The sequence below is a fragment of the Cyclopterus lumpus genome, chromosome 1 (genome assembly GCF_009769545.1).
Source record: "Cyclopterus lumpus isolate fCycLum1 chromosome 1, fCycLum1.pri, whole genome shotgun sequence".
NCBI classification, from domain to species: domain Eukaryota; kingdom Metazoa; phylum Chordata; class Actinopteri; order Perciformes; family Cyclopteridae; genus Cyclopterus; species Cyclopterus lumpus.
Window position 1 is genome coordinate 10,106,882 of NC_046966.1, and position 138,115 is coordinate 10,244,996.

The window sequence follows — 138,115 nt, forward strand, 5'->3', positions numbered from 1 at the left end:
ACCTGTATCTCACACTCTACCTCCTCCTCTCTAGGGAGTCCCCGAGGACTTGCTCTTCTTCTACCAGAGTCTCCGTCAGGGAGGGAGCGTGGCCAGGGTCGATCAGTGCCTGCTGGTGTACCGTTACCATGAGAAGGCCACCACTCACTCCGTTACAGAGTCAGTCTCACGACACACACCTTCCCCTGCTGCACACACACACTTGGACACAGTGTTGCTCCTCTACATACTCACAGCTGCCTGCTGGCATCCCAGATCTTCTGATACTCTAACACACAAATATGCACTCGCCTGCCCACAGACGCATGTTTTTATATTCTTAAGATTCTCAAAATATGTTGGATGTGGAATTCCAGACACTTTCCCAGCATATGAATCAGGGATTTTTAAACTTTACTTCCCTCTGTGGAATGTTCAGTATCTCTCAGACGCTGTGGGAGTCGGGTCTTGTTGTGAACCGTGTGTGTGTGACTGTGTCAATGTAATGTCCCCAAAAGTCATGAAAACATGTGTGCGTGTGCGAAGGGTCTGACACTCCTGCCGCTGCCTGTGCTTCAGCAAGGTCATGTAGTGTCTGCAGGTGCGTACGAGGGCCTCAAATGTTAAAACACACCAAAGGAGAAGGTTCATCCTGCCTTCCCTCCCCTCCCCCCACACCTCCCTTCCTTTCATCCCATCTTTCCTTCCTTCCTTTCTCCCCTGCGTCTCTCTGCTGCTCGTATATCTGCCCATGTTGACGCACTCCTTCACCGATCATCCTCCTCTCTGTCTTCATCTATCATCGGTCTATTTTTGGATGCCTATTTCAAGCTCGCCTTGCCTACTTTCCACTCTCCCCCACTTCTTGTCACCCCTTCCCATCCTACGCCTACCTACTTCCTCTCTTTAGCCAGATAAAACCATCATCTTCTTGCTGTCTCCCTCACACATTCACACACACACACACACACACACACACACACACACACACATTGTGTAATTGTAGAGGCGTTGTCAGTAAGGTGAGAAGTGAGTTTAAAAAAAGTTTTTATGGTGCCAAACAGTAACTGAGACAAGAGGCTTCTTGACACAGAGAGGCTGTGTTTATAAATGTGAGCGTGTGTACCAAAGTGCGTCGGCGTATGTACCAAAGTGCATGAAAGTGTGTTAGCCTTTTGATCTGCAGGGTGTTAGGAGGATGAAGGCTTCAGTATGTGTATACAAATACAGTTTATAGTCAATCTCTGCCACGTTACTGCCATGTCTTAGAATCAAAGCCCATAGAGAATGTCTAGAAAAGTAATCTGGAGACCACCCGCGCTCAACCATGGTGGTGGGTTTGTTTGGCATATGAGGCCCACTGTTCCCAGTAAGGCGCTCACATCGGAAGATGAGAGCAGAGAGCCTCCTGTGAATGTGTCCATACATTCACTCAACGTGTGTATGTGCGCGTGCATGTGCGTGAGAGAGAGACGGGGGAAGAAGAGGTTAAGAGCATGAATAGTGTGTGAAGACGCATGTGTGTGTGTGGTGTACAGCTGTGGATATCAGTCAAAGTGCAGGCAACAGGAAAATGAACTAATTTAAAACAGGCACAATTTTACCATCCACTTGTAAAATCAGACTGTATATCAAAATTCAGTCCTCATTTTTATTTTATTAATCAAATGCTCTTGGAAAATTAATTCAAAGAGTAGATTTAAAGCAAAGTATGACAACAAATATGTTTTACAAAAAGAATTACACAAACAATATTTACAGTTTTTCTATTTTTTAAGCTACCTTCTTCTGTGTTCATCCTCTGATCCTCCACTCATCTCTGTTTCCAGGGAAACCATTTGGAAGCTGCGAGTGGACTTCCTGCAGGAGCGAGTTCTCAGCCAATGGGAGAGCTTCACCATATGGAACGCCGGGAAACAGGGCCGGAAGCTGTACCGAAGCCTGAGCTCGACCAATCAGGAGAAGGTATGCCACCTCCTGCTATGCAGTCAGATGTGAAACCAGAGAATTGGTGGGAAAAGTCTTTTCATGTGGGACGTGAGTGTGTGCCAGCTTTCACCGCTTTTCTGGTTAATTTATCAGGTGAAAGCTTTCTGTGATGTCGATGAGAACAAGATCCAGAAAGGCTTTTACACATATGAGGAATCCAAGGTGAGTCCAGCCACTGGGATACCAAATACAACATGTTTATTGTGATTTAATGTGAGCCACGCCAAGATAGAAACTCAAATTATTGGTCATCCAGTTAATTAGATTTCTATGAAGCTGTGACCAATAATGATTCTTTCTCTTAATATTCTCCAGCAAAGACCGAAGCCCAAAATCCCCGTTCTGCACTACAAAGATGCCTCCGCTCCATTCATTATCTGTGTCAAACTGGTGAGCTGAAGACTTTGTGTTGTATGTTTGGTGTTTCTGACCGCCTGTCCCACAAGTCTTGTAATCTAATTTAACAACATAATGATCAAGGGCGTGTGCCCAGCACAGGACATCTCACACACACACACACACACACACACACACACACACACACACACACACAGAGGGGACAGTCAGGAAATGGGTAGTCATCAGCCTGATCTTTGATCACATGACGTTCATACAAACATCTGATGTTTTTACCACTGTTTCTACATTTTGTACAGCTCATATTCATTGCTGTTTCTTAGTCTTTTCCCAATATAATTACATTCTCATTGTATTCTTTTGTTTTTAATTAATTTACAATAACACACACACACATCCTTCTGTACTGGCAGCCAAATCACTAATTGCCTATTTATCACCTAGCCAGATTCAGATGTCAAATCTAGACTGACCCCACCTACGGGGGCTACTAATTGCTCAATTATGGGAATTGGGAGAAGTAATTATTGTCAGAGGACAAGGAGACCTGGACTCAATCATTCTCCCTCTCCAGTTCTCTGTGACACACACACACACACACACACACGTGCACACGCACGTGCACACACATTAACACCAACACCTGGACTGAATCACACCAGTTTGTTTATACCATGTTGTCAAATAACTTAATCAACAAATATTTAAATCATTTAAGCTTTGTACATTTTCCACAGTTAAACCTGCTGTGTTGTTGGTGAGTCTGAATCTCTAAAGCTTGTAGATAACCTTTAACTTTAGTTAACTTGTCATTTATAAGATAATGAAAATGGAAGTGTGGAAGGGCAAACAATCATTCTTTTTAATATGTTTTTTTGTGGGGATTTACTTTCCGCCCTGTTCTCTGTTCCTGTTGTTTCTCTCGTGATGTTGTTGTTGTTGTGGTTGTTTCATCTGTAGGACATGACAGGAGGCGTTCTGGAGGAAAATCTCAACTCTTTGCTGCTAAAAGAAGGAACAGATTTCTACCATTTCAACTGACTGCTCAGAGAGACGGAGGCAACAAGAGGAGCCCTGCAGCTTTAACAGGCTGAGAGGAAAGCACACGAACTGAGGGAGAGGCAGGTGATGATACAGAGTGAGCTGAACACTGGGACACGGTCAATGACAACAGCAAGACCAGGGAAAGAGAACGTTAATATGGATTTCAAGTGTTAAAAGATGCGTTTTGTGTGGGGGGAAAATTAAAGTTCTCAAAGTTGCAAGATCTGCTGCATTAACATTGTTATTTATGGTGGGTGGGACTTATTAATGATGTATGTGAAATAATACATAATTAATTAGGAAAATATTAATGACATTCTCCAAAATGTGAACAGATGAGCAGATTAGAGTTGCTGCTTCATTTTTCATCAGGCAAGTGAGAAACGCTGTCCGTATTTCAGTATGAGGAACGGCTGCGGAACTTCATTGATTAAATATTTAGTTTCTATTTCCTATGTTTCATGTTATTTGCTGCGGTGACAATATTACATTATTTCTGATTTCTCTAATCATGAAAGTAAATCGTTAAAGAAAACACTCATACATCAAATGAAATGAAATGTCCACATGTGTGCCGGAAAATAATTCATTCGGATGATGGGTGGATTATTAATGCGTACACGTGGATTCAGATGACGTCAAGGCCAATCCACAAGTCTCTGTTGGTTATTGTTGTTGGATGAGACAACCAGCTAGCCTGGCTCTGTCCAAAGGGAACAAAATCGGCCAACCATTACCTCTAAAACTCACAAAAATAGGATTTTAAAAACATCAATATGTAGGTTATATTCCGAACTATTTCATGTTCGAGGAGCTCAGTTAATCCAGGTTTTTGTGAATTTTTACTCTCTGATTTTTGTAAGAATCAAACAAACTAGATATAATTCCTTCATGAGCTTTAGAACTAGTCGTAGGAAGATTTCTAAATTTTAGATTGACTAGTCAATCCCATAAAACATAAGCTTAACATCTCATGGCCGTAGCTCTTGATCTTCTCGTCTAATTAAAGGCTGACAAGAAAATATCCGTATCTCCCAAAATATCAAACTATTCCTTCTAAAAGTTTGAACAAGGTTTATTAACCCGACCTGGAGTTGGAAGAATGATTTTGTAATTGAATTACAAAGAACAGCTATTACAGATTTGTATTATTAAGAGGATATGACGATTGCCAATGTTGACCGTAGGAGGAGTAAAATTGTATTGTGTTTTCTAATCTTGTGTGGACTGGGATTAGCGTTTGCCAAACCTTACACTTCAATTTGTGTTGAAAGGAAGGGAAGTTGTTGGAGTCGGTGCCTCATCACAGAAGGTTCAACTTATAAAAAGCGTGGGATGTTTTATGACCGGAATCACACGGGTTTCTCAACAGCCTTCTCTGATGCAACCATGCAAAATCAGATACACGCACACAGCTGCTACAAATGTACCAACATGGACACTACACGTATTTGTTTGTCTTTCCCTGGGTCTCTTATGAAATCTAAAGAACAATAACCTCTTTAAGAGAGCACAGTTCTGATACATAAACACCCACAACAAGTTTATTTTACCTCACAGAGTGTAGAGTTTCTTCTGCCCAAAGGTAAACAGACCTTTCCCCACAAAATCTCCCCGGTGTTTCCTGGGATGGCGGCGTGGTCTGCCTTACTGTAAATCTGGCCGCAGCAGTTTGTAGGGTGGCAACAGTGTCAGTGAAAACAACTGGAGGGGGTCTTCAACTCTGTTATTTTCACTACCTTTGTTTATTATTCTGAACTGAGCACACAGTTGCACAGTGGTGTGAATGCATAGACTCACCGTGCCATATAGCAGGGCTTGAATCCATTGAGTTTGATGAATTGCAGGACTGTTTGGTCTGATTCAGCCGGGGTTTTGAGGTGGAAACCCCACGCCTCTGCCACCCACAGCACAGGGCTGTGTAGGGGCTGAGAAAAATATCACATCCACCTCGCACTCTGCCTCCACCTACTCTCCCCTCCCCGCTGTGTTTTAAACCCTCGAACAAGAAGTGTTTGATTATTCTTATGATTAGTTTCTTGATAGGTTTGTAAAAAATGTTTAAACAAGCAATAGTACAAAATTACACATTCAAAAAACTGTGCTTGTTTTGTCTTTCCAACAGACTAAAACCCCAAATGGACTTTTTTTATTTCAAGAACTGTATCAATCTAACTTTTGTATTTGTATACACACTGGCAGGGTAGCAAAGGCAGCGTGGTATTGCATGGTCAGTTGGTGATTCCAACATATAATGGGTTGGTTGACTGATGATCCTCTAACTTCTCAACATCTACTAATAACTGGCAGCGCAGACATTAATGGTTCCCATTGTATGAATTCTAATTACTTTGACATTCCCATCAGCCTTGCCTCTACATGTGCTTAGTGCTAGTTAACACATGTTAGCATGGTACACACTGGAAAAAAAGATGGTGAACATGATAAACGATAAGCCTCCCATACACATCCATTTTAACCTTGTCATTGTGAGTGCTGTTAGCATGCTGATGTTAGCATGCTGATGTTAGCCCGCTGATGTTAGTATGCTGATGTTAGCCCGCTGATGTTAGCATTAAGCTCAAAGCACTGCTGTCTTTTGGTTCAACACACACTGAACGCATGTATCACCTCTGCTCACCATGCCGTGTTGCTAAATATTTGAGTAACACAGGTCCTCGCTGCCATTTATATTGAAAGTATACACAGTCATGGACTATAAGGCTTGCTTTGGAGAAATGTCCACTAAATGGACGCCATATATTTTATATTGTAACAAACCAAGGTGATTTGTTTAAGTAAGACCACACGCTGTCTACATACATCCTGTCTCCTTTACCCACTCTGCCCTCATTATAAAGCACTTGGTAGATGATGAGAGCGAGCTCTAATGGAGAATCTATGAGAGAGACTCAGAAAGAGAGTAAACAGATTTAGTCAGTGTTTACTCTCCGTCCCTCTGCAGACATCAGACCTGATAACACACACACACACACAATGAATGACCCTGACCCTGGAGCCTTCTTGCCCTCACTGGTCAAATAAGTAGACAAAATGCACACACACACACATACACATGCACTTAGACAGATGTGTGTTCTCTGGCAGTGCAGCTCATAGGAGAAAGAGATAAGAGTCACTGTGTTTGGGTGAAGAGCTGACAGAGGTCAGACACTGAAGGCTTTTTATTCACCTGGAACTTTACCACATTGCTTTGTTTCAACATCTCTCTCTCTCTCTGTGGGCGTCGGTGTCTTACTTCTTGGCATCTGTTTTACCATAGAAAAATTATAATAGAAATATATATATTTGTTATAATATTGTCCTCTATCTAATTGAAAAAACATTATTTTTGATGAACCAACGCATTGGTAATTCAGGTTTAATTCAGCTAAATCGGTTTGCGATTCGTCTGCTAGGTGAAGGTAAATTGGCTTTAAAAGGCTTTATTTGTATTATTATTGAAATCAATAATAAATGTACTACTACTTGCATACTGTAAATGTTTACAGGACTAGGATTTATTTATTAGCAGAAATGGCGTTACCACAGACGGCTCACGACACCACAGTCTTGAAGTGGGAGGAGTGAGCGGAGGCGTATTCAGTTGGTTGCCACCTGTAACCTCACCGCTAGATGACAACTTTTTTAAATTGACAGGAAATTAGCAAAGAGTCAAACTATTGTTCAAATAGACAAGGAAGCTCACAGAACACATGTTGTAAGTAGATAGACGTGTTTCCCCCTGAAGATGGTTGATAAACAGTCTGCATTATCTCTATATCTGAGGTCTAATGGACTGGAGGTTCAATTGCAGTTATGACAGTTCTTATTCGGCTGGGTTTGAATGAAAGCGTCTCTGCCTTACGCAGTCAGCTTAAAACCCATGCTTCTGTCGTTACTGCTCTCTTCATTGTAAGACAGCATGACGTTGTCAATGCTGTGAGATGAATGAGGGATGTTCTTCCCACTGCTTCAACAACTACCGCCCTTGAGCAAGGCACCAAACCTCTTTTAAAGATCCGGTGCAGCTGCTCTAAATATTTTTTAAAAGAGAGATAAGTGTGCTGTGCGTGAGTAATGACTTAATAAAGGTCATGAAGATTGTAATCAGAGATAGAGGAATGTGTGTGTGTGTGTGTGTGTGTGTGTGTGTGTGTGTGTGTGTGTGTGTGTGTGTGTGTGTGTGTGTGTGTGTGTGTGTGTGTGTGTGTGTGTGTGTGTGTGTGTGTGTGTGTGTGTGTGTGTGTGTGTGTGTGTGTGTGTGTGTGTGTGTGTGTGTGTGTGTGTGCGCGGGAGGGAGGGAGCAGTGTGTGGACAGCCGGAGCGTTCCTGCTGCCAGGCCGCTTGAGAGGAGCCAGGTGACGTTGGGGGGGTGAGGGGAGCGGGTCAGAGGCTCTGCTGCTCTGTAAATACTTCACATGGTGAAGGAGCACATGAGGTCAAACAGCACCTCAGCAGCTCAGACTTCCTCTGTTGTGGTGACGGGATTAGAATCGGGGCAGACTCCCTCTGCCGCCTGCAGGTCTTTGGGATTCAGTCGTGTTCATGGGTTCAATTGTATGTTTTTCAATTCCAGTGACTAGATGGAAATGTGTTGATGGTATCGTGATACAGATAAAGTGTGCTTTATGCAGAGAGAGAGCGAGGGGGGAAATATGGAAAATCCCCTTACCTGTCAGGTCATTCACACCTGAGCTAGTAGGAGTCGTCCTTCAGTCAAATTTTGTATTTATTTGAGTCACCTTTTATGAAGTGTTTAGTTGTAACTAATCACGTTAATTATGGGTAATAAACATTCTAATGCTTTTTAGGTCAGTTGTAAGCCATCAGTTAGGGTTGCTGGGTTGTGACAAATCGCCTGTGTCCATCCTTTAAAGCAGTTATAAATGTTAGTAATCCATTCATAAATGCTTAATCGTTTTTTAATTTTGATCTGCAGCCCTGGAGTGGTCAGGTTTGAGGTTCAGCTTTATTATCATTATACCGTACAGGATTGTACGGTATATGCAGTTGCAATCGATCAAAGGGAATTTCCTTGTTATCCCAAACTTGTCCTTATGAATGGCTTAAAAAACATCCGCAAATGATTTATTGAATAAAAGCAATTAGTTACAACTGATGAACCCTTCATTGAAGGTGCAAAGTGGACGCTCATTTTAATTCAGTTTGCATTTACTCATTATGAGTGTTTTTTCAGTTGAGCCGCTTTGCATTTCAGCACACATCATCAATGACACACAAAAAAGTGGAAGTTTTATTTATAATATAATATGTAATGTATATTAAATAAATGAGTCCTGATACTTACTCATGACAGCACTACAGCAGTATTGGGAAATTCCCATTTCCACAGAGACATAATGGAGGAGTGTGTGTTAGTGTGTAAGGCTGTCTGTGTTTCGGTATTTCTCGAAATGCGTGACATCTCTGGCTGTGTGGGGGAATGTGACGAGTCAGTAACATGCTTGCTGTTCCGACTGGTTTCTCACGGGAAAACCACCCGGGAACCAAACAGACGTTTAGAGCACGCACGTGTGACTTCTTTTTACATCAATAGCCTTTCTTTTTTCCGGAGAGGTCGACTGGTGAAATAGCGCATGAATGATCCAGCTCCATTATAGGATTAGAACAGGCTATGCACACTTACATCCCAGTGAGGATTATGTCAGGTAGCATGGCACATGAAAGAAACATATTCCCACAATTACACATATGTCCAGTGTATAAGAGTCGGGCCCTGGCTGCGGAGGTTTTGGTGAATGTGTGTGGGAGTTGTATGCTGCTGGTCCAGAACTACATGCTGCTCTAATTTTCAATGCAATAATATGACCCATCTGTTTATGGAGCAAGCACGCACACACAGCACACATTTGTACTGTCTCTCTCATGGCATCCGGGTGCTGAATAGAGTAGAAATTAACTTTAAATGCTTGGCAAACACGTGGACTTGGTTTTAAAAAATCTAATGTTTTAAACGCGGATCGTTTGTGAAACATAAAGACAACTTTTGACTTGCGTATGCAGGTTTGGTTTTACTTGAATGCGTTTGTATTTGGCCACGTGGGCCACGTTTCTTTTATTATTTAATTCATCTTGCTATTGACTACGTTTGTAACTTTACTTGTAAGATACTCTGAATGCTCTGAATCAGTCAGTAGGTCCAGTTTCATCTGTGTAGCAGTGTGATGGCATTTCTCCGCTCGAGGGCTTTCTCTCTGCGCTCTACACACGTCTTCCAGGGGGATGTGGGAGTGGTTTGCAGCGAGCGCTCGCGTGTCACTCAAGTGGAGTCTGCAGCTGGCACGCGCCCCCGATGACGTGAGGCGAAGCGCACAGAGGGAACGTTTTTTAAACAAGCCGTTGTCCCGCTGCGCGCGCTGCGCTCTCTACTTCTACTTACAAAACCCTTGACAATATGTTTTTCTGCCACAAACGCAACTTTCTCGACTGAACTCGCCATGTAGCGTGCGCGCGCCGACGGAGCTGGATATATATATATATATTTTTTTGTTTTACGGCGTCCTGCGGTTCGGGAGCAGCGGAGCAGAGCGCGCGACTTGCTGGTCCGTTGTGCGGGACTCTGTGACCGTCGGGGCGGACGGGCCACGATGCTCCGGCCGTGGGCTGCGCACTGGATCGCAGCAGTGCTCCTGTGCCGGGCGGTGGCGCAGTACTCCAGCGACCAGTGCAGCTGGCGAGGAAGGTGAGGATGAAGCGGCACGAAGGACGTGTCCGTCTCGGTTGAGGAGCAGCTCCGGCACTCGGTTATCGCGAGCGATGCTGCTCTCACGGGCAACAAAGAAAACACACACCTAGCACATAAGTCATGCTGATGTCATCAGCATGTTAAAACTTTATGAAAGATAGAATCCCTTCCCACTTTCATGTACTTTTGACTTTAATCCTTGGATATTGGATTTTTCAATTGTGTCATGAAGGGAACTTAAGTCGTGAGAGGGAGGGAGGTTGTGTCTTTGAAGAGGCTCTTATGTGCATTACTACGAGGATTTTTAGAAGGTTTAAAGTTTGATTACGATTTAATGTAATCTTCAGGAAGGTCAGAATAAAAAGTGACTTTCCTATTCTGGTGCAGATCCGCAATGGAAACCGTTGAAGATGTTTTTGGCCGCTTCGTGCCATTACTTGCTAGTCATTCACAATATCTGTATTACAATGTTTTACACAATTACTGATGACAGAGATCAATTGTATGTGGACAGGAGATTCTTTTATTTGACTGAGAGAATATCTAGACTTATATAGCACGTCTAAAATATGCTCTCTTTTCGACTTTGTAAAAGTATGATCAGAGGAATGTCTCTGCTTCAGTTCCTATCTTAAGTAAATACAGCTATATGGCCCCTTTGATCACTCCTCCCAGTCGCCAAGTCATAAAATATGAAAGCCACTCTGTTGTAAAGTTTACCATGCCACAACTTCTTACGACTTAATAGCCCACTGAGTTGCTGGTGTTGATAGAGCTTATGCATCAGAGGCAAGCAACCACATCCGTCCAAAGTGAGAGGTGTTTTTTTTGGCAGACAGCTGCTCCAGAGTTGCTCTTAATGAGTGTTGCTATATCATTAAATCCCTTCCACATGTTTCTCGAACAAGGATTTTCTCGCATGTTGTTATAAGTTTCACTCCATAATCCTGAATCCAAGGTGCTTTTTTGTTGGTCATTTTGATGATTTTAGACATCTTGCTCCTCACTCTGAAGAAGAGAAAAGTATTTTTTTTTTTTTAAATCTGTCTTCTCATCTGCAGTGGTTTGAGCCATGAGTCTCATCGTAGGGATGTGGAGCAGGTCTACCTGCGTTGCTCTCAGGGCTCTCTGGAGTGGCTGTACCCCACAGGAGCCATCATTGTCAACCTGCGACCAAACACAGAGCCCGCATCGGGACACACGGCAGGTTTTCACGTGTGCATCAAACCCCATACTCACTCCCAGGTAGAGTATGACATCAGAATGTTACCGTGGCAGCGTGGCACATCAGATGGCTGGAGCTCACATGTGTCCTCCTGGCGCTCCATGTTCAGGGCTCTCATTTGTATCTGGAGCATAACGGGGATCTGAGGATGCTGCTGGCAGAGCAGGACCAGGCTCAGGGCACAGTGCACTGTTTCAGCCTGGCAGAGGGAGCTCTCTTTGTGGAGGCCGTCCCTCAGGCAGACATCAGCCGGAGGATCACAGCTTTCCAATACGAGCTGGTGTCCAGTCAGGGGCCTGGAGCACACTTGTACCCATACCTGCACCCTGGTTTAGGTAAGAGATTCAATTGACCTATTCTTCTATATATATGTTTTCTTACATGTAGGATGAAGAGATTTAAGACATTTACATATGGAACTTATTTGCGACTTTAAGATACTTGTATTTCCATTTTAAGCTACTTTATACCTCCATCTATACCATTACGATTCAGAATGAAAGTGTGTAGTTTTTACTCCCCAGCTATAGTGGAGTAAAGATTAATTACATATGATGTGGTGTTATAGATTAAACTACCTTCTAACACTTTCTGTTAATTAACAAAAAAGTATAAAGGAAGAAGTACGCTTCACGATTCCGCCTCAGTTTATGTTTGTGCGCCTGTCCTTGCAGAAAGTTTGACTGTAGCTTTTTTTTAAGTAAGTTTCAGTTCTCTTAAAGTTGCTGTGCAAATTAATCTAATCGGTCAAAATGGTCTGTTAAACGCCTCGTGCCTGACACTTCACTGACATAAAGTGAAAATGACAAAAGACCACATTACTGTTTCACCCGTTTCTTCATCTCACTTCTATGCTGCCTCTAGCCGAGACCCTCTCCTCCCCCACTTCCTCACTCCCACACTCCCTTGTCTCAGTCAAACCTATGAAAACAAGCAGGCCAATCAAAAGGTTACATTAGGGTCAAGCACAAGGGTCAGAGAATTGTCTCTCAACTGTCAATCAAGAACGGACCTCCGCCCCCAAAGCAGGGAATGTTTGGTCGCCCACCCGTATGAGTAAAGCGTTGTGGTAGAGGGGAGGGACGGGGGGTGGAGAAGAAGGCCGGACTGCTTTCCTAATGAGACAGAAGAAAGCCTGTCCAAGCCTGTGTGTCTGCGTATGCGCGTTTTATAGTTGTTTTTATAGCTGACAGGGTCAAGGGGTAATTCTGTGATTACGTCTCTTCCCTCACCTGCTGTTTTCATTCTCTTTTGTCTCATAAACACCCGCAATAACAGAGAAAAAGAAAAGGACACAGACAAAGGGTGAAACATGGAGATGCAGAAGCTAATGAGGAAAGAAAATGGATCGTGAAAATAAGAACTTCGGTGGTTTCTTATGTTGAAGTATTAAACGTTTCATGTTTTCTTCGTTCATGTTTTCCATTGTAGTCACCTGTGAACCCTGTTCAGATGAAGAGGTCCTTATGGCTGTGTGTACCAGTGACTTTGGTAAATATGTACACACAAACCACACATACACATTATAAGAATAGTTTGACATTTTAGAAAATATGATTTCCTTTCTTGCCAAAGAGTTGGACAAGAAGATCGATAGCATGTACGGTAAATATGAAGCTACAGCTGCTGGTTAGCTTAGCTTAGCATCAGGGCTGGGAACAGAAAGAAACTGGTCTAGATGCACTGAAGCTCACTAACACGTTTGTTAAATCTGCACAGAAACCAAAGTACATGAACAAAGATTTGCTGTTGTGGTTATGTGCCGGGACTTCAGGAAGCTACTATCTTCAGTCTTAATGCTAAGCTAAGCTAACTGGCTCCAGCTACATATTTACTGTACAGACAAGAGAGTGCATCCTCTCATCCAACTCCCTACAGTCAAACAGTCAAACCCAAAGTGAAACTGTTTAATCTTTACTCAACTGAGGCCTTTGGGGCAACTAGTGGCCACAACCAGATAATGGCACATTTCATTTTCCTACATTGCCCAAGTTTCTCTCAAGTCTTTTTGTTGTTTAAAGGTGGCAATATGATATCATCTGAATGAGCTAAATGTAGTGTAACAGCAACACAAGTAGAGTTAGAAAGTTAGCAAACTACTCGGTTACACAACTAATTACCACTAATGCTAACGTTAGCCACCCTTAGCTACTTGTCATTTCAGACCAAGTAAGGCTGTAACTTCAAATTGTTTTGTTGCTTATTAATCGATTTATGAAAGGAATATTGTTTTATGTCTATATTAAATGCATACACTTTAATTGTTATTCTCCGTTATTAATGAATTAAATCTTCTTTTATGTATCTCTCTTGACCCTGTAGCTGGCAGTGGCGTCTTTGGAGGTGTAGTCTCCGGTACTAACGACCACTCTCCTGTTGTGGTGACTCTGAGTCGACTGTTTCGCCAGAAGAGCAGGGTGTTTGCTTGGGGTGGAGCCAGAGGGCGGAGCTGGCGTGGCCGTATCAATGTACCCACACAATGCAGTGTGCAGCCTGGAGGGGACGAATACCTTTTGACTGGCTCGGTCCACTTTGGCAAAGCCTGGCTTGGCTGCGCACCTCGGTACAAGGACTTCCAGAAGCTGTACGTCAGAGCACAGAAGGCAGGAACCAACCCCTGTGAAATAGACACGGACTGAGTGATCTACTCAAAACACGGTGGAGAGCCGCTGAGGAAGATGCAAAGAGGAGCAAGCTGAGATTTGGAGGGTGGAGCGACATCGTCTTTGAGCCTGGCAGAGCGATACGCAGGGTTACAAACCCCCGGCCATCATTAAAGGATACTTCTGCAGGCCTTTTACAATGCTGGGCAACTTATTGTCGCCTTGCAGCAGAAAAGACAGCTGGGCAGTTGGAACATTTTAGCCAATGAGCTGCCAACTAAAAGGTCCCCAGTTGACTGTATACTGTGTGTGTGAATATGTTTGTGAATGAGTGAGTTCAGTGAATGAATGATGATGAGCTTAACTTAATTTTGTGCCTAACTGGTTTATGTTTTAATTCTCATGACGATACTGCTTGTGTGATCATTCTCAAAATGAATGTTTGCTTTGTAAAAAGCTTTCTGTAAAATGTAAGAGTCTTCTGACAGAAGTGTACCATATGCAGCTCTGTGAGTCTTTATGTACCAAGTGTGTGTGGTAAAAATGATGAGTTCAGAGGGTCTTTATATTTACAAAAAATAAAAAAGCCATCCTTCAGCTTGTCTTTCTGTTGAAAGGTATTATTATTATGCATTATTATTATTGCATCTCATACTGTATGAGGAGTTAAGGTGCATATGATAGTAGCTAGTAGCGTCCCCTGTGGAGCTTTAAGGTGTGTGTGTGTGTGTGTGTGTGTGTGTGTGTGTGTGTTCACAGCTGAGAGAGAAAAGACATTTACCAACCAAGCCACTCGCTCATGTGGCCTGATTTGAATATGACAACTACTGTCTGATGGATGGATGTTTAAGGCTGTTAGAGCTCCTTGGGTGGAGAGCTGACAGCAGAGGCGGATGTGTGAATGACCTTAGAGGGTGTATGTGCACCTCTCCCTCCGCCTTCTGTCAGCCGTTGTGTGTGCATGATGCTTTCCCTCTTTACTCAGGAAGAGCAAGAATGGATGGAATGTCCCCTCCCACACACATACACACACACACACACACACACCTCCATCTGCAGAGACAAACCATGTGTGCTGTTCTACACAGGAAACACAACCATTCTTTATACCTGACAATAATTATTTTCAGTATGCAGGTGTGTGAAACTGGAGTTTTTTTGTTTCAAGTTTGTCGTAATGCTTCCACTACAGCACAGCGAGTTAAACCCTGACAGATTGAATAAAGAGTTGTCAAGGCAACAGAGGCTGAGATATCCTGACTTTTAAGGTGTGTTCAGACAGAGAGCCTCCCTGCCTGGTAAACACCCAACATCTTTCAAACTCCCAGCCTCCAGTTTAATACGTGTAAAAGTATTCTCTCTAATGTGAATATAAGCTTACGCTGAATGACTAAACCGGAAGAGTAAGATATAGAGGGAGACATTAACACCTAGCTTAAAGGTTTAAGATGGAGCCTAAAGACTCGAGAGGGTCACCTATATATATATATATATAACGGTCCCCCCCTCATACCGTGTGTGTGCGTCTGTCTTGGGTAGGTTGAGAAGACCACAACAAACACGCGCCCTGCACACAGCCGACATGCCACCAGGAAGAAACCCAACCCACCATAGCAACACCCAACACTCCTTGGCAACCCAACCTGGCAACAGCCCAGCTCGTCTTGGCATCCTCGCTAATTCGGGACACACTTATCCCTCCGCACGGGGGTCTTAAGGGCAACCTTTCTGTGTGAGAGTGTGTGAGTTATGGAAACAGTATGCGAGAGGCACAGCTGAGTGGTCAGCTGGAGTCGAGGGAATGGCTGAGCTCAGGGAAAATACAGCACGCTTTCCCCCACATATATGTTACAACTGGCATGTTACAATGCGCTGGTCAGGGTGGGGCCGGTAGTTATAAACGGTGGCAAAATATTTTAGGTTAGAAGTATGTCTGGTTTCTACATGAGGTCCAAAGTAAATAAACAATGTGAAAATGAAAGTGTTGCTGAAAAATATGAGGAAAGTTTCCTTTGTCACCACAAGGGGCATTTATAAAGATCAGGGCTCTTAACCTGGGAAACAGTTGTCTTGTGTTGCCTTTTAATCCAATCTAAAATAGTTTAGTTAATTGGATTATTATTACAATTCAGTTAATCATTTTAGAATTTGTTTCTGGAAGGTGAAGTTTGAACCGAAAAAGACTTTAATTATCCTGTTATCACACTTGCGTAAAGTTGGTGTGATATGATGTTGGATAAGTTAGTTGATAGTAGTTGATTTCAGATATTAAAGGCGCACAACCTTATTGTAGGGCGTTGTGGCCACACAGGGAAAATAAGAATAACAAATAACAAATTGTTAATATTGAGAATGTTTTTAACTTTTACATTTTAAGTCCCTTCTGAAAATATTTTACTTAGCTTGAAGAGGCGCACAGTGGACTGAAGTTATACTGCATCTATTTGAACTTTCTTTTTAAAACAAGATTGTCAGCACTTTTTTATAATGCAGACATATTTATGAGTTGGGTCTCATTTACTTAGAAAGGGGCATACCAGTAACGTGCAAAAGACAACATATAACATATTAGTTATTTAATCTCAGCACAGATTTCATATTATGATTAATGTTAGATGAGAATGAAAGTTAATTTACTGTAAAGTTGCATTATTGCAGCATGTACCTTGTCCGTGAGGTATACGGTTGATGGAGCGCCCCTTTGTGGTGTCAATGTGAACCCTTGATTGAACGTCTGGAAAATGTATATTTCTAAATTACCATCAACTAAAAGGAATTGTTCACTGACATTAGATGAATCACATATTCATCCTTTTGTGCAGATTTATAGTCATATGAACAAGTCAGTCATTTCAAAGTTTTCACACCACAGTAAGTTAACTTTGAGATTAACTTAACAGATGTATCTTTGTGACAGTTTAAGGGTGATAAAACCTTGGTGATCAAAATGAGGAAGTGAGAGTTTAATATTTGCATAGCATGCTGATATTTTGGGTGTAACAGACTCTTCTTGAGTTTCCGTTTCTTAGAAACTTCAATGCAATAAAAACATGAGGGTGTGGAACCTTCAAAACCTGCTCCTCGCCCTGTGCAGTAAGTTATTTGGATTAAATTAGTAAATATATCAGTTTTTAATGCTAATTCAATATGGCAGACAACGCTTTGACCTTGGTCTCAGCGATGTTATTATACAGCCAGTATGTATGTGTATGATGAGATAACAAATATTGTATATACTTCACAACATATTTGAATATACATACACAGATGTACCCCTTTCCAATTTATTTTTACATTTCATGTTGTCTTCTCTCAACAGTTTGTGTGAGGAGTGCAGCAGGGTTGATCCGTGTGTCTGGATATGAAGGGGGAGAAGTGCAAGTTTCCTGTCCCTATAGCGAGGGTTATGAGTCTTATGAGAAGTACCTGTGCAAGAAGAACTGTGGCAACGACGATGTTCTTATTAAGACGACAGAACCAAATAAGAACAAATACTCCATCCACGACGACAATCAGAAACGAGTCTTCACAGCGACTATCTCTGATCTGAGTCGGACAGACGCTGGGAGATACTGGTGTGGGGTGACCAGAAACGGAAAGGACATCTACACTGACGTAAGTCTGGAAGTAGGACACGGTATGTACAAATATTATAAAGTCAATATCATCTAGACATTGTTGTTTAGTTGTACTGTACATAAATACAAGAGGTATTTGAGGTACTTATACTTTACATTAGTATTTCCATTGTCATAACTAGTCTATGAAATGGATTAATTGATTCAGTGTTTTAGATTGAACTGCCTACCATTAAGTAAAATAGTTTTTTTAAGAAACAGCTCCACATTGACCAACTATGCTGCTTACACGTAAATGCATCAGTAACAATAATCACGTCGTTATACAACACTGAAAGGGGTCGTCCTGCCTGCATAATAAGCCACTTTTACTTTGCTTTCTCTAAATTGAGCTAACAATACTTCAGTATTTTACTGAGGTAACATTTTAAAAGCCAATATTTTAATATTAAGAACTTCTGTGATGTTGATTGTACTGTCAGACACCTGCTGTGCCCAATCCACCAAAGTCCAAAGTTATGAGGAGAGTTCAGTGTCCATCAGTTGTCAGTATGAGTCTGAGGACCAGAACCTGAAGTACGTCTGCAGAGGAAACCAGACCTCCACATGTCTGGAGAAGGCAATACTCACATCTGACAACAAACAAACCGGACAGTTCAGACTTACTGATGACAAGGTGTCGAAAAGATTCACAGTTACCATTACCGGTCTGACCCAAAACCATGCTGGGTCGTACCTTTGTGGTGTCCATGGAAATACTGGCCTGGATGTTTTCTCTGCTTTTGAGCTAGAAGTCAAAGGTGAGAGCTCTAGCTCGTCGTATTGTAGTAAACCATTCGTTTTCACAGTAATCAGACAGAAAACAGTGTACTGTAAAAGAGATATTGAGGAAAGATGATTTAAGATTAAAGCCTTAATTTTAAACTTGTGATTTGTGAAAATATATCTAAAATCTGAAGGAAATGAGAATCATGTATATTCATTTCTAATCTAACCTCCTTCTCTTTCAGAGTGGTGCTGTGTGAGGTCAAGCAAACTCAGCGGCATTGTGGGACGCCCAGTAACGATGCAGTGCCCCTACCCGCCACAACACGGGGATAACAGGAAGTTCCTCTGTAAGGGAGACCACCGCAACAACTGCACAGACATGGTGACAAGGAGAAGCAGGTTCACACTGCAAGATGATGTTTCTTCCAGCTCTTTCTTGGTGATAATCACAGAGTTGGAAGCAGGGGATGCTGGGACATACTGGTGTGGTTCAGACTCACAGTGGACTGTTGGAAACTACACCAGGATTCAACTGTCAGCATGTAAGATTATGAAAACAGCAATATTATTATATTATATTATTACACCTGAAATACCATAACAGTCCAAATGATTTGATTAATGTTTTAGTTTGAACACCGCTGTATGAACTTAATGTCCTCCAGGTTCAGGTAGCTTATATCTTCATCCAACAACTTGACATTCTGGATTCCTGAAACAGTGAACTATCAAATAATAGCAAAACTGCCTTTAATTGTCATCAAGGAAAAGCTCAATTAAAAGTCTTTATCAAAATAAAGCTGGATTAAAAGAATGTGATTGTGTGATGTTGATGTTTTTAACAGTCTTTCCACAGCAAACCAGCACTGTGGTGGATACGGTCGGATCACAATCAACACTTATCCCTGGAAAACTGGTCAATGGTGTGTGTGTGCTCAGTTATATTGAAACACACACTATTCATACAAAGGAAGCATGGCAACACTTTGGATATCTGGTACCACTTGACATTGTTCTTGTTATGGCAGATATGTGAGGACTGTGTGGTCTATGTGTGTTTTCAGGAAGTGGAGGCTAACTCTGTTTTTACCCTTTTTTTCTTCCGTATTCAGCACATTCTAACGCTGTGGTTTTCATTGTGCCGGCTGTGCTGCTCACACTGACATTTGCCCTGGTCATAGTGTATAAATACAGATGTAACAAAGTGCGCGGTACGTTTCACATGCAGAACCATGCACACACGGGCAAACACGTACACATACAGATGCCATGTAATTGTGTAAACGTATTGTATGCTGTTTGTTCCCAGGAGCCGGAGCCAACATGAACAGAAACGTAATCAAGGCAACCGAAACGGAGGAAGTGATGGCTGGAGCAGATGTAAGACAACTCAAATCCAAAGCTTTGCTCATGCACACAAGAGACTGCGATGTTCATTACAGTCGACATTAAAAACATGTGGGACAGACCGACACCCTAAAGATGAAAGGGTTCTTTCTGGCTTGTTGATAAACATCAATCTGAGCTGGAAGTGGAAAGATGTCTTGATCTGGTCCCAGAGTACTGAGCAAATTAACGACCAACTTACTGATTATTCGGCCATTTTCATGTGAATAATTATAGAAATTCTCGATCTGAGTAACATTTTCCCACTTATATCTTTTTTAGATTTATGAAAACCAAGACAAAGCTTGCTCACAGCAGGGGACCTCCAAACCGCAGAGCGCCGGTCAACACTATGATGATGTAGGTGACGACCAACAAGAGTCTATATACCAAAACTTCACAACAACAGATGATATCTACTGCAATGAAATGTACAATAAAGCCAATAGAAGATGAACAGCGTGCACACCTGTGGTCAAACCTTGCATTTTGGAGTGAAATCTGTATCCAATAATAATAACTGCCTGAACTTTGATTTTACACTTTCGCTTTATACTCATTATGATTGCTTTCCTTTGATATAACAAACTGTGTAACTTACGTGCACTCTTAAGATATTGTGGATGACCATTTCATCTGAATACCCTAAATGTAAGTTCCCTTCAGATATATGCACTTTTACTAATATGATATAGTAGTATAATAAATCAATAAAACAATTCATCTCTGTTGTACAAAAATGATAATATACAAAACATCAGTTCCACTTAAATAAACAAGTGAAGCATCTTAGTAATTTAGAGCATGCCACTGTATTCAAATGATATTCACAGAGAGGAACACACGCACACACACACACACACACACACACACACACACACCTTCACTGGTCGAACATGACCATTACTGAAATATACATGGTATCCCTCTCAGCTCATTTGATGATCAGTCACCTGAGCCAGAGCTGCTGCTGGAGCTGCTCCGGCCAACATGAGTAACCAGGCAACACCAAACAAACATACAGCTCAGTCTGCTTCGGGACTGTGAAAACTGTGCATGGCTGAGGCTACTTTTTCTTTCGGCCACAATCTGCTTCAATCAGCTAATCCGGTTTAATTCAATAGTCTTAGAATGAGCTCTGAGGTTTTAGTGGCAAGGCCCCACTATGACAGCAGAGCTGTGGCTCAGGGGGTCCCGGGGAAAGAGCCTCCCGTAGAGCTGGATGTCCCTCCGCCGGCCTCGGGCTCAGCCACAGCGGGGTACCGCTCAGCTAAATACTCACCGGCTGAGTGGTTCTCCAACTACCACACCATCCTTCAACAGGCTGGTACCGGCCGCCACGAAGCCTGCAGCATCCAGCGGGAGTCCAAAGCTTTGTACCAGGACGCTGAGGCCGCCACGTTCAAGACCCAGGCTGAGGGAACACGTCTTCTGGGAGAGAGACTACAAGAGATCCACTCCTGGAAATCAGAGCTGCAGCAGCACATTCACCAGCTGCTCGCCAACACCGAGTCGCTGCTGGCGCTGAAGACGAGGCTGGAGAGGGCCCTGGACGCCACGGAGACCCCATATGCCATCGCCACCGACAATCTCAACTGCAGGACCAGGAGGCTGGGACCAGACCTGGTCCGAGACACTGTGGAGGAGGAGCTGGTGAAGGTGACCAGCTTTATGATCAAAAAGTGTATGAGCTATATATTTTAGATGAAACGAGACATCGCTGTTGATCAAAGTCTTTCCATGAAAAGAATCACAAAGGTAATGTGAAATATTATCAATACATAAAATAACTCAGTTCACAGTTAGTAGGACAAATAAAGCATACACAGCAAATGTCTTCCCAAAATGAATGACAATTAATTCTTAGCCTTCTTATATGAAGTAATTGATTCATTGATGCGTATTAATGGGATGCTTTGGGAAATATCCACTTCATACTTAATATTGAGATACTTCTCCAAATAAAAATAATCTAGAACTCTGATCACTCAGCTGCTGTAAATGTTTACTGCTTTTACATACATTATAATAAATGTAATATTTTTTTTTCGTACAAAACAACTAATTTGATGATATCACCTTGGGTTTTTTATGCCTACTCGCCGTCGACAGCAGAGGTATTATGTCTTTTGGTATCTCCATCCGAAGGTGATATCTCAGGAACGCTGAGATCAAGCATTCCTATGCTAATTATGACAACGTCACATACATCAGAGGATACAATGATGACGTGATTGACATGCATCAGTCACACAAGCTCGAAGCGGTCATTATCGTTCATTTTATGTTTTATCAACCAAATGATTGCTGGAATAATCAAGAAGATAATCTTTTGGGAAATCGCTAATGACAATAATGATGAGATGTGGATCTATAAAAGCAATAACTCAGTTGTGCTCTCGCAGTAATATTCTCAGGAACAGATGTCAAACAGTGACTTCAGTGTAACGGTAAAACATCGCCAGCAGAGGGCTCACTCACACACAATAACCAGAAGTGTGACTGTTGTAGGAAGTGGACTTGATCAGGAGCGTCCAGGCTCTTCTGAAGAGGACTGCGGCTCAAGTGGTCACTCAGATCAAGTGAGTGTTCAACAAACGGACTTGTAAAGCCACGTATTAAAATGTAGAATAGATTGTTTTAACCTCTTGACTTTAGAGAACAGAATAACATCCTTTGCTTTGTGCCCTTGTGTGTCAGGATGAACAGAGAGGCTAAGCAGACGTTAGAGTTGGACTGGTCCGATAAGTACCAGGCCTACAGCTTTGATGACCACGGTGGAAGATACAGCAACATGAGCCCAGACACACAGCACCACCCCAGCTCAGCCGCCATGCAGGACCAGTGAGTTTCATTAAAAGTAACTTAAGAACTGCATGAAATTACAAACAATGCACATAACGTGTGTGTTCTGGTCTGCTGCAGGGTGTGCAACTGCACATCGTGGACAAAGTTTACCCAGGACAACTTATCCAAGGCCTCGCAGGAAGAACAGGCCACCAACAGTCTCAGGTCAGAGCGCACTGTGGGTCATGGCTACTGGGAAGGTGGCCTCCAGCACAATGTGACACATTATTTCAAGTTTTCAATCAGCACACTGATGCTGTTTGCATGTGTGCCAGACTGCTGGTGGAGCGAGTGCTGCAGGACACCACTCATGATCTGAGAGTCCAGTGCTCCAGTGTGGACCGAGCCTTCAGTCAGCGCTGTGCGGAGCTGATAGAGGCCAAGACCCAGCTGGAGATGAAGCTCACACAGGTAGACAGGCAGACCGACACAAAGACGGACAGAGTGGACTACTTGACTCTCTCTTATTGTGCGACCGTGTGTGTAGGTCTTGGAGCAGATCGGGGCCCAGGAGAGGAGCATCGTGGCTGTACAGCAGGCTATCCACAACAAAGAGGCTCCACTGAGAGTAGCTCAGTCCAGACTCTACCTGCGCTCCCTCAGACCCAACATGGAGCTCTGTAGAGATGAGCCCCAGTTCAGGTGCACACACACACACACACACACACACACACACACACACACACACCCACACACACACACAGACTCACTGTACTCTGTCTCATCATACTATAGTGCTCCATCTCCTCTCTTTCTCTCTCTCTCTCTCTCTCTCTTCCTGTGTCTGCAGTCTGGAAGGGGAGTTGAGGCAGCTTGACGCCACTCTGGCATCTCTGCGCCAGCAGCTGAGTGAGGCCAGAGGCTCCCTGTCCCACCTGGAAGAGTCACGCATGAGCCTCGAGAAGGACATCAACTGTAAAACCCACTCACTGTTCATCGAGAGGGGAAAGTGCATGACTCACCGTAAACGATACCCAGCGGTTTCCACTCTGTCGGGATACTGAAGACGATGACCGTTTGTGTGGAATTAGCTTTGATTTTGCCATCACTTAAAATTAGAATTTTATTTAGATTATATTATATTTTTATTTATATATATATATATTTCGACATCTGGTCTTATTTCAATGACAAAGTAGACATCAATAAACACCTATATATTCATTTAGAAGTCTATTAAACTTTTCCACTTTTTAACTTAAACCAGGGTTTAGCTTAGTTGTGTAATCTACATCTTTTAGATATCGAATAATTCACACATGGCTTTTATTTATTAATGTATATAAATAATATACATTAAATTAAAAACGGCATTGAACATTACATAAGTTATCCATGCACTGAAAGAAGGAAACTGCTTGAATCTTAAGCTTGGAAAAAATAAATAAAAAATGGAAGCCAATGAGCATCTCGTAGTCAAAGTGTGTGACCTCCTGGTTCCCTGCATCACAAAATAACTTCTTTGGTTACAGAATGAAATCGTCATATATGAAACTAATGTTCAACAACATATTAATGATTTGCTCCACTAGAGTGAGCTGTTGAGCCTAAATATCGCATCTCTTGTCACATCTCATAACAGTCAACTTTCTTTCACCACAAAAGAAGCCGATGAATCTGGTGTGGATAGTATTTTACATTTCCATGTAACATTCTCAAATCATTAAGATGTAACAGTTAGTATATTTGTGAGACAGATATTGATGTGTATGTAAATAAATGTTTTGAAGGAAAAACCACATGTTCTCGCCCTGAACCACATCTCAATGTCTCGTCTCCTCTGAGCTGCACTCAAAACTACATAATGTTGAAGGAAAATAATAATAGAGTTCCAACAACATGAAGATTGAAACACAGCCCGACATCATCAAACGAGGGAGCTGCTTGACTTCTAAAGACATTTCTGCTATTTTTACAAACTACATAAATCACTGTGGATTCACATATTCAGTTTGAGGTTCAGCTCATGATGTTGCACTGTAACCTCATTTTTAGCAATATCAGCTCTTCCTTATTTAAATATTGAGCAACCGTCTGTCTCTATCCTGAGAGAGAGCGCCCTTCATGTGAGGAGGTGCCACGACTAAGGATGTTATGAAACTAAACTTTATGCAAAGGAAAAGAGTTCAGACAGGCAGCTCCGTTCTTATGTGTATTTATTTCATGACACCACCAACTGTGGGTATGGGGCCAGCGCTAGTGTGTGTGTGTGTGTGTGTGTGTGTGTGTGTGTGTGTGTGTGTATGTGTGTGTGTGTGTGTGTGTGTGTGTGTGTGTGTGTGTGTGTGTGTGTGCGCGCGTGTGTGTGTGTAAGCATATGATTTTATCATTGTGTGGGAAAGAAATGCACGCCCTTTCAGCCTTTCAGACATCAATGACTTTTTGGGTAAGACTTTGATACACAACATTCAATACACAAACAATAAAACCAACATTGTGGGACTGGACAATGTGTGTGATATAAGGAGAGAAATGAAATGTCTCTTTTATAAGTTGAGCTCACGTGTCTCCTGACCATGTGACTGGATGCACTTCGTAAGATGATGAAAAGGACAAATGTGACCGATGAAAAAAAAAGGGAGGAAAAAAAGTTGCATAAATGGGAAAAATAAATGGGAGGGATGGACGAAGAAGCAGATCTAAGGGAGTGACATAAAAAGAAAGAGGGAGGGAGAAGAGGAGAATAGAGAGACAGCAGGACCAAACTCATTGCCTCCAGTGCGCTCTCCCTTCTTTCTCCTTGTGACTCCAAGCTGAGATCAACAGATAGGTGAGTTGTACTTCAACATTCTCCCTTTACTTTTGCCACACATTTATTTTTTTCTCCATTATTCAAGATTTCCTCCCTGTGGCTGCCTGAACTCACCCACACTCATCTATCTTTTAACAACCTTAATTCAGCACCCAAGAGCCAGACTTTCTTTTCTTTTTTTTACGTATATTTACCTGTACTGTAGCGTGTATGTATAGGCATATGGAAAGCATAATTTGACTGAGCCCTGGGTGTATGAATTTACAATAAGATATCGCTCTCATCTACCAGATCTCTCCTCTTTCTCCTTATCTCCAGTTTCTTCCCCTCAAGCAGAAAAAACGTTTTTAGGGGTGGTCCAAGGATGAATTAATTATTGCTCATTAACCAAAACGTCTCTCGCAGATGCTGACGCGCTGCTTTATTTATGTGTGAGAAAATTTTTATGATGGTGTTTATTTGCTTTTGTGTCTGTTGGCTAAATGCATGCAGCTAAGCTTGAGGGTTTGTGGAAAGCCAAAGTTTCCGTTGGCTGGATGGAGACACTACTTTTAGCTTGGGTTATTATTTGTCCTCACTGGTTCAGACTGAGGGCTACGTTTTCACGATGTTTCTCAAGCTTCTGACCCTTAAACAACGATTATTTTCAAGCACAAAACATCTATCAATCTTTTCTTTTTACCACAAAATGTCCCATTAGGGTTAGAAAAGAAGTTTTAAATTATATGTTTTGCATGTGAGTTCCATGGCTTTGTGTGATTTTCTGGATGTTTGTGGTAACATGTGCATATATATTTAGAAGCTCCTGTTTTACATCTCTTCTCTGTTTTCTGCAGGCCTGTTTCTCTTTACCTAATGTCACACTGCTAACATTTCCATTTATCAGCCCTTCTCTTCTCCCCATTCTACTTGTTTTCCCTCCAGGATGCTGGGCCTCAGCTTCTTGTCCACACTCCTCCTCCTGCTTCTCGTCTACCCCCCTCCACTGTTTGCCCAGGAGGTGCTTGTTCGTCTGGCAGGCGTCGGCCGGCGCAATGCAAACGAGGGACGTGTGGAGGTGCTCTACAATGGAGCATGGGGCACAGTGTGTGATGACGAGGTGGATCTAAACCTGGCCAATGTGGTGTGCCAACAGATGGGCTTTCAACGCGGCTTGACCTGGGCGCACAGTGCCAAGTTTGGTGAGGGGCAAGGTATGTCCAGCCAGTGGCGTTTAGCTTTGAACACCTGACACCTACTTAAGTTTCTATTTCTTTTGATTCAATAACTTACCGCCCTTCCTTTGTGTTAGGTTTGATCTGGTTGGACAATGTGCGCTGTATGGGCACAGAGGCCTCTATCGCAGACTGTCGCTCCAATGGTTGGGGAATCAATGACTGCACTCACGCTGAGGACCTGGGGGTCATTTGCAGCCCAGAGCGGAGACCAGATTCCCCCACTGTCTCCGCGCCGGAGACTCCTTCCTCCTCCATGCGCCAGCCAAGGCAGCAAAGACAGAGAACCCCACCACCACAGCAGCCAGAGCCTGTGCCTTCGCCAGGCCAAATCCCCTCATCTTCTGCAAGAGGCCATGAGATCGCCCTCCATCGCAACCCAACATCTTCCCGTCGCAGCATCCTCTCGCCGCAGGAGAATGGCCACGAGATCCGGATCTTGCAAAGGAATCGAGGTGGTTCCAGAGCAAGCCCGCAGACGAGCCCAGCTCTGCCACAAGGGCACCAGCTACCTTCACGTCTGGTCAACGGCGCCGCCTACAGGCAGAGACAGGAGACAGCGAGGAACAGTCCACAGGCCATGAGACGAGAAGCGGAGGGACAGGTGAACAGGCAGTCTCAACCCCAGTCTGAGCGGAGGAATCAGCAGCTCAGCGGGAACCACGTCGAACCAGAGCATGGACTGGGAACTGATGTCTACTACACACAGGTGAAATCACACTGACACCTTTGAGTACACTGCAAATAAGAAGTCTAGATTCATTCAGACTCCCATACATAAATGTAATTTGTGGAGCCACAGGCCAGTGGACGTGTATAATTAGATAATTAGAGACAAACCTAAAACCAGACCTTCTCCCGATTCAGCTCCTATGGCCTTAAGTTTAGGACGGAACCACCAGAAGCTCAACAGCCCCTTTCTTCAAACGTGCAAGAAACTCAAAACCAGAGGAAATTGCAAGATATTTATCGCTTGTGTTTGCCTTTCTGTCTTTTCAACTTGCAGAGTTTACACTTTCTTCACCATTTTGTAATTATCATGACATGTATCCCGACACATTAAACAATCTCTCTGTTTTCTGTTAGTTTCCGTCCTGCTGCCTGTATGTAATGTGGATGATTAGAGGCATAGCATGTCATCTTATCATGTTATTCTTAGAGAGTTACTCTAGATTGTGTGTTGCTAGCGGATATTTAGTTAAACAAGGTGTGGTTTGAGCCAAGATTAAGTCATGTTTTAGTGTGCGTGACAAAGATCCATTTCTATCCCGTAGATCATTTAGGATGAAGCCCTCAATTATTAATCCAACCTTAATACATTGCAGGTGTCTGACAGGGTTCACTTAGAGGAGGCTCGCCTACGGCCTGTGCTGTCCAGCAACCACGGCGGCCTCGTGACGGAAGGAGTGCTGGAAGTGAAGCATGCTGGGAGGTGGCGTCATGTGTGTAACCGGGGCTGGGACCTGAGCAGCAGCCGTGTCGTCTGTGGCATGTTAGGATTCCCTGATGCAGAAGTGTTTGACCAAAACGCCTACAGGTGAGTGCGTGAGAATGGACACGGCAGAGTGAAGAGGAGGAGGAGTAAGGTGTGTGTGTGTGTGTGTGTGTGTGTGTGTGTGTGTGTGTGTTAAAGGGATGGAAAAGTGCCCCATGGCTGGATTGCTGTTCCATCCTCCCTGTAGTAGAGGTTCACCACAACTGCTGTCATTAGCACAACCACACTTGGCAGGACATGTCCACTGTGGCATTAGCCAAGCCCGGCTGTCCACCAGGTCTGTCTGCCCCATTGGCTGAGTGGGCCTCTACGCAGACCTTTAAAATAGCCTGAGAGAGTATGTTATTAATGTCAAATCCAGCCTACGAGATCATCATCATCATCATCATCATTGTGTGTCTTTACGAGAATCCTCCCTTGCATGATTTGTAATCTCATATAATTAAAAAAAAAGGAAACACTGTAAACTGTGTGCAGCAGAACTATCTAAAGCAGAGTGTCTGAGGACTCACTTATATTCAACTAAAGTGCATACATTATTGAAGAAGTTTGATCTCTGTGTTTCAATCAATGGCATTGCCTCAAAAACGTCGACTGCACAATAACTAGCCATCAACAAACAGCAGACACAGTTAGCAGCTCGCTAGCCCCGAACGAGTCAGTTGGTGGAGACCAAAGCGTAGTTGAATATTTTCTTTGGATTCTATCAGATAGAGGGTATTTTAGTCTATGAGGCAGAAACACAACTCCAGAGGAATCATAACATTGCACCGTGTCTGCGGTCAAAATAAGCAACTGTTTGCTAACACGTTCAACTTAACAACTGAAGAGGCAATGATGGTGTTGGTGACGGCAAAATAAATCTGTTGATGCAGGTTAAATCTAATTTAACGTATCTATTACTGCAAAGTTTGCACACTTCATCCTTTTAACTTTAGTTAACTTAATCTTTTTAATAGAAAATAGTCGTTAGTTGTTGAATCCCATCAACGTGCTTATATTTGACTAGTAGTACAGTAGATAGGTGTATTTTAGTTTAGCAGTCAGAAAACCCGTCAGACGAAAGCTTGTACAGAGGCTCGGTCGGAAAAGAAACGAGACTTCAGCTTTCTCTGTCGTATGTTTTCAAAATATAACTCTTTTGCTCAGTGGTTGTAATGCTGAATCTGTCTCTATAAGTCCAGCACACCTGTCTAACTTTAGCCATAAATACCCGCTTTAGCACCGACACAGACCTTCAAAGCCCTCGCACACACATACCATAGAAAAACCCCAATACCTCACCTACACACACAGGCTAATACATCCCACCCTTGTTCGCACAGAAGCTTACTAGACCTTACATAAACAATGTCCAAAATCCATGTGTGCACACAAATAAATACGCAAATACACACACACACGCACACACTTGTACACACACAAACACAACCCTCTGTGTGTCCGTCTCTCTGCCCACAGAGGTCTTTATATGGCTTGGCTAGCAGGGTGAGTGTACTGACCGCTAGCCTGCCCTACGCCATCTGTCTCTCCATGTCGCCAATAATTACCCCTTGTGTCCTCTGCTCTGCTCAGCGGCAGGAAACAGGCTGCATCTCCTCTGCTGCCCTGTTCACCACCACAGCCACAGCCTAGCAATGAATGACGCTCTCTCTTAGAGCATTGTATCTCCTAAGGGCTTCTTCAGAGCCCTGAACAGCGATGTGAGAAAAGCTAAACTTCTGATTTCCACTTGGTGCTTCAGTTTGGGCCTTCCAAGTCCAAGATGGTGGTTAGCAGGTTTTTCACCGTGCTAACTTTCTAAATCTAATGTTTTAATGTGGACAACAACACTGAAAAACACCTCAAATTAGTTTGAAGAAACTTTGAATTTCTGTGCCAAGAACCCGACCAGCAGCTTGTGTAAAGACTGGACCCGGCCAGAGAATGTTGTTTGTTTTTTGTCAACCTCCACCCAACTACGTGGGAGATGAATGGAGCAGCCATTTTTGTCCGACAGTAAACAACTGAGATGGGGAGAACGTTTTTTTATTTCAGACAAGCAGCAAAGTGAATCATTGGCATCTGATGCCACATGTCCATGTATTTTGAAGCAGAGTTCAGTTGCCAACTGTCCTTTCGAAAATGTCGTTATTATGAATCCCACTGCTTTTCTTGGTGAGACCTGTCCTGCATAGCATTCAAGCGCTAGGATTGGCCAGGTGCCTGCAGAGGTACTGGTAACCTGATTATTTCAGGACCTCTGCCCTTACCAATGAGCTATCCTGACCCTAATTATGGTTTATTCTAATGTCAATGGTGATCCCCTGACCTTTTCTTTAGTGTCACCATGAGGATTTTATTTCTGTTTTGGAGTGAAATGCCTCGACAACTATTGGATAATTGCCATGAAATTTGGTACGGACAACCATGTCCCCCTCAGGATGAATTTTAATAACTTAAATGATCCCTTAACTTTTCATCTAGTGCCATCATCAGGTCAATTTCTCTAGTGTCTTGATGTATGAGCAAACTCAAGTACAGCCTCACAACAGTGCTGGCATTGCTGTGGACTCTTAATATATTGATCCATGCATGATAACGGTCATATCACATTTTAATGGTGCTCCCCACTGCACTGTGGTTCATGCCTGTTCTTCTTTGTGGTTTGTGTCCACTGGAACAGCTGTATTTATGATCTGAGAGATCCAGTAGAATATTCTGTATACTGAACCTGCTGCACACCCATTGCTGTGTCAGCACTTCCCTCTCTGCCCATGTGGTTGTTTTTTTGTTTTTTTGATGTGACTGCCTTTGTCTCTGCCTGTTAAGTTGCACAGCACATTTTTACAGCTGCTTAAATACTCCTCCACTTGGCTGTGCTTACAAAAGGCAAATCCATTTTCCAGCTCCCTTGTTTCATCACATGCACACTCTCTTTGAGGCTGACAGAAACTTCAGTTCTTTTAATTTACTTCAACCCCCTGCTCCTTCTCCCCTCCTCAGTTACGTCTTTTTATTTTTAAAGACTCTTTGTGCCTTTGCGGCAATTATGCTGAAACCCACAATTCATGGAAAGTACATCATTATGACCCCTTTGAGTTTTTTTTCTGTGGAGGTTTTTGAGACTTGAGGCTGCTGTGGAGCCAGTGTGATAACCTGCTGTCTCCTGAGGGAGTTGATGGTTCCAGTCAGGCAGCTTTGCATTCATTCATGCAGTCTAATAACAGGTTACCTCTGCTTTCCTGACAGTCAGAGCCTCTCTCCAGTGTGGCTTATGGTAATGTGTGGTCAGAGTTGAATAAAAAACATCGAGCTGAAGAACCTGAGAAGGTTAAAAGCGTTCAGCAGTGCTGCGGTCACAACCTGTGTGCCTGAGGCTTGATGATGCCTCCAATTCCTGTCTTTTAAATCTCCTCATAAGAGTAAAGAGCCTCAACTCAGCTCCTACTTATGTTTTCCACCTGACAAGACAACTGAGATGGGTGAAAACCAAAAGGATGCTTTTTCCTCTTCCTGTAAAGTTAGACAATGCTCATGAACGTTGCCAGTTCACAGAGACTTTCATCGCTCGCTCCTCGTTTCCCAGCATGCAGTCATAACGTTGAGTAACGACGGCAGGGTTTTAAAGAGCTTTTATTTTACAGAGGCAAGGCAGGGAAAGTTGACATACGTACGTGCATATTTCCATGTCTGGTGTGTGTGTACCAACATGCTACTGCTCGACCGCACAGCAGACACTGCCGAAGCAGAGCAGGCAATTATATGGGCACCCCCCCCCCTTCCCTCCTTCATCTCCTCCCCCTCCTCTAAACCATGATCGCACACCCCCTTACGGTCTGTCTCTCTCATTTTGATTTACTACCAAGTTATGAAACATGCAGACAGACACACAAGCAGATAGACACAAACAAGTATACACCATCATACACAACTCCCACATACATATATCCCTTTAAACTGCACAAAGAAACCATATGATCTGTAAATTCCCATCAACAAAAATATATATGATTCTAGATCCATTTAATTGTTTAGAAATACCATTGTATGTGTCTGGTTTCCTTTCCAGAGGTGTTATCTCTAGTTTTAGGGATGTCCATGGTTTCAGACCAGGCAAGGAAAAGGGGAGGGCAATGGAAAGAAGGAAGAAAAAGGAAAAAAGAATGAGTGAGAAAAGAAAAGAAAAGAAGCAAAGTCAGGAGAGAAAGAATGATAGAAATAAGGAAGCGAGAAAGAACAGAAGAAGGAATGAAACCAAATAAATAACAGAAATAAAGTGAGATACTCATTGCTATGTAAATTGTAGCAGGAAACTCCAAGCTCCAGTAAGCTCCAGTAAAATGTACAATATCTTTTTATCTTCCATATCTATATATTTTTTTACATTAATAGTGTTCGGTCACAGTGACAACCCCACAAATAATAATTATGACCTATCTCTGCAGTTGCCCTCAAGTCTACCGGCTGTTTCAGCTTTGTTACTTTTTAACTTCGCTGCTCTCATCAACTTCATTTCAAACAGCAGCAGAGAGTTGCTCTGATTTATTAACTTTTCCTGCCCAACACCAACCTGGTGAACATTGTGGAGCATTCGGCAGCTAAAGAGACAGATATTTTGTTCCATACAGTAGTTTGCTTGGCTTTAGGTTTCTATTGTGGGTTTCCTCAAACACATTTCTCATCTAATATTAGTACTGTGCATAGCAAACCGTGGATGACTGGGATACTGGGGTTCTTCTCGAGAGGAAACATATCATGAATCGACAGTTAACTCTGCTCATGGTGTTGTGAGTCATTTAATTCAGGCACATTCATGAAGGGCGTCAGTCACGCTGCACCTGTCTGTGGTTGATGCAAGTGGTCAGCTCTAATATGTGTGTGTCTGTGTATGTGTGTGTGTGTGTGTGTGTGTGTGTGTGTGTGTGTGTGTGTGTGTGTGTAGGTGTGTGTGTGTGTGTGTGTGTGTCACAGAGGGACACTTCCCGGACTCTGCCTGGTTTGTGATTCATTCTTTTTATTGAATTCTAGTTTTTTTCTTAACCTTTAGGTTTTGGCATAGTGTGTGTATGCGTGCAGGTGTAGGGAGCCTCATTTTGTGTATACACACTATTTCCCTTTAGAATTTGGGCTAGACACACAGCGAGAACCCCCCTGTTGGGGTTGGCAGACCTCAATAAGGGATTAATGTATAGTGACTTACTCTTATTTTTAGTTTGCCCCAAACCAGACATCTACTGTAGACATATAGACAAACACAGAGACAGAAATACCCATGACTGTTGAGATGGAAGATCTAAAAAAGTATGGACAACAAGGGGGTGCTTTGAGACGAAAGAAAGAGTTATGTGATCCGTTATTGTAAATCTTAGATGAGCACTATGTTTATCCAAAGGCACACACGCCCTTCCCAGCATGTTGTTTCCGTCATAGCTTTCAGTTTGTTTATTCAAGGTTTGATAGACAGCATGGAAGAGTAGGCATCTAAAGGAAGAGAGGAAAGGATGATTGAGGAGGGAAGAGGAGACCGGGTACAGGAGCTGACTGTGGGAGAGTAGAGGACAGCTGGTTGTTTAGTCTACTGGATGTAAGGATGCACAGTTGTAACTCCAAACTGGGATGTTCTCTTTCTCTCAGGAAACTGTGGGACACCAAGATAGCTGATCCGTCCTCGAGGTAAAACATCTGCTTTTCAAAGGATACAACTTTATAGCTTGAAAGATCATTGACGTGACAAATGACAAACATACCTCTCATGTGACTCTCTGCCTTCTCCTCCTCCACTTCTCCCCCCACAGGCTGAGGACGCAGACCAGTAAGAAGGCCTACTGGGTGGAGAAGGTGCAATGTCAGGGCGTGGAGGTCTCTCTGGCCCAGTGCCAGGTCCAGCTGTCCCTCCCCAGGAGTGATGTCCCATGCCGCGACGGCATGTACGCTGTGGTCCGCTGTGTCCCCGGATCCCAGTTCACACGATTTGGCCGAGCACCTGCACCACCTGCCGTGACGGTCAGTGTGGAGGTGGACGCTGAAGCAAATAAAGATTAGGAATGTTAAATTGAAATGAAGGGTTTGATATTTCATGGCATTCACCTATATATATTTGTACAAAGATCAATACCACCGTCCTATCTGTTCGCTAAATATGACGCTACAGCGAGGAGACAGTTAGCTTATTTTAGCGTAAATACTGGAAACGGGAGAAAAAGGCTAACATTAGCATGGCTCTGTCCAAAGTAATTTTACTAGTTCACATGTTAACTTGGTTTGTTTAATTCGTACACAAACAATAAGTCACTGTACTACTCAAGAAATAATTTCAGAGTAAAGTGTAAAAACAACACATTTTATTATTTATTTATATTTTAGGTGTGTTTTGAAATTTAGAAGCTAGCTGTTTCCAGTCTTTGTTTGAAGCTAAGCTAACCATCTCTCAACCAACTGTATCTCAACCAACTGTATCAGCCACTTAGGTGAATGAGTGTTTTCTCAAAACATTTGCGTTAAATAATAATTTAGCTTGTTCCTTTTTCCCCAATTAGTCCGTTTCATTGTGTTGACAAAATAATCTTCTAAAGGAACAGCCAAAATATCCTTATCAGGTTGAAATGTTGTTTTTGAAGCGGACTAACCGTTAAAGCTAAAAATGTAGCTATGAGACTCCAGATCAAGTCAGGGCTTTAACTTTTAATTCACAAACTTCCATTTTGTACCTAAACTCCTCCTTTTTCCTTGCAGCCCGTTGTGCGTCTGAAGGCGGGGCCCCGGATCGGGGAGGGCCGTGTTGAGGTGCTGAAGGAGGGGAAGTGGGGCACTGTGTGTGACCATCTCTGGGACATTGCTGCAGCCAGCGTGGTCTGCAGAGAGCTGGGCTTTGGGACGGCCAAAGAAGCGCTCACACAGGCTCAGCTGGGACAGGGTAAGATAGGACACGTGCACATCGCTCAGACAACATGAACAATGAACATAAAGTGCACTCTGAATCCTTTCTGGTGCTTTCCAGTGATGCATTTATTCACCGAGCCTAGTGAGGTCATGGTGTGAGACGTTTGTGTGTTTAAACAAAAGCATCTTGTCCTCTAGAGTCTAGTGAGCAGATTATTCTTAATTCATAAAATCAGTAAGAGACCCAGCTACAGACCTGATAACAACTTCTTTGTTGAATGATACCGACTTTGAATCAGATCACCATGCACTCTGTGCATGAGCCGTTGAGTTCAGTGATCCTTTAGACTAAACACTTGTCAACCCAAATGTCTGTTGCTAAACGTAGAACTCCAAGAACCATGATCAGACAAATAAACCCAGAGGAAATGTTTACAGCCGACTTCTACTTCTATCGCAGAAGCTGATTGTTGAGGAACTCTACCCATGAACAATTATACCAGCAAGGAGGTTCCAGCGACCAAAACAACGGCATGTGTTGTTGTCAAAATAAACCCGTTGTATGTGAAAAGTTAGCGCCGCTTTGAAACCAGGATGTCAGGCAATCAGCCTTGAGCAGAACCAAACATTCAAAAAGACTGTGATGACTTTGGCACTGCTTGTGTTGTGGCCATGAGAATATAGCCATTCAATTGTCCAGCAATAAGAGAGTTAAACATTTCCCCCGGAAATAGACCCCACTTAACAGTCAGTTATTGTCCTTTTTCTTTCTTGCCGCACCTCTGCAGTAATGACATTAATTTCCTACCATTATCTTTCTGCCCAAACAAGCACATGCCATGTCTTATAATAGTGGGTGCATTTCCTTCTCTCCACTGTACTAAATGAAGTAATTCATGGAAATTCATTTGAGTGTTACTTTTAGGGCTCTATTAAAGTAGGTGCTATGGTGCGTGCAGTTATGTCTGAATAAGGAACGTGGTTCAATGTCAGAATGGAGCACTGTAAATGTGTCAGGCTAGTTACCAGAGTTATGTGAACATATAACATATTGGAGATGAATCTGTGCATTGCGACGTGAAGGCTCATGGGTAGCGCAGTTAAAGGAGAGCAAATTGAAGCAAGACATGATGACATCATTAGCTATTTAAGGGCAAATGATAAGTCTTTAGCCTTGGCCTCACACACCTACACCAACAGAGATGTGTTCAAAGATTTTCTTCCATTTTGCCATTTTTGGTTTCTATTTTGGTTTATAAAGCGTGGCTGGTGTGCAGCTACATATCTGTACACCCTGTGCGGCGGCAGCACGCATGTTTGTGTGTGAGTCTGTCTTATTGCATGTGGCCTAATGTTGGCATGACATAAGTCAAGAAATCAACTCTCCACCCTTATCCCGTAGGTACCGGCCTCATCCACATGAACAGTGTGCAGTGTACCGGCAGGGAGAAGTCGATTACAGCGTGTACCTACAAACAGGTGCCGCTTTACACCTGCAAGCACAACCAGGATGTAGCGGTCCGCTGCAACGTGCCCAACACTGGCATGCAGACCAAGGTGAGAAAGGCATAAGCGCATATGCACAGACGGGCCTTTGGCAGTATTCACAGACTGACACAAAAACACTCTCTCCTTCCATAACCCTCAGGTGCGTCTGGCAGGAGGCAGAGAGCCATCAGAGGGCCGCGTGGAGGTGCTGATAGAGGTCGGAGGGGCGAAACGTTGGGGCTCCCTCTGCAGTGAGAACTGGGGCATCAACGAGGCCATGGTGGTCTGTCGGCAGCTTGGCTTGGGCTTCGCTTCAAGAGCTCATCAGGTAAACGCCAGAAAAGACAAAACGTTTTGCTTCAAACTCTCCTCTCACTTCAGGCTTTTGCTCGGTCTATATTTCCCTCGCTCTCTTCGTCCTGCTGTTGGTGCGTTCTGTGCTGTGTTATTACCGAGGCATGATGTAATTACAGGCTTCTCGAACGTCCGCTTCCAGCGCAACGAAAATAAAAGAGGGAAAGTGAGGTGAAAAGAAATCAGGAGAAATTCACAGAGCAAACAGACTGAAAATAGAGCTGTGCACGGAAAGGGCAGCGTGAGTGTGTTTTGAGGGGGGCTGCTGGGAACATTTAATGGGTAGTTTTAAAATTGTGAAAAAGAGTGGAAAATGTGATAATGTGTACTGATAGTGCCAATAGAAAATGGGGTTTCTTTGTTTATCGCAGAGACTGCCTTCAGCGCTGACAGATTTTACATGTAAAAGTGTTTAACACTTCCTCTGTGCAGGAGACCGTGTACTGGCCAGGTTCTTCAGATGCTGGCGAGGTGGTTTTGAGTGGAGCTCACTGCGTCGGCACTGAGATGTCTATCCAGCAGTGTCGCAGAAACACCAACGTCTACTGTCCCAGAGGAGGACATGACAGGGCCGCAGGAGTCACGTGTGTAGAAAGTGAGTCCAAAACCAAACACACAGATACGTTTATGTTTGTTTAAAGGGAACTCCACATATGTTACACATCCAAAGTCTTGGGGAGCACCACTGCTCTGTGAAAACAAGTTGTTCAAAGACTTTTGGGGCTCCAAAAATGTAATAAATTGCCTCAATGTAAACCACTTGCGTCAGCGTGGATCTGGGAGTGTGGAGTTAGACAGAAGTCAACTTAACCAGACCCCTGTAGCCCGCTGCTCATCTCTGCGTTAGGCGGCATTAGCTGCTACTAGCATAGCACACTTATCTTTGAGTTTTTTGGTAATGCAATGCCAAAATTTGACTTCTCTTTTAATTAAATTCTGCCCCTTGACCCCTGCAGCTGCTCCTGACCTTGTCCTGGATGCTCAGCTTGTCCAGGAGACGGCTTACCTGGAGGACCGACCCCTCCACCTGCTGACCTGTGCTAATGAGGAGAACTGCCTTTCCACTTCTGCCGCCAGGATGAACTGGCCCTACGGACACCGCCGCCTGCTGCGCTTCTCCTCCCGAATCATGAACATGGGGCGTGCCGACTTCCGACCCCGAGCCACCAGAGAAAGCTGGACATGGCACCAGTGTCACAGGTAAGACTTGGGGGAGCCATAACCTGAACCAGTGTTTGCTCCAAGCCGCTGTGTCCCTTCGAGGAGCGTTCAGGTTTTTATTTGAACCAACAGCCGCTCATTTAAAGCCTGCAGCCAAATACAAAGTAACTATGTGGTGATTTTTAACTGCTGCAGGGTTTGGTTGGTTTTGGCTGCTGCATAATCTCCTCCATGGCACGAAAAAGAAATAAAGCATTTTAGAAAAGTGCCGTTGCTACAAGAGGTCAAAACATTTAATGACTGCAGAAAAAGATGAATGTCAGATTTGGCGAGTGAAATGGAATCACAATGCAGTGATGCGATTTAGACTATAAATAACCAAACACATACTAAAGAATGTTATTTAACACAATAAATATAATCTTTTATCCTCCAAAACGATGTTTACAATAAACATCCTCCTCCCCGGTCACCCGGTTGTTACAGTCAGAGCCATGACTGCACTCAGGGCAGCCTGGCTTCTTATCTCAGCGGTTGTGGTTCTGTGTCCCAGAACGAGAGGCACAGCTCAGTGTCTCTCCCCACCTCTCCAACCAGAAAACACATGGTTGGACTTTTGGGCAGTTCTGGGAACGGTTCTGTAATGAGAGAAAGAGCAACACCCAACTGATATCTCTCTGCTCACTCGTTTTTACAATTGTTGCCTGTGTCTGTTTGACGCCGTCGCAACAACGAAACAGGATTTATGGCTGCTATATTTCAACTTAACCTCAAGCTTTTTTTTGTTTTCCCAGAATGATGCCGCTTTGAATAAAAACCGCAGCAGACTCTTTACTTACTTCTCACATTACTCATGTCCTCCTGATCCCATTCTCAGGCACTACCACAGCATTGAGGTGTTCACCCACTATGACCTGCTGACGTTCAATGGGACCAAGGTGGCTGAAGGTCACAAGGCCAGCTTCTGTCTGGAGGACACCTACTGCCCTGAAGGTTAGAGACGAGGTTACAGGTTAATGTTGCATAAACCTGCTCCTTGAGGGGAAATCTGAAAACGAGAGCAGAATCATGACAAACAAGAGAATAAATAATACATAAAAGTGCAAAGCTGAAATCCCATAATGAGCATTCAAAGTCAGCGGTAGGCTGGGAGATCAGAGGCCCAGCCTAAATTGATTTTAGCTTCACAAAGCCCAGACATCTTTATGCATCATAGATCTTTTCTATTCATTTGAAAGTTCCCAAAAGAATATCTGTTTTATAAATAATTTTTGTTATAATCTCAAGCTGGTGGTCAAAATTAAAATCCACAGCAACTGACAGCAATGAAGATTTACACATCATAATCTTCTTTTTATCTCTCCTCATGTGTTTTTCCTCCCAGGTATCCACAAGCGCTACGCCTGCTATAACATGGGACAGCAGGGTATCTCAGTGGGCTGCTGGGACACCTACCGCCACGATATTGACTGCCAGTGGATCGACATTACGGACATACGACCTGGTGAATACATCTTCCAGGTGAGGAAGATAGCGTATTTAACTAAAAAACATCTTCGAAAGTTCCGCTCAGCAGTTAATTGGGAATTAGTTTTTTGTCCAATAGAAATGTTGAGAAAAGAATAATCCACCTTTCTATCTTCATGGTTAAGTCGCATAATTGTAGTAGCTTACACAACCTCTTGGATCGGGCATGAGAGCACGAAGAAAAACAGAACGGAGTTGGTGTTTCAACATCTGAAGGCGCACAAGAGATAAAAGCTGTGATAAAAGACTATAATTTGAGCTAAATGGCTCGCGGCTGCTGAACTATTCAGGTGTACAGTATATATGTAGTTTTCTGGGTGTGTGCGTATTTAAGTGAACTGAATTTAGTCTGGATTTATATAGAAAGTAGACCTGCTATTAGTCCACCCTTTCAGAAAGTGCAGGCTTATTGGCCGTGGAGCCGCTCTGTCAGCACTTTACATTTGTTCAGAGCAAGTTTTATGTTTGAGTTTGTTATAAGTCTCGTCTGTTTTTTAGACATCCGATCTGTTGTGGTGACCTACTCATCTTTCCTCCTTCTCTGTCATTTGTTCTATTTTTTTCATGGCAGCTTAGTGGCAGCAAAGTGATGATGTTTACAGTTCATAATTATTTGCGGAGTGTTTACTTAAAGCCAAGATGTTTGCGTGTGATTTGCATGTGCATGTATGTAAGTGGTCCGTCTGTACACATGTGACCAGCTACGTCTCGAGAGATTAAAAACCACACGCATGCCATAAAGAAGAGATTCACCGTTGCCACGACGACGTGACCCAGCAACACTTTGTGGTCTGCATTGTGGCTCAACAATAGTTGAGCTGCTCATAGATTTGTGTAAGAAGCAAAAGATGCTCACTCGTCTTTCATGCAGCTGGGTGTTTCTTTGAGCAGACATTTTTAGGACCATACATTTAAAGCGATGAGTCACCTCTGCTTGATTGCTCCTGATTGCTCCGTCATTTAAACATCAACTGCACAACCTCACAGTCTTTTACACGACAGTGACGACCTTTCATTGTTCTGTAAAACTGGCTGCGGCCCCTTTGTTTCACATTATTACTCATGTTTTTAAAAGGGCATCAACTGCCACCCAGTAAATATACTGTTTTACATAGGGACTATAAAATACGTGCTGAAATCATTGGCTACATGCAATATAAAAAATATATGAAGTTCTTGACAGCAAATTTGGCTGCAAATGTAATTAAAAGCTTTCATAATTATGAATATTTGCCTCTAAATATAATAAGAACCGTTCAATTTGTATAATATGTGTAAAAGATGAAACTGGGTTGCTTTGTTGAATATGTGCTCAGGTTATCTGTTTGATGGGTGCATCGGGGAAATTCATTCTTGTGCTTTTCTTATATACGGCAGGCAGAAAGACAGGGTGGAAAACAACACACCATGGCAACCAACCATGGATACAACCTAATGATAGACTGCTACTTAAATCCAAACCCAAAACTGTCATCTGCATCTCTGGCCCGCTTCCCTGCATAGAGATAACAGTGGAAAGTCATGTCATGGATCACTTGAACCCATAATTTATACATCTTGAGCCATATAGAAAGGAAAGAACAATCATTGTGCTGCTTCTCAGTCGGCCTCGTGGAAGGCCGGTTGTTTCCTAACAGTCTGAAGTAAAGTGTTACTTTCTCACTTGTACTTCATCAAAAGTGTTCCCAATCTAGAGTTAGACAAAAAGGTACTTTGTCAAGCGACCAACAAAGGCTTAAGGCTCCTGGCCAAGAAAACTTTTGTTTACACGTAATACAGCAGGTGTTTACATGCCATGAGCTTCAGAGCTGTCTCCAGGGAGGTTTTCGAATCTTTGGAGAGATCCAGGCTTTCAGTCTTAATGCAAAGCTAAGATAACGTCATTGAGGCATTGTAAAATAGTTGCCTGTTAGTTGACACTTTCAACAAATAAAACAAAACATTGTCTGCATACAGGGTAATAAAATGCATGTGCCCATCGATGATGCTCGTGCGAGTGGTTCAATTGTTTGGACGAAGAGCTACAAGCGTTACAATGGAAATGGGGTGATTCAATAGCCCTTTTCCATGGATAGCTAAAGAATGTCACTAAAGTCGGGATACATTGCCATCATACTTATTATATTTTGCAGGATTTGCATGTCTGTCACGTCCTTTAATACACCCTGACTGGTAAGAAAGGTATTGCACTCAACCGTGACGAGGTTGACAGACTTGAATCTTATCTCGAGTCTATTTTCCTCTGCAGGTGGAGGTCAACCCGTCCTTAGACATGGCTGAGTCCGACTTCCAGAACAACGTGATGCGCTGTCGGTGCAAGTACGATGGAGAACGGGTGTACATGTTTGGATGCCACGCAGGTACAGTGTGAAGACTTTTTCAGTACGCATACATTTTATCCATCTCATTATTTCCCTTACTTGTTACGATGTATTCCACTTCTCTTCCGTGTCTGTCGTCATCAGGTGACGCTTACAGCGCCGAGGTGGAGGACTTGTTTGACCACCAACGTCAGATCTCCAACAACTTCCTGTGAATTAAGGAACACAGAGAATTAAGGACAGAACAACTGCACAACTCGTCACCACACCTCAAGATGTCCGGGGAGAGAGGTTGAATTACGATGACATGCCAGTAAAGAGAAAGATGAGGGTCAGAGGGTGGGAAACTGGGACGGTATGAGAAAGACTGTTCCTGTTAGAAAGTCGAGGAGATTAAAGGAGTAATGGAGGAAGAGGAAAAGACAAAAAAAAGTAGAAAAAGACCAGTTTGTCCCCATGATAAAAAGTAGAGTAGTTATTTAAAAAATGCGTCTTGAAGTTTTTAACAAATGTAATTCCCTTAAAAAACCTTAACCACAGTTAAGAACGTAATGACATGAAGGCACAAGAGAACCACCCATCCTTTACTTTCACAGTACACCATCCCACACAATATCAACCCAGGAACACACTGTCAACACAACTCTGTACATGCTTTACCGCGCTCTCACGGTTCACATTACTAAAGCAGTATTCAGTTACAACTGTGGGGTTTTTGGTTTGAATGAGAAGATTTTTATTTCATGGTGCTATTTTGCCTTATTTGAATAAATATTGTAATGTATTGCAAATGTATTGTCATGTACAGTTTTATATTACCTCTCTGGAATATTGTGCTTTAGGTCTCTAATTTATGCAAACATTTCAATGTACTTTTGAGTTGAAACTTGTCCCTGTGTGGCTGTGTTTTGTATTGTTGATTTTATTATGACAAACATTTTCACGTGTTTCTTTTTCACCTGTTTAACATCGGTAACATCAGATGAGATGTGGTTGTACCACGGCATTACGCCTTTAACAGTACTTGGTAATGGTAGTAAAATAATAAATGTCAGATTGACAAACTCTATGGTTATTTGAGGCATGGTTATTTGACTGCAGAGTTTTCTAATGCAGGACAAAAATAATGGTTAATGTTACAGTGTCTGCAGAAGATTTGGGGAATATGCTTCGTCGCTAAAATAGATTCCCTTATTTAAATGATTATATAGGAAAGATAAATGTCAACGTTATATAGTGCCTTGTGCGCATTTGATAGGCCGATCACAACAGCATGTAGACTCCTTTGCTTCCTTCAGCAGATAAAAAAAAAAGAATCTACAGTAAAAAGCTGGGTTTCACATCTTTTCCCAGGGAGCCTGAGCTAACCCGTAGTTTATGGTTTTTTCCAACCTCATTCCCACTGATGAACACATACAGTGGGGAAACTCACAGCTGCCCATTGTTACATTACAGAGGCTATACTTTAAATATGTCACTTCCTGGGGTTTAGTTGTTTTCTCTTTTATGAGTTGGAGTAGAATATAATAACTGTCTATAGCCTAAATAAAAGGGTAAATTAAAATCAAAAGAGATCAAAGTCCAGATAAAAAGGGAAACTTTCAAAATGACATTTTAGTGACAGTGGCAGAGTGCAACTGTTACATGTAACATGTTGCATGTAACATGCTATTGTAATAGCAGCATACAAGTCACAAAGTCAGAAAACCAAATCAGTAACCTAATGTTCATCAACGTGTACCCAAAGTGCATACGATGCTGGTCGTACCAGACAAAGAAAGTGAAGGCTGTATTGGTTAAAGTTATTGTTTATGAATTCAACTTTTCATTTGCAAGAGACAAAATGTGTAATTTCTTATCTCAAGTCTGACATGATCTAACTTTAAGTGTGCTTTATCATAATAATAATAATAATAATAATAATAATAATAATAATAATAATAACACTCTTACTACTATTGCTCCAGTTGTGCTCAACCACTTTGAGTTTCAAGTAACAAAGCTTTGAATTTGACAAAGCAAGGAGGGTGGTGTGAGGAGTATGTGTGACTCCCCATCACACACCACCAGAGTGCTTTCTTGTGGTGGGACATTAGATGATTTATTCATGTGGACCAGGCCTCACGTTTAATTGGCTCCATGACAAGCAGCAAGTCGAGGGCAGAGTTGGCACTTGGAACCACCACTTGCTCAGCAGTGGTTTGTGTTTGTGTAGTTAATCTAATGATTGTGCGCGGGGCACCCAACAGGCTGCTCTGCGGCACATCACCTCCTCACAAAGCCACAGTGAAGCATGAGATCACAGGCAGGGCTCAGATCTCACACGATGAGGAAGAAAGAGCAGCTCCAATCTGTGTACGGCGTTCAGCTGCAACAACAACAGAGCGCAGGGAGGTCCACTTCTGTTCTGGCAAGCTCACTAAGAAAATGTGCCCACTTTTGGGTTTATTCCTCAGTCCAAAGTCACGTGTGCACTGAGGCCAGCTGAGACCTCAATGGTTTAACATCACAACATGATTTATAAATTAGAAAAACATAATCTGCTAAATGTGTCAGTGACAAATCAACATACAGCACATTGTGTCTATTATTTTGACTTTAGGAGAAATGTTGTTGATCAGACATCAGCAAGTTAAACAAATTAGAGTATGAGTATATGGCCATTTAAAATCTAATGTCATGGAAGTAAAGTCGTAAATGATTCTTTTTTTAAATCACAACAAAAAAACAATTTCAGCTCTTCTTTGCATATTTACCTTTATATCACATTATGTTGACTTCATGAAAAAGTTGACACATTATTACACAACAGCATGCATAAAGAAAACCTACCAGACACAATGCTATCAGTTGTTTTTAATAACTACTCACTAAATTATACTCCTTGCTTTATGTCCAACCCAAAACACATTCTGAAAAAAGTGTCATCAATAATCCATCATTCATGATGCTTCTGACATCTTTGGAAACAAGGGAACTTTGGAAAGACATTAACACATGCAGAATGTATTTGAATAGCGCAAATGTTATTTTGCCATGCTAATTGTCAAATACGGAGTCAAAAAGATATGAATAAATTGAATTTGTAATGCTACCTCCTCTGAGGCTGCAGCTCTTCACAATCACTGGGAGCCACATGGCTCTGTGTCTCAGTCGCCCTCAGCTAATGATCTGAACTCCTTCCAGCAGTCATGAACTGCACTGGGACACATACAGTACTGGTGGACACATACAGTACTAGTGGACACATACAGTACTAGTGGACACATACAGTACTGGTGGACACATACAGTACTAGTGGACACATACAGTACTAGTGGACACATACAGTATTGGTGGACAACATATACAGCACTTGTTGAGTAGAATTTCACATAAATACTCCCAATAAATGTCTGCAAACATTTATTTACCCAGCAAACTTGTATATAACTATGTTAGAACGTCCACTATATTTTGAAGATGGTGTAGAAGTTTAAATAATTTGCAGCAAGCCACATGAGCAGCAGGAGAATGCGACTTGGTGATTGGCTGAGGAGGCGAAGGAGACTCAGGGTCACGTGGTCGGCTGGGTGAAGCTGGTAGGCAGCTGTCACTGAGGCTCCGCTGAGCCGGGATGCGTTTCAGGAAGCTGAATTATAAAAAGTTGACTCTGAACATTGTCTCTCTCTCTCTATAGTGAAAGGTCAAACTCTCAATTGTCAAAGAACAAAGAAAAACAGCATGTTGTGGTTGACAACAACTCTTTGAATCTAAAGCAGATGGAAAGAGTTGTGATGAACCCAACGCTTTAGAGAATGTTCTCAACCATTAGATCACATAATACTTCAACTGCATGGAGCAGAAACATATCACCAAAAAATACTCATGAAATAAGTTGAGTAACTTATTACTCAACTTATTTCATGGATATGATTCAGCGAAACAAAATAAAATCAATGCAGCTAAAATACAATATCTGCTCAATAGTTTAATTCATGATTATTGACTTGTTCTGTCACTGTGCACATTAAGACACAACACTAATTGTTCAGGAAGTAGTTTCTAAATATACTAGGACCAAATAAAGTGTGTTATCCACAATGTCTTGAAATTGTAAACATCAATTTCTCTAAACCTCCAAACGTGTTGCCTCAATTACTGGACGAACACTTTACACGACAGTGCTGCTCCTAAATGTTTAGGATGGGTTAAATGCAGAGGTCAAATTTCCTGTATGTATCCGTCTGTAAGACTCTGCTCATTGAAAATGGTTACAGATGAGAACACAATACAAAATAAGTATGTCTTTAGGATAGCCCCGAAACTGGAGGAGACCAACAGCAGTAGCTTTTTGGAGGGCTTTTGAGTTATCAGAAATGTTTTAATAATACAAGCTAAGAGGTCCTCAAACAAAGTCTAATCCCAATAATGTCTTCATATAGAGTATAGTGATATACTGTATGGTCATGAATATCAACAGAAGACCTTGATTGTTGTAGTTACAATGTTAAAAAAATATGAAAGAAAACACAGGCGAGTGGATTGTTTTAGCCTCGGCCATGGTACAGATGCAACGGTCCCTGCATGGACAAAGCATATACATAAAAATGAGAGAACAATAACTGGACCCTTAATCTGATGCAGGCGAACAGAGAGTGAATGATGGGACCTTCAGTAACAGTTGGTGAAGGACTGTGGCCAAAAGAAGGACAAAATGGGTGGAATCAATTTCTGGGAAATGTGGCAGTAGGAAGGAGTGGCCAGTTGACAAAAACAGAGCAAGAGAAGAAACAGAGAGGACGTAAGCCTCCGCCGAATCAAGAAATCTAAGAAACAAACAAAAATAAAACAGTTGTTTCTGTCCAATCACTTCCCCTCCCAAGCGTCTTCCTTCTGTTTGGCTGCCAGGCGCTTTTGTTCTGAAAGAGAAACCACAGGGACACCGTTCAACATATCAATCAGCGAAAGCCCTGAACTAAACACGACTTAGGGGATTTGTTGCTCTAAATATGTATCTCCGTCTTCTCTACATGCAGGGTAGTGAAGAGCCGGCTGTAAATTAATCTCTGAATACGACCAGATGTGGCATCCGTACCAAGGACACATTGTTCAACACAAGATGCACTTCTGACATTTACAGTGTGTGTGTTGGGATCTTACAGAGAGCACAGCAGTGTGCCCATGTTCAGAACAAAGGAGCTTTTTTTAGTTTTCTATACTCAAGGCCCTGACTTCCTAACCGGCTCTTAAGTGGACAGCCATTTGTAGTCTTCTGTGCCTATATACTTATGTTCATCTGTGAAGGGAAATGGCCGCTATACTGATTATAGACCCGTTGAGATTTGCACACAAGTGGACGGAGAGCAACTTCTCTTGGCATCAATTTCAAGTTTTTTCAGTAAAGTATAAAAACAGCTCCCACTTGTGGTAGAAACCTTGTGATGCAACGATCAGGACGCCAGACTGTGGCATGTTTCAATAACTATTTGTTCGGGGATGTTTTATTGCTCTTTCCTACCGACAACCTGCTTGACCCTCACACACACATGAAACTCATTTGTCACATTAGCGACATCCCACTCAAGTTGAGTAACTGCAGTATTTCAGTCAAACGTCTGCTGCCCAAATATCAACCTCAGTCATAAGATGAAAATAACATCTCTGTTATTAACGCACCTCTCGCCTCCTGGAGCTTCTTCCTCTCTGCCTCGACCTGCTCCTTCGTCTGGTTGCTCTTCACACCGAGGGCACCAATCACAAGCTTGCGAGCCAGCATTGCACTGGTCTGAGGTCTCTCTTTAGCAGGCAGGAGGTAGTCTGATGATCGGAAGAAATAAATAACAATAACAGATAAACATAATGTTAGTCTCTAAATATGTGAGCTCCAGAGGACAAACCGACAAAGAACCGGAGAGACAGAGGTATTTGTACCTGAGCAGCTACGAGCTTTGGCCTTCATGTCGGAAGAGGATTGGGAGAGAGCTCGCAACTTCATGAGAGGATGTTTGGTTCTTAAAGCTTCACGAGCTTAAAAAAAAAAAAAAAAAGACAAATTCCACAGGTCTAACATGATATTTTATATTTTTTTGGAGAAACCTGAAAAAGCACATGTGAGAAAGATGATGTCAAAAAAAGATTCCAACTCGTTTCCTTTCAAAACTCACGATAACATATTAAAAAAAACAGGCAAGTGAAGTAATAATTTTTTCATAGTTTTTCAGGATCTATTCATGCCTATTGATTCTTATCATTTAACACATTTCCTCCCGTTTTGGAGGTAAAAAATGACACAATAACTGCATTCACGTGCAGAGCATAATGTTGCGTTAGATATCCCCCTTCCTGTGACACAGGGCTTCACCAACCTGCTATGGGGCTTGAGAAGAGGCCCAGGACGTGTTCGTCATCGATCCACTTGATCTCAAATCCTCTCTGTCTGAAAAACACAGTGAGTAAATAGTCACACAACAGCAGTTGACACTAGGGGTCACAAGTTTCATCACAATAAGATATTATTTATAGTTGTCAGTTGGACAATGATAAGATATTTGCCACAATACAATTTAAAATCAATTAATATCAGAGGTAGACATGAGACAATATAAAAATGTCATGTCACTCGACCAAAATGATTGTTATTCACAATATTATCTCGGTAATCATCAAACTACAATAATAAAACAAATAATACAAATTCTTCAAATGGCTCTGAAGCATACTGGAATGTTTTGCATTGCAAATAGACCGCATCTTTTTTTTAGTTCAAATCGTTACTGACAAATAAAGAATAATTAAAATCTAAATAGCAACATCGTGCGGGTCGGTTCTTCTGATCATTTACGACGGTCCTTTTTAAAATCAGGCTGTTTTTTTACTCTACAATGATAGCGAACATCATTCATCATGCGCATATTCGTGCTTTGACAATTATATTACTGGGTTCTGTAGGAATTTCAAAATAAAGGCATATCTTAAAGATGACGATGTGACTCCCATACATACCACTTCCTCTGGTATGTATTTTTTAAAACTTTGCATTGATGATATTGGATTGTTGATGCTTGAATCAATATATTGATCCAGATTGATACACCCCTCACAGATACTTAAGATTCTGGCTCTCAAAAGCAATACATAAACCAGGGATGCCACATTCACTGAGATTTCATTAAACTGCTTTGGTCAGGATCCCCATGTTGATCTTAACGAGCAGGGCTTGCAGCAGTTCACTGAATTATACATACTGGTAGCACTGAAATAACTTCAGAAGGTCCTCGGTCTTAAATTCAGCAGGGAAGTCATAGATCTCGACAATGTGAGCAAGTTCATCCTCTGTGAGCTCAACGTCGTCGTCGTCATCTCCGTCCACGTTGTGGTAATCAAACCTGGCCGCCGGGACTGACTTTTTCTTCCTACCTTGCTTCAAAGTCAGCTGGAGACAAAAGTGAGAGAAGAGGGAAATGTCATGGGGACAAAATGATCTGCTGTACTGAAAATGTTAAATTATAATAAAAACAAATATAGACTGCTTAAGTGTTAACTGGGTGTACAAACAAATGAGTGTGTGTGTCGTGTGAATTTAGGGGGAGGTTCTATCACCCAGACCAAACTCTCACCTCTTCAAGGTGCGGTTCCAGAGAATCTCCATCATCATTGAACAAGGTGTCCCAACTCTCCTCCTCCCCTTCCTCAGAGGCTGCTTCCAGCCAAGGGGTAGCATCAGGCTCTTCATTGGTTGAGTCAGGCTGCCCATTGACCTGTACATCTGCATCCTGCAAGCGCTCTTCCTTCACTTCAGGATCGCCATTCTGCACCTCTTCTTCAACAGGTGCTTCCTTATCAGCTGCTCCAGCCTTGTCCTTCTTGTTCTTGGCATTCTTCCTTGCCTTGTCTGTGTAGCGAGGCCTGGGTCTTGGTTTTACATCTCCCTGAGCCTGAGCTTTTTCTTTGGAGCCCTGAGGTCGTTGCTTGGGGACGTTCGTAACCTGACTTGGCTTCTTCGACTGGGAGGGAGGAGGAGTGGGTGCTGGCTGGTCTGCAGCACAATCTTCTTTTGCCGGTTCCGACTCCATTGTTGAATTACGCTAAAACACCTGGATCAGAGGAAAGGAAACATTAAAAGAGGCGATGCAATGAAATACGTCATATAATCTTTCTCAACCGTAAACAGACTTCCAAACGACTCTTGAATAAATGTAATGTGAATTTAAACTAAGACAGTGCTGTTAGCTAACGTTGGTTAGCTTACCAATGTAGCTAACTACAAGTCCACTCGCTGAGCTTGTATTCATTGATTGAGGACAAACACACACAAGTTCATATCCACCGATCTGTAACAGTGTTCATACATGTTCATTCAAAACATTGCTAAACAGACTTATACCTAACAATTGTTCCTCGTTCGGCTTACCCGTGTTTGTCTTGTTTTGTTAAAGATGTTCGTCGCACTTCTGACGCAGGCGTAGGACAACACAAAGCATTCTGGGAGATGGTGTTCTAGTTGGCGCTCAGTTGAAGACCTCTGGACGAGGAGCACATTCGTTTACTGTGAAATTTGTTTTTTTTATCAGAATAATCATTGTCTTTATATGTCAGGATTTATACCCAGGCAGAAAATATGAATGTGTTGTCGCTTAAATGTATTTTTCTGTGCCGTCGCAGTAATTTATTCGCACATTAGTGGAATACAGAGACTTCCGCCTCTCACTTACACGTGCACATAAGTACAGATCAGCCATTGGGCAACATTCTAGCAGGCACTCTGATTGGTCAATCTTCCATCAAAACGTTACACAAGCTGTTTTGTAAATTCTAAAAACAGAAGTTGTGTAAGGTAATACTCTTTAAGAAGAGGTGTATTTAAATAATTTCCCAAATGATATAATACAAGATGCTCAATTAATTAATTGAGCTCATTTCCATCTCGATACACTGAAAGAGCAGGTAAGACGGATTTGATTATGCGGTGAACCAAATGCGTGCACTCCTCCGTCTTCATGAGCAAGCGAGGATCATGAATACTGCAGGATTATGTCGTGCATGATGGTGTATTTTTATCAACAGTTAACCAAGATTCATCATGTCCCTCATAACAGTAACTAACATCTAATACCGTGGGTATTATATATGTGTGCGCAGATACTCTGCTGCAGATCCAAAATGTGGATGTTATGAACGGTATGCAAGCATCTAGAAATGATTCAGTTTAAAATAATAATTGTGGTTTTTTTTGCACTTTGATGTTTTGTGTAAAAATGATAACACTGGTGGAGTTCACCTGTAAATACATTATATGTGCTCATCATTATTATATCTGTTCTGTTTTATTACAAATTATTATTTAAAATGCGTTACCCAGCTCTGCTCTGTATTCCACCAGGTTGCAGTGATGTGGGGTTCAGGTCTGTTGCTCTTCCTGGTCGGACTCTGGCATAAGTCCTACGCCCAGACCTCTGAGCCCATGTTTCAGGTTGTAACACAGATGATGCTTCCTCCCGACAGTCTGCACAATCCCACACAACTAAACTATGGAATGGCTGTAACAGACGTGGATGGTGACGGTGACCTGGAAGTGGTTGTGGCAGGGTGGGTGTGAAAATGGTTTGCTGTTTCATATGTTTATTACTCTGCACAGCAGTGGCAGATTCAGGCTGTGTGGCAGGGGAGAAACATATAGAAAGGGCACCAGCTGCACATGGTGGCGCAACAGCATGCAGAAGGTTTTCTAGCATGTAGGGAAGCCTTTATGGCATTGTGTCTTTTTAAGGCCGACCGGAGGGGCACGGCATTCATTTTTCTACAATGGAAAGGGAACGAATATGTGCAAGACAAATGTGTGATGTTTTCCCTCAGGTATAATGGGCCCAATCTGGTGCTGAAGTACGATCACACTCAAAACAGGCTGGTGAACATCGCTATTGATGATAGCAACTCTCCATACTACGCCCTGAGGGATCGAGCAGGAAATGCTATTGGAGTTACTGCCTGTGATGTGGATGGAGATGGACGGGAGGAGATCTACTTCCTCAACACAAACAATGCCTACTCTGGTAAAAAAAAAAAAAGAAAAGAAGTGCATTCACATGATTTGTCCTCAACATTTTTTCATTCATCATTCCAGGGAGCAGAATAGTTTTTCCTCATGGTAACTGACCTCTTTTTTTTAATGCAGGAAGGGCAACCTATTCAGACAAGCTGTTCAAGTTTCGGAATGGCCGCTTTGAAGATATTCTGGGGGACGAACTCAATGTGCGTCGTGGTGTCGCCAATCGCATGGCAGGACGTTCGGTTGCGTGTGTTGATAGAAAGGTCAGTGAACCCACTTTGTAAACCTATTTATAAAGTCCCAGGATCTGATCTCTATTTCCCTCCAAGAAAACCTTCCTCTCACTCTCTTGGTCGGTTGTTGCTCTGCAGGGAACAGGCCGCTACTCAATTTACGTGGCCAACTATGCCAGCGGCAACGTGGGCCCCCACGCTCTCCTTGAAATGGACGAGGCTGCCAGTGATGTCACCAAGGGCATCATCGCTCTGTCTGACGTGGCTGCCACGGCTGGGGTCAACAAATTCACAGGTCAGGAGTCACGTTGGAGTGGTCGAGTCTGTGATGTTTGGAAGTGTGCTAAAGCATTCGTGGGTTTTTGCTCTCTGTGCAGGTGGGCGCGGTGTGGTCGTCGGGACCAATCTTGAGCGAGTCGAGGTCGGACGTGTTCTGTGACAACGAGAATGGACCCAACTTCCTGTTCAAGAATAATGGAGACGGGACTTTTGTTCATATGGCCAGGCAGTCAGGTGCGTATGAAACAGGAAGGGACGAAGCAGGTATAGTCAGGAGTCGACACATTTGTCTAGCAGTCGCACCACTAAGGCTTTCTGCATTGTGTCAACTTCTGAAGGTGTGGAGGACCGGTACCGAGCATGGCAGAGGAGTCGCTCTAGCTGACTTCAATGGCGATGGAAAGACGGACATCGTCTATGGCAACTGGAATGGCCCACACAGACTCTTCCTGCAGGGCAGCGACACTAAATTCAGGGTAAGAAAGTAGAGCAGGACAATGGCAGAAAAGATGAAGTGAGTTTGATAAAGTGAGGCTTGACAGTGTTACCTTTTTCACCAGACATAGCCACTGAAGGATTTGCAACCCCCTCACCTATTCGTACGGTCATCACTGCTGACTTTGACAATGACAAGGAGCTGGAGGTGTTTTTCAACAATATTGCATATAGAGGCAATGCCCCTAACAGGCTGTTCAGGTAACATTTAAAGTATTATCTCAATACAAAGTCCAATAAGAGGCATCAAATTATTACAAAATAACATTAATTCTACATTATTAGCTATATTGAGATTATTGTGTGTTTGTTTGCAGGGTGTCAAGAAGAGCGGATGCAGACCCTTTAATAGAGGAGCTTCACGTGGGAGATGCTGCAGAGCCGCAAGGACGAGGAACAGGTCAGCTCCTCCGAACAGAGGACACATTTTCATCAGTTTTATTCTGAAAATGTTATAACCTCAAGATAATATGTGACACCTCTGCTACCTCACTATATGAGTGAGATTAACAGAGACACAGCTGTCAGATAAAACACCACAGTGAAGTTAGTTTGTTGGCCAGTGCAGTGAAAGCTGTTTGTTTTGGATAGGTGGCACGGTGACAGATTTAGATGGGGACGGACAGCTGGACCTGCTGCTGGCACATGGAGAGAGTGCCCAGCAGCCCATCTCTATCTTCAAGGTCACACAGGTGTGTGTGTGTGTGTGTGTGTGTGTGTGTGTGTGTGTGTGTGTGTGTGTGTGTGTGTGTGTGTGTGTGCGTGCGCGCATACTAAACTGTATCTGTACCTCATCAGGGCTCGTCTAACAACTGGCTGCGGGTCATACCTCGCACCCAGTTTGGCTCCTTTGCCCGGGGAGCCAAGGTGACAGCCTTCACCAGTCAGAGTGGAGCACACACACGCATCATTGACGGAGGTTCGGGGTACCTGTGTGAGATGGAGCCTGTCGCACACTTTGGTTTAGGTAACTTCCTTTTTCCTTTATAATCCATTCACACTGGAAGAAAATGGGTTTATTTTGATCACAAAAATAACCGGGGATATCGTAATCCTACAATTACCGTTGAAATGAACTTCAACTTCTAACTTCAACTTCTACTTTTTTATTGTACATTTAAAAAGAATATTAAAGATTTTGGGAAATGCACGTATTCACTTTTATTCGCTTTCTTGCCTAGACTAGTCTAACTTAGCTTATGAGAACTGGAAGCAGATAGAAACAGACTTTGGTCTGTCCACAGTTTAAAAAAGGTGCCATACATCACCATCGATAATGAGAATCAGAGCACCTTTGTAACTGTGGCTACAGAGCATGCCACATAACAGTATCGTCCCAGATTTGATCCAGCTTTTGGACCTTTGTTGCATGTCATATCCCACTCCCTGCATCTATACTATCAAATAATGAAAATAATAATAAATCCCTTCCTTCATTATGTCACATATGTTGTCCTAACACCCAGAGGAAATTGTGTAACTTTTTGAAAGGTTTATTCACCTCTTGTGTGATGATCCGTCATTTCTTTCTACCCTCGACTCCCAGGAACCGACGAGGCGACGGTGCTGGACGTCTCCTGGCCAGACGGCAGCTCCATCACTCGAACCCTTCAGCCTGGTGAAATGAACTCAGTGGTGGAAGTGGCCTATCCCAAAGAAGGGGAGTCGTCTCTGCTTGCTAATGACACGCAGGTACGCAGAAGTGATCCACGGCGTGAATTATGAACACGGGGTAATGCTCCAGGCAGTCTGTGATAGGGGCGTAAAAACATATCTAAATCACCACAGTCTTTTTCTCTGTGTCAAATTCACTTCGGTTTGAAGCAGTTTTACAACAAAACAACAACAGAAGACGACACAAGTCTCTTGCTTCCTTTTTGTTGTTGTGTCAGCAGTCAGTCAGCAGTGCTACTGATTGCTGACACACACACAATCCTTTTTTGTATTTTTCTCTGTCTGCAAATATCAATAAATGTCTTTCTTCTTTTTGTTTAGTGTGGTGAAGGGTTTACTGTCAAGAATGGCCGCTGTGCAGGTAAGAAATAAAATCAAATTGACTCAGTTCTTTAAAATCAAATATTTGTTTTCTATTTAATTTTTCTTTTATGTTTCTACAGGTCTGTGAGGAAAATCGCTTGATATGCAATCACATTTCTCCATGACTGTGGAAAATACAATGTTACAGAAAAATACTTTCCTTTTTGTCTGTACTTTAGGGGCCTTGTTGTTTTATTCCATGAGTAGTTTTCATATTTGGGTTGTTGTGATTTTTCTCCTTACTGCTACTGCTAAATTATAGTCGTGTTTTTATGTGTCAAAGCAAACTCTCCCAATAAACTGCTGCAAATCAATATGGTCAGATTATCATTTCATATGTTACAACAGACATATCTTCAGCATTGCTTTGATATGCTCTGAGTCTCATGTACACAACCTACTCACTCCATATAGACTTTGACAACTATTGCTGTCTGTGTGTTTAAAGACACACTAAGACCTGCAGTCATCTGAACATATGTTTCTGAGTGAAACCGACTAGCTGTAAATGATCACAAAGGTCTAGCTTTCTGTACTGTGGAAAGATATTCTAGGATTCCCTACTCGCATCTTCCTTCAACAAGCCTGTCGTCGGACAGTTTTCCTCCACCTCCCCTATTCTGTCCCTCCATTCATGCAGCGTTGCCTCCATTTACGATGGCGTCCGCTCCCTCTCTGTCTCCACTTTTCAAGCCTCCCATGTTATGACTGTCTTACTACCGTGTGCCGTGGTGCTCTCTGCACTGGCAGACCTCAGGGGATGGTGGTCTTGAGGATAACGACGATACTGTAAGACAAGCCTCTGCTCAAAGACTTGACTTCCTGTTACACGCAGTACCAGAGAGTCTGCTCAGAATGCACATCTTAGTATCTGGACATCCTGCAGTCTGGTGCATTCAGTTGTCCCTCCATGTTGTAAGTAAAGAATAAAAACGGGGGTCACTTTCATGTCCTTTCATGCCCCTGAAAATGCTATGTCGTGTATATAGAGGCAAACATGAGGGACTTTTCTTTTCCAAAGCTTGTTTACAACATCCAATTATAATTTGACAGTAATGTCGAATGTTTGTAGTGCATGCAATACGTTAAAAAGATTATCATAAATATGCACTATTGACCTTTTCACAGCAGACACAGAAAAATACACGGACCCTGAAACTGAAGCAGCTAAATGGCATTCAGCCATAATTCATTTTCCTATTCACACATGTGCTTTTTCTTACTGGAACATATCACAATAGATTATGTAAAAATGTCATATTGTGCATTAAATAAATACCCTCATATCTATTTTCCCGTAGATATGTTCAAATAGTTAATAGTTAAATGAGATTCCATCTCAAACTGAAAATAACATTACAACATTAAAGCAACAGTGATATATTTTTGTTTGGGCCTCTTGGGGGCAGCAGCACAAGTGGTAAACAGAACATGTGTATATATATATATATATATATATATATATATATATATATATTATATATATATTATATATATATATATATATATATATATATATATATATATAGACACCCAAAAAAGAATTGTTATGGCTAAGGGTTGCTTATTTACACATCAGCAGTCACGGAGCAACATAATTTATTTGGAGTTGTGTTTCTGGCCACATGATTGATCGGACTTGATTATTGACTCTCCTTTTAGCTCTGTGTTGTTGTCCCTGTAAACTCCTGTCAAACTATCTTAGCAGTTAAATGCTCCACAATGTTCACCAGATAACTGCCTGCAGCTTGGTGCTGGACAGGTAGCACACAGCAGGTTTATCAGAGCTCTGTCTCTGAAAACTGCTTCCGCCACTGATGCGAGCGGTAAGACTGGAACGAAACAGTAAAGCTACGTGAAAACAAAACAAGAGTTTAATGATTAATATCAAAATGCCTGATTAGTACAGCTTTAATAATGACTGCTTTCCATGTAGGGGTTCCTGTTGCCCGAGCCTTGCCACAGTGCATGCTGGGTTAGGGTCATGGCTTACTGTCACCTGAATGGAACAAGGTCATTATTAATGTTATCTTAACCCCCTGTGCTCGTCCTGCTGTGACCATTCAAAACGTCTGCCATAGTGAAAGTTTGTTTTGTAGATTTACAGTTCAATAACAGAAATATGAGCCGTGCAGCTGTGATGAAACAGTATTTATTTGACGGCAGTCATATATACCTCCTTGCCACGTGTATCAAACAACAAGCAGTACGAAAGTTTTGCTCTTGCACAAAATGTCACCAAAATAAAAGACACATTCACAATCGTGAGCCAGTTTTTGGCAGTTCTTGTTCTTTGGAAGCTTACTCAGAAATCAAGGAAAGGTTGCTGTATTTTAAAACACGACAGGTAAGATTTAGGAAGACTTTTTGACCCATCCTTTGCCTTCCGTACGACTGCATTCGATGCACAGTATTTCTTTGCATAATCCAAAATTTAGGATAGTTGATCTCACTCATTGAAAACCAAGAGGTTAGAACTTGGATACGTTTGTGTGTCTAACTAAGAAAAAAAATAGGCTTCGTGTGAGAAAAATGGAAGATCTGCTACATAAAATAAACAGTGGGGCTGAACGACATTCATCTGCTACCAGACAGCACGGTTTTACATCAGACGTGAAAGACGTTCCTTGGACAGTTTATACAGGTTTGGTGAAACGTTGTGATGCCTTCAAATACTTCTACTTCCTCCTTACATCAAGGTTCAGTCCGTTTGGTCCAGTTTGGTCCAGTTTGGTCTGGTGTGGTGCGGCTGTGGCTGAGCTGGACTTCATGGTGCAGCTGTGGTGGCTGAGGTATGAGGTTTGGTGAGGCTTGTGGTCTTCAACACTTCCTCCCTCCTTTTCTCACATCCTTACATGCTTTTCTCACCCACTCGATTACACATAGCTGCGGTAACTTCAAAGAGGACAGGAAGGAAGGTAGCGGTACGATCACACAAAGTATTTCTTTTCACTGAGACATCGTACAGTAGTAACATGACTGTGTCGCCATGCACAGGGCGTTGCAACAAACTACTACAGTGCATGTTTTAAAAGCGTGGACACCTTTAGCATGTGAAGGCACGTCCGGCGCAACGTGCCCGTCTTTGTCAAGAACTAGTGAATCCTTTGTGTGAGCGCAGCTTTGGGAGGTGTGGGCCAAGTGTTAGAACGAGAGTAGCATTATTGTCCTAAGTTCTCCAGGGTTGCGAGTGATCAGGGGGACATGGCTGTCAGGAAGTACCCAGTCATCGAGCGGTGCTGCCGGACACAGAGCTGCTGCCCGAGCTGGAGCCACTGGAGCCCCGGTCTTCATAGATGGATATCTCTATCTGGTGGGAGAGTTAAGGACCAACAATTTGCTGTGGAGTGTGGTTAATTATACATTAAAAAAATGATGATAACGCCTCAGTCTACATGCACCCAAAAACATTGAGTAAGGATACAACACGCATTCCCCTTTCGATGGGATCTGTGACGAGCAGCCCTCTGGGAGCAAAGATCTTCTCATTCTGCTCCTGAATGTACTTGGCTATCTTCTTCAACACCTAACACACAGGCAGAAGTAAAACGAGGAATGCCGTGGAATCCCCAACATGTTAATCATCATCATCCTAGCCTATTAAAAACGCATCGAGTGTGAGATCGCCAGTCTGAACCTTCTCGTAACGTGTCTCCATGCAGAGGAAGATGAGGTATGCTGTAGTGCAGGCCAGACACCCCTCCAGGTAGGACTGGCCTCCTATCTTCTCTGCCTCTGCATAGTAGTTGTTCAACGTCTTCACAGTGTCCTCAAACAGTGTCCGCTCAATCTGGAGACGCAGAGTCGGGAGTAGCAGGGTTAGGATTAATAGAGGTCAGACAAGACGGGGAGAGAAAGTAAGGCATCGGACATGACACAAAAGGTCCAAATCCCACTGGGAACCTTTCAGTTATATCATATGTGTATTTACCACTCGGCAACCATGAGCAGTTTGGTCAATAAGGAGATAAATCAAACTTATATAGGCATTGTTCTGTTTTTACTGTTAACCACACTAAACACAACATGAATTATCTGTACAGGGCAGAGACATGTCAAACATTTGTGGGAAGTAACATGTTCATTTGTTTGTCACTACTGCAACATCCAATATACAGTAAGTATTCCCCAGATATACCTCTTTTCAAATGTATTCATTTTCAATTACTCGTGTGTTTCTGAATGTACAGGAGTCGGTGGGGTAATGGCTGTTCATGAGTTAAAACATGTTCTAAGAAATGTTTATATTAGGCTGTACTGATTAAATACAAACATGATTACATACAGTAATTACCACATATGGCTTTACATTTAATTATCAAACCTCTCTTTCAGTCACACAACACGGTTGGTGGCACTAATAAATAAATAAAAGTATGCTCACCCTGCTCTCCAGCTCAGAGGGGAACTTGGTCTGAAACCTGCAGGTGGTTCCTTCGCTGTAGTCTCTCTGGATGAAGACTTTATTCGCCAGAGATGCGCTGTGCCTCAACTCTTGCAGATTGTGGAACTGAGGAGGATCAAACACAGACAAACACAGTGAGCTTTGTGCGCAATGTGTACAAACAGTAGCCGGTTTGGACATGTAGGATGACAGAGGAGAAGCAGATGAGATGCGATCAATCAGCCCGTTGCTCAGTGTCCGCACTCATATTCTGCCTGGTTGTCTGTTGGAGCAGAGCCCAGCATCGGACACACGATCCTTCTCTTCCTCTCTGATCGTACAGGGGGCGAAGCTCGCAGAAGACGGGACAACATTTCATTACAGCTCACAACAGATCGATCAGCTGGAACAAGATGAGGCGGACTGATTAAAGGCCAACAACCTCTTGTAACACAAGGTGGTTGTCTTGGGAATGTTGATTGCATCGAGGTGTGTGTGTTGGATAAATAGATAAAAAGTTTCAGCACCATTCTTTGTTTTAAATTGTATTTCTGAAAAAAGCACAGAAGCAGGCTTGGAAAGCAGCGAGGAAGGTCAGGGCGGCGTGGCTTCTGTCCATGGTGCTGAACGCCGTGCTTCCGCATGTGTGTGCGCGCGCGCGCGCGCGTGTGTGTGTGTGTGTGTGGTCACTGTCCACAACATCACCGGATTAACGGGGCGTCTCAACAGACAAAAACACCAAAACAGCTTAACATCGCGGGGACGTGATCCGCTGTTTTTGCCTCATCTCAGATCCCGTGAAGCACAGCTGAATTGCAAATGTAGTCTTTTTCCTTTTATTTTCAAAAACGAGCAAAACACGTTTTACATGAAGGAAAAAAAGAAACAAGAAAAACCGAGCGGCGCGCGGTCGCCACCGGCGTGATAATGTAGGACACACGGAGCCGTCAGTGGCGACTGAAGTGAGCCGCTCGGCGAGGCAGTTTCACCGTGTGCAGCCCTCAATGCTTCGTGGACCACGTTAACTGCACCTGTTTTTATTTTAATGGTCATACACTTGGTAATGCTCGTAAGGAAAACCTCCAGCAGGGAAATAAAAAGAGATAACATGCCAGTCTTACCTCTGTCGCCATGTTGCCACCCGCCGCCGTGGGGACGAGTCCCTGCATGCCGCTGAAATCGCTTTAGTGGGACAGATTGGAGGAGTGGAGGGGGGCGGGGGGAGGAGAGCGGTGAGGGGCGGAGCTAACACAAGTGCCGTGTGCAGGTCCTATGATTTCATATTTTCCACTGTCTCACGCCGGTGCTGGTGTTACTAACATCAAGGATGACCCTTTAAACCGTGACAGTGAGCCAGCATGCACAACCTCGACCCTGACGCTAAGACAGTTCAATGCAATTCATTCTAATTATGTCTTTTGACTCGTGCTGTTTATTGTTATGGACCAATCAGTCAAATTGCTTGTCTTTGCAAACTTGTCAATAAACAGTCTGTCATTCTGATTACACTGAATTTGGATTTAAAAAAGATAAACAATCACTTATCAGTTTATTTGAAACTGCAAACTCTGAAACAAAATGGGATCTTTCAACATTACTCTGAGTAGTCTTGATATTCAGTTGCTTTTATTCAAGCGTTTTTAATATGGCCGAACTTGTTTCTATGTATCGGACGCAAAGACAGCAGAACATTGACAGAAATCTCACATCAAAAGACCATACGTATCACTTTTAAGTTGATGAAATCATCAACCATGAGTTTATTTCAACAGTGGCATAATTCATTCATAAAATAAGGGCAATATATACAGACTTGATCATTAGGTCAAATAATGACTTGCACTTTCTGAAGATTTAAATTAAATATATTAGCTATAGGGGAACAACAAAGTAACAGTGTATATGGGAATTACAATAAAAGCAAAGCAAACTATTACAATCATGTGTCTGAATCATGTTTAAAACAACCACCACGATCCACATTTTGGGATACGGCGCCTTCACGTCAATTCTTTTAAGTCCTGCTTGCAAGAGAGTGAGGCTCTGATGACGATTTCAGCTGGTTGTTAGTCCATTTAAATCAACTATATTTCCAGTTGGGTCGACTTGGATCCAGTTAGAGGAAAAGCACAGGCTCCAGGGATCTGAGTCTGACTTATAGGCTGCTGCTTTACTCCAAAACTCACACAGGAAAAAGGACGACGACAATGACGCTGCTTCAATTTCAACAAGTAATCAAAGCCACGTTCAATATCCTCCAGAACCCCACCACTGGCAACTTGTCTAAAATGTAGTGTTCTGCCATAGAGTTACTATTGTTTTATGGAATGTCATATTTTTCCCCTTATGTCTTGTGAGCTCCTCAAGCAGGTGGGGGACAAAAACATTGTCCCCAATGACCTGGACCAACCCAGAACTAATCACATGACATTGTTGACCAGCTACAGGGTAAAGTGTATTGGTGACCAGCCAGTATTGTCAATCATAGAGCTTCATTTGGTCGTGCATCCATTATTTTGTTCATCTGAACAAACCAAATTAAAACTTTTGGGTCTTAGTCCTCCCAGCGTTACAGAACAGTTCAACTGCGGGTTGAAGAAATCCATATTTGACTTGTGTGGCGAGGCAACGCCTGTAAAACCATCAGCAGCCTATAAACCAGACACCACCAGCCCAAACCTTCACAGTGTGCACCTCCCCCTGCTCAGCAAAGGGAACAAGTCCTTTGATCTTGGAGCCGCGGTGCTCTGAAGCCAGTCTCATTGATTCAAGGAGGTCCAGTTCTTCATTGAGAGTTGAAACAGGAAATATTTAACACATTACCGTAGAAGTCCCATATGCAACACAAGTAGTTTAGGAGGGATGCTACTGCTAAAGGCAAAAAAAAGGGGGGGGGGGGGGTTCCTCACAGATATAAGTGCCTTAACTAGAAAAGAAAGGCATGTTTTAGGGATTCAGTAACTTGGAGGGCTCGGGGAGTACGAACAGTGAATGGCCCCCAGACATCTCACTATAACTTGATGAGAGAGGAATTACAGGCAGCACAAACAAACACAGTCTCTCTCTGGGCCTCTGGAGCTGAAGAAGAGAGAACAATGAGAGAATATGATCAGAAGTCAACACACAGAGTAAGAGAAACCGAGACAAGGTAATGCAACTTTGTTAGTCCAAAAATAAAATGTGCAAATGAGTCAGTTTTCTCACCTGTTGCCCCATGACAAGACCTCAGCACCTTGAAGGAACAGCAACGGGAACAGAAGCTGTTGCACAGTTACTGCAGCTCCTCTGTAATACAAAGAGTAAATTGCATTGAAGCTCATGACAACAGAATAGGATGATGCCTAAATATATCTGTATCTGTTGTCACACGTTCTCAGTCTCACCCTTTTCTTCAGCACAGAGAAGACCGCGTTGCAGTTAGAACAGTTGCCTTTGGATAAAAACACAAGGAGATGAATAGTATTGTGAAAAACTAAATGAAACGCACCTGTTCAGGGCAGCGATTTGAGACTGACCTCAAGACAGCTTCTTCTTTAATCACTGAGCTAAATAAACCAGTGGATGAGTCAGAGCAGACTGACCTGTGCTGGTGGTGGGGTAGCGTTTACGCAGTTTCTCCGTCAGTTTAGACACTTTGCTGCGTATTGGTTCGTTGCGGCTCAAGAGACCATTTTCAGAGACGGTGTCATACTCAGGAGCTCCAAGAGGCCCATCATCATCCTCCTGGGGGAGAGGGAGTGTGGAGGGGGACAAAGAAAAATGCAGTCAGACACTGTGTAATCTGGAATGTGTCTTTTGGAGTATGACAACCTGGCCAAGGAACCGAGCCAAACTCAGCGGTAGGGAGAAATGGAGAGAAAATTCATTGTGAATTGACAGATAGATGTTTGGCAAATAAATCAAGCAGGGTGATGAGAAGTACTAAGGCCACTAGTGAGATAGACAAAAGTGGAAAACACTTGTATCTAAATGGAAATATACATGCATGTTTATATGGCTGCACTTGAACATAAAGACACCAAACCCCCAAAAGAGTTGAGAGAAAAACAATTAGTATCCTGATATCCTCCTAATGCTGACCACAAAGATAAAAGAAGCATTGTCTATACCTCTATAATGGGAACAAATATAGTGATTTTGTTTAGTTGACAAGGACATTGTATTATTGCAGATGTTAGGCCTTGTGTAATTTATGTTCATCCGGTAGCGTTTTCACCATCTATTAGTGGAATTGTCCTTTTTGTACCGTTATGGTTACAGACTCTCTCCACCTCCCTACACTCACATTTTAAATAACATTGAAGATCAGTTTTACTGATACCCTTATCTTTTTCTTCTGCTTATTCTCTACAGAATCGTGATAACGTCCTTATGAATTATTTTGACCACTATAATCGTGGAGTGAGAATCTAATATAGAGACCGGCCTTGCTCAATATACCAACCAAAATGTATACCTCCATCTACCGACATGTTTCCAATATAAGACTCAACAATGTCCCTCCCCCACTTTCTGGAAACTAATAAGCTAATATCAGGTTGGTACCCATCCTCATCCAATGAAAAGCCCCGCTATGACTTTGTAGGAGTAAGAGAAACAAGCCGGGCTTTTAGGGGACAGGATCACTTGTTTCTGCTTCCTGTGTGTTGAACAGTAGGGAGCCAGTTTGAAAACGGCAACATCTGAAACGTACAGTCTGCTAATCAGAAACTCTAAAATATATATATGCTGTTTTGCAGAAACTCTTTCAGATGTTGTTATTTAATAAAGGGTATGCTACTATGTTTAAAACGCTTGTCCATAACATGCTTTCAATCAAAACACACAAACACTGAAACACATTAATGAGTCCATCTTTCTGAGATTTCACTCGTGCAAAACATCTCATGAACAATGACATTCATGCAGACTAGAAATGAATGAGCACTCTGTACGATGGGATTACTGGAGACAACAATTATGGGCCTGTAATTCTAGAGTTACTATCACTATCACATAACTCATGCTAAGGGAACAGCACACAGACAGATGGATGGACTATGAATCTACTTACCACTAAGACCAGAGGGGTTTCCTTATCAGGAAGCAGAACAACACAGGAGAAAAATGTTACCCACAAACACTGCTAATATTCAGTGTGATGACACAGGCTCATACCGTGAGAACCATGCTTCAAAAAGCAAAGCAAGAACTACACCACAAGGTCACCTCACACAAGGTTACTGCACATGAAGTCGTTGTTCATGTGTCAAGTAGTTTCTTTAGTGCGAGTTCAGGGGGTGGGGGGGGTGGGGGGGGGGGGGGGGGGGGGGGGGGGGGGGGGGGACTCACATGCAGGGACACCGAAGGTTCCTGAGTGCAGAGGACAGCAGAGGAAAAACAGGACAAACATAATGATTGGAGGATTTTGTTACACACAATCATGGCCAGCTCCAACAATTGTGATTGAGTTTTTTCCTTAAATTTACCAGCTACGTTTATCATACAGCGGCTAATATAACAAGAGATATTATAGATGCCATGTTGTTAATTTCCCGAGGGCGGTCGACTGATTGATGTGTTGAATTACAGATCTATAAAAATGTTTTTTAGACACAGAATCACATAAAAAAACACTTAAAATCTTGTGTTTACTAGATATGTGCTCATGAGTTTCTTGGAAATAATTTTTAGTAGACTGAGACCAGAAACAACCAGCTAGTCGACTAAGAGGGGGAAGCCCTACATTTACCCATCAAAGCTGCTCCAACAAAGCAAGGGGTTTACAGATTTATGGAATAAAACAAACTGTGATAAGAAAATGTTGTAGAAAAGTGTACAATTAGGTTAGAGTAGTAGTTACCTCAATGGCATCCTTAAATTCATCATCAGGCTCTGCCTCCTCAGCTTCCTCCACGCTGCCAGGAGACAGGTCCTGTTATCAAACACAGACACACACATGAATATGTAAATTTGGGGCTAATGGTCCCAGGATCAGCATCTTGCACAGCAGTCGTGATATAACTGACGGATTTGCATTTTTCTTACAGGATAAATACATTCAGAGCAGGAGATTAAGTGGATAAGAAGCTTACAGCCACGGCTGGTATTAATGTAAATCACAAACTCTAAATCCTTCAGTATTAAAAACCTACAAACACTATCTCACTCTCACCTCCAGACTAGTTGGTGTGGGGGTCCTGTCCAACAAGTGGCCGGGTCCGCGTTCGGCACACTTTCCCTCTGAGGCCTGGCCCATGTGGAGCAGGTTCCTAAGGTCCAACAACACTGGAACCACAAGAGAAACTTTAGTTAGTTAGTTAGTTAGTTAGTGTGAGTGTGAGTGTGAGTGTGTGTGTGTTGAGCCTTGCTCCCTCCAGACAGGATGAACTAACCTCTGCAGAAGTCCCTGTTCCACAGGAAGATGGCGCTGTTGAGCACAGCGAGCACCCAGCCCAGAGGAGTGATGTAGAGCAGGCACACCAATGTTAACATCCCTCCATAGAACCTAGAAGGAGATACTAGAAATGTCAGGTCACACTTACACATATTACACCATATAAGAGACACGACATTCTACATTTAATAGGTTTACAGTAGCACTGATCTAGGCTTGCATAAGACGGCATTTAAATTTAACAAGATATATTCCACCATTTCAAATCACATACTACAGCGCAGAGCACAATTAAGTAACATTAAGTTACTGCGTGGAATGTTCTCGTTCTTAAAAAGGGATAGTTTGGTTAGAATATTTTCACTACTGTCTGTTTCTCTAAACTGGGAGCGTGCCGACTGTCATCTACTGTTGACTGACTCTGGACCAGTACCTCACACAACCCACTTTAAAAAACATCCAAACTATGCTTTAAAACTGAAATAACTATAAAACAAATGTACAAGTTAATTGACAATATTACCTAATTTGATTGGAGACTATCACAAAATGCTAATTTTGTACGATTAGTTTGTGCTACTAAGTCAATGTTAATGTGGTGGCTGACGACATCAGCTCAGAGACAAAGAATAACTGATCTGTTAGGAGGAAGTCCATGAGCAGACCATCAATAGTGATCAATGGCTCGCCTGTTGAGTGATGTCTACTCAACTACAGGTGATAGTGTGTGTGTGTGTGCGTGTGTGTGTGTGTGTGTGTGTTGTGTGTGTGTGCGTGCGTGTGTGTGTGTACCTTGAAGACTTGGTGTGATTGTCCCAGTACAGGACCTTGTAAAAAGTTTCTGCTGACAGGCAGGCAGAGGACAGCAGGTCATCCATGTGCTTCAACCTGGTGAAGACAACCAACACTGTGAGAAGAAAGATATGAATGAACAAACACTGTGAACAATTGGCACAGAGACTTACATCACCAGGGTACAAGCAACAGTTTGTAAACCTGTTCCAAAAACAGCAGCTGCTTGATATTGACATTATCAGCAAGTCGATTTACTTTTAAATGCTATAAAACCAAGAGAACACGCTTTAAAAAAAAAAAGTTTAACTTATTATTGTGAGCAATGCTGCCGTAATCCTATAATTTCCCCACTGAGGGACTAATAAAGGATTATCTTATTTTATCTTATCTTATAAAAAGGTATCTGTGGGGGGTTTGTGACCACAAGCGGAGCTGTAGGGCAATGTTTTAATGATTAGGGACCCATTGTTATCAAACACAGATTCACACACACGAACACTAAAATGCTAATTTTGGTCTGATGTTGTTGGTTTTTTAAAAATGGGACTTTACAAATGTTTTATGACGTAAGAAAATAATAAAACAAGTTTGTAAGGCCTTAAGGATACTCATTATTATGTGTTTGGTGAGAAACAGTGATTTATGTATGTAAATATTATTTTTTTACAATGAAAACTCTTAATTAATGGAATAGTCAGTCAATCAAAAGAAGTAGTAGCTGCTAGTAACAGTCTATATTTTCTGACATTTTATAGACTCGGAAAATGAATGTAATCATCGGTTAGCCTTGCAGCACACAACCCCATCCCCTGCAGTGTCTGTCTTACAGGTCTTTGACTTCCAGCATAGCTTCCTGTTTGGTGAGATGTACTGTCTCCAGGTCCCCTGCGGTGCACAGCGTGATAGCGCCTCCTGTGGAGCTCAGAATCTGAGGCTCTTCCCCCACAACCTGTCCTGCAGGTAACCCAAGGCCGCAGGCGTTGCCACCGCCACCACACCCACTGTAATCCAACCCACTAATACCAGAGAGGCAGACACAGCAGTAAGTTAATAAATGATTCAAGTGTCTTATAAAACATCAAGCAAAAGATAGATATTAATGCCTACATCCTCATCTTACCTTCATTAACAGTGCAGAAGAAGACATTGAGGAACATACAGACAAGCAGAGAGCACAGTGGCATCTTCCATCTGAGGGATAAAAAAAAAAGATGACGTAAAGATGACGTAAATGTGGCTTCCTGCCATTGCTACACAAGGCTAAACACCATTATATCATATGGGCCAAAAGCCATCATATTCTATGATGCTCAAGCAGGTCACAGACAAACATACACACCCAAGCAGGAAGCGGGTCAGCTCCACTGCATCTGCAGCTGGTTCTAGAAACAGAGCCATTCTCTTATAGGACACAACCATGTTGAAGAGGTCAAAGTTTGGCGTACACCGCGGGCTCCCCAACTCAGAGGCATCTGGAGAACCGAGGGTCTCTTTAGATAAAGTGTGTGCCAGCTCCCCCACTTCCCCTACACCGTGTGAGGGGTCCTGGGACACGCCATGCATAGCCATCCCTGTACAGAGTGAGGAAATGAAAGCAGGCAGGGATCAGAAGATGAATCGACAGTGAAAGGACAAAGATATTAATCACTAGCTAATGTCACAAGCCCTGTCTTGTCAGAGATATTTCACAATGTTGTCCCAATGAGACTGGCAGAGCGGACACGTCGATATTGAACCTGTCGGTTCAGAAGCTTGGAAGTACGGAGACAGTTGGCTGGTCCCCTAATGGTCATAACAGCAGGTGGAGATGCTGTGGCCTGAGTGTGTGTCAGCTGAGAGACAAGAGCTGACAGTTCACATAACCAAAAGCATGCGTCTCTTTATAAGAAAACATAAATGGAGTGGAAACCAGCTTGAGGTTGTGGTTTGGTGCGTCCCCACAGCACACATCTGAACACACCCACCAGAGGTGCTTAAAACTTTCAACCGGAAAGGCAAATTAGATTTTCAAAATGTTAAATTACTCTTTTCAGCAATGGATGGTATTGTTGTGCTTCTTTTTTTAAATGTGTATATTAATTATAAATGTGCTTACGGCCAAACACATATTTAATGAAGAATTAAAGCAATTGTAAAAATCTTTTTACAAAAAGGTATTATTTATCAAAAAGCTCACAGGACTGTTTTGTGTCAATAAGGAGTTAAATATTAACGGTTAAATATGTTTTTAACGTTGCAATGCTTTGAGTTCTTCTAACAGCACCATTGACTAGAAAAGTGCATTTCGTTTTAAATGGCAAGCTGATCTCTACAAAGTGCCCACACCATCAGGTGCCTAAAGTAATAATCACATGCACTTTTAATTGAGTGCTTTGTTTCCAACACAAGTTGTCATAGCCTGAGACAGGATGTGTGTTTGTTTGGTGAGCAGCACCTTAAATCAGCGCTCACTGCTGTGGCCTGCGAGACGCGGTCCAACAGGAAAGTTCACTTGGCTCGCTGATGTTGTTGTTGTTGTTGTTACCTCTGCCAATATCATCCGCGGGGTAAGAAGAAGACAACATACCACGAGCTGCGTGTCCAACAGCAGCCAACTCGAGAAGCAGCAGCAGCAGCTCAGGCGAAACTAGCGAGCTCCTCCGACATCGTCAGCCTGGAGGAAGGAAGAGCCTCCAAATTCAACCGGCCCGGTCAACATGGCAGCACCCTGCCCTGCTGCGTGAACATTAACCTGCAGTGTATATGTAACTGTGCGGTTGGTGAAGCAGATGTCTGTTGTTTGGCTACTTGTCCTAGCTGGCTTTGTTAGCTCCGTCCTGTTCCGAGAACGTCCGCTTCCTCGTTTAATCCAGGCCGAGCAATCGAGAGCAGAAAGAAAAAGGCAGATGTCCGAAACAGTCGATCACAGAGTAAGGCGATCTAACGGATGTGGGGTTTCATAAACTGATTGTAAACTAAGTGTGGAGGATGTATGTATATATTATGTAGAACATTAATTAAGTGGCTGTCCAAAGGCGTTATGTAAATCTACTTGGAACATTTTCTATTTAGAATATTAATTTTGAGTCTGATGTGCCTTTTTTTTTCTCATTTCTTTTTATATTTTCTTTTCATTAATGCTATTCCTTTTCTATCACTGAACAATCCAGACCCTATAAATATACAAATATTCAAAAGTTTAACTAAAAGACATAACAAGTCTCCTACTTCCCTAAAAAGTATCATTTTCACTAGAGAAGTTTCCACATCAAGCTGCAATTTCAAAATCTTGCTTGCATGTACAAGCCTTGTACTCAGCTTTGAACCCAGAAAGTGTGAAGTAACCACAGGCAAAACACATTTCTGAATAGAAGGAGACTTTAATAACAACCTAGTAACGCTGCTGGCGGACATTTGATTAGTTGTGTTTTCTGCAGAAATTTTGAGCTTTGTTTTCACACCAGAGCATGCATACAGGGAGTAACAAAGAGAGGGGACAGAGATAAAAACCTTAATCCTAACCCAAATACAAAAATGTTAAAATAGAGATTGTACACACACACACACACAAAATTCAAAGGGGACTAGTATGTTGGTACAGTAAACCAAAGCAGACCTATGTCCACTTTCTGAGCAATTTCCACAAGTAATTGATAAAATGAATGTCTAAATAAAATACATATTTGAAAACAAATAAATATAACAAGATTGTCATGAATAAGAAACGGACTAACTTTTTTCTATAACCATTATAAAAACAAGTTAGGAAAACAATCACAAATTTGCCTGAGGGCTTTACAATCTGTGCACATTCAAAGATCACAGAAATAAAGCTAATTGTATGCAAATGAAAAAAAAAAGCTCCTACAACATGTTGAGATTCTTCCTTCTGATTGAGAGCTCTTAAAAACAATATCTTTGATCTCAAAGGGAAGACCCGTCATAAAAATGTGAAACAGTGCAGACAAGAGTAATGAAGTCGTCCCCTATTATTTTACAGTTTAAGGAACAGCCATAGATTAATTCAAGGTTAGACCAACACAAACACACAATAAATGATATTAGCCAGTAAATATGATCCAACTTAAAAAATAAAAATGATAAACATATTAAGCATTGTATACCATCAGCTGTTTAAAGAAAGAACGTGTAGCTACTGTATCTGTTTGCTGTGTGAACGCTGGTGGAATTTAAGCCCCCCACAGTTTCTGTAGGACTTCCCACATTGTCCGCAGATGTAAGGCTTTTCCCCGGTGTGGATGCGGAAATGCCTGGTTAAGGCCCCAGAGTGACGGAAACACTTGGAGCAGACCGAGCAGGTGTACGGCCTCTCTCCTGTGTGGATGCGAAGGTGAGTCTTGAGGTTCTCCATGCGGTTGAACTCGCGGTTGCACACTGTGCAGCGGAAGGGGCTACATCCCGGTGGGTACAGCTGCAGCCTGGTCCTCTTGCTTCCATCCACGGGCTGCTGCCAGCACTGCTGGAGCTTCTGCTGGCACTGGCCGTAGTGCCGCCGCAGCAGACTGGGCAGGTGGAACGTCTGGCTGCAGGACTTGCAGGCGTAGAGGTTGGTTAAGGTGTGGCCGAGGTTGCGGCCGGTCCGCACATGGACTCCATAAACCTGTGGAGGGGCTTCTGGGACGGGAGCTGGTTCTGGCACCTGGAAGATGTTTGGGAAGTCTAAGAAGAGGGAGGCACCATATGTTAGTGGTAATGTGGAGGTTAAACTGGAGGAAATTCAATTTTCACCTTGAAGTCATTTACATTTATGAACAAAGCTATATATTTTAAGTTACACATAATCTTCAACGTGGCAGAAGAGTCCACTTTATTGTATATATCAGCCATAGGAATACAGATCTCATATGTATTGGAAGCTTTTATCAAATTATTTGATGATTTGACTGCATTCACACTGTTATGAAAATACATTGATGTGTAGCAGCCAAATTGGAAGTCTAGATGTTGAAATATAGCAACTGAATGCATGAAGACGATACATGTTACATGAATATCATGCAAGGTGACTGATTGCATATAGTTTGTATAACTGATCAATACATACAAAAGCAACCAATGGGAAGGCCTTGGACTGTATGAGGTTTGAATAGACATTTGATCAAATTCAACATTCGTAGAGATATCTTTTATTGTAAGTGCACTCAGGTCTAAATGTTGTTTCAGAGAGGGAACACTGCACTTTGGATGTAAAGCTTAAAACCAATCTGAATAGTTAATCCCACTTAATGTGTTGCTGGGGACATTGTAGTTGTTCCAGACACTCATGCATATCTTCATATTTTATTCTTACCCTGAGCCAGCCTGGTGCAGGACAGAGAAGCATTTGAGTCTCTGCACTGAATGTCCAGCACTTCAGGTTTCCACTCTTCCAGCATGTCGGGCTGGAGCGGGGACATGCACTCCGGGCTAAAATCCTCCACTTTGATCGAGTCTAAACAGCAAGCTGAATCATCTCCCTCCTCCTCTGGCTTCTCCTGCTTTACAATAAACTGCTTCAAAGTGGACTCGCCATCCCCGCTGGGAAGTGTTGGCGAGTCGTGTTCTTGAGCTGCCAGTTCTGTACACAGCTGGTTAATGCTTTCTACCCTCAACCCACAGAGACGAGAGATCTCTTCACCGACTTCTGGAAACAAAGATCACAGGTACACACAGTACATAAATCATACATTGTGCATCATTTATTGGAACATAATGAATATGTATATTCATTAAATTGTCTAGTCAAAAGTATTAATTCAGATAGAGCAAATTCTCTGCCACTTCACCATCTGTTCCTAAATTAAAGTCCCTCTAAAACCATTTGAGATTTACATAGCTCCAGTTACTTTAGGATTAAAATAATTTGACCATACTGTAATAGAACAATGGCAATCCCATACGGAATATAAAAAGGTGCTCAAGATTTTTACAGTCTTTAAATTAAAACTAAAATAATCTTTTATAATAAGCAGTAAGTGTAGTTAGACTGAGTTTTCAGTGGCTGTTTTATACCACATATAAATTCCGACATCTGTACTTCTGCAGTGTGTAAAGCAGTCAGCACCTTGTATTTAGCGGTGTCTCTGCACGCTTACCACTTGAGAAAGATCAATTATATTTTATACAGACCTAAAAAAAAAAAAGGTCTGATGAAAGTGAACAAAACGAAAATAAAAACCGCTCGGCCCGCGTACCTTTAGTCAAGGAGTCACAAGCAGCAGCACATCCATCGTCTCCTCGTTTCTCTGAAGCAGCGTCCCTGTCACGAGTCTTCAGACCGTCGCCTGATCGCTGCTCCTCGTGTTTACGTTGGCAGTCAGGAGGCTGGTGTGCACGGCTGTGTCCCGGACCGGACGCGTCACCTCGGATCCCCGTGCAACTGTGCACTCTGCCCACTTTAGGACTTGGGCTTTTCCGACTGTACACGAGGGGCGCTGGATCCGTGCGGTTGGTGGCATCCAGGAGTTTATTTACAGGAGAGCCTCCTCCTCTTTCCTCCATGCGCGCACAGTCCAGCATATCTTCAGCTCGCTGCAGTCTTTGTTTGAGGGACTCGTTCTCTCGACGCATGTCTTCGTGGACGGCTCCTGTTGCCTGACCTACAAGCTTCGTCACCTCTCGAACTGCGATCTCCACGGCCGCTTCAAACGCCCCATGTATCGCTGCAGCGAGCTCCTCCTGGAGCGACAGAGACGCCTCGGCTCGGTCTGGTTTTGAGCGCTTGTTGGTCCCAGTCAGCTTCGGCTTCATGGTGATTTATTTTAATTTTTTTAAAAAAAGGCACTTTGGCTCCGTGTTATGATTCGCTATATGAAAACTCCCAAAGGACAACAGGATCTCTCGGCTATGGATGCCTTGTGGCAGCCTGTTTTTAAGCAGAGGGGTTTCACTTCCGCCGACAGCTTCCGACCCCTAGTGGTGTCGAGGATGAACTTCAGTCAATTAAAAAATAAAATAAAATACAGTTTGACGAAATTAAAATGGAGATACTCAAGTTTATTATGTTAAAACACCAAACAAGGTTCTCAATGCACTTAAAGAGCATGCAGTGACGTTAACACGTAAACGATGCGTTCGGGGTCCATCGTCCATCAACCACGGGATTTATATTCGTCCAAGTGGGCAAGGATCCACCCAGAAGGCCCGAGGATGGTCACAGTCATCACGGTCAGCACGAATATAGTTTGCTGCAGGACAGGGTCATGTTATTTTCACATTTACGGCTATTAAAATGTAAGACATTGTCTGGCTTCTGGAACATGTATTTGTAAACTTACCGCAGGGCCAATGTGGTCTTTGGGTGGTTTGCCCCGGATATAACTTGCTCTCTGTTGGATCATCAGACTTGCTTTTTGAGCAAGAGCCCGCCGAGCCCTCAGCAGTGCAGTAAAAACTCCACTCATGTTGGCTTGAAAAGACAACGGCCCGTATTTCTGCTACTGAGATAAGAGGAATAATTGAATGATGAAAGGCGGGTCGCCAGCGTTTAAATAGCTGTCTGGCGACACACCTGTTAATTTGTTCACTGTTAATTAGGTTGCCTTCATGGGCTATAGGAAGAAAAATTGCTATGATGAGTTCAGGGTCTATGAAGGTGAAGTATGTGAAAGCTCTTCGTGTTAACAGTTCGTGTTCTTACAACAGTTTGATTTTGTTTGTTTTAATGATTAGTGAGTCACTTTTTTGTATTCACTCAGAGCTGCAAGTTGTTATGATTTTTAAATTTAAAATATATATATATATATAAAAACTGTCACAAGTTGGCAGACCCGAGTCTTGATATTGCTTATTTGATTTAAGTTGATTTGGTGTTACTTGTTCATCCCAGAGGTTGTTGTAGTGCATCAGTAAAGCTCCTGCCACTATGTCATAGACTACCATGTGTCCCAACTTTGTTCAGAGAGACCCAAATTGTTACATTTTTGAAAAACAAACATTTTAATTAATTAATACATCAGACCCTGTCTGTATAATTCTATATTTAACTCAAACTGTAATCCATCATTTGCAGTAACTATTTTTGTTGTGGGTCCTCACCCAACCACCGATGGCAGGAAAATGGCGCCCCTTGGTGGCCAATCATTATACAACAAGGCCCATTGATACCTACTGGAACTTATTCATCATTCATACACGTACATCAAGTACCCAGAGTGGATACACAGAGATCTATAAAAGCTTTCAATGTAAGATGTGATGCAACGAAGGCAACAGGCACTGGATAGCAGCCGCAACTAGTTCAACCGGTTCAACATTGGTTAAATGGTACACTCACTGTGAGAGCTATATCTGGTATAGTTGACTATAGTTCACTCCATTGAAATAATTTATAGCCACTTACAATGTTGAGATATACCGACATAAAGGCACTTCAACATCACAGGTGGCCAACCAGACCCGAAAGACGGAAGAGATCCGTGGGAAAGAATGAGAGAAACGCTGCTTATAGCACCAAGCAGTAAGTAAAGCACACATCCCAGGGCTCTGTTTTAATGTTTTAAATGGCCTCAGCTCGACCTGACCCACACAGTGGTTTTCAGCAGACCTCTGGATGCCTCTCTGTAGTGAAGGCTGTTCGTCGCCTTCAGTGAACAGTGCAGACTTTGTGGAGGAGAATCAGCAATAGAACGGTCAACCAAAGTTCACGTGTACATTTCTCTCGTAGCGCTGCAGGCTGGTGCTGTGTAGATCTTTAGTGCGTATGTTCAATGGTCTGCCCACTTTGCACACTATTGGTACGCAGTAGACGTAAGAAGCGCCTGCACACTGACGTCACTAATGGATTACTGTTGATTATTCCTTCATTCCGCCTGCAGCAGCGCGCGTCACTGGCAGTGGGCGGTCTCGGCTTTAGCGCGTGTGCAGGTTGTTTGTCTGCTGGTTGGCGCACGGTTAACAGCTGGTCTCGTTCACACTACAGACGGGAAGGTAAGCACTCGCATCATACTACATTATGCAGTGGTTTAAAATGAAGCTCAGTTTTTTTGCTTTACTGTGGGCTATATTTGTAGATTAATGTAAAGGTATTTTTATAGACATCTGTAAACAAAATCCGCCAGGATTCTCTCATAGAAGGGAGAAGTTAATGGGAAATTACACGAGCTAGAGTGGCTGCTATTGGCTATTTCTAATATTTGAATATGACATAAAACCTGAAAAATACTAGCAATAACATATGACAAATGTAATACTGTACTTGTATATTCTATCGGTAGCTCGTCACTTCCATTATAAAAATAGGCTGTGCCGCAGAGCGACATCTGGTTTCTATCCCTTTATCAACTGGCCAGTTTCAAACGTCTCTAAGCAATATTATATTACATATCTCTTTGCATTTGGTACTTTTGGTTGGACAATACAAGCAATATGCTTACGCCAACTTGGTATTTGGAAAACAGTGATGGACATTTTTCACTATTTTATGACATTTTAAGGCCCACAATGGAGAAAATAGACAACAGCTTAATTGAATGAATAATGGTTAAGACTTTATCAGATTAGAAAGGTAACTGGGTTTTTGGCTGCAGCCATGGAAATGTGTCAGCTGGCTGAATGAAGGCTTGAGCTTTGCTTGGGGCTGTGATCTCATTAGTTTGACCAATTTGGTCTCTCTCCTTTCTCCCTCTTCAGCTTACCTGTCAGCCACTTTGCCCCCGGATATTGTCCTCTTATACTTGTATCACCACCTGGAAGCTCTCCATCCCCGCAACATGGCAGAGGCCCCAGCATCCAGCTCCTCTGAGGACGGCCTGCCAGTGCCGTGGAAACGTTTCAATCAGCGAAGCAGGAAGTCTGGATGCTCCAACATCTTTACAGGGGTCAACCTGCACCAGCTGCACAGGCTGTTCAAAACTGCAGGAGACAGACACGCTGAACATCGGGCGAAGCTGGTGTGGCGAGGGATGGATGCAGAAACGCAGAGGGAAGAGGAGGCCAAAGAGGAGGCCAAAGAGGAGGAAGTAGAGGACAGGGGGGAAGAGGCAGGGCTGGCCCAGGCCTTGGTGGGGCTCCGAGTCCGAGCAAGGAATCAAACGGGTATCAGAGCAGAGGGATACAAGGACCACAGGTGGCTCAGAGGATCAGGGTATCTCAGGTAAGTGACGCCGTCAATTGGCAGGAGGCCAGTGGAAAGAAAAGGATGTGAAAAGCAATATGAAGATGAAGAGTTAAATATTCTCATTTCATTTGCAGTAATACTATGTATTATTGTGTGGAGCCTATGTATAAATAAATCACTTATAAGTGGTCAAGGTCCCGGTTGACTCCAGTACCTCTACGTCTTGAAATGCAACGTGTAACATGTCATATGCCTAACAAACTCAGCATGACCTCACAAGACTGTGTCCTCCTCTCTCACACATTGCTTCGCTTTTGACATTCCTCACTGAGACTAAATTAGATTTGTTGGAGAAGTAATGAAGAGCCACAGGATGGCAACATAGTTGTGTGAGGACTGAGGACATGGCGGTGTAGTAATAACAACATGGTGTACTGCAGCCATTTGTTGGCATGATGGCTCAAGATATGGAAATGTTGGTCCGTGGGCCACCACTTTGGTCCAGCCTGAAATATCTCAATAACTATACAAGGGGTCTTCATGACATTTGATGCAGACACGCATGTTCCGCTCAGGAAGAACTTTGGTGATCCCCTGCTGTATCTTTTCATCTAAATGTGCATTTGTCCAGTGCAAATACCTGCAAAACTAATGACTGATGGGAATCAGCCTCAGTTTTACTTTGTGCTCATTGCTTATTGAAAACATTACCATGTAGCCACTCTGGACTAAGATTTTGAAGAATGCAACATAAAACCTTTCAACGTCAGCATGGTAACAGCTTAACCGATGTTAGCTTAGCTCAAAGCACAGCTGTGCTACAGCCTCAGCCTCGTAAACCTTTAATCTGGTTGTTTGATACGAGGGTTTCAAAATCACGTAACTTCACTTCTACTACATCGCTAAAAGTTTGAATATATGCTGTTTGAATATATTGATATGCTACACACAAATTATTTACTTGCTGATTGGCTATTCCTCTCTCTGAGAAAAAAAACTGTCTGTCTTACAGGATTGAGGAGCCGTTATCCAGCTCCACTGTTGAGGACCAGGAGACTGAGGAAGACCTCCCAGAGAACCGAAACCCCTTTAAACCTTCCTCACGGAGGTTGGGGGTGGCAAGACAGGAGGGTGCTAAGCACTCTGAACGCTATCTTCACCGCATCCTCCACTAACGGTCTGAACAACACAGTGAAGGGAGCTGGAACACAACATGTATTCTGAATGAAGAGGGCAGACTGTACTGCTGTCAGCCCCTACTGCTAACATGTACTTACGTGTTAGAGAAGGACCAGTGCACTTTGGTAAACCTGGGGATTAGTCCAACGACTATGGGAAATTCAAATGTGTATGTAGATTAACACAGAATCAAAGCGGCTATCAAAAGCAGCTGCATTTGCAGGAGACGGACAGAAAGAAACAAGCCTTTGTGGCCTGAAATTAAATCTTGAATGTGCATGAGACCAATGATCTTTAAAGCATGCCAATTATTATGTCAGCAGTTGGTGTCGTAGTTGCCAGAACTTGTGATATTATCACAGTAAACAGGGCAGGATGTTGTGACACTGCATCAAGAGCACCTTAGAAGCATTTGTATTAGGGTATTTTGTGGTTTTACAACTTAATACTGAAATAAACGGCTAAATTAAGATGCCATTAATCGGATTCTTTCAGTCGTGTTTCTGACCACTTGAATGTAAATCTAATATTCACCCTCCATTGAGCTCTGTTCCTGGTCTCCACCGACTCCTGAAGGAAATGTCGGACTCGTTAGCTGCTAAATGCTCCACTGTGTTCACCAGCTCACTGCTAACTGTCTGCAGTGGGTTCTGAGCAGTTAGCGCTCACTGGAGCTTTTAGAGCTTTTATTGCTCAAATCCGAACAAAACACGAACGATGCCAGCCATGAAACAAACAATGAGTTGAAACACACTGAAATGTTGAGTACAGCTGAAGGGAACTAGAGTCCGACTGATGATTTGTTGGACTATAACAACTCTAAAATAAGCTGTTCATCAATAGAACCCAGTGAAGCACTGGAGGGCGAGCTGAATTTGTCCTATTTGTTTTGTGTTTTTTACATTCACAAACACACAAATCATCTGTTTTAATGGAATATGTTTTAATTATAATCTATCATTAAATATTACATACAAATCATACAGTGCATTGTCACGATACATTTCATGTCAGTTCAGTACAGCAGGAAGTTACTTTGTTGTTTACTCAGGTCCAACCCACGAGCCAGAAGATGAACAGAAATCAACATGGCCGAGACAAAACAGGAGCTTGTGAACTGGGAATCACTAACTCCTCCTCTGCCTGCTTGCACGTGGGATCATTTTGTCTTCTTTACCAATGATTTAACTCATCAGTGAAAGAAGGAAAAATCAAGCAAGCCAGTCATACTTATCTCAGATTAACAAACATTGTGTCTTTCACCAAAAGTGCCTCTGCTTCCCAACATCAGGCCAGATCTCCTCGTTTCCTAATCTAAACAGTTATGTGACGCAATGAGTAACTGTGAAACCAGTTCCCATGTGTTCACGGTGTAAAGACATACACACCACAGAGAACCCAGTTCCTGAATCTTCAAGACTGAACCACAATGAACACTTCTCTTATTTGTTAAAAAATAAATTAAAAAAAGCTTATTTTCCCCAGTGGCACAACTGCTTTCACGAGCCCAGAGTTTAACTGTGTGAGAGGAAATATGCAGGGGAAGATTAAAAAGGCAGAGAGGTATGAAGACAAATTAAACATGGAATGCAACACCTCCCATCCAAAAGCAAAGCACGAGGGGCTTTTGACTGGTGAGCATGTGCACCCAGGAGTCCAAAAGGAAAGTCTGACACCTCACTGAAATTCTCTTTCGCAGCAAGGTACAGAGTCCTCATCATTTAGGCGTTAACTCTTCTTTGACATCCATGCAAGGCACAGAAGCAAACAAAAAAAGATATGTTGCAAAATGCTTCCTCTTTTGGCCTCATCTCTCAACCCGCTCACTCTCTGTAACCAAAATATTCATGAGAGGCGGGGAGGTTGATAATTATTTCCAGGGCAAAAACCTTCGCTCTCAGATTCTGCACATCGACACTCCTCGCTCTGGCATCCTGCTGTTCCTCCTCTTCCTCTTCACTACATTGCTCCTACCACCAGGTGAAGAAGGGTCTTCTGCTCTGGAAACTCTGTGTGTAGGACTCACTGTTGGCTCTCTGAGGTGCTCTGGCTGTTTCAACAATTACCGGGGGCATCTGGACCAACTGCAGGGGGGTTTTACCGTCCTTTAGGGCTTGGCACAGGTTCAGGATCTTGGAATGAAAAGGAGAAAGTACAGTTATGTTTAAGATCAAAAAGGAGGAACAGTTATTTGCATGTCAAACTGCTGAAAACTGTGTTTTGAGAAGAGAGAGGAAGACTCACCTGCCCCCTCATTACGGCTACTTGTTTGTGAAACTGTCCTCGGTCGAAACCAGGGTCTTTCTGTGAGACACAGAAGGCCACACACACACACACACACACACACACACACACACACACACACACACACACACACACACACACACACACACACACACACACACACACACACACACACACACACACACACACACACACACACACACACACACACACACACACACACACACACACACACACACACACACACACACACACACACACACACACACACACACACACACACACACACACACACACACACACACACACACACACACACACACACACACACACACACACACACACACACACACACACACACACACACACACACACACACACACACACACACACACACACACACACACACACGTTAGACAACAGCTCTTCAGCCAGAGAACTGAGCCCGTTACTTGAATGTCTGCAGACATATTATCACATTCCCTACACTTACATTATTACCACTTCATTCTGCACAGAAATGTTGCTGAGCACCGGAGGCCCTTCATACCTTGAATAATTCATACAAATCCTCCTCCAGGTCTTTGATGAAATTTGGGTCCGAGAGTTTGGGCAGGACCAACTCTCTGATTTCCTGGGAGAAAGGAACTTTGGCCTGGGAAAGCCACGCCCAGTAGAAGGGGTCTGGTGATTGGAAAAGAAATAGCTTACAATATTTTTGCGCAATCAGAAGACAGAAATTAAGTGTAATAAAATGGATTTTAATGTGAGAAATTAAGAATATATAGCTTTCACTGGACACGCTGCTGATACGAAAGTTGCCATTTCTTCGAAAGCACGACTTCCTCCGTGCCGCAGGTAAGCTGTGATTGGTTAGAAACAATGCCAACGTAGGTGCTTACAGGCTCTCCAGGAGTCAGGGTGTTTGAGGGGGAAGGCGAGGCCGTTGTCTATAGCTGCCAGCTTGATGATGGGATCCTTTACTACAACCCAGTCTGTGTCCTGCATAACGATATAGGGATCAAATAAAGACACATTCAGTCTTTGGGGTAAGCATTTTAGAAAATGACCCTCAAGACTCCAACTGTGTCTGTGTTTCCTCACCCTATTCCCAGGATCCATAGGACAGTCATACTTCAGCAACCAGTTGTCATTCCCTCGGTCTAGATTACCAAGGAAAACAAAAAGATTCAAATTCAAATAAACCAAATGACCAAATCAAAGCTGCAATGGATGAATTCCAGACAGTAGACCAACACATATTCTAATAAACAAGTTAACTTTGCGGAGCAGATAGCCCATAATGATGACGCCGGCCTGGCAGTGCTGAGCAGATTGAATACTTGCCTGTGTTCCTGATGATGTAATCGAGGACGACGAGCCGCTCAAACTGCAGCTGGAGCTGACGGTTGGTGTTTTCAGGCAGAGGCTCTGCTTCAAACCTGCGCAGCCAGAAATCTGCATCCTTGTATCCATCAACAAAGAGCTGGAAGGAGCCAACCTGGTGGAGTAGCAACAGATCGTCGTCTTTTTGTTAGCCATAGCGGATGTGTTCTCTGGGTGTTTGGATCGAAAGAGTTAAGGAAAAGAAAATAACATTCACGCAAAATCACTCGTTCACTGAAAGCTCCAGGTGGCTGCAAGAATAAGCAATGTAATGCATCATATTACCTTAGGTGGCAGTCCAATCCTGTGGAAACGCTGGCCCACTTTCGGCACCTTCTCCAGGGCTAGCCTCTTTCCTCGAGACTTCACCCTGTCTATGGCACTGTAGTTGAATGTTTCGCTAGCCAGGTACACCACCTATCAAGCAAAAGATTGATTAAGAGAGGCAGTCGTTGCCAAATGATTTGTTGCTTTTTATAACGAGGGGGCAGCTCTGTGCATGTTTTTAATATTACTTTGGTCCTGGGAACGATGTTGAGCTCCAGTTTCTGGTCGACCAGGCTGGCTCCGGCCTCCGATAGGTAACCCTGGTTCAGGACCAAACAGTCGCGGCCGAAACAGCAGGGACAACACAGTTTCTGGAGCCACTTAGTCCACTTTGGGTTCAGCTGGCCATAGGGCTCTTCATTCTTAGGTTTGAACACTCCAATGATTTTCTGAAGACAGAGAGGCAGAGTCGGGAAATTCAGGAAAGAGAGAGCCGAAAGAGAGGTACAGCATCCGACAGGAGTTAAGAAAGGGAAGTTTGGGGATGGAGAAGAAAAGAAGGTTTAGTTGAGTGTTAATTAATACAATTTAATATTTAAAAGAACAATGTTCTACTTTGGAAACAGGACTGAAACATACAGAGCACACAGAGGGTGATTATGCTGCAGGAGTGGATTACAACTACACTTTTTAAATTGTAGCTGGCATGAATTGAATTGTTCCACAGCCAAATTTAAGGGCATGAGTGTTTGATAATTTTGTGTAGTGGTATGTTCAAATTGTAGAAGTCACATGCTACATTACACTAGTATGACACACATTCACCGATTTCAACATGAAACTCGGTCAATGAAGATAATTACATCCTCACAGAGAGCTAGCACATGACTACTAAGCACACTGGTGACTAACTAAAGAAACTGGAGTGGCGTGTGTGAGTGGGGGAGGGGTGGGGGTGGGGGTGGGGGTCTTGAATGTGAAGCACTTAGTAAAACACTTTCAAACATAAGTTTGATTAGATAATAAAAATCCGCCCAGCAGGAAAAGAACTGGCAACCTACCTAAAATAATGGGAGACAAGTATCTTATCTGTGTGTTATTTTTGGCACGTGACAACTGGTCAGAGGTGGACCTTCACTAACAGACTAAGCAGAATAATCTTAATAAGTTGCAGTGATGTAAAAATAATATTAGAGGGAGTGAACAAACTAAAATATGTAAACTCTGGTCGGTGTGAGAAGATGACTTTAATAAGTAATTGATCCAACCAGCAATTGGTTTTCTTAATTCTTAGAGACTTACTTCGTGTTTTGTATTTCATTGTTTTGAGCATTTACACTGTCAGTGTTATTTACACTTGTATTCTATTATGTTCTATTCTAGAAGAATTGGTCGTTTATTAGTGTGCATTGTAGGTTCCTGTTGTGTTGCCATGCTCTATAGCCTATTTGCCAAGTCATCACAGGCGAGTTGGAAGAGGCCTTTCCTAGAAGCGACCAACACTTGTATCAAAACAGTCTCGCAGTCGTTACATCACAAACACAACACCTCAGACACCAACGATCAGTCACGAGACGCTAAAGGGGCCGTGAGCATTGGACAGCCACTGGTGGTGGTCGGTAGATGCAAGTGAGCAGCTTCTCATCTTACCCCCTGTGAGTCTTTGACAAAATAGCTTCCACTGGAGCCTTGGTAGATCCTCTCCGGGTAGATCCCCTCCTCTATGGCTCGCTCGGCCTTTCGGATGATATCTCTGAACTCGGGATCCTCCGGGAACTCGTTCCTGTGCGGCTCCCGCGGCGAGCTCCCGCGGTCCCGGTCCAGAAGCGGCTGTCTCTCCCGGCTGCGCCCCGGACTGCCTGCCGGGATGCGCACCACCGAGCCCGGCGTGCTTCCAAACGAGCCCCGGGGGCTGGTGGGCTCTGTGGGACAGTAACTGAATTCACCGGAGTCCCGCAGCGGAGAGACGAGCGGACTCGTCTCGTCCATGATTTTAGAGGTGGTGGAGAAGTTGTTTTAACTCGCCGAGAAAGAGAAGAAAGACGCAACAGGCCTAAATAGAAGGGGTAAAGAAAGTGGGACGTTGTTTAGTTGGCTAGCTCTGATGCTGGCTAACAAGGAAACAGAAGGGAAAAAAGGAAAAGTCAGGTGACTGTCAGCTTCCGGGAAAAGGCGTGAATCGTTTAGTGTTTTGATCTTTAGCCAATCAACGCTCCTGTCAACGATCTGATCTCTTGCGCTGATTGGACACAATCATTCCGCCTACGAAAGACACGTGAGAGCCCAGTTAACCCAATCAATGAACTCCATACAACCAGATAGCACCGTTGGAGAACATTTGAGTGCTCTCATCTACAATAATATATGGCTGTGTATGGGACTGATGAATTCTCTTCTCACCACTTGCAGTTGCAAACTTGCAATATACGACAGATTATTTTGGCTTAATTGGATATACAAAGCCACATTGAACTCTAAAGTGTTGTTAAGCCCATCAATGAAATTCATTTGACAACATATGTAAATAAATGTTCATATTAACGGATGACAAAAGTACTTCATTTTACCGCCATCAAGATTCGGTGTGCTGGAAATAGTGAACCTAACTTTGGTTTAGTTAGCTGTTGCTTTCTTATTGAAGCTATTTTATTTTGTTATTTTGTACAAAATATAAAATAGATTATTCTTTTAACTTTGTTGTCACTGACACTCAGTGAATTACTTATTTTAATTTTTAGTCTTGTATAACAGGCCAGTGATTATGTGACAGTGTTTGGACAAATGCATATACATTTAAAACGTAAAGCCAGGTCAAAGGTCACGAATAGTGATCCCTGGTGCTCTATATATAGTGCCATACTCAAGCAGCACTTCAGCAGGGCAGATTCTGGTTTGGAGGACGGACTGTTGAATGATGTCCAAACCACAGAGGCTACTTGGAAAATCTGCCCATTTGCTTTTAAGTTACAACATATTTAGACATGTTCGTTTGACAGCTCTTTTAATAGGGTTTTGCAATATTTAGGCCAAACAACTTGTTGTTATTATTTGTAAGACTCCTCTGTCTTCCTTTTTTCGTAAGTCTCGTGTGTTTTTTGCTGCCACAGGAAGAAACAGAAGCAAATTGAGGAAATCCTAAAAAATAAATAAAAAGGTAAATCAATACAGATGCGTTGTTTGAATAGTGACACGTCGTGGCATGTGTTTGTGTAACAAGACATGCTTCCCATATTGTGCACCAGCAGAATGTGTGTGGACGTGCGGCTGTGCTCATCCTCCCTCCTCCTCCTCCTCCTCCTCCTCTGATTGGTGGAAAACAGCAGGAAGAGCGCTCGTGTTGTGAGATCTTTTAAGTACGGACAGACCAACTCTCTCCACACCTGCAGCAGACTAACCCCCCAGACTACCAAAAATACTGAATCTGCTTTTTTGTAGCCGTCTTCGGTGTTGCGGCGAAACCAGGACAACTCTGCGGACGTTGTTGCGGCATTTTAAGAAGAGTCACTCACGCCGCATTTACCGGAAATACAGCGCAGAGGGCATCGGTGTGAGGATGGCTGCGTACAAGCTGGTGCTGATCCGCCACGGAGAGAGCTGCTGGAACCAGGAGAACCGCTTCTGCGGCTGGTTCGACGCGGACCTGAGTGACACCGGGGAGCACGAGGCGAAGAGAGGCGGGCAGGCCTTGAAAGGTACGGAACAATGTCACAGGGCCTAATCGGGCTTATGCAACTCTGGCGGATGGGGGAACAGGTAGCCACTGCGACAGCGGACGAGCCCGCAGCGACTCCGCGTGGTGTTTCTCAGGCTGCGGCTCAGTCTTTGAGGGGAAAATGAGAATGCAGATCACAGTGTCTGCTGGACCCGTTTTTGGCTGAGCCTATGCTCTATATCGTGTTGTGGTTTGTAGTGAAGTAGGCTTGGAATGTAGGAACAAGTTGAATACAGCTCCCATACTCGGATATACTATTTAGGATGTAATGTATAGAACCAAAAAATGAAAAGGCCCACAGATTCAGCCACAACTACAATAATGGAGGACAAGTGCACGCCGAGGAAAGAAGCATGTGTCATCAGTATAGATTCAGGCTGTTTGCTCAATCTATCCCCCCCCCCCCCCCCCCCCCCCCCCCCAAAAAAAAGAAACCGATGAGCACATCTCTAGTTGAAAGTGGTGCTTTTGTGTGATTTTTGGTGGAGAAACTCTGTTTTACAGACTTGTCGATTGGATCAACAAATCAATTAGTCCACACACTTTCATGAGTGTTATTCGACTATAATAATGTCTTGAGTCGTGGACAGTCTGAGAGGCCAGGGCCGTTTAATTTGTCGTAATTCTTTCTGTGTGACACATACTCCTGTTGGTTTTCTGTGACCTCAATATTCCACAGACACGTCCTGCAGAGCCTCCAGTCTGCCAGTGTCCCGTGGTATAGCACTGCCCCTGACTAAGCAAAAATAGAAACATTAGGGGAGAAGAAAAAATAACAATGCTGACTTTTTCATCTCCATTACAAAAACACATTTTATTTCTATGCAGCCCTGCACTTACATATTCTAGTGAAATCTTTCTCTTTGTGTCTTAAATGCCATTGAATATTCACATTTACTTTATTTTCATGCCCTGTCTCTGATTAATCTCAGACGCTGGCTATGAATTCGATATTTGCTACACCTCTGTCCTAAAGAGGGCCATCCGCACCCTGTGGTTTGTTCTGGACAGCATCGACCAGATGTGGCTGCCCGTCCACCGGACCTGGCGCCTCAATGAGCGCCACTACGGTGGCCTGACTGGGCTGAACAAGGCTGAAACAGCAGCTAAACATGGAGATGCCCAGGTCAAGATCTGGAGGCGCTCTTTTGATACTCCTCCCCCATCCATGGATGAGGAGCATGACTTCTATCAGAGCATCAGCAAGGTGATGCCACAGGAAGACATTTTCTCTTGCTGTCTTACAAATGCAGACATGTGTTTTACTTGATGATAAAGCCACATGGCTAAAATGTAATTTTAAAACATTAATTTCCTCTTTTGTAGGACCGGCGTTATGTCGACCTGACCGAGGACCAGCTTCCCAGTTGTGAGAGCCTCAAGGACACCATCGCCAGGGCTCTGCCCTTCTGGAACGAAGAGATCGTTCCTCAGATCAAAGAAGGAAAGAGGGTGCTGATTGCTGCCCATGGCAACAGTCTCCGGGGCATCGTCAAGCATCTCGAGGGTAAGAGACAGAGTGGAGACTTTTGAGGCGCTGCGAGTGTCACAACTCTTCATCACCTGTTTAATTCTGGAAAGTTTGCATTTACTTTAATATTGTTCAAAACCAAATATAACATATTATTAAACAATCAGAGCGGGGTATTTTACTAAATCATTGATTGCAGATGCTGAATTAAAAAAGAAGAAGATTGGGGCTGGGTGAAATGTTTTAATGTTAGTGACTACATTTTTCTTGGCGCTTACTGGGGGACTCAGTTGATTTATCTCTAAAAGTCTCTAGTTGTTATGTATACAGTTACAGTACACCTTTTCTTGGCAAAATGTATAATTCTCAGAAACACTGTCTGCTTCGGTGTCTTTAGGCATGGTCACATTGACCTTCTGTACAACATAATTGGGAGTAATGCACATGGTAAAAGTGGGTTTGGTTTGATGGTTACATTTTTTGAAAGTATTATCCTTACCATCTTTTCCATGTAAAGGTATTTAGATAAAATACTTAGCAACCAGTAGCTTGACATACCTGATTAACCTCTTATCCATGCAAATGGTTATAAGCTCTGCATGTCTGTTACTGTGTTCCCAGGTATGTCAGAGGAAGCCATCATGGAGCTGAACCTGCCCACAGGTATCCCCATTGTGTATGAGCTGGACAAGAACCTGAAGCCTTTAGGACCAATGCAATTCTTGGGAGATGAGGAGACCGTCAAGAAGGCCATGGAAGCTGTGGCTGCTCAGGGAAAAGCCAAGAAATAGACCCCGCCCCCCAGACTACAGATATCAATCATGTGCTGTTCACCTTTTAAAAGGTTTTTACTGTTACTGTCATCACATACTTTCACACACACACACAATGTGCACTTGTGATGACCAAGCTTTCACACAATTGATTTGATTAGTCTTTACTTTGTGACATGCTGAAACATCCATGTAATTATTACACAATAGATATCACAAGTAATATTATTTAAACACTGACCAAAAGGCAAAATGTAGGACAAGCAAATGGGAGCAAACATAGACAAACCATGCAGAGCCATCCCATGTACTCCTTCCTATTTACCATCCATGTATGTGAGGCTCAGAGGGAACAGTATAACCTATAAAGAAACACTGGCTGTTGTCAAAGGGACAAGTTGCTCTGTACTGCTGATTATTGTTTGCTGTGGCATTGTGAGAAAAATAATAAATGTTGTTAGCCATTATGTGACAAAATCTTACATCGGTGTCTGACGGTTATTTATTATTTGATCTTAGAAATCCAAAAGTCTTTCAGATTTTGGATGCATCTCAAAGTATATTTCATCCATCCCTCAGTTGCCAAATACACCTTCTGTTATAAATAACACAATCAAACAAAAATCATAGCTTTTCCTCCTTGAATAAATAGTTTTATTCTTACACAATCTTCATTGCATATCCATATACACTGACGGCTACATAAAAAAAGATACAGATATTCAAACTAACACCACTAGCTTAAATTAAAGCTGGGATGTACGGGCCCTCACACCATTGCGGCGGCTCACGTAGCCGAGATTGTCTGCGGCCACGAGTTGGAGTGAAGCTGGAAATGATGCTTTGCAAACAGTCCACTTCCTGTATCCACTTTGTGGCACCAGACAACATACTTCAACATATGTTATACTGCTCTATTACAAGTGTAAACAACATCATGTACATGTCATGCAAGTTGGATGCTGTTTGTCAAATAACACTGACTTCCTGTTGCCAATAGGTGGCGATATGACTGAGTGAAAATTGGCTTGTCGACATACTCGGGCAGTGAATTCTATTAAGCATGGCAAGTCCAGTGGAATTACATGAGCTTGTTTAATGGAAATTCACATAAAATGTCCGCGATAGCTATGCCGACTTCCAGTTGGGTTTAGAGCATAGTCCCAAGAGACTTTCAGGGGCCCTCAGGGACTTACTGACATCACCTCTTAAATGGTTGAGGACGTGAGGGCTTGAAATGGTGTAAATACGGATGCGACAAAACTTTGCTGCAACATACCACGTGACCACGACAACATCAAAAAGATATTGTATACAATTGTGGATATTTATTTTATACTTTTTACTCTCTGATTTCAACGTCTTCCAAAATGTTGTAGGGGGTGCTACCAAGGCAATTTATGACAGAAAAGGCCCAAACCCATATAACGTATTTATTTCCATCATCAATAACTGTTAAGGAAACTCTTAGTCTGGGCTCTCCCCCAAGACGAGCTGTGCGCTGGTGCCCAGACAAACAGGTCTCCGGATCACTGAGCCACTCAAACTCCTCCACCACGGTAAAGTGGCGTTTCCCTGAGGAGAAAAATACACGTTTTTATAATTGGGTTGAGTCCACCGGATTCAACCCTGGCTCACGTGGAGAACATGCAAACTCTGAACCAGAGTCCTGCCGGGCTCCAGCGTGCAGCACTAGAGAGGGGTAGGCGGCAGAGACGTTGTGTCCAGGCGAACTTGAGCACAGCCTCCAAGCAGCCGTGTCAATATGTGGCGGGAACCAGAGAAACTGGTGCCTCTGCCTTCCACAGGTCTACGCCCTCTCCAACTAGACTAGTGAAAGTCACTTCTATTTATAGATACTCTGGTGTCTGTGTTCCTTGACGTCACTGTGATGTCACAGGATGAACCTTTTATCTGTGAGGGAAGATATTTTTCTTTCTTTCTTGTCACAGAATGAACTGATAAGAAATCAAAGAATCAAATAACTGTTAATATGAAAACATTGACATCACCTGTGAGGTGTGGGGGAGGAGCTACATTTAAAATCCGAACTTTCAATTATCAGTGGTTCTCAAATGAAGGTACTAAAGGCACTCCAGGGGGCTATGTGAGATTTAAGAAATATATTTGATCAAGAAATCAAGTTTATTTTTCCATTATTGTTTTAACATTTCTAAGTGCTATATTGTAACAAACTTCTCTCAGTGGAATCGTTAGATCCACTTCAAATGTAGTCAGTACAATCTAAAGACCTTTGTAATTAAAAGTTATCAAAAGCTTTACTTTTCACAGAACGGCATAGCCGTGGCGTGGCAGACATTTTACCTGAATTTCCATTAAACAAGTGCATCCTCTGGATTTGCTCAAATCTGTCCCAAACTGGCCATGCTTGGTAACAGTCATGGCCTGAGTATGACGAAAAGCCATTTGTCGCCAAGTCACATAGCGCCACCTACTGGCAACAGGAAGTTAGTGTTATGTGACAAACATCATCCGGCTTACATGACATTTAACGTTACATTATGTTGTCTACTCTTGTAATAGACCAGTAAAACATGTTGAAGTAACGTTACATTGTCTCGTGCCATACAGTGGATACAGGAAGTGGTGGACTGTTTGCAAAGCATCATTTCCAGCGTCCCTCTATGCAGGAAAAAGACGTCTGACTCGTGGACGCTTTGTTCGACGTGAGTCGGCGTCCAGCCAGTAGCCCCACGAGCGAGGGCCCGTACATCGCTGCTTGCAGCTTTAATTATACCGTGTTGTTGTACATATGCTACGCCGCTATGAGGCAGCACTGCATGCCATGTGTGCCTCAACTAACATGGCGGACCGAGGTGTCCTTCGTTTCCTTCCGCTCCGCGCGAGACCGGCCAATCAAAGTCCACTCAATTGCCTCGTCACAGCCAATCACAGCCAATCGTCTGACGAGCTGTGCTCCTCGAAAACATGTCTCCCATGAAGCTGTGTGTTCCAGGTGAGTCCCGTAAACTTGCTTTAACTCTCTCCAAGGATGCAGTTATACCCAACTTTAGACCGTTTTGTCCTTCTGTGCTAATGTTGGCTTTTGTAGACATCACTGTGCTGCTCTAACATATAGTTACGCTGCAGTCTGACGGTGTAAAACCCTGTTAATATTATCCAGCTGCCATGCGTGCTGTGGGCTTTAGCGGCCAGCACAGTAAACATTGCACTCAGTTACTTGTAAATGTATGGGTGGTTGTTTCAGGTAGGTGTAGGTGAGTTGGGGGTTATCATTTTAAAATGTTATTACGGTAATAACCGTACTTGTGCAGGGCTGTGAGCTCTTTACTTTTACTTTGCACTGCATGTTTCTTCTCGTGCCCTGCCCATCGCCTCGGGCAGGACAGCAGCATTCCTCCTTACACTTGTTGTGACTCACCCATGTGAATTGCTCTGTCTATTGAAATGTTTCGAGCAACTGTTTGATAGTGACCGTTTCGATGTGTTAAAGTTCAATGGAAACACCAGTCATTGAAAGTAGTAGTCAGTCCTCCCAAATATCATGCAGGATAAAGCCTGATAAAATGCTCATAGTGACCAGTAAAAGTGGTTCTAGAACGATACTTTTCCTCCTTAGATGAAGATTTGGCTCAGATTTGGCTGTAGAGTTGAACGAGGTAGATTTGTTGTATTATTATTATCATTATTACAACTCATTCCTAATGTCCAAGGGTGATCTCAAAATTAAATCTGTCACCAATCCATAGCTGCATGAAGTTCTTGTTAAAAGTCTGGGAATGCGAAGCTACACTTACTAAATACGAGTACTCCTGGTCTTTTTGCTCCAATGGTTAATGTTATGTCACAACAAATGTAAAATTGTATTCAGGTTGGAGCAGAGATGCGCCACCTGCACTCCAAACAGTATATCATATGTACGACTCTTCTCCAACGCCTCCCTTGCTTCCCCCTCCTATTTGTGTCCAGGTGACAAGCTATGCAGTGCAGAAAACTGCATTCCCGGCACAGGAGTATATCTGCGGCACGGCTACGTGTACTCCTCACTAGCAGGCTACGTGCTCAAGAAGAACGAGGGAGAGAAGGTGAGGGCTGTGGGAGTGCCAGAGGGGAACGTATTGTGCAACATTTGTGAATGTGACTGAAAAGAAAGGTTTTTGTTCACGGCATGTGAAGAAATATCCACTCTTTACTGTGACAGTTTGTTATTCCGCCTGTTTTGAACTGAATTGTTTTTATCTGACCTGTCTTTGTAGTTACCAGTGATCTCAGTGGTGCGGGAAACAGAAGTGCAACTACTACCCGATGTAGGGGCAATAGTCACCTGTAAGGTATGCAGTGGAATCACATACATTTTCTTTAATTATTGATTATTTGATTTAGATCCATGTGTCAAAGAGGTGGTTTTCTCTTGAGTCTTATTGTTCTCTGTACTCTGGACAGGTGACCAGTATCAACCCGAGGTTCGCCAAGGTCCACATCCTTTATGTGGGCTCCACACCTCTGAAGGACCGCTTCAGAGGAACAATCAGGTAACCCCAGAAACTCTGTCCATAGCCAAACACTGTTTTATGTCATGGCGATCTATTCTGTGTCTCTTTCCAAACTGAGCCCACTCCCTCTGACTCTACAGGAAAGAAGATGTGCGTGCGACAGAGAAAGACAAGGTTTGATTACATGTATTTGGTCAGATCGTCAGACGTTTCCTCATTTTAATCTAGAATGACATGCCTTTTACTTTTATTCTTACAGGTGGAGACGTACAAAAGCTTCAGACCTGGCGACATCGTCTTGGCGAAAGTTGTATCCTGCCCCTAGATAAATAATCTATTCAGCTCATGCATCCGCTATCGGTTTTCCTCCCTTGGAATTTAGTGGAAGAAAAAAAAACTCCACCAAGAGCCATGTTCTCTGTTATACTCTCTGCGAGTGCGACAGTTGCACATATTCACTTGTTACTTTTAAATCCAATCACAACTTTTTGGAATATCACTAATACAGAATTACAAATAGCAGTGCCACTTCAACAGTGTGGATGTATACTGTTTACTTCTGTGTCGGTAACCCTTGACCTGTGGTGTCAGATTTCTCTCGGTGATGTGCAGTCAAACTACCTGTTGACAACGGCAGAGAATGAACTTGGGGTGGTGGTGGCTCACAGTGGAGCAGGTAAGTCTCGATGCTCAGTGTTTTTATTTATTTATCTTATTATTTTAAACTTCTAAATACAGGAGGGTTCCAGCACAACATGGATTGATAATATTATGTTAGAACACAAGGTGGTGCAAGAGTAACTGCCCAGATAACTGGAGACCTATTGTCACTGGTCCCGTCAGTCATATTTGTCAAGCATTTGCTGGAGCATTTTTGTCCTTTGGCAGAATCTTAGAATAGTGCCAATCGAATTATTCCTGATCCTCGTAACCAATCAGTTTTCATGTAGCAATGTGAGGGAGACATAATGGATGTATGGAGATGTAACACTTTCAATACAGTTATTTTGCTACTCCTTAGAGCCAAGTGATGTTGAAATGTATTGCTCCAGAAATTCTGAATGATGAACACCAAACGTAACCTTACACTTTGGAGAAGTCAACCTTTGACTAAGAAATGTGTCTTCCCCTCACTTTATCTCTAGTTCCACAATAAAATATTCTTTAGGTTACACTCCCAACACAATGATGGGCTTTTTACAATTGTTGTAGTTGCCAATAACTCTTGAGATTTTTAAATATATATGGTGCTGTCAGTAGTTTGATACAATATGTTGATATTTCTGTCTGTGGATCAGGTGCCCAGATGGTTCCCATCAACTGGTGTGAGATGCAGTGTCCACGAACGCACAGCAAAGAGTTCCGCAAAGTGGCGCGAGTGCAGCCGGAGTATCTACAGGCATGAGATCACTGTCCTCCACAAGGAACACACAGCTTCCCCTCCATCTTTCACTTGCTGTTGTCAAGTAGCCTTCTCACTCTGCTGTAGATGTTTTCTGAGGGACCGGATAACGTGGGTTGCGTCTGGTTTTGCGTCTCAAGTGTTTTGTTGTTTGTTTTAAATAGCTTTCCCTCTGCACATTTGATTGTGCCAGCTTAAACACTGAAGCAGCATCAGAACAAATTCTTAACTATGTAGCGACTGTTGTAAATACATTTTTAACTAAAGGGTGCATCAGCCAGCAATGTTTTTTAAAGTTGCCTTTAAATTGCTCATAAGAACCTTCTGACTGAGGATGTTGCATTGCAGCTGCCGAATGACCACCATGTTGAGAAGCTAAAACACAAGAACCTCGGGAAGAGGTCTTGTTTACAGAGGCAGGATTCACTCTTTTCTTACCAAGTATTGTAGCCGATCATCACGGCACTCGAAGGATAAAGCAGTTGCATAAAAGTAAGACTAGGTTAAGATGAGGCTTACAATGCATTTTATAACCAGAGCATCATTAAAGGGCAGTGGCTGTATGGGGTCTGAAATAAGGACGTGACTTAAAATGCGTGAAAAAACATGAATCTACTAATTTGTCCTTTAGAACTTTTCCAGTTACAAGTCTAATGTTGACGCACCAGTTTGAGTGAATGTGATTAGGAGCGTAATGTTAAATCAAGCTTACAACACAGCTACCAATGTGTAGAATATTTAAGTTAAACATGAGGCAAATATTTCTTTGGTTTTCCAGCAGTTAAAACTAAATTGAGCTTGCAAGCAGAAATGTCTCCTTTTAATCTTTGAAGTAAAGTGTACTCTGACTTTCCTTCAACCTCCACTTCAAAGCAATGTCATTCATGTGCAAGATTGGAATTAAAAACTACTATCAAAGCCATCAAATGTGTTTCCTTGTTTAACAATAGTTAAAACGTTTAAGATCAAGCAACCTCTTTCAAAGCAATACAAGGCAGCGTTTCACCTTCTGGGTCTATACAATCTAAATGTAGTCAAAGAAAGCCAACCTAACACCGAACAATCCAGGATCAGACCCCTGGTACTGAGGTTTGTGACGACTGATGCAAGTTGCTACAGCTAAGTCTCCGCCCACCCTCCCGTCTGGCAAAGTAGTCTACTGGTGACAGGAAGGATGAAAAAGTAGTTTGTCAGCCACATTGGGTTTCTTAAATATCAAAATGTACACGGGCCCTGAGGTTTCAACATTGACAATCCCTCGCAGCAGCTCCATTTGGCATTACAAGAGAACGGGCCGGGGTGAGCTAGCATCCTCATTTCAGTAGATATACATGGACATCTTTGGCATAACGTCAGCACCTCGTCACATGCTGTTGAGTAGAGGTTTGTTTTTTCAATGCTATTTTAGATGTCATCTCTTAAGTCAATATTTTTGTATTCCGTAACAAAACTTACATTTTCTTGAGTAGTTATACCAACTCAGTGTAAGCAGGGACCTACTGAAACCACATTACGATGAACTGATGCTTAGTTAGTTCTTTAAAGCAGTCACATGTTTAATATACAGTATGTACAAACAGAATTAGGTGGTGTTCAGTCTCTGATATACATTTACATCTATAGTTAAAAAATTTTAAAAAACGTGTACACACACGCACTTGGATCAATCATCAAAGCGAACAGATCGACATGCATTGACATCAATGGAGAACTTCTTATTAATAACTGGTGCACTGAACCCAAGACCCGATCCCCTGTTACTGAAGTCCATTCTACGTGATTGAGCGCGTTCAAACTCTCCCAGAAGCCCTTGCTGCAACTGCTGCTGTGCATTCTTCCCCAGGGCCATATTTGCTCCTTCACTGCTCCCCGCAGCCATCTGGGAACCCTTTTTGAAGCCGCCCATCAACCGGAGGAACTTCTGCTGCTGTGCAGAGCTGTCGAACTGGGCGGTGGTCCACTGGCCAAGACCCTGAGGAGCACAGACATTGGGGGCAAATATTAGAAACTGATTTAACACATAACGCACCGGTTCTTCCTCATGGGGAGTACCACGTGGTCTGTGAAAACCAATGTAAATTGTCTCCCCATAATTGTTCTTCACCAAGGACAGGGACTCAAAATGTTAGAAAACAAATGGAAACTTCATAGTTTTATATTCTTTGCAAGGAAGCTGCTAATACTGACCGTTGTTTCTTTAGGCCGAGAGGCCTCGTCGATGTCCATTTGTAAAGCCTGTCGTCTTTCCTATGACAGACCAAAACACACTTAATTATGGTTAACTGCATAAAACAAGACAATGCAAGTGATTTAAAAGTATCCAGAAATAAAATACAGAAATACAGATAGTTGTATAGTATAGATGGTTTACTATTACATGAGAAGATTGAAACCCCTCAAGTCTGGTCATTAAAAATTAAACTATAGGCAGGGGTCGTTTAGCTTAAGTGGATAAACAAGCGAAATGCGTATCAATTAGCGAGCTTCAGATATTGTGCTAGGCTGATTTGGTTTGACCTTTGGACAGAGCCAGGCTAGCTGTTTCCACCCGTCTCCAGTCTCCACTCTTTGTGCTAAGCTAACTGGCTGTTAGCAGTAGCTTTATATGAACCATACAAGAGGGATATCAATGTTATTTAACTCTGAGCGAGAGAGAAAATATGAGTAATTCCCAAAATGTTGATGAATAATGAGGCCCGGTTACCTGGTTGATGTTGACCTCATCTGTGTTTCCAGTTTTCGCTGACAGAAAGACCACATCCACGAGGGGCGACTCCTGAAACGCAAACAAGGTTCACTCCCGATGTTAAAACAAAACAACATCCGAGCCCAGTGTCGATCGCCTCCGACGGTACACACTCACATGTTGGTCTTCGGCTTCGGCCTCGTCTTTAATCTGCCTCCGTTTTGCATCAGTTCCAAAACTCACAGTCTCCCCCTTAACGCAGATCTTCTTCTTCTGGCCCGGGACTACTGTTTCACTACACTGCTCCTCAACTTCCTCACAGTCGAGTAACAATGGTACTTCCTTTTCTCCCTTTGAGTTTACCATTTTCCTTTTCTTCCGCTCTTTCTGCTCTACTTTGCTGACCGCCACAGAAACTTTCCTACGCTTTACTTTCATCTTGAGCTCCGTCTCCTCTTCATCTATGATAACAATCTCACTCTCTGTGGATTTGTCTTTCTTGTTGAGCATATTGTCTTTCTCCACCTTTTGGCCTGATGCTGCTTTGCTCCTTTTGTTGTTACCTTTCATCTGAGGCGTTGCTAATAGTTTTTTATCTTCTTTAGCAACAACCTTTTTCTTCTTCTTTTTCACTTTTACCTCTTCAACCTCACAAGTCTCTCGCTCTGGAGTGCCTAACTTTACTCCATTCTTAGTCACTTCCATTTGAGCTGATTTTCGCATTTTTGCAATACATATTCCTTCAGTGATTTTTACACTAGTGGTTTTCTTTTTCTTCTTTTCTTTAACCTGCTCCTCAATTTCCTCTGCATTTACAACTAGAATATTTTTTCGCTTCTTGGCTTTCTTTGGCAATTCATCCTTCCCGGTGTGTTCTGCCTCCTGCTCTCTCTCTGGCGTTCCATTTTGTGCTTTAATTTTCTTCACAGTCCTCGGTTTCTTTTCCATTTTTTTTACTGAACTGAGCGGTGCGGTTTCCAGCTGCTTCTTCTTCTTCTTCTTGCTAACTTCTTTGTCTTTTCCATTCTTGACACAAGAACCATTCAAAGATTCAGTGACACTTTTCCTCTTCCTCTTCCTCTTCTCTTTCTGTTCACCACTTCCATCCACAGACTCCTCATCTGTATCTATAACAATTACATCGACTTGTTTACCCTTCTTTTCTTTTTTAACCTCTGCTAAGCTCAAATCATCTACAGTAAAATATGTATGTGCAGGCAGAGAGGCTTGTCCTTTTGTGCGTTTCTTCCGCTTCACAAAACCCGGCTCACTCTTCTCCTTCGTCTTCACCCTTCCCACTGGCCTCTCTGCAGCAACGGACCCCTGGCTTGTCTGGTGAGAGAAATACATTTACTGCACAATACCTTCTGCAATTGCAAAAACAGGCTCATAGGCCATAATTGTATTTGCAAGTGTGAGTAACGGAGCAATAAACACTAACCGATTCTTTGGCCATCTTCCTGGGCTGGGACTGTTGATCAATGTCTCTTTGCAGGGCCAGTCGCTTTGCCTGCAAGGAACATAGCAGAATTGTGCTTACAATCGTTCTAGAAATGAATTTTAAAAAAACAGTATAACTCTTTTATTCAACAGCAAAGTTGTCTGCGCAGGTCTCCAGTCTGCATGTGTCAGCCAAATCAAACATTGCTGCAAGTTCGGAATCCTGCATGTGGACTATTTCAGATTCACTCATGCGTAGTTTTGTGTTACAACATGTACACTTATGATTAATGCAATTATCAGGCTTTGAACTTCTACTGTTTTTAGCACACTGTCATAGTACCAACTGTATGCATGTTTATTCAAACAACATCTTGGGTTTCAATCCTTGATTATTCTACTGCCTTGCACGTCTTAATTGGTTTCCAAAAGTTGTATGATTCAATGTTGGATATCCGATGTTGCAAATCAGCACCTTGTCAACGGCGTTCTCACTTGATTTACGTGCACGCTTTTCGGAAACAAAGATCACTTCCTCACCGGTTTCCGTCTGAAACATAAAATGAACAGAGTGTCCCAACATGCTTTCAGTGCCACTGTTCATCCGCGTCCAGTTACCAACAACACGTGAGATGCAACAAATCCAAATCCAGACCTGATGACAGGTCTCAGGCGGCATACGATGACCATGTTTATTGAAAGCACTCTATTGTGCTAGTTAGCCGTGCTAGTTAGCAGCTCACAGCAGCTAACGTGAAATAGCGGCAAACCGACGAAACAACAAACTAACTAGTCACTGATACCGTGAGACAATTGTACCATAGCTGCATAAAGTTTTATCAAATGTAAACTTGATGAGCGATTTACTTACTTTGTAACCTTTGGTAGTTCACGTGGGTACGTGGTCCACTCTCTTCTCCCGGAAGCAGTTGCTCCTCGTTCCTGTTAGCGAAGAGCTAGGCGTCTGTAGCAACGAGCGCGCGCACTTGTACCAGATATTCAAGGTTTTTCATTGGGGTACAACGCATGCGCAGTGACAACTCGGCTGCACTAGCTAGCGCACGAGCGGACCCACAAAGTGATGCCAGAGAGCACTTGTTCTTATGATGCATTCGTGGAGCAGACACCATCCTCCCGTTGTTTCTGCACCGACCAGCCAACGTTGGCTCCAGGCTCACAGACCGCGTCAAAGCTATTACGGACGGAACGTCACATCATTGTGAACTGAATGATAATAAGACGGAGGTTCTGGTTGTTGCACCTGCGCATTGGTCCACTCTCCTCTGCTGGCCACCTCAAACTGCGTAACCTCGGGGTCACATTTGACCAATCCTTGTTTTACCCCCATGTCAAGCAGCTGTCTAGATCTTGTTTATTCCACCGAAGAAATATTAGCCAACTGAGTATTAACAGCTGAACTAGAGATGTTGATACATGCTTTTATCTCATCTCGTATTGATTATTGTACTGCACTTTTCTCCTCACTTAGTATGTCTGCGATTAACCGTTTACAGGTAATCCATAATGCTGCCGCCAGATTACTCACTACAAATAGACGGTCTCACATCACCCCCATAAAACATGTAAATCAACAACATCGGTTTAAGTAAGGTGTAGGCTTGAACTACTCACTCTTTTTTTATTATTCCCACAAATACTTGTCACTTTTAGTTTGCAACGTTATCCCCAATTCAACAATTATTGCACCTTGCACATCCTTGTGGGCAATTCTCTCTCCCCCACCCCCTTCAAGTGTGGACACAAACATAAAAGTGTTCACATCCCTCCTCTATGTGTTGTAGCAGCTGATTGTATAGCTGCATCTCTATGAAATGGCCAATGTCTACAGTCCAGTGGATCCATTTGTGTTCCATTAGGACAGGGGGATGAAGAAAAATCAGTTCAAAGACCAGACAATAATTAACAGAAAATATGCACTGATGTATTAGCCACTTTGTGCGAATCACATTACATAACATTCATGTTACGCTGCCCGAAACAGTGCACAAACAGTGCATCATAAGAGCATCTCAAAAGGAAAATAACATTTTTACATTTGGAATATTTACATGATTAAAATTCTGTCATATAGGGTTAATACATACAAATCTTGTGATCAAAATATTTTCATTGTACATTATCCAAGCGCACACTTGTACACAGAAGCCAATCATTTAGTTAAGTTTTATAGCAAGAAAAAAATGGTAACAACATTTACTTGGTGACTGTTCTCTGAATTGTATTTGTACTTAATGTCCTTGAATTAATTCAGAGTTGGTCAGGAAATGAAAACTGCAAGTATGAAGTTGCCTCAGAGTTCAATTGCCAGTGAATCTGAACAGCAGCTGCCGACTAGAAATGTGTCTCATCTTGGAGCCAAACGTTGCAGCGTCACAAATATAAACAGTATACATGCATTTGAATCTGTTCCAGTTAAATTCACAGTGATGGATGACTAATTGTTCCCTCTATATTTGATGGAAGTTGAAATTTAAAGGGATCTTGTATGCCAGAATATCATGAGATGTTACCATATGATCAGTAGCCAGCAAAACAGTCCAACTTCAAGGTCCATTTTGTAGCTGTTCTGGAGCTTTCAATCATACAATATGGTATTCCTCTGCAGATGTTGCCCAGTTGTCATGGAGTTCTAGATGTTTACATTTTCTGAGCACTTTTCTGGTTTTGTTATCCGTTGTCTCCAATGTCAAGAATGAACTTTGCAACTCAACACTAAAACTGCTATTTCTCCTCCATATTCATATAAAAATTCTAGAAAACACTCAAAATACAATACATTTTAACAACCTTTAAATCTTAACGTTTAATCTGCACTTTCATGCATCTGAAATGATCATACATCCCAAATCCATACCAAAGATAAAGTGCAAATTCACAACCTCCAACAGTAACACTTAGTGCAGAATAGGCATTTCAGTATTAAATGGCTTTTTATGATATACTTATTAAAAACTATTTATCCAATGCATTTTAGCCTTTTAAATCACCAGAGGACCCCCCCCCCCCCACACACACACACACAGAATTCGACACAAGCTATGTTAAATGCATGACAAATATCAATACGCAGGGCGAAATGTGCGAAACACACTGAGGCCTTTGATTCTTTCCAGCACCTAATAGAGGCCGAGCAAGCTTTGTGTGCGTATGCAGGTCATTTACACAAACAACCTAAAGGTGTGTCTTTTTCTTAGTTGTAGCTTGACGCAAGATAGAAAGAAAAGGAAAGGGATGTCTTAATGAAGCAAACATCACTGATCAGTAAGCAACAGCATTCATCAAGAGCTGCATGCTCACACAAAATGCTTACTTCACGACATTCAAATCATCCAACTTTTAGTTTCTCCGGGTCAAAACCACATTGAACACTGGTCTTAGATTTCCCCCCTTTATATAATAACATTAGTCCTGCTTATACACACTCCTTGTCAGTGTATTTATTTACATATTACAAATAAGACTATCAAAACTGTGGAAGCTCCGTCACTTTCTCTTCCCTCTCGTGTCCAGTCTGCCGATAAAGAGGCAACACAGAAAACTTCAGCAAAAATACTATGAAGAAAAGTTCCTTAAAATGTAAAATTCATACATGTGTGCAGAAACACAAATACATTAAACATGTTTTAGCTCCCATCAAATCCATCCTGTGTGATATGGGATGTTCTTAATGTCTCATTCCTCTTCTGAGGCAAAAAGAAAATTCCACAATTCCACACCCGTGTTTCCAGTTTGGTCCCGCATTACCATAATCGTCTTCCAGTGTAGTTAACTGGGGCTGTGGGCATCTACAAGAGAGAGAGAGAGACAAACATGTAGTCAACAAATGCATCGCTCCTGCGGTTGGTTATTTGGTAAATGAGGCAACAATACCCACATCCATACTTACTGTCCCACCATTCATGACCAGAGCCATCTCAGTGGGTTGGTAGACGTGACCTCTGAAGGCGATGCCAGGACGCATACTCCCCTGGCTGCTGTGGTATGTTCCACTTCGGAGAGCTGACGTGACACGGCAAGGTAAAGCACACACACACAAGTTAAAGCTGTCTTGCTAACAAACATAATGATTCCAGTTTCAGGAGATATGCTAGACAACTGTGCCACTGACTGATACAAAGCATAAATGCATCAAACTTGAGGTTAAAGTATAATTATACCGATCAGATGGTAACTCCCTTCACATAGTAAGCCCTCACAGGTGAGTTTAATTATTACAGTTGATTTTACCTCTTTTATGCTGTTTAGTTGACATCTCCCTGACTCCCCTGTTTACTTTGATGGGCTGGATGAATTACACGTTTATTGTGCTTATTTATCGACTTCCTGGAGTTTGGTGACCTAATGTAATAAAGTTGCAAAAGTCCAATTCATTATTTCCATCGACAAAGTTCCGTGCCTCACACTTTGAATTGTTTGGGTTAGGGTTAGAACGTCCAATCCCCTTCAAACACTGACGGCGGGTGTACATTACAATGTTTCGAAAACTAAAAACCACATCTACACAAACCCTGCACAGCTCCACCCACCTTCAACCTGAGCAGATGTCTAATCAGAGTCATTGGAAACACCTGTTTTGGTGTGCAACGCCTTTTAAAGTGAGACACCCTTGTTCATTAAATGCCACACAATAAAATGGCAGACAATACCTATAGTTTATTGTTTTAGTGAAAAGGAAGGGATTTTGGACACAGGTTGTGTTAACGTTTGCTGAATAGCGGCCACATTTCCCTGCATTTTCCAATATAGGAGTCGAACATGACTGAGCCAGTTACATAGCCTATTTTTATCCGAGACACCGTGCGGCAGAATAGCATTACAGTCAGTTACACAATATCTATGGTATGCTTGCTAACATCATCCAATATTAGCTACTACAACATTTCAAGTGAGCACTGGTGGCTGAATTGACAATTCATTTAATTTATTGTCGTTTACAGTGGGAAGATCATCCAAATCTTAAAGGAAAATTCTAGTTTTGTTTTTAGAGTCATCATTCCAACCACATATTTATTAACACAATCTCTTGGCCGACTGCAGAGATTACAAAGACAGAGAGGGAGAGTTCACCGTCTATTGGGCATCAGAATATTAACCTCATCCTTTTAACCACAAAGTAAACCGGTTATCTAGAAATTGGGCAAACAATATAATCTCCTGAAGTCCGTTTTCATGCAACATCCTCTATGACTCTTCTGCCGCTGCCTCCACTTTCTGTTTATTCAGATTCATCTCGATTCAGCTCTTCATCTGTGCATTTGCCTTCAGATAAATATGAAGAGTAACCACGGTGAAATGACTCACACATTTGCCTGTAAGCATGTTGGATAAGCAGGCATTTCTTAAGGATTAATTGGATTGTGGGTTGCGTACAGTAAGTAAAAGAGAGCCACACTTTGCTGTACTCAAACCTACATGGCACTCATGGTAGTAAGTAATATGGTAATCTTGGTCAAATGTGTATTGGTCTGCAGTGCAATGGATTACATTTATTTAACGAGCATTATTATATTCACAAGTAATATTGGACTCTTTTGAGGGCTCAAGAAACAATGTGACTGTTGGGTGAACACAAATATATCTGTAACATACAGACTGAACAGATGGACAGCATTAAAGTGGATTGTGCTGCAAAAGGGGTTTGAGCAGTTCTTATGCATATTTAGATTTTGAATAGACTTCATAGATCTTTTTTTCTCTGAGGGAACTGAGGCCATGTTCACAAAACATCCTCAAGCTAATAATAGCTCCTGAGCTACTCTGAATCAAAAGCTGCAGATAATGTGCCCCATCGCATCAGTGTTTTGGGAAATGCGACAATAATGGCGTGTTAAAAGCATGTGTTGTCACTGTGAATCAAATCAGGCAATTAAATAACACAGGAGATGACAGTTTTCACACTAGATGCTGGGAAAATGCAGTTTGTGGTGCTGTTGAATTTGAAATATCTCAGAAGTCTCAGAAGTGGTGTGAGAGTTATTCCTGCAACCAAAAATCTTTATAATTAGATTTTCAATGTATTTATTATTTTTATATTTATTATTATTTTATTATTATTATTTTTAATAAAATGTAATTTAATCTAAATTGGTTTAAATTGGATTTGTTTTTGTTTATTTAGAAATGAATCCATGGGACATGATGTCATATTTTCTCTCAGCATAGGAGTTCTTTCAAATTGAAATTTAATTGACAGAAACCAAATTTACGACCTTTCAGACTCAAAAGATAGCTGTGATAACTGATTCTCTATCTCTGTTATACAAACATGCACAGCGACACACACACACATGCATTACATAACCCTACTTGCGCCGTGCTCCTCTATAGAAAAAGCCTGGTTTTCAGGGAAAGGTCGGTGCGAGTGTGCCGGGAGCTCATCTCCAAAATGTGGAGGAGGGGACGTGTGAGTGGAGTCGAAGAAGTCTTGCGTGTTGGACGGTGGAGGGTTTCGGAGACACAGGTGTGCCTCTGGAATAGCGTGGAACAGCAGCAGGATCCAGCCTTGAATGACCAAGGCTACCGCCAGCGCCGGCTCATCCAACACCTTTACATCCTTTTTTCCTCCTCCTCCTAACCTATCCCCTTTCCCCTTCCCCCTCAGCGCCTGGCTGCCATAAAGATAAAACCCCAACCAAGCCACCCACAGTAATGCTGATGCCAGACTGGAAAGGAAGAGCCAGACGGCGTTACATTTCCATCTCCTTTTTTCATTCTCTCCTTCTCTATCTTCTTCACTCCCACCTCCTCCCTCTGCCCCCATCTCTCCTCCACACAGCACCACCCCCAAAGAAAGACCCATGGCTATGAGGAGTAGCCCTAGGGTGTAGCTGCATGTCAAAGCAAAGTCTAAAGGCGGATATTCGCAGGCCGGGTGACCCTCCCTAACTACAGTCAGCAAGACCCATTCAGCAGAGATGATCCCTTGAACCAAGGCCAAGGCCAGGCCGAGCGCAGCCAAGGAGCTGCCCGAGGGGCTCGTCTCGCCAGCCACCAACCTCCTGAGCCTGACCCCCTGCACTAGCAAGCTGGAGAAGCAGAGGGCAAAGAGGGGCCCCCAGAAGGCTCTGCGGACCACACAGAGCGCCTGATTCTTCCCCACCAAGAAAGCCAGAGAGATGGAGAAGAGCCCCAGGAGCGTGCCCAGGAGCAGGAGAAGAGGCCCCATGCCGGAGCGCCTGGCGGGATCAGAAATGAAGCGAAGCTTGACTAGCAGGAGCACAGCGAGGACCAGAGAAGCCAGGCCACCGCTGCAGGCCACGGCCTCCAGAACCACACCCCAGACTGACTCCAGGTCACACAGCACTCTGTACGGAGGGTCCACATCCACGCTGCACCCCCGAGGAGGAGGAGATGAATGGGATGAGCCATAGCCAATCAGTGACAGGAGGCAGATGATGATAGGGCTGACGGCCATCTTAGAGACACAGAGCACAAAATAATGTAGTGGTGGGGAGAAAGGTACAGAGAGAGAGATATGATACTGTGGTGAGGAGGGAGCAGGAAGGTGAATGTCGTGATAATTAGTCTATTCGTAAATACAGTACCTTCATGAGTCACAACATACCATAGACACCAACAAAGAAGAAAAACAGCATTCAATATATATTAACATCCAATAATATCTGAGATTAATATGTTTCTCTGACACACACACACACACACACACACAAACACACACTCTCATGCACTCGCAGCACAGAATAGAACTGCTTTTAGCGCTGGGCAATAGTTTCCATGGGAACGGGAAACAGCGTGGGCTGACTACATCACATACTGGGCTTTTGAGAAGTAGAGTTTCAGCACCCAAAAGCACAGAGAAATGCACGTGTATGCGCACAAGCACACACACGCACGCACACACGCGCACACACACACACGCACACACACACACGCACACACACACACGCACAATGTTTGTACTTACTTGTGCGGACCCTTGTCGACATTATGCATTCCCCCGGCCCTAACACAAGCCTTATTTTAACCCGTATCCTTATACCAAGTTAAAAACCCTCTGTGAATGATAATAATGTTCTCACTTTAAAAAGAAAAAAGACTTGGTTCCTAACAAGGAGAGTAAAGGAACACACGCACATACAAAATACCACAGAATGAAAAAGATTCAACTCTTCAATCAAACTCACCTCAAATAAATTCTTGACTTGAAATCTTGATTATTGACAGTGAAGGGGCATCATCATTTTCCAGTATGCACCCCTTCAACTATAGTCCAAGTATTCTTTTTAATATATAATCCCAGTTAATAAAATCCTTGAGGCAGCAGAAACAAAAGGGTTTCCATTTTGTCTCTTATGTGGCTCACAGCTCCCACTGTTTGTAAATACAAAATAGCACACTTTGTGAGACCAATAATGTCCTGCTGCTGCAGTGACACGTCCGGCTGCTCCGAGAAGAATCCACAATTATGATGCATGCCTTGATACTTCACACACCCACATAGTCAAATATATCTTCCGTCTCTCTTACACTCTTCTCTCTCGCTCCCTCTGTCCTCCTCTTTCTATTCATTCTGTCTGCACGTCTGGATTTCTCTCTCCCTGCTTCACACTGAATCTGCGGAGGTGTCTACAGAGACGCAATCCCAGCTTTACCTCTGTTCTCCCACACATAGGAAGTATGATTTCCTGATGCACCTGTCTAAACAGGAAGAAAATAGGAAATAAAGTACAGTACATAAGCAAGGTAATTCACAGCCAGTCCAGTATTAGTCACTTGTTTGCACATCTCGATGCTGCTTCCTGCCTACAGGCTCCCACGTCTTCCTCATACCACTTATACAATTCTTCCTCAGAGCTGGAGATTCATCTTTAGTCACCAGACTGGACCAAAACAAATGGAGGTCTCTTGAGCAGTAAGATGTCCGCTGACGTTGCAGAGTGAAGATGGGCTTTGGAAGTAGAGGGTCAGGTGGTCAATCTAAACACAGGTGAGCCCTGTGGCCCTGTGGCTGTCCTAGCAGAGAGTTACATAATACCCTTAAAGACGTGATTCAGCCAAGTCTTCCTTTAGAGTGGAGTAATCTCCTCTCTTGGAGTTGGTTTCATGTGGGGTTGGAGAGCGACATGACAGAAGCTAACACATGACAGCAACCATACTAGCTAATCAAGCTAATTTGGATCAGTGTGAGAGAGATTTATGCTGACAGACACACATAGGAGCAGCCAAAGCTGGAGGAAAGGCGTGCACACTTCCATCCCGCTGTGTCAGTCAAGACACTAAGCCAGAGAGGGATGGTGTTAGCCACATGTTAGCCAGTTGTCTCTCAATTTTTCCAATCTCTGTGTGAAACTGAGCTAAACTAACGGCTGGCTCTAGTTATTTAGCATAGAGTGTGGTATCAATCTAACTCCTAAAATGTTAAACTTTTCTTTTAACTCTTTTCTGACAATTTATAGACAAAAAATGTAATCATTATATTGAGAGATCGCTAGTTGCAGCCCTGGTAATCATTTCCCCATTTTCCATCACAGACAACCCAATGAGTCAGATGGGGGTCTCAGGAGGGTCCAATGGGTTTTTAATAGATCTGGGTCTGAGCAAATAATGAATCACTGTCTTCAACAACTTTAGGAAAACATCTCAGATTCAGAGCTGGAATTTGATGTCAGAGACAAAAGAAGACAGCGGTGGAAGACAACAGGGCACAAACATGATGACTAACTAAGGCCATCAATCCTAATCTGTATAATCCAGGGGTCACAGTCTAATAGGACCTCGTTAAGTATGGCCCTTCCCATAATCCCATCTTCATCCCACCTCAGGTCTCTCCTAACACGGACACTTACAAGTCGCAAACAGAAGAAAGTTTCCAAAGGGAGGCTTGTTTTGGTGGAACTGCATGTGGTGTAACATCTTACTTCACATTGAGTCGAAGGCATCCACAGCTGGAGGTCTGTAGTTTACCCCTCAGCCATGAGGCAGCACAGGAAATACAGGAGTATGGACAAGTAGTGCCTTGCCCAAGGACATTCATTAATAAGTTGACTAAAAGTGTGTTGTACTTTTCATTAGAGGCAATTGTCCAGTTAGTTAAGGTCCTTTTTGGGTGGTGCAAGGGTCTTTTTTTAAATTTCCTTTTCAATGGACACCAAGTATAAAACAGGGCACTGCAGGAGGTGGCAGTGTGTGAGATAAAGGGCTCACAGTCTGTTGGCTCTATCTGCTGTCTACTTGGAGAATTACAGTAAGCACCGGTCTGAGGTCTCATTAAATTGCCTAATCCCAATCTCCACCCATATAGACTCACAGACTTTGAGGCGTGCTCCCGCTAAGTCTGTGAGGGTTTAGGGCTGTTCCCACCGGCACATCGTCGAGCGTTTGAGGGCTCTCTGTCAGACATTTTGAGCCCTTTATGAACCCTTTCCATAATTCATTAGACGCAGACTTTGCCAAAGGGAATTACCCACAATTCATAGCAATGTGACGTTTAAACATGCAGTTACCAGTGGAAGCATGGAGACGTAAAAAAAAAAAAAAAGGTAAACAAAGAGGACGGTAGCTGGGTGTTCAGCCCGATAAATTACATTTACACAACAACATTAAGGATTAAAGCTGGGACAAAAAAACACATGAAATCGGAGGAATGCAAGCAGGGACTAATATATATATATATATATATATATATATATATATATATATATATATATATATATATATATATATATATATATATATAAGCAGGGCCATGTAGGCAGGAGGCCAGCCCATGAGGTAGGATACACAGCGAATGAGGCAGAGCCAATGAGGCAGGAGGCAGGAAGCTGGGGCAAGGAGTCAGGGGCAGGGCCCATAGAGCCAGGGCCGGCTCCAGACACCGCCAGGTCCAATGGACCCTATGAGACGTGAAGTCACAAAGACTCCGGGGAGGAAGCAGAGTTAATAATTTGCAATGGAGAGATGTAAATCCATCCATAAGGAGAGAGAGAAGAGGAGATAGGTGCTCAGTGTATCCTAAAACATCCCCCAGCAGCCTATAAGCCTATAGCAGCATATCAAGGGGCTCGGCCAGGGCAAACCTGATTCAGCCCTAACTATAAGCACTATTAAAGAGGAAAGTCTTAAGTCTATTCTTGAATGAGGTGACTGTGTCTGCCTCCCGGATTGAAAGTGGAAGCTGGTTCAATAAAAGAGGAGCTTGATAACTGAAGGCTCTGGCTCCCATCCTACTTTTTAGGACTCTAGGAACCACGAGTAGCCCCACATTTAGTGAGCCCAGCTCTCTAGTGGGACAATGTGGTACTACAAGCTCCTTAAGATATGATGGTGCATCACCAATCAAGGCTTTGTAGGTGAGGAGAAGAATGTTAAATGTGATTCTTGATTTTACAGGGAGCCAGTGCAGAGCAGCTAATACAGGAGTAATGTGATCTCTTTTCTTAGTTTTTGTGAGTACACGAGCTGCAGCATTCTGGATCAACTGGAGGGACTTAAGAGACTTATTAGAGCAGTAACATATATATATATATATATATATATATACATGTTACACCTATGTATATATATGGGCGACTGTGGGTCAGTGGTTAGCAGGTCTGTCTTTCAATCAGGGGGATGGTGGTTCAATCCCCGCCCTAGTCGATGTGTCCTTGAGCAAGACACTTAACCCTGAATTGTTCTCTGTAGCTGTGTCTACAGTGTATGAATGTAACATGATTGTAAGTCGCTTTGGATAAAAGCGTCAGCTAAATAACATAACATGTCATGTAATATATATATATATATAGAGAGAGAGAGAGAGAGAGAGAGAGAGAGAGACACAAATGTAAAGTCATGGCATTAAGTCACGTGAATACAAACACATTCTACTTTTTCTTCTACATGAAACCACTGACTGAAGATGTGAGGGCATGTTCGCCATTAAATACAGCATACAATTAAAATTAATAGAATAGGTTATTACAGTATCCTCTTCCTTTATCTTCCATTGCATGACCTTTGTCATATAGCAGGAAACGTACAGGTTAAACTGAGTATTATTGTTCATGGTTCGCTCATATAGGCACAATGCTAAGAGATACATTTTGGTCTTTCTTTTTTCTTTCTTTTTGAAATGTATTGCTTGGGAGTATATCCACAAGAAAGAAAAGAAAGTTGCATTTCAATGGTGATTTATTCATTTAAATCATTTCAAGATACAAGCAGTGAGTTTGGTTATAATTGTGAGTTTAATCAATAAACAGCCTAACTTTCTATGATTATCCTATTAGAGTTATGTAATAGCTATTCCTATAATGTGTCAGTGTTTTATGAAATGTTTTTAAATGACTGAAATATTGTAGAAACCCTTTTTGCTTTCAAACAATGAGTTTTGGCTTCCAAAGTCTGATTATGTTCAAAACAAATACATTTTTGTCAGCATATCAAAGAGTTGAAATTTTTAAAAAAACATTCAACATGCTATAAAAATGTACACAGCCAAATATCTATCTGCAGCCTTAAAAACACAAAATAATACACTGGACAGATTTAATTTAAGTAAAAAAAACATCCTAGATTGTTGCTTGAATTAAACACCCAGGTATGGAGACAAGTTCACTCAGGTTAAGTTAAGAAATGATGCAATCAGATTCGAGTTTTTACATATTCATGTTACATTGCACATTTTAGCAGATAGAAGATATGAATAAATCACATATCTTCTGTGATCTACACATATAAGTACAGAACAGAGTAATAATGCAGGTACAGCCCACAAGTGAGCACATGGTTCATGATGACTTTGAATGTGTTTGCATGAGGAGGTCCAGCTCCTGTCCAGATGTTTATTTAGTCACAGCCCTCTGCCTTTGTTGTCACTTCAGCGGAGTTGACTCTAGGGCGTGTTCAAATGAGTTTATGGATGTGCACAACGTTGTTACAGGAAGGGCATGAATGCTCCACATCCTTGCAAGAATCCACACAGAAAGGGATAAAACAGCAAGGCCAGCACCTGGTGTGGAATATCAAAATAAAGTTAAAATAATACTTCCCTTTGTTTAAAATATGTGACTAAACTTAACTCAGGTATGAGTGGTTAAAGGTTTTGAAAATGGTAAAAAAACAAAAACGTGTGTGTGTGTGTGTGTGTGTGTGCATGCATGCTTTACTCACAGGAAGATCATCAGTGTGCCACAGATCAGCCAGGTGAGCAGACCATTTTTGTGCTCGATTCGAGTGACAACACTGTTTCGGCAATGAGGACACGTCATGTGTCCCGGAACATCCGACGGCAGCTTTTGCATCACAATCACCGGGTTCACTGTGAGGGGGACACCCATCCCCCTTTAGCAGCTACAATCCTCACCAACCCGTCACCATTAACTGAAGCTTTTTGACTTGTTCCTATTTATTCGGCCAACTCAAAGTGATTTAAACGTGTTGGAGAGAGACACTCACCTTGTTGTACGACCTGAGGTTGCTGTGGGTTGTACAGGTAAGCAGGCTGTTGAACTAGATTTAAGGAGAAGACATTTATCTTGAGAACGGTTTTAATTCATTAGACGCTGTCAAAAGACTCCTACCACATGGACTAAAATCATTTAAGAATAAGAGCTACATTCCACAATAGTATGCAGAGGGAATTCCTCAGATGAAGGTCGTGATCTCTTACTGGGTTGGACGCCAGGCTGAGTTTGGTAGACTCCCGTGTGGTCTGTGGAGAAACCTGGGTACGGTGGTGCTGGCATTTCCAGAGGAGGTCCCTGACCCTTTTCCATGATATATGTTAAAGGAGCAGGAAAAAAGCCTGTAAGCAAGAGAAAATATAGCAAAAAGGGAACCAGTGATTGAAATGAAGCTCTAGCGTAAGTTCAGTCTGAAGACCATACTGAAGAAAATACCCGGAATTTCTTTCTCATACATCTGCCAATCACTTCTCATGCACGCTCACTTATTATTTACTTGGTGTCATTTCTTGAGGCTGTCAGTCATGACATCAGCTGTTTAATTCAGCGGGTCTCCTCTATCCAATAAGACAATGGAACAATGACATCGTTAGCCTATCATCTTGCTGCTGTCTCTTAAAAATATGACTCTCTCTCTACCTTCAGTTCATTCCTGTTGCCCTTACGCACCCCTCCACCTCCCCATCTCCGCCCAGTCTTCGCAGTTTCATCAACTCATCAATCCATCAGCCTCATCAGCACCACCACCAGGTCTGGACTCCACTGGGGGATTTATCTTGTTCCTGATCGGGGCAGACTAATAATGAACTGTTATCTTTTCTTTATCTGACTGGTCTCTCATGATTGAACTGTAATCCACAAATCTGTTGAATGAAGCTGAGTGAAGATGTTGAACAGAGCAGGTTGGGTGGTCAAAATGTCTCCTCTTCTCTTTTAAAGCATGAACACTTGCTAATCAAGTCGAGGAGCATTTGATATAACTTTTTCTCTCTCTCTCTCTTTCTCTCTCCATGATGTGTGTATGCAAGCAAGTTGGTTTGGCGACATTGCATTTTTACATAATAATGGAGCAGATTGTCCAAAGTGAAACTGGACACCCCTTCCTATGATGAAAACCCAGAACCTGTTGGACTGGTTTATTCTTTATCACACACGTTGCTTACAAAAACTCTGCAAGCAAGCTGGTTTGGCAACTTTTTTACATATTGAGAATTTGTATTGAAACTGACGGGTAGTATAGAGGTTATCTTTCTGCAGAGGAGTGCTGTCTGATTGAAATCAGGTCCTGGTCAAACTCGACTAATGGCTGTGCTGATGCAAACATGTCCAGCCAAATGTCACGGGAGCTGAGAGGGGCCAATGCATTACACCTCAAGTAACAACTAGGAAATACACAACAAAAAGTAAAAAGAGAAAGACTGCAGGTCGTACCCAATGACAGATACCTTATAAACACAATACACAAACAGCGTTTAGCTGACTCAGTTTCTGGGCCGTGGCATTTACCTGTTTTCCGTGGGACAATAAAACCTGACAGTAACATGCCAGTAATTAGTAACAGGCTAATACTGTAGTATTCAATATCTCAAACAAATATCTGTTTGTGAATCTGATTAACAATATCACACAATATTTATTTTTTTAAATATTAACCCAGGGTGCACTTACTATTGTTTTCGGGAGCTTTTTATTGGTTTGATGAGCTTTTATGTAACTGAATGCTCCGGAAGAAAAATATCGTCAGTGTTTCTGTTGATATTTTCTTTATTAATCACCGGCAGGAGGTTCATGTGTGCTTCCGTGAGTGATGGTGCGCCTCTGTGTCTGTCCATGTCTAATCTCTGCTGCCGCAAACGGCATCATATTTTGGGTGATATGAGAGGCGAACGAGGAGAAGTTGGTTTTGGCTTGTCCGGTTTAGTTTTGGGACTTCACCAGGATTACATGTAATGTGACATATTGGCCATGTGGAATAAGCACTCAACCAGGAACATTGAGAGAAATACATTTAGCAGGAAAGTGGCTGACTTTATTCTGATTTCAACATGGTTACAGCTTGTCTATGATTACAAGTATACTGAACATTACATTACATTAAATGTCATTTAGCTGATGCTTTTATCCAAAGCAACTAACAATAAGTGCATTAAACCATGAGTCCAAACTCAGAACAACAAGAATCAAGCAAGTACAATTTCTTCAATAAAGTTAAACTACAAAGTGCTATCAGTAAGAGACATTTAAGTGCTACTACGGCTCTACCTTCCCTATTCAAGGTATAATTTATTTATTTCTCACACGCGTTGCTTACAATAACACCGCTGAGTGCATTGTTTCATTTAGTTTAACTTTGGTTTTGACACGATTGTATAAAATGTTTTACACAACGAATACGAGCTGATTGGGTGGCTGTAGCTCATGGGGATGAGGTGGTTGTCCCGAAACCAGAAGGTACCCGGTTCGATCCCCGCTCTCCCCATTAGTTGCATGTCGAAGTGTCCTTGAGCAAGACACTGATCCCCCAGTTGCTCCCCGGGCGCTTTCACAGCAGCCCACCCATCCTTAATAATTAAGGATGGGTTAAATGCAGAGGACAAATTTCATATATATGTAAAAATGTAATATGACAATAAAATACGGTTTAAGTTTAAGATTGCCTGCATCCATCGCTGCTTGTTTTTGAGTTTGAATAAAGCCAATCAATGTTTATATGACTGTATTGATTCAATCACACAATACAGGAGTGGTCATTGCAGACACACCTGGTGGAGATCTGCACTCTACTAAGTGCATATTTCTAGTGTGCGTGTGTTTATTGAAGCTGTATTCATCACGCTCTGCGCTTCTGAGCTTCATGGAGAACAAAAGAAAATAGAAATGAAAAAATGTTGTGTGGGCGGAGATCGTGTTCAATCGGTCCGGTCAAAGTCAAAAAACAATAAACTCACTGTTGCTCTGTTGAAACATATAATCAGGACTGATGATTACACTTGTTGAAGGCATCAAATTCAAGTTATACAATTGTCTGTTGGACAGATTTAACTTAACATTTGTTCCATATGGGAAAAACCACAGTTGTGTTTTCATGACTTTTATGGACATTACATTGACTTATGTTCATTTACTTGAGACTAACCTAATAATAACCCGTAATTCACCTAACTTGAAACCAGCAATGTGACCAAACAGGTTTTACCACAAGTCATGAAAACACAATAACCAGCCCCCAACCAGCCCAAGCTAAGCTCCAGTTACATGGGGGTAAACGGTATGAGGCAACAAAATCAGACAAACAAGAAATGGTCATGTTCTGCTATCGACTAGTATTTCTTCTGACTCTGAGCGTGTGTGTGTGTGTGTGTGTGTGTGTGTGTGTGTGTGTGTGTGTGTGTGTGTGTGTGTGTGTTATTTTGAGGATGGATGTAATGCTGCTTACCTTATAAAGTGTAATTGCCTGGCACTGCTTCTTCCTCTGATGTTTGAGATAAACTGAGAAAGATGACGAAACAAATGTAGTGTGGAAAGAAAGAAGGTGGAGCAACAGTGGAAAGGTGCAGTCGTTTATGAGGAGCCGTTTAGGCCATAACTATTGAGAAACTCTCACACGCACTATTGAGACACTCTCACACGCACTATTGAAACACTTACACACATACTAATGAAACACTTACACACATACTAATGAAACACTCGTACATTCACTATTGAAACGCTTGTACACTCACTACTAAAAACACTTACACACATACTACTGAAACACTCGTACATTCACTAGTGAAACACTCTCATGGTCACTACTGAAATTACTTGTATGAATACATGTGAGACGCTTGCACATCCTCATGTAAGAGCATACATACATATAACTGAAAACAGATAGATACGTATACATGTTTCACTTGTATATGTAAGCATTTCATATGTATGTGTATATGACACAGAAGTATATATGTATGCGTGTGTGTTTCTCATATGTATGCGTAAGAGTATTTACAGAGTATGTATGTATGTGTAAGTGTTTTAGTAGTGAGTGTACAAGCGTTTCAATAGTGAATGTACGAGTGTTTCATTAGTATGTGTGTAAGTGTTTCAGTAGTGTGTGTGAGAGTGTCTCAATAGTTATGGCCTAAACGGACCCTCATAGTCGTTGGTAATTGTACTCTCTGTGTTCTCTCTTTTTAACACTCCAGGACAATTATGTAAATAGACAGCGTTATATTGTTTTATTTGTTATCTGTATTTTGTATTAGTTTACTAGATTCTTGTAAATGTTATGTCTTGATTGATTAAAACCTTTATTTACACAGTATAGGCAAAAGGCCAATGATATCAACTAGCAATGTTATCTTCAACTTTATTAATGTTTCAATGTTTGAGGCAAACTGTGAGAAACCTGTAGGTGTGCCAGGGATCAAATAAAGGTTATTCAGGTTCAAAGTCAATAAACGCTGTTTTTCTCTAAAGCATCCTTACTGTAATCCGGATTTATAAAAGCAAACTACACTGAGCTTGTGAGGGATATCCTGAATATGTTGCATCCAGTAAATGTCAGGAACATCTTTTGTTCTGATACTTCTGCTAATTGGCAAAGCATTCAGAAATATGTGTGTACATTTGGAAGGATGACATGAAAAAAGCTTGAAAGGACGGCGTTTTTGCAAAATGTTCCTATTGTGAACTATAGTAATGCAATAGTCTGTTTATTCCCCAGTTTGTCTGCCCCAAGCACAATAGTTCCTACTTTAGAGATATTTAAAAATGGGTCACCAATATATACTATATAAATTAAAAAGGCTAAATAGTGTCCTCAAACAGCAGGGCACTATAGTTTTAAGCAAAATGTGCTCAAACAGGAGCAACACGTGTGTAGGGGACTACTACTTCAAATTAACACATTGTGGTGGACATTTCTGTTAAATAAAGTTTAGAGTTTAAATTTGGAGCTCTTGAGTATTTGCAGCAGCAGCACAGTGTTAGTTAGATCAAATAAAGATAAGCCTCAGTGCCGACAAAATCCTATCGTGTATCCAACAGTAATTCACATCACATGGAAAGGTGTAACAGTGAAAGAGCACCAGCAGAGGGCGCAGCAGAGCGACTTTAAGATGAAGTGCGACTGTTTGCAGGAAGAGGATCTGATCGACAGCTGATCAAGTGAGTGTCAAAGCCTCGTTACTGAAGTTAAGCTGCCTCACTCGAAAAGATGCCGCTATCCTCATCAGTCATGGTTTGTGCACGTGTCATGACATTCATCACTTGTATTTGCTTTTAATCGCTTTTATTGTGTTTATCTCATCTTTTGAAGGCTTTATGACAACAGGGCTGCACTCACTCAGGATTACATGTAATGTGACATACTGGCCGTGTGGAATAAGCACTCAACCAGGAACATCGAGAGAAATACATTTAGCAGGAAAGTGGCTGACTTTATTCTGATTTCAACATGGTTACAGCTTGTCTATGATTAAAAATATACTGAACATACAATAAATGAAGATCTACTAGAATACGGAAGTGTGTGAACAGAGCTGTGCAACATTACAACATTGTAAGATATAAAAACAAACAAGTCAGGTTTAACTTAATGACAAAACACTTTTGATGTTGCTCCTAAAGATATATGCAGTAGGATATAAGTAAACACATCTTACGATAAGAGTGAAGAATTGTACACATTGCAGTTTTAAAAAACTGTTTAACCACCGCAACATATTTTTTAAGAAATGTAGCCCATTTACAGTAAGTGTTTGTGTTCTCTACAGTATGCATGTACAGTGTGTCTATTTACAGATAAATGCTAATAATCAGTGCAGGAAAACACATATGATTGACAGTCTTCATGGTGGTTTTAATCCATTGGATGCAGAAAAAGGGACCTCTGTATTCCGTGTCACTTTAGATAAACTATAACTTTTAATTTGTTTTCTCATTCTACTCAGAAATTATTTTACAATCTCAAAGGGCGTAATAAATTGATGACATAAATATGTGATCACTTTGTGATTCCATGAAGCTTTGTTATTTCCAGCCCGTTCTTATTCTTCGTCTCATACGTCACAGCCCTCGACGTATGAGACTGAGGCACAAGGCCTCTAGCGTCTGTATGTGACACACAAGTAACCACAATGTAAACCCACCCACAAACCATTTACATAGTTTTTAATTATGTAGTTATTTTAAGGTCAACCAGGATGTTTTTCTTAAACCTAATTAAGTAGTTTAAGCAAGTGTCAAACGTTAACCATGAGGTGACGAGTTGGAATGAGAACACGTTGCTATTTCATCACGTGATTACAACACAACTAAAACCTTGTTATATCAAAATGTCGACCGTGGAACAAATAAAATATTGGATTAGATTAGATTAGAAAATGTTATTAATCCCCAGTGGGGAAACTCATTTGCCACCAACAATTCATACAAACAACAATAGACACAGTCCACAGAGCACAACAGACAAGAAACACACCACAAGGAACAAACAAAACCAGAAGATGCCTCTTAAAACATGACCATCAGAAAGATGCTAAATCTAAATCTAAATCTAAAAAAAACCTAAAGCTGTTCGTTAAAAAAATCAAACTGCTGCTGGAACAACCTGGATTGCTGGATTCGACCTCAGTTGGGATTTGGGAGTTCATCCTAATATTTGGCTGCGCGGTTTTACGCCTTTAACCCCCTTTCAACATTCCCACCGTCTGTCAATGTGTCATCTGTCCCTTGCATTATAAAACGTACGATGAAACACACAGAACAGGCAATATGTTCATATTCGCGGATACATCCAGACAGGGTGCTGCTGCAGAAAGAAATGTGTGAAAGACATCAAGACTGAGATAATAACAGACCGAAGGTTTCGGCTCATCGGTCGTGGGCTGAAGCGTTAGAGGTGACACTGGATTATCTTGACACAACTTGTATTTTGAGGTGACACTTTGACCTCGAAACGACAACTACTGTGTGTGTTTTTAATCAATGTGTCCAAGGATGTGTCTCCTGTTATATCTAAAGGACCGGGCCAGACTTTTATAATCCTTCTTACCTGTGAGTGAACACTGGTAAAACTGCACGCTTTCAAAAGCCCAATGCTCTCTTTGTCTTACTCCGCCAATTGCATGTCTTCCCACACCTGTGGTTCTTATCTCTGCGGTCACAGCAGCTGCATGCCACTTCTCAAGTGTGTCAGGAGCATCAAGAAAGCTTTGTTCTTCAGCGCGACAACCTCCCTCTCTGTTGGCGTCCCCCTGGGATAATGGAGACGATGGTTACAAGAAGTGCCGAGCACGTTATGCACACCTGCTGTCTGCAGAGACCATGCTGTTTAACCCAGAGTTCAGGTTATTTTTGTCTTTGTTTAGTACATTTTTAACTATCCTCACACAAGGTATATATATATATTCTTTTTTTTAACACAAACTGTCTTATCGTTGTGTCAAATTGACAAAGTATAAAGCTTGAAGGAATACAAGACACAGACAATACGTCTATAAAAATGTTCAGATCTTTAGTGATTTACATGCAGAGGGATATTTCCAACTAATGTTTTTGTCTTTTTCATAGAAAGTCAATGTCTGCCTTGGTTCTTGTTGGCTATGTTCTTCGTATGTATGTGCTTTCATAAGTCTGGTTATTGTTGTTTTTCTTTGTTGTATAGATATGTGCGCATTTGGCAGCATAACAGCAGGTTGACATCCAATCAATGAGCTGAAATGGGGCTGCAGGTATAGTCCCTCTTTTCAGTGATGGGACATGTTCCCCCATCCCAGTGGAAATTAGGCCCTGGCCTCCTTCAGGCAACGGGATGAAATGTTAACCACAACCTTCTGCTTTCATTGCTGCAATGGAGACAGACTGTATAGCTTTAATCTTAAAGCTTACTTTTATGACCGTAGTTAGGGAGACAATAAAGTGACATCAGTACTAATTCATTGTAATTTATTTTTGTTTCTTAATTTCCATTTCCGAGAGTCCAAGCTTTCATCCACTCAAGCTGATGGAAGATTGTTATGGTGACGTTTTGCTGTATTGGCCGTGACTGACATTCAAATAAAAAATGTCAAACATCTTTCCTTTGTCTTCATTCTGGCCATCCCAAGTCAAACACATGCTCATTTGTATTACGGTTTGAACATAACAACTCAATGGTTGACTTGTCTGTATGTTTCACATGACAATTCCATTTACGGGTTATTTAGAAAAGTCCATTCCCAAAATGGAAAGAATCTAATTAAAGCTGACAGTGCCTTAACTTCAAAGTAAATATTGTAATATTAATAACCATTTTATACTCTTTTAGACAAGAGTGTTTTAAGTACTTTTGGGTTGGAGCTTGTTGAACTATTTTTAAATGTTATTATGGGGCTCATCATAATATTGAATGTTCCAAGGTCACTCTGGAAAAAGAGATCTTCATCTCAATGAGAATGATTGATTAAATAAAGATCAAATAAAAATAACATTTATTCTGCTGTAATATTATTTCCATGCACGTTTCAGATTTCACATGTTCTACAGATATCATCTTAATCGAACGCTATTACATGCGTGCATGTAAAATGTACGCATCCGAAGCAGCCTGCAATTCGCCTGCATGGTCTATGGTGTTGTGTAATATGGTGAAAAAGGTCCCTCATGGTGATGAACCCCCAGAGAAGCTCCTGGATCTGCAGGTCCCCAAACAAAAAAGCACTAAAAACAAACATGTACTCTCCCTGCTTAGCACCAAATGGCAGAAACAACTGTGTGTTTCTGCCAAAGTGGAGCGTTTAGCAGTTCAAATAGTGGGAAACGTCGGCAGACGTGTAGGTCTGAGTGGGGAAAGAGAGGGAAGAAAGTGGCAAATGCACTTCTGTTATTTGATGTATTTTGACACTATTCACTAAAGGAATGGGAAACGTCGAGGACGGTAATGGGTGTGATGTAATTAATGGCACCTACATTACACCCTTGTTTTTTGCAGAAAAGGAAAGAGGAAGAAAAGAGCAACAGCTTGATGCTGAGTGCAATCAAGAAGGCTGAGAAGAGAAAGGAGAAAGGACGAGCAGAAAGTGTTAAGGCGAGAGAGAGAAGCTGGTGCTGTGGAGCTGCAGTAAATGCAGACCCCCGACAGCGTGGCCTTTCATATTTCAACACCCCTGCTCCTCATTTCCTTCTCCGGTGGACCTCGCTGTCCAGTCCAAATGTCTCATAATCTCACCAGGGGGTCTTCCACATGATTCTGCCTGAACACACACAAACACACACACACATACACACACACAGGATTTCTGCAGAGGCTTCAGGTCGACTCTTTTGCTCCACCAGACAGTAAATTATTATATAAAAGTGTGAATACCTTAATGGCTATTGTGGTTACTATGATCAGAGCAGACCAGGAATCACTGTCTCCCTCCTCTCTTTACCTCTTTGCATTTCTCACTTTCCTCTGGCTCTCCTTGGAGCTCCTCTATTGCTCTTCAATCCCACGAGATGGTTCTACAGCAGTAAAGGGTTTCTATTTTCTCTTTACTGTGCCGTTTACTCCCCCTGGGATTTTATTTTCATTATATTACCTGATTTAATTTTTTTTAAAAGAGTGATTGAAGTGGGATTAAGAAAGCTGACAGCCAGCAAGGACAGTTTGCACACTTTATTGGAAGACGTATTTATACCATCAATACTTAACTCATCTTTTGTGTTGAGGTCAAATAAAAGCTAAAAGCTAATATGCTGCGCTAGCTGCCTCTATTTCTGCAGCACTGTCCAGGTGGGCTGCTCTCGGTTAGCGCCACCCATTTGCAAAACTCCCCACAGAGTACAACTCAACTCGTATATATATATATATATATATATATATATATATATATATATATATATATGTTTTGCATATTTACCTCGTCCCAGTGAGCAAATACGCTGATCATAGCAATTTTATTGGTATGACATGCTTTTGCCACAAAATGTAACCGTATTTAAACATTGATCTGACAAAGCCTGAACAAAAATGTAACAAATTTAAGGACCTTGTAGAAATCAATGCTGCATCTTACTTCTTTGTTGTTTCGACATTTTACTGATTGATCCGGGTGCTGCCTCACTGATTGTTGTTTTCCTATGACCACGAGAACCAATAAATACCTTTAAAAGCACTGATCTTGGGGGAATTATACATCCCATCAGTGCAGCTTAGCAGTTTCAAAATAACAATGGTTGGCTGAACAGGTGCTCAGAAAGAAAGTTATTGACCTGTTAATTGACTCAATTAGCAGGAATGTTTACTGTCATGAAGCGCGTATCCTTTCTGAAGCTGCACTCTGAGTTCCCTCGTGTCCCTCGCTACACACAGTGTGTATTCTGTGTGCAGAACCGTCATGATTATCTTTCAGTGGCAGGAGAACTGCCCGGCATGAAGTGAAAGGTGGATAGTGTAGGAAATGGATGTCTGTGTGTGTGTGTGCGTTTGCGTGTGTGTGTGTGTGTGTTTGCACAATGTTCACATCCTGTAGTGCTCTAATTAATTGCTTATCAAACAGCTGAGGACAAATGGTCGCTGCATCAGCCCTCAGTCTGTTGTTTTGCAGCATGTCATACTCCACAACTTGTTTTCCATTTCTTTTGCTCTCACACGTTTATTTTCTTCTCTTTCACTCCAATCGTGCCAGTATGTCATCACGCAGCCTCATCATGCACAGTAGCAGATATAAAAGTATCAGTGTCATTGTGTAAAAAGGATATATTGAGTTTCTGCCCATACTTGCATGCATGTGTGGGTGTTAAATCTTGTTTGCAGGTACAAAAGCAAAGGCAACAGGGCAGTGCTTTTGCTTTGAAAAACAGGTTTGTATTGTTGTTTTCATTTTTTACTTGTTTTTTTTCAAGCCAAAACACAGTAGTGTGAGTGTGTGTGTGTGTGTGTGTGTGTGTTACCCAACTGACACTCAGATATGAACTGAAGAATGTGTGTCTATTTAAGTGTGTGTGTTCAACCATGTTCCCTGCAGATGATGTGACTGCTGCAAGTGTGTGTGTGTGCATGCAATTTGCAGCTTTATAAATTGTTAAGGACTGCGTAACATACAATATAATTTATACAATATAATATTAGTATATAATATAAGATGATACAAGAAACAGAACTGACACTGGTGAGTTGAGGTTTCGCATTAGAAATGGTGGATGGAAGTACAGAGTTATGGGAATACATTGTGATGATTGTTCTTACGTTATTAATAGAGGCCCAGAGGGATCCTCCGTACATGAGAATTGTTCTTTGTTTGACGCCATATGTGCACACAATGCTGTGTGTTCAAAAAGTATCTGTGGACTTGGTCATTCCTTCTTTGTCCCTAGTTGCTTTTTAAATACTATAAAACTGAAAGCACTTGATTTAGCAGTAATACATATCATCCTTGATTTCTGCATTTTGAAAGATGATTTAACTATTTACAGGCAATTGGTCAAATAATATAATGAGACGGTCATTTTAATTGCTGTTCTGGAGCATTCAATCACATCACACATTCCTCATAAGCAGATGGAGTTTGGACGTTCAAATTTCAATTTTTTTTCTTAGCACTAGGACATTTATTTCAAGTTGGCTTCAGAGTGGAGATTTATTTGATTTAAGAAAGGATAATCCACAATAATTAAAACAAGCTCTTGATTTCATCACGTTGTGTCAGATTTTGTCATACAGGCTTATTTCCATATGCGGTCCTTGGAAGGTTGATGGCATTAAAGCAAATATGCAAGTCCACATATAGAGACAAAAGAAAATATGCACAGTCGAATTCAACCTCGACAACAACTAACAAAATCACAAAAGTGTTCTGAAAAATGGGAAATGTTTTATGGAATGTGTTCACGTTTTTATCAAACTGATATCAGCTGTCTATTGAACTACTATTACTTAATTTAAAGAGTGTACTCTCAAATTGAGACTAAAGTCATTTTGAAGGTCCATTTGAAGGTCCGTTATAATGAAATGTTGATGGTCTTTTAAAGTAAAGCCTACTGGTGGTAGTGTCAGATACTAAGATCCTTTGCTTTGGGCTTTTGAGCTTGAAAGTAAAATGATTTTATTCATGCCTCTCTCTATGTTCCTCTCCTTCTCCCTTGCACGTCAGCAGCCTTTGACCGTGTAGACAGATATGATTAGTGACAGTCAAACCCCAGATGATTAACGTCAAGTATTCAGAAAGAAAGCATTCTGCAGGGAGCATACAAGCTTTGATGGCAACTTGACTGGCAATATGTCAATCAGAATCTTACAGAGAAGAAATTAACGCATTGAACTGAAGGTCAAGTGCAAAAATGGAACTGGGATACAGCAATTAAGACAACGTGATTTATTTGAGGGTAAAGTTAGAAGTATGATTTATCAGGACTGAATTATATAAATCATTTCATGGATTGATGTATTATTTATTACATAAAGCTATTGAAAATGTGTACATTTGGCCCTGTTTCCATGTGGTGAGGCTGCATAAGTAATGAATGAGAGTCAACCTGACATCCAGTCTGTGGTCATTACAAAGACGAGCCGTCTCCAAAGACCTTTCTGGGAGAGAAGAAACATTCGGAGTCAGATGATGACACAGAATGAGGATGTTCTGCCTTCTCTTCCTCACTGCTTAATTATTGATTAGTTTAGAAGATGGTGCAACAAATACCGATCGGCAAAGCACTAAAACTCAAGCATGGAGATTCTCTCTTTACCTTGGAATTATATACATTTCATAACATATTTTTTAGCAGCACAGTAGTGTTATTAGAGCAGTGTTATTGTTTTATTTCTGAGATTCAGTAGTTTGACCTAATTGTGCGTATTCTCATCCTGCCGTTAATTAGTAGTTGGCTTTTAGATTAGATTAGATAAGATATGCTTTATTCATCCCCACGGGGAAATTTATTTGAAGCAGCAGCAAACATGTTTACAATATATACAATACAATAAAATATGTATATATAAGTTTAGACTGTGATTGGACCTGTTTGTTCGCAGCATGAGGCCGGATCTTACACGGAGCTCCTTTAACACACACAAATCAACTCATCAGGGCTCTGTGGGATGATCAGACTGGACCAATAAAATCAATAAAAGCAAACCCACCATGAGTCATTGCATTTTAAATCAAATCATCAAAGTCATGACTGGTGCTTGGGAGTTCATGACGTCACCTTTTCCTGACTAAGCCCCGTCCACTTTAAACAAGTGAGAGGGACAGAGAACAAAAATGTATGTATGTGTGATTCAACCCTTCAATAGGTTTACACACATATTTACACGTGACTTAACCCCTGTCACGCCGACTCGCTGCTATGCATAAGTTTGACTCGTCTCTATGCATAGAAATCATCTAAAACAGCGAGATATGACAGGAGAGTTGACATGCAAAGTAAAATCATAAGCTTATATATCAGTGTAGGTATACCGTATATATACGGACATGCCAGGTTCAGGAGTTCAGAAATGTCAGTTTTTTTATCACACCATTTTATTCCAAAGAAACCCAACAAACATAGAGCAGCATCTGAACAACTATGTGTTATTTAGTAAAATGCACAGTATGTTCTGCATTGGAAATCCTTTATTCTGAACAGCTTTGACGTCTGTCTTTCTCTTGCAGGGACAGCTTCCATCAGTTTCTCTGTTATCGCCCTTATTATATTCACCTGATCAGCATCTTTTCACCGCATACATTTTCTTTTTCATTACACAGAGGACATGTGGCTGAAAAACATCCATCATTGAGATTTGCTATACTCATCCTCACTCCTACGTGAAATAACACAAAACCATTCCAATAACGTTAACACTATTTTATTTGAGTCAGCTTTTACTTAATAACACAGGGACATTGGTTGTGTGGTGATATGATATGAAGACCAGAAAATAGGAACTGTTTACATAAGCGTTAATAAAGCAATACTTTAGGTGTCCTGCCGTACAATAATACTAGGTGAGTGTGGCAAAAAGAGAAGCACACAGCAACAATAGCAAAGACGTGGGTGTGGTTGACCCCACCTGGCACTGATCACATTCAGCAATAACATCGCACTAACACAACAACAACACCTGACCTTTCACAACAAAAGCTTCAGGGTGGACACCTTTGCACTGTAAACATTTCAAAGGCGGACGTGCCAGTTGAGTCTCATCAGAAATAACCCCCCTATATGTATTCAATTATACCGTAAACTAGGCGCCTCAAACAAACACACACGTTATTGACACGAGGTCGCACAAAGACACAAATCAAGAGGCATATATACAAAGAGGTCAGAAGTTCTGTGTTCAAAGCTGGCTAAACGTTGACATGAAGATACTGAGCAGGGACAGAGTCACATTTCCTGTGACTGAGAAGCTGGTAAAACAGCAATCAAGTCATTATCTGGAATACCAAAAGGACGAAGGCAGACTGTACAGATGTCTACTTCATTCATCACAATTTACACATTTAAGTTAAGTGAAAAGAACAGAAGAAAATGCCTTTTTACTATAATACAGAAAGCAACTAGTGCTTTATGCTGTTGTAGTAGGTGAGATGTTGATTTGAAAATACCAATCATCTTTTAAGACTAAATCACAACTTGTGGTTGAAAGGGGAAACCCTGTAATGTCTGCTTTACCCAAATTAACTTCTGATATGACATTCTCTCCACTGGCTTGTCCTCAATTTCATTTGTTGGTACTGAAAAGTAAATTCCTTCTTACATGTTGTGTAACAGATGAACAACAAATGAGAGAAGTAAGGTGTGAATGTGATAACCGTGATAACGGCTGAGAAGGCACTTCTGTCAGATGGCTGGATGGAAAGAAAAAGTGACTTGTTGAACAGCTGGGTGACTCATACAGGTAGAGAGACACATTGAGATGTGAGCACATTATTTGTGAGGTTGTTTCACCGAAATGGATCATAAATGTCGCAATGCATTTTGAATGTGGGTTCAGAAAATAGTCCTGGAACTGGATATTTACATTGCAACTGTAGAAAATAATCAGTGTTTGCTATTTTGATGAGCTGATCCAATCCCTCTGCTTTCAGTAGTCTCATCTCACGTTTTCTCCTCAGCTTGTCTTTTCTACTCATAAAACACCTGATGTTGTTTGTTAGTTACTTTTCCTGAGCTATGGATGCAGGGGAGGAGAAAGTGGCCAGGGCAGTGAGGGTGGGAGGTCAAGCCAGTGTGTCCACTGAGGTTAACGTGGTGGCTGCTGTGGAGGCCACTGGAGGAGGGGCGGGTCCGATTCCTGGGCAAGTGGAGGGAGGTTGACATGTCGGGGTGGAGCGGTGCAGGTCTGCTGCTGTGTGGGAGATAGGCAAGCCTGGAGGATGAGGAGAGATCTTCAGAAAGAGGAAGAAGAGGGCCAGAGTCAAAGAGGAAAGGGAATAAAGGAAGATTAAGGATTAAGGATTATACATATTTAGCTGGTTAGCTGAATGAGTCTACATTATGGTTAAAGCTGAGGTTTCCAACCTCCGGACTGTGAAACAGTACCAGGCCTTTGAATATTTGATACCAGGCTATTATAAGCTATTATAAGCTATTACTTTTAATTGTGCCCGCTGTCGTTGCCATTTTACCTCATTACTGCCTGACGTTTAATTTGTGTGTGTGCGAGGTAAGTGTTGCGGAGAGGTCCCTATATTTCTTAATTAAAAAAACGACCACTAAAAGAAATACGGAGAAAATAAAGTTCAAGTTAGAATCATTATGACTTTGATGAAATAAAACCCCATTCATGATAATGTATATAAGAATAATATTAGCGTCAGTTGTTAGTGGCCCAGCCCGCCATTCGCTACGCTGGATTTAAATTGCCTTTACACACATGAGGGCTTTGCAGGAAACTATGCAGCATGTCATCCAACATAAGCCTCACTGCGTTCCTGTTTTTCCTTTGAATCCTCCCTCATTCTCTTTTTGTGCTCTTTGTTCTCTCATTTTCTAACTTATCAAGAATGATGTATTGGTTGGGAGAATAAACAGAGACAAAGCATACATGGTTGTGAACAGGAATGTGAACCATCTTACTCTTTGGGGGCCGGCCGGTCTGTAACGTTTATGTAAATATAGAAAAGGGGCTGTGGTGCAATGTATATATGTGCGTGCGTTTGTCAGTATTAATTTGCATTTCTTTGCATTTGGTACTATGATGATGAAGAGATATGACATGAAGTTAAACTCTGAGAATAACTAGAGATTCATCCATCAATAATGAAGCACTTGGACTCACTAACATATACTCTCTATCATACACTGTGTGTTTATGGAGGAAGTTGCACTTTTGATCACCTTGAACCACTTGAAGGAGCTTTGGGAGAGTCTCACTCTGCCAGTCTAATGCACCTCACTACTCTTGTGTGAGTCATATAATTGGACACAGAGCCCCATGCTCTCGAGACTGAGCAGACCTTTCCTTTCGATCTCTTTCTGACACACAAATACATCTACTGTCATCTCATAATCGTTCACTACCACCTTCAGATTTGATCGATGCCTCCACAGCAGCCTTCATTTCATTTTACATCCTTCTTCAATTAGCTGCCCACACCTGCCTGTTGATTCCTTTAGTTGTTGGACTCTTAATTGATATAAATGACAACATGTGTGTGTGTGTGTGTGTATGTGTGTGTGTGTGTGTGTGTGTGTGTGTGTGTGTGTGTGTGTGTGTGTGTGTGTGCGTGTGTGTGTGTGTGTGTAATTGAAGGATGGGTTATTAGCCAAGCATCTTAACTGCTCTCTATTTTTTGTTTTTTTTTCCTTGTCTCACACACACACACGCGCATGTACCTGGCTCCTCTGGGGGTCGTGGTAGGCCTGGTTACGGGGGGAGGGAGCGACTGTGGTTTTCTCGGTGCGCGGAGCGCTTGGATCGCCGTCATCCACACCTTTGGCCTTGCACCTCACATTCCTCACACACAGAACCTGCAGGGCCACAGCAACAATTGGCTATAAAAACAACATCAGAAATCTCTTGTGATGATCATGTGTGTATATGGTCATTGACAAAACAACCTCTGACAGCCAGGCTCGAGAGCAGTTCTGAATGGTTTTACTGTCACTTTGGACACCCTGTTACATAACAAAGTATTCTGAATCCAGTTGTTCAAGGTTAGTTAAAGGCACTATTTTCTAATTGTTTTATCATCTTTCATATTGTTCGAATATGGCTCAAGTTTGTGGCTAACTGTGTTGTTAGTGAACAAGCTTCACATCAAGATGATCGAGCAAGTAAGACAAGCTACACAGATGCTTTTTGTTTTTTTGTACCTGCCCTTTAGGCCGGTCAGATTAAAGTAAATAAGTAAGCAGACCCTTAAAAACATATTTAATTTGGTTTAATACGTTGTGTTGCCCCCTGAACAAATACTGTACACATTTAAAGCAAAGTAAGTAAAGTCAATTACCCCAAACCAAACCTAACCTAAGTTTTTAGTTCATATTGACGTGCTACCAATCATTGTCAGATATATTGTTGATCAAATGATTATCCAGAACCTATGCAGAAATTAACAGTTTGATTTGTTAACCTTCATTTTTTGCAAGGATTAAACAAACAGAGATATAACATTTTAATTAACAAGCTCTAAAGGTACCCCTATAAACCTACTTTTCTGAAGCTCTGTCTGAAGTTGTCCGACAGGAAGCCGTAGAGCACCGGGTTGGCACAGGAGTTGGCGTATGACAGAATGACTGCGAAGAAGTAGATGCCGGCTGTGGCACTGGACTCTGGGATGATGACCACCAGATTGACCGTGTTGATGATGAAGAATGGCAGCCAGCAGAGCACAAACACCACCACGATCACCACCACCATCCTCGTCACCTTGCGCTCCGAACGCCGGCGCTTGGTGAAGCCCGCCCGCGCCCCCGATGACTTCATCTGCCCCATGATGATGATGATGATGATGATGATGAAGAGGATGAATATGTAGGAATGAGGGATGTCGAGTATGATGGAAATGGTCATTATATTGATACACATTTCAGTACTTATACACACACGTATATGCACACACCTTGATAACGATAAGTAGGTAGCAGAGACAAATGATGAGCAGCGGTCCAAAGAAGCCCACCGTGGCCGTGTAGAGGATGAAGGCTGTCGACCACACGTTCGTTGGCTCTGGCCAGTTCATGTTGCAGGAGTTAAATGTGTCCTAAAGGGAAATTAAATGCTCAGTCAGACGTTGAGTAGTGGAGCCTGCAGGATTTGTGTCAAACTACAAAGCTCTTAAATTATGCAGGACGGGATGTTTTAAGTAATACAAAATGTACATTATGTACTTTCCGAGGGTTTGAAAAAGCACATGTTGCCTTGTTTACTGCCTGTGCTTAGTTTCTGATTCTGATTCTGATTCTTAATACAATCGATTAACATTTAAAACATCTCATTATAAACTATTATTATTATTATTACATTGCTGGGTGGAAAGTAATACATTTGTACTTAATGATCTAAAACTATGTTTAAATAAATGTCCTATTAATGTCGAGAAGGAACTATGATGAGCTTACTTTGTTATGATCTTTTGACTGGACTGAGTAGAACAGGACTGATTATTTTTATTTATTTATCAGGGGCAGCTTTAAAGCTAATTTGCTCTTAAAGAGAAAGGGTGGCGACCAGCGCTGCAGTGTGTACCTGAACATCAGAAAAGATGACCACAGGCAGAACCACCACGAAGGACACGGCCCACACGGCTGCGCTCACCACCTTGGCCACGCGGGGGTGTCTCCACTTGGTGCTGCGGATCGGATGAACCACAGCCAGGTAACGATCGATGGACATGACGGTCAGGCAGAAAATAGACGTGAACTGGTTCATGGAGTCTGCCGTCATAACAACGCGGCAAAGGAAGGAGCCAAACGGCCAATAGGAGAGCACGTTCTGGGTGGTGATGAAGGGGAGCCCGATAATGTAGAGCTCATCGGCCACAGCCAGGTTCAGGATGTAGATGTTGGTGACCGTCTTCATTTTGGCATAGCGCAGCACCACATAGATGGCCAGAGTGTTGCCAGTCAGGCCCACCATGAAGACTGTGAGGGAGATGACTGCGGTCATCAGAGTGCTGCTGCCCTGAAAGGGGACGCTTTGGGTGGACAGGTTGGAGGAGACGTTGAAGAGGCGAGGGTATGATAGGAAGGGCGAGGGAGTGGCTGCAGAGGATGAGTTGAGGTCCGATGTGAGGGGAAACCCGTAGGTCTGGTCTAGGGGCTCCATTGTGGGTTTCAGAGGGGAAGATGGTGACACTATAGTCCAGATGCAGATTTGTCCCCCTGCTTTTTTTCACCGATTCAGAAGAGAACCTTTCCTTCTGCCATGCTGGTGTATTTGAAACAGAGTCAGGATGAGAATCACCAGCAACCACACTACAAGGTATCAGACGAAAACAAAATTGGTTTCACCTATTTTATGTACATCTAATTTAGAGTTTACATTTAAGTGTGTTCTGGTGCGCCCAAGCGAGAGTGTGTGCGCTCTGACCACAAATCTTTCAATGGAAACGGTGCGTAATAAGCCACAAAGATGTGTTGCCATGTATCCTATTTAACCTTTTTTTGACAAGGTGTCGTATCCGTAATTACGTACAGAAATCCGCTGCTGTTACTTTAATAATCGCTGTCTCCTCTCCAGTGTATTTACGTATTAAAGTCTCATTCTACTTGACCTGCAAACACACATGTTTCGCGACAAGCGGGAACTGTGCCACAGCTTTTACGCACGGCAGATCTTTTTTACTGTGTAATAATGCTTGCTTTATGAATATAGGTGATAGTACCGTTTATGTTGTTATGACAGCAATGGTAGTATCTCAACTTAGCTAAATTCTCTCAATAATTGTAATACACTCATTGCAAAGTTACATTTTGTTATCACACACAGGTTATCTGATGAGACGCGAAGACGAGGACATGCTTACTTTGGGAAGCAGCGACAAAGCCCAAGTCCTCGTGTGATCAAATTTAAAGTAGATCCCCCAGTTCAGTCTTCTGATTCTCCTATAATAATCCAATATCGATGAATAGCTGGTGTCCGAGCGCCCAATTGTTCGCTGTCCGTGGTGCTGAGCAGATTGTCTCAGCAGCTTCTCTTTCCACCTCTTCAACTTTTATACAGCACTCTGCTGTTTCTTCGATAGATAAGAGAGAGAGAGAGAGAGAGAGAAAGAGAGAGAGAGAGAGAGAGAGAGAGAGAGAAACAGAGAGAGAGAGAGAGTGAGAAACAGAGACAATTTTACTGCTATGCTCCTACGCTTCAAAATATCAAGAGGAACATCTCTGCTCCGTGGACAAAGTGGGTGCTGTGGGACATTTGTCTCTATTTGTTTTTTGCTGCAGCATCAGAGGTAAACATGTAACAGAGCACATTTACTATAGTGTGCATTCAGTTTTGTACTTTTTTCCCCCACTACGGTTGTCTGACAACTTTAGTTAGTTATTTTGTAGGTTAATAATTTGGAAGATTATATGATTATATGATCATCATAAACATTAGGATGTGCACCAAATAGTCTGTAGAACAGTTACAAACTCAGCCAAAGGGAATTTAAAGGGGCAGTGTGATTTAGTGGCATCTAGTTGTAAGGTTGCAGATTGCAATCAACTTAATACCCCTTAATACCCCATTAGATGTGGAAAAGGCCTTCCTTTCGATAAATGTACATAAGAGTCACAGACCTGACAACATCTGTGGTCGTTTACTTAAAACGTGTGCAAAAGATCTGAGTCCATGTTTTCCACAACATTTTTAAAAAGTCCTTACAGGCAAAGCATGTACCTGAGTTCTGGAAGGATGCTGTGGTGGTCCCTGTTCCCAAATCCAGTTGCCCCAAAAGTCTAAATGATTTTAGACAAATTGCTCTCACATCACTATTAATGAAAACGCTGGAAAAACTGTTAAGGTCAGAAATGTTAAGGGAAACTGAGCAATCACTTGATCTCATGCAGTTTGCTTATAGGCCACCCAGAGGAGTAGAAGATGCCACAGTCACTTTGTTTAATTTACTTTTTAAACAGAAGGGAAATGGATCTCATGTCAGACTTCTATTTGTAGATTTCTCCTCCGCTTTTAACACAATTCAACCCCATATTTTAACCAGTCGGCTTTTAGAACAATTTGACTTAAGTCACAATCTTGTGGGTTGTATTCTTGACTTGTTAACTAATAGGACACAAAGAGTGAGGGTCAATGGAATTCTGTCGGACCAAGTTTGCTCCTCCACTGGCTCCCCACAAGGGTGTGTGCTTTCGCCCCTATTATTCATCCTCTACACACATACAGTATGTGTCAGAGCAGGTATGAAAATAGGACCATTTTAAAGTATGCAGATGATTCTGTTATTGTTAGTCGGTCCGGTCGTCCATGAGTGGAAGACCTGACCGCGGCTGGGCTAGGATAGGACTCCTCAAGTGGTGTGAGGAGTCCTATCTTCAATTAAACATATCTAAAACCAAAGACATGATAATTGATTTGAGAAAACATGCACACACACATGAGGTCGTATCCATTAGGTTGAGGTTTGGAATCCTACAAATATTTTGGGACAATTATTGACCCAAAACTGAATTTTTATGCAAACTGTGAAGTCGTGTGCAAAAAGGGTTTGAGGAAACTGTCCTATTTCCACATTGACAAAACCATGATGATTTTACTTTATCATGCTTTTATTGAATCAATTTGATCTTTTTCTTTGGTGTCATGGTTTGGAGGCCTGTCTAAAGAACTGAAACTCTCTACATCAGATTGTGAAATGGTCTAGCAGGCCGATAACAACGGATAACCGGCTCCCACCCTTTGCACAGGGAGTTTCAGCGTCTTCCTTCTAGACGTAGGTATTTAGAACCACAATGTAGAACAAAGCATTATAAAAACAGCTTTGTTCCAGCAGCCATCATTCAGGTGAACAAATTAGAATAATAACAGTGCACTGATTTGTGGCTGCGTGTACTTTTATCATGTCTGTCTTATTGTCTGTGTTGATTGTAATGTGTGTCGCGATGAATGCCTCACTTTCTATTGTAAACCAAGTCTGCCTACGGGGACAAATACAGTAACCATAACCTTCTCTCACTCCTCCCTTTCCAAGCGTTTATGAGAACAATGGTGGCCACTGGGTAATAAAAAACGCTCCAAACAGCCAGCGTTTGGTTTGTCCGTTCTTCTGTAGGACTCTGTGATGGTGATAAAAACGTCTCACTCTATGGTAATGAAAATATAAGATTCTTTTTTAAGTTTGAAGTCATTATACACTAATAAAAACATTGTTATGAATATTATATTTCTTTCAATAGATCCCCTTCCTACACACTGGACATTTATAGGTGCTAATTGTGTAACAGTTCAGCTCCACACATTCTTATTTTCTCGAGGTCCCGAGAGGAGCACATTCACCATGTCCAGGCCGTCCTTCAACGTCTCCTGAGGAATTCTCTGTTCATTAAGGCCGAGAAGTGTGAATTCCACGCTTCTTCTGTCCCCTTCCTGGGTTACATCGTTGGACAGGGGATTGTGCAGATGGATCCTGTCAAGGTGTCAGCGGTGACGTCCTGGCCCATTCCAGACTCACGTAAGCAGCTACAACGATTCCTGGGGTTCGCCAATTTCTATCAGAGATTTATCCGTGGCTACAGCATCGTGGCTGCCCCACTCACAGCCCTCACCTCATCCAAGGTGCAGTTCCATTGGTCACCCTCGGCTGAGGAGGCCTTCCGCACCCTTAAAGCCCGGTTTACCTCTGCCCCTATCCTTCAGGTCCCCGACCCAGAGAGACAGTTTGTTGTTGAGGTGGACGCCTCCGAGGTAGGGGTGGGGGCCATCCTTTCTCAGCGGGCTGCCAGTGACCAGAAGCTCCACCCATGTGCCTTCTTTTCTAGGCGGCTCTCACCTGCTGAGAGGAACTACGATGTTGGTAACCGAGAGCTGCTTGCCATTAAGCTGGCCCTTGAGGAGTGGCGCCACTGGCTGGAGGGGACCAGTCTGCCATTTTTGTGTTGGACTGATCACAAGAACCTTGAATATATGCAGTCCGCCAAGACACTGAACTCTCGGCAAGCCAGATGGTCTCTGTTTTTTACCCGGTTTAACTTTTCCCTCTGTTACAGGCCCGGTACTCATAACGTCAAGCCGGACGCCCTGTCCTGCCAGTTTGTGGACAAGGGGGATTCCACCCCTTGCAATGACAATATCCTTCCTGCCCCCGTCTTGGTTGCCGCTATCACCTGGGAGATAGAGGAGAGAGTCAAGGCTGCCCTGGCCCGAGTTCCTGTCCCCCTGACCGCCTGTTCGTTCCCCAGACCCTGAGGTCCGAGGTCCTCCAGTGGGCCCATAGCTCCAGACTCACTTGCCATCCTGGGAGCCAGCGTACTAGGGATGCTTTGCAGCAGAGGTTCTGGTGGGCGACGCTGGAGAAGGACACCCGGGAATTCGTCAACGCCTGTCCTGTCTGCAACCAGCACAAACCATCCCATCAGGCTCCCGCTGGTTTCCTGCAACCACTGTCGGTGCCCCATAGGCCCTGGTCGCACATCTCCCTGGACTTTGTTACCGGCCTCCCACTGTCCAACAAGCACACCACCATCCTAACAGTGGTCGATCGGTTCAGCAAGATGGCCCACTTTGTGCCCTTGCCCAAGCTCCCCTCGGCCAAGGAGACTGCGGAGTTGGTTCTGCTTCATGTCTTCCGGCTTCACAGCCTACCCACGGACATAGTCTCTGACCGGGGTCCTCAGTTCACGTCCGTATTCTGGAGGGAGTTCTGTACACTAATCGGGGCCACAGCCAGCCTGTCATCTGGATTCCACCCCTAATCTAACGGTCAGACTGAGCGCAAGAACCAGGAGATGGAGACCGCTCTACGGTGTTTGGTCTCCGAGACTCCAGCATCCTGGTCCCAGCAGCTCCTGTGGGTGGAGTATGCCCACAACACCCTGACCAGCTCTGCCACTGGAATGTCCCTGTTTCAGTGTGCCTAGGGGTTTCAACCCCCATTGTTTTCTGCCCTGGAGAAGGAGGTTTCCTGCCCCTCGGTCCAGGCCTTCGTCCGCCGCTGCCACCGTACCTGGGCCAAGGCCAGGGTTGCACTCCTCAGCTCGGCCAACCGTTACTCCGCAGCAGCCAACCGGCGCTGCTCCAAAGCCCCCATCTACCAGGTTGGCCAGAAGGTGTGGCTAGCAACCAGGGACCTACCCTTGCGAGTGGAGGCGAAGAAGTTGGCACCCAGGTTCATCGGACCATTCGAGATCCTGAAGGTCATCAATCTGGCAGCGGTGAGGCTCAAACTGCCCCGGACCATGCGGGTCCATCCCTCGTTCCACGTCTCCAGAATAAAGCCAGTTCGGGAGAGTCCACTGGCCCCTGCTGTACAGCCTCCACCGCCACCGCGTTTCATCGAGGGAGGTCTTACCTACACGGTGCGCCGCCTGCTTCGTTCCCGCCGTCGTGGAAGAGGGTTACAATACCTGGTTGACTGGGAGGGCTACGGTCCAGAGGAGAGATGCTGGGTCCCGGCCCGACACATCCTGGATGCCCCACTCATAAGAGAGTTTCACCGCAGCCACCCTGATCAGCCCGCTAAGGGCTCTGGGCCCAAGGGGGCTACCGAGCCAGACGCTGTTTCCTCTCTACCATTAGCAGCAGCAGACATCGGGGAGGATGAGGAGGAGCCATCTTCTGATCTGGAGAACTCACCCGCCGATGAGGAGAGGGCGGAGATGTCTGAGGAGTATTAGTCCTCCCCCAGATCCCCTCTGCCCACCCGGTGTGGCAATTGTTTTGGGACGTCGGGAGCCGTCCCTTAGAGGGGGGATTCTGTAATAGTTCAGCTCCACACCTTTCTGTTAATAGTTGTTTTCATTAGATCTGTTTGTCTATTAACTCTCTTGTCATTTCAGACCCGGTCATTCACACCTGATCATCCTTCATTCCCTTCACCTGGTTCTCACGCCCATCTCACCTGCAACCCATTCCCTCGTTAGTCACTCACTACTTAGGTTCCCTCACTTGTACTTGTCCTCTGCCAGATTGTCTTGTGTTTTGAGACCAAGTTCTCCAGCGTTCCATAGTCTGTCTGTTCTGTTCCTGCCGTTACTCCAGTAAAGGATTATTATTTGCTTACTCTGTTTCGTCCATTGTGCTTGGGTCCCTGGTCTTCGATCCGTGACAAATTGGAGATATCTTGTAAGCAAACAGTTATGTTTACATTCAGTGACACGTGTACAAGCTTGCATTTACAACACAGTACAATACAATCAAAACAGGGACCCACTCATAAAAACATTGCCCCATAGTAATGCAGTCATTTCCAGTATGAACAGAAATAAAGTATAAACTGTAGTAGTAATTTTATAAAATATTTTGGGTTGAAGGATTTAACTATTGTTATATTACAAAGCCATGTATCCGTAGTGAAACTGAGAGTGTCAGTGTGCTTTTTTGTGTGCCTTTTGCCTTCATGAGACAGCACAATAGAGACAGATACAGGAATCATAACATGCACCAAAGGTTGTTGAAGTCAAACCGGGGACATTGCAGTTTAATATGGTTTGTCCCTTTAACCACACCCTGGCCTGAGATACTCAATGGTCTTCTTCTTGTTTATTGTTGTCCACAATATACAAGAAGAACCTTCATCTGTTTTGTTTGTTTTGTCCCTGCCACGACCGAGTACCCGATATACTGTTCAAGATTTGGAGTCGTGCTTGCTGCCACTTTCCATTATAGTGAAGAAGCAGCCATCTGAAAATGTATTGAATACCAGCACGGCAGACAAACATGGGGCCACTGGGACATCAAGCTGGGGAAGAGTAGTCTGTCAAGGGAGAGGGGGGAGAAAAAAGGAAAGGGCAGAAAGGGGAGAAGGGGGAGGAGGGGGAGGAAAAAGAGAGGAAAAAAGAAATGCGCCGGTTCAAATCCCGACCCCGGCAGGATTGAGATTTATGATATTCATAATAAAAGTGCATCTATTCGACTGAGATAGTATTGATATATAAATTGTAATTCTATTATCTTTCTGATTTGAAAAGAGTAACTGTGGCCCTGGGTAAATGTGATGAAAATTGGTCACAGTCGTCTAACAATATTGTACCTTTTACTCCAATCCAAGTATTGGACAGTCATTAGTCACTTGAAAACAAGAGTTTGAAAACAAAATGTATGAGAAAAGCAAAGTTTTATTTAAATAAATGAGGACAAGATATAAAAACACCAGTCTCTAAAGTATAATATAATATAAAATCACATATAATACAACAATATAACACCACACAATAATAAAATAAACATATTAGACAACTATATACAAGCGTAATGTCCAGTGTGAGGGGATACTCAACGAGAGTTACGTCTTTCGCCTGTTCTCCAACCACTGCTCCTTTGAAACAGTCTCTACCGAGGGGCAGTAAATTACCCCCTTGTACTCATGTGCCAAGTCTCTGCAGTCCTGAACTGCCCGCAATGTTTGCATGTGTTGTGTAGTACTTTTCTCGTAAGCTTTCTGCGGGCAGGAGCAGGACCAGGAGTAACCCTCTGAGGGACCGAGGGTGAAGCGGGGAACAACACCCTTGTGGCATGGGATGGGAGAAGGAAAAGTTGCTGTCGAATCACCAGCTGAGGGGCCACGGATGGAGCAGGAAAGAGCTGCCGCTCCAACTTCCTCTTTAATTTTGCCTGTTCGACAGTGCTTCTGGGCATATAGAAGCTGGCATATAGGTGTGCCGGGCACGGTGGGTGTTGATGCTGGTTGGTGACTGGCACAAATAATAGGGTGATCTGCCAGGGACATGTGACTCGGCATATTTAGCCCTTGTATGACCTCTTATTGTGCTACTGCACCAGAGTGGTATGGCTCACGTCCACCAGCTGCAAGGTGGTCCGCTGCATAACTGTCACGTTGTCCAGAATGCACTGCCTGACTTTTCTATAGTCATTGAGGATTAGCACCCATCTGGACACCGTCCCAGCCCCCTTCTTCTTGGGACTATGATGTATGAGACACAGCCTGATGAATATTGTCTCTATCAGGCGGCAGCAATCAGGCCACTGTGCAAGTGGGCCAGTGGTGGTATGGCTGTCCCTCTTGACACTATCCACCCCTGGAGTGAAGTCCTGCTTATTTTAGGGGACTTGCACCTTCCCGTGTCCAGCCGACTCAAAAGCGGTCGGATGTTGGTGTCTGATGGTAGATGAGGGCCGGGACAGGGGGCTCATACCACAGCTTCAAATCTGGTCGCAGGAGGGAAAGAGGGTGTTTGAAATCCACCTCTGGTCCTGCACAGGGAGGGTCTTTCTCATTTCACTCGGCAACCAGAATGCAACTGCAGTCCCAGCAGCGGCTAGCTGAACTCCTCCAG

At 42.6% G+C, this 138,115-nt stretch overlaps 18 protein-coding genes across 25 annotated transcripts in view; 9 read left to right on the plus strand and 9 right to left on the minus strand.

The window, feature by feature from the left end:
- Window positions 1-3,818, plus strand: part of b3gntl1 (UDP-GlcNAc:betaGal beta-1,3-N-acetylglucosaminyltransferase-like 1) — a 10,273-nt gene extending 6,455 nt beyond the window's left edge. For both annotated transcript variants that reach the window (XM_034539688.1, XM_034539697.1), the window contains 5 exons: window positions 35-159; window positions 1,809-1,944; window positions 2,062-2,130; window positions 2,284-2,358; window positions 3,286-3,818. In XM_034539688.1, the coding sequence (XP_034395579.1) occupies window positions 35-159; window positions 1,809-1,944; window positions 2,062-2,130; window positions 2,284-2,358; window positions 3,286-3,366 (486 nt within the window). In that variant the 3' untranslated portion in view covers window positions 3,367-3,818. The remainder of the gene's footprint in view (window positions 1-34; window positions 160-1,808; window positions 1,945-2,061; window positions 2,131-2,283; window positions 2,359-3,285) is intronic.
- A 5,845-nt stretch (window positions 3,819-9,663) lies between these two features.
- Window positions 9,664-14,503, plus strand: metrnlb (meteorin like, glial cell differentiation regulator b). The gene is made up of 5 exons (XM_034539709.1): window positions 9,664-10,075; window positions 11,140-11,323; window positions 11,413-11,638; window positions 12,735-12,794; window positions 13,626-14,503. The coding sequence occupies exons 1-5, from the start codon at window positions 9,981-9,983 to the stop codon at window positions 13,940-13,942; spliced, it is 882 nt and encodes a 293-aa protein (XP_034395600.1). The 5' UTR covers window positions 9,664-9,980; the 3' UTR covers window positions 13,943-14,503.
- A 2,381-nt stretch (window positions 14,504-16,884) lies between these two features.
- On the plus strand, window positions 16,885-20,118 carry LOC117737972 (polymeric immunoglobulin receptor-like). Of its 4 annotated transcripts, XM_034544233.1 has the most exons (8): window positions 16,885-16,999; window positions 17,226-17,543; window positions 17,967-18,284; window positions 18,495-18,794; window positions 19,098-19,175; window positions 19,365-19,463; window positions 19,562-19,632; window positions 19,921-20,118. In XM_034544233.1, the coding sequence occupies exons 1-8, from the start codon at window positions 16,957-16,959 to the stop codon at window positions 20,092-20,094; spliced, it is 1,401 nt and encodes a 466-aa protein (XP_034400124.1). In that variant the 5' UTR covers window positions 16,885-16,956; the 3' UTR covers window positions 20,095-20,118. The 4 variants fall into 4 exon arrangements, with proteins under 4 accessions (XP_034400124.1, XP_034400132.1, XP_034400147.1 ...); XM_034544241.1 differs by lacking the exon at window positions 19,098-19,175; XM_034544256.1 differs by lacking the exon at window positions 17,967-18,284.
- A 585-nt stretch (window positions 20,119-20,703) lies between these two features.
- Window positions 20,704-23,489, plus strand: tekt4 (tektin 4). Its single transcript, XM_034533955.1, has 7 exons — window positions 20,704-21,297; window positions 22,150-22,220; window positions 22,339-22,482; window positions 22,564-22,650; window positions 22,761-22,896; window positions 22,973-23,127; window positions 23,276-23,489. Exons 1-7 carry the CDS (start codon window positions 20,770-20,772, stop codon window positions 23,487-23,489), a joined length of 1,335 nt encoding a protein of 444 aa, XP_034389846.1. The 5' UTR covers window positions 20,704-20,769.
- A 1,741-nt stretch (window positions 23,490-25,230) lies between these two features.
- LOC117731597 (lysyl oxidase homolog 4-like) lies at window positions 25,231-42,731 on the plus strand. Its single transcript, XM_034533954.1, has 15 exons — window positions 25,231-25,255; window positions 26,162-26,430; window positions 26,529-27,160; window positions 27,777-27,988; window positions 33,563-33,601; window positions 33,724-33,931; window positions 34,661-34,841; window positions 36,210-36,364; window positions 36,456-36,623; window positions 37,082-37,244; window positions 37,606-37,849; window positions 38,688-38,803; window positions 39,195-39,331; window positions 41,586-41,697; window positions 41,803-42,731. The coding sequence occupies exons 2-15, from the start codon at window positions 26,163-26,165 to the stop codon at window positions 41,871-41,873; spliced, it is 2,706 nt and encodes a 901-aa protein (XP_034389845.1). The 5' UTR covers window positions 25,231-25,255; window position 26,162; the 3' UTR covers window positions 41,874-42,731.
- Window positions 42,732-44,396: 1,665 nt separating this feature from the next.
- On the minus strand, window positions 44,397-50,163 carry r3hcc1l (R3H domain and coiled-coil containing 1-like). The gene is made up of 7 exons (XM_034540722.1): window positions 50,051-50,163; window positions 49,257-49,733; window positions 48,885-49,072; window positions 48,006-48,076; window positions 47,572-47,667; window positions 47,317-47,457; window positions 44,397-46,559 (listed from the first exon to the last, which is right to left on the minus strand). Exons 2-7 carry the CDS (start codon window positions 49,710-49,712, stop codon window positions 46,507-46,509), a joined length of 1,005 nt encoding a protein of 334 aa, XP_034396613.1. The 5' UTR covers window positions 49,713-49,733; window positions 50,051-50,163; the 3' UTR covers window positions 44,397-46,506.
- A 269-nt stretch (window positions 50,164-50,432) lies between these two features.
- On the plus strand, window positions 50,433-55,043 carry crtac1a (cartilage acidic protein 1a). Its single transcript, XM_034537042.1, is given in 16 exon segments — window positions 50,433-50,583; window positions 51,020-51,225; window positions 51,493-51,689; window positions 51,812-51,948; window positions 52,057-52,213; window positions 52,296-52,315; window positions 52,317-52,431; window positions 52,536-52,552; window positions 52,554-52,686; window positions 52,758-52,893; window positions 53,010-53,092; window positions 53,284-53,384; window positions 53,491-53,659; window positions 54,239-54,384; window positions 54,688-54,727; window positions 54,810-55,043. Coding segments are annotated over 15 exon segments (1,656 nt in total). The 5' UTR covers window positions 50,433-50,583; window positions 51,020-51,028; the 3' UTR covers window positions 54,818-55,043.
- Window positions 55,044-56,865: 1,822 nt separating this feature from the next.
- golga7ba (golgin A7 family, member Ba) lies at window positions 56,866-60,293 on the minus strand. The gene is made up of 5 exons (XM_034537645.1): window positions 60,235-60,293; window positions 59,114-59,239; window positions 58,367-58,519; window positions 58,154-58,255; window positions 56,866-58,039 (listed from the first exon to the last, which is right to left on the minus strand). Exons 1-5 carry the CDS (start codon window positions 60,280-60,282, stop codon window positions 57,956-57,958), a joined length of 513 nt encoding a protein of 170 aa, XP_034393536.1. The 5' UTR covers window positions 60,283-60,293; the 3' UTR covers window positions 56,866-57,955.
- Window positions 60,294-60,838: 545 nt separating this feature from the next.
- On the minus strand, window positions 60,839-69,134 carry zfyve27 (zinc finger, FYVE domain containing 27). Its single transcript, XM_034534421.1, is given in 15 exon segments — window positions 60,839-62,191; window positions 62,318-62,377; window positions 62,380-62,398; window positions 62,497-62,543; window positions 62,695-62,836; window positions 64,956-65,027; window positions 65,268-65,380; window positions 65,488-65,600; window positions 66,282-66,377; window positions 67,112-67,167; window positions 67,169-67,231; window positions 67,233-67,300; window positions 67,405-67,475; window positions 67,624-67,855; window positions 68,851-69,134. Coding segments are annotated over 14 exon segments (1,218 nt in total). The 5' UTR covers window positions 67,854-67,855; window positions 68,851-69,134; the 3' UTR covers window positions 60,839-62,123.
- A 495-nt stretch (window positions 69,135-69,629) lies between these two features.
- LOC117742360 (zinc finger and SCAN domain-containing protein 12-like) lies at window positions 69,630-73,177 on the minus strand. Of its 2 annotated transcripts, none has more exons than XM_034549639.1 (3): window positions 72,458-73,177; window positions 71,575-71,907; window positions 69,630-70,943 (listed from the first exon to the last, which is right to left on the minus strand). In XM_034549639.1, the coding sequence occupies exons 1-3, from the start codon at window positions 73,011-73,013 to the stop codon at window positions 70,417-70,419; spliced, it is 1,416 nt and encodes a 471-aa protein (XP_034405530.1). In that variant the 5' UTR covers window positions 73,014-73,177; the 3' UTR covers window positions 69,630-70,416. The 2 variants fall into 2 exon arrangements, with proteins under 2 accessions (XP_034405530.1, XP_034405620.1); XM_034549729.1 differs by having other exon boundaries at window positions 71,575-71,904; window positions 72,458-73,153.
- avpi1 (arginine vasopressin induced 1) lies at window positions 72,911-77,969 on the plus strand. The gene is made up of 4 exons (XM_034550120.1): window positions 72,911-73,014; window positions 75,080-75,191; window positions 75,894-76,356; window positions 77,333-77,969. The coding sequence occupies exons 1-4, from the start codon at window positions 73,012-73,014 to the stop codon at window positions 77,493-77,495; spliced, it is 741 nt and encodes a 246-aa protein (XP_034406011.1). The 5' UTR covers window positions 72,911-73,011; the 3' UTR covers window positions 77,496-77,969.
- Window positions 77,970-78,421: 452 nt separating this feature from the next.
- pi4k2a (phosphatidylinositol 4-kinase type 2 alpha) lies at window positions 78,422-83,613 on the minus strand. Its single transcript, XM_034549861.1, has 9 exons — window positions 83,047-83,613; window positions 81,645-81,845; window positions 81,415-81,546; window positions 81,091-81,244; window positions 80,848-80,906; window positions 80,646-80,745; window positions 80,294-80,427; window positions 79,744-79,803; window positions 78,422-79,631 (listed from the first exon to the last, which is right to left on the minus strand). The coding sequence occupies exons 1-9, from the start codon at window positions 83,383-83,385 to the stop codon at window positions 79,470-79,472; spliced, it is 1,341 nt and encodes a 446-aa protein (XP_034405752.1). The 5' UTR covers window positions 83,386-83,613; the 3' UTR covers window positions 78,422-79,469.
- Window positions 83,614-84,664: 1,051 nt separating this feature from the next.
- Window positions 84,665-87,834, plus strand: pgam1b (phosphoglycerate mutase 1b). The gene is made up of 4 exons (XM_034549990.1): window positions 84,665-85,088; window positions 86,041-86,315; window positions 86,435-86,615; window positions 87,201-87,834. Exons 1-4 carry the CDS (start codon window positions 84,950-84,952, stop codon window positions 87,368-87,370), a joined length of 765 nt encoding a protein of 254 aa, XP_034405881.1. The 5' UTR covers window positions 84,665-84,949; the 3' UTR covers window positions 87,371-87,834.
- Window positions 87,835-90,253: 2,419 nt separating this feature from the next.
- On the plus strand, window positions 90,254-94,151 carry exosc1 (exosome component 1). The gene is made up of 8 exons (XM_034544839.1): window positions 90,254-90,329; window positions 91,304-91,419; window positions 91,591-91,665; window positions 91,778-91,866; window positions 91,968-92,001; window positions 92,087-92,137; window positions 92,419-92,503; window positions 93,126-94,151. The coding sequence occupies exons 1-8, from the start codon at window positions 90,302-90,304 to the stop codon at window positions 93,230-93,232; spliced, it is 585 nt and encodes a 194-aa protein (XP_034400730.1). The 5' UTR covers window positions 90,254-90,301; the 3' UTR covers window positions 93,233-94,151.
- A 614-nt stretch (window positions 94,152-94,765) lies between these two features.
- knop1 (lysine-rich nucleolar protein 1) lies at window positions 94,766-98,338 on the minus strand. 3 transcript variants are annotated; one of them, XM_034544587.1, is made up of 7 exons: window positions 98,227-98,338; window positions 97,851-97,905; window positions 97,357-97,425; window positions 96,093-97,247; window positions 95,934-96,005; window positions 95,417-95,476; window positions 94,766-95,201 (listed from the first exon to the last, which is right to left on the minus strand). In XM_034544587.1, exons 3-7 carry the CDS (start codon window positions 97,369-97,371, stop codon window positions 94,893-94,895), a joined length of 1,611 nt encoding a protein of 536 aa, XP_034400478.1. In that variant the 5' UTR covers window positions 97,372-97,425; window positions 97,851-97,905; window positions 98,227-98,338; the 3' UTR covers window positions 94,766-94,892. The 3 variants fall into 3 exon arrangements, with proteins under 3 accessions (XP_034400478.1, XP_034400462.1, XP_034400471.1); XM_034544571.1 differs by having other exon boundaries at window positions 97,831-97,905; XM_034544580.1 differs by lacking the exon at window positions 97,851-97,905 and having other exon boundaries at window positions 98,227-98,334.
- A 2,753-nt stretch (window positions 98,339-101,091) lies between these two features.
- On the minus strand, window positions 101,092-104,790 carry gprc5bb (G protein-coupled receptor, class C, group 5, member Bb). The gene is made up of 3 exons (XM_034540931.1): window positions 103,683-104,790; window positions 101,263-101,375; window positions 101,092-101,161 (listed from the first exon to the last, which is right to left on the minus strand). Exons 1-3 carry the CDS (start codon window positions 104,788-104,790, stop codon window positions 101,117-101,119), a joined length of 1,266 nt encoding a protein of 421 aa, XP_034396822.1. The 3' UTR covers window positions 101,092-101,116.
- A 4,748-nt stretch (window positions 104,791-109,538) lies between these two features.
- LOC117736190 (LITAF domain-containing protein-like) lies at window positions 109,539-114,318 on the minus strand. Its single transcript, XM_034541355.1, has 5 exons — window positions 114,216-114,318; window positions 110,986-111,096; window positions 110,772-110,825; window positions 110,487-110,634; window positions 109,539-110,325 (listed from the first exon to the last, which is right to left on the minus strand). The coding sequence occupies exons 2-5, from the start codon at window positions 111,089-111,091 to the stop codon at window positions 110,220-110,222; spliced, it is 414 nt and encodes a 137-aa protein (XP_034397246.1). The 5' UTR covers window positions 111,092-111,096; window positions 114,216-114,318; the 3' UTR covers window positions 109,539-110,219.
- Window positions 114,319-125,937: 11,619 nt separating this feature from the next.
- On the minus strand, window positions 125,938-129,989 carry LOC117733630 (somatostatin-like receptor F_48D10.1). Its single transcript, XM_034537413.1, has 5 exons — window positions 129,411-129,989; window positions 128,785-128,925; window positions 128,376-128,648; window positions 127,556-127,690; window positions 125,938-126,105 (listed from the first exon to the last, which is right to left on the minus strand). Exons 1-5 carry the CDS (start codon window positions 129,987-129,989, stop codon window positions 125,938-125,940), a joined length of 1,296 nt encoding a protein of 431 aa, XP_034393304.1.
- Window positions 129,990-138,115: the final 8,126 nt, after the last annotated feature.

Bases quoted from the DNA above. Each gene is read 5' to 3' on its own strand.
- metrnlb (XM_034539709.1), top strand. From the start codon at position 9,981: ATGCTCCGGCCGTGGGCTGCGCACTGGATCGCAGCAGTGCTCCTGTGC. The intron at 11,324-11,412 runs GTAGAGTATGAC...CTCCATGTTCAG, and splicing joins AACCCCATACTCACTCCCAG to GGCTCTCATTTGTATCTGGA. The intron at 12,795-13,625 runs GTAAATATGTAC...TTGACCCTGTAG, and splicing joins TGTGTGTACCAGTGACTTTG to CTGGCAGTGGCGTCTTTGGA.
- LOC117737972 (XM_034544233.1), top strand. From the start codon at position 16,957: ATGAGGGTGTGGAACCTTCAAAACCTGCTCCTCGCCCTGTGCA. The intron at 17,544-17,966 runs GTATGTACAAAT...TTGTACTGTCAG, and splicing joins AAGTCTGGAAGTAGGACACG to ACACCTGCTGTGCCCAATCC. The intron at 19,176-19,364 runs GTGTGTGTGTGC...TTCCGTATTCAG, and splicing joins CCCTGGAAAACTGGTCAATG to CACATTCTAACGCTGTGGTT.
- tekt4 (XM_034533955.1), top strand. From the start codon at position 20,770: ATGAGCTCTGAGGTTTTAGTGGCAAGGCCCCACTATGACAGCAGAGCT. The intron at 22,221-22,338 runs GTGAGTGTTCAA...CTTGTGTGTCAG, and splicing joins CAAGTGGTCACTCAGATCAA to GATGAACAGAGAGGCTAAGC. The intron at 23,128-23,275 runs GTGCACACACAC...CTGTGTCTGCAG, and splicing joins AGAGATGAGCCCCAGTTCAG to TCTGGAAGGGGAGTTGAGGC.
- LOC117731597 (XM_034533954.1), top strand. From the start codon at position 26,163: ATGCTGGGCCTCAGCTTCTTGTCCACACTCCTCCTCCTGCTTCTCGTC. The intron at 34,842-36,209 runs GTAAGATAGGAC...CTTATCCCGTAG, and splicing joins ACAGGCTCAGCTGGGACAGG to GTACCGGCCTCATCCACATG. The intron at 38,804-39,194 runs GTTAGAGACGAG...TTTTCCTCCCAG, and splicing joins GGACACCTACTGCCCTGAAG to GTATCCACAAGCGCTACGCC.
- r3hcc1l (XM_034540722.1), bottom strand. From the start codon at position 49,712: ATGGAGTCGGAACCGGCAAAAGAAGATTGTGCTGCAGACCAGCCAGCA. The intron at 47,458-47,571 runs GTACAAATACCT...TCCGATCATCAG, and splicing joins CAAAGCTCGTAGCTGCTCAG to ACTACCTCCTGCCTGCTAAA. The intron at 46,560-47,316 runs GTGCGTTAATAA...TTTCTCTTTCAG, and splicing joins GAAGCTCCAGGAGGCGAGAG to AACAAAAGCGCCTGGCAGCC.
- golga7ba (XM_034537645.1), bottom strand. From the start codon at position 60,282: ATGCAGGGACTCGTCCCCACGGCGGCGGGTGGCAACATGGCGACAGAG. The intron at 58,256-58,366 runs GTTCAGACTGGC...CCTGTGTGTTAG, and splicing joins TGGAGACACGTTACGAGAAG to GTGTTGAAGAAGATAGCCAA. The intron at 58,040-58,153 runs GTATCCTTACTC...CTCTCCCACCAG, and splicing joins TCGAAAGGGGAATGCGTGTT to ATAGAGATATCCATCTATGA.
- avpi1 (XM_034550120.1), top strand. The intron at 75,192-75,893 runs GTAAGCACTCGC...CTCCCTCTTCAG, and splicing joins TTCACACTACAGACGGGAAG to CTTACCTGTCAGCCACTTTG. The intron at 76,357-77,332 runs GTAAGTGACGCC...TCTGTCTTACAG, and splicing joins AGAGGATCAGGGTATCTCAG to GATTGAGGAGCCGTTATCCA.
- LOC117742360 (XM_034549639.1), bottom strand. From the start codon at position 73,013: ATGAAGCCGAAGCTGACTGGGACCAACAAGCGCTCAAAACCAGACCGA. The intron at 71,908-72,457 runs GTACGCGGGCCG...CTTTGTTTCCAG, and splicing joins TTGTGACTCCTTGACTAAAG to AAGTCGGTGAAGAGATCTCT. The intron at 70,944-71,574 runs GTAAGAATAAAA...CCCTCTTCTTAG, and splicing joins CTGCACCAGGCTGGCTCAGG to ACTTCCCAAACATCTTCCAG.
- pi4k2a (XM_034549861.1), bottom strand. From the start codon at position 83,385: ATGGACGAGACGAGTCCGCTCGTCTCTCCGCTGCGGGACTCCGGTGAA. The intron at 80,428-80,645 runs GTAAGCACCTAC...TCCAATCACCAG, and splicing joins CCCTGACTCCTGGAGAGCCT to ACCCCTTCTACTGGGCGTGG. The intron at 79,632-79,743 runs GTGAGTCTTCCT...TTTCATTCCAAG, and splicing joins TAGCCGTAATGAGGGGGCAG to ATCCTGAACCTGTGCCAAGC.
- pgam1b (XM_034549990.1), top strand. From the start codon at position 84,950: ATGGCTGCGTACAAGCTGGTGCTGATCCGCCACGGAGAGAGCTGCTGG. The intron at 86,316-86,434 runs GTGATGCCACAG...CCTCTTTTGTAG, and splicing joins TCTATCAGAGCATCAGCAAG to GACCGGCGTTATGTCGACCT. The intron at 86,616-87,200 runs GTAAGAGACAGA...CTGTGTTCCCAG, and splicing joins CATCGTCAAGCATCTCGAGG to GTATGTCAGAGGAAGCCATC.
- exosc1 (XM_034544839.1), top strand. From the start codon at position 90,302: ATGTCTCCCATGAAGCTGTGTGTTCCAG. The intron at 91,867-91,967 runs GTAACCCCAGAA...CTGACTCTACAG, and splicing joins CGCTTCAGAGGAACAATCAG to GAAAGAAGATGTGCGTGCGA. The intron at 92,138-92,418 runs GTATCCTGCCCC...CTGTGGTGTCAG, and splicing joins ACATCGTCTTGGCGAAAGTT to ATTTCTCTCGGTGATGTGCA.
- knop1 (XM_034544587.1), bottom strand. The intron at 96,006-96,092 runs GTGAGTGTGTAC...TTTGCGTTTCAG, and splicing joins CCGAAGCCGAAGACCAACAT to GAGTCGCCCCTCGTGGATGT. The intron at 95,202-95,416 runs GTCAGTATTAGC...TGTGCTCCTCAG, and splicing joins CTCGGCCTAAAGAAACAACG to GGTCTTGGCCAGTGGACCAC.
- gprc5bb (XM_034540931.1), bottom strand. From the start codon at position 104,790: ATGGCCGTCAGCCCTATCATCATCTGCCTCCTGTCACTGATTGGCTAT. The intron at 101,376-103,682 runs GTAGGGTTATGT...GTGTCACGTCAG, and splicing joins TATAGAGGAGCACGGCGCAA to CTCTCCGAAGTGGAACATAC. The intron at 101,162-101,262 runs GTAAGTATGGAT...TCTCTCTTGTAG, and splicing joins TGGTCATGAATGGTGGGACA to ATGCCCACAGCCCCAGTTAA.
- LOC117736190 (XM_034541355.1), bottom strand. From the start codon at position 111,091: ATGGAAAAGGGTCAGGGACCTCCTCTGGAAATGCCAGCACCACCGTAC. The intron at 110,826-110,985 runs GTAAGAGATCAC...CCTTAAATCTAG, and splicing joins TCAGCCTGGCGTCCAACCCA to TTCAACAGCCTGCTTACCTG. The intron at 110,326-110,486 runs GTGAGTAAAGCA...ATTCCACACCAG, and splicing joins GGCACACTGATGATCTTCCT to GTGCTGGCCTTGCTGTTTTA.
- LOC117733630 (XM_034537413.1), bottom strand. From the start codon at position 129,989: ATGGAGCCCCTAGACCAGACCTACGGGTTTCCCCTCACATCGGACCTC. The intron at 128,926-129,410 runs GTACACACTGCA...ATTTCCCTTTAG, and splicing joins TCATCTTTTCTGATGTTCAG to GACACATTTAACTCCTGCAA. The intron at 127,691-128,375 runs GTAGGTTTATAG...GTGGCCCTGCAG, and splicing joins TCAGACAGAGCTTCAGAAAA to GTTCTGTGTGTGAGGAATGT.